The 143439-nt window shown below is 37.5% G+C and overlaps 12 protein-coding genes and 1 long non-coding RNA gene across 18 annotated transcripts; 3 read left to right on the forward strand and 10 right to left on the reverse strand.

Moving 5' to 3' along the window:
- The first annotated feature begins 3665 nt into the window (after positions 1 to 3665).
- On the forward strand, positions 3666 to 100253 carry LOC138913438 (uncharacterized). 3 transcript variants are annotated; one of them, XM_070217196.1, is made up of 3 exons: positions 3666 to 4282; positions 4347 to 4558; positions 100084 to 100253. In XM_070217196.1, exon 1 carries the CDS (start codon positions 3711 to 3713, stop codon positions 4140 to 4142), a length of 432 nt encoding a protein of 143 aa, XP_070073297.1. In that variant the 5' UTR covers positions 3666 to 3710; the 3' UTR covers positions 4143 to 4282; positions 4347 to 4558; positions 100084 to 100253. The 3 variants fall into 3 exon arrangements, 2 of the variants coding, with proteins under 2 accessions (XP_070073297.1, XP_070073298.1); XM_070217197.1 differs by lacking the exon at positions 100084 to 100253 and adding an exon at positions 4658 to 4739; XR_011419180.1 differs by lacking the exons at positions 3666 to 4282; positions 4347 to 4558 and adding an exon at positions 64491 to 64568.
- LOC138913529 (uncharacterized) lies at positions 23338 to 25778 on the reverse strand. The gene is made up of 3 exons (XR_011419299.1): positions 25598 to 25778; positions 24947 to 25545; positions 23338 to 23799 (listed from the first exon to the last, which is right to left on the reverse strand). It is a non-coding gene; the product is annotated as an uncharacterized lncRNA (long non-coding RNA).
- LOC138913303 (uncharacterized) lies at positions 35757 to 37044 on the reverse strand. Its single transcript, XM_070216555.1, has 2 exons — positions 36944 to 37044; positions 35757 to 36889 (listed from the first exon to the last, which is right to left on the reverse strand). Exons 1-2 carry the CDS (start codon positions 37020 to 37022, stop codon positions 35757 to 35759), a joined length of 1212 nt encoding a protein of 403 aa, XP_070072656.1. The 5' UTR covers positions 37023 to 37044.
- On the reverse strand, positions 47108 to 47878 carry LOC138913244 (uncharacterized). Its single transcript, XM_070216112.1, has 3 exons — positions 47825 to 47878; positions 47584 to 47773; positions 47108 to 47517 (listed from the first exon to the last, which is right to left on the reverse strand). Exons 1-3 carry the CDS (start codon positions 47838 to 47840, stop codon positions 47343 to 47345), a joined length of 381 nt encoding a protein of 126 aa, XP_070072213.1. The 5' UTR covers positions 47841 to 47878; the 3' UTR covers positions 47108 to 47342.
- Positions 100254 to 112527: 12274 nt separating the features above from the next.
- LOC108054872 (uncharacterized) lies at positions 112528 to 115044 on the forward strand. 3 transcript variants are annotated; one of them, XM_017137969.3, is made up of 9 exons: positions 112529 to 112674; positions 112742 to 112771; positions 112835 to 113037; positions 113110 to 113263; positions 113320 to 113732; positions 113790 to 113943; positions 114001 to 114314; positions 114375 to 114480; positions 114588 to 115044. In XM_017137969.3, exons 1-9 carry the CDS (start codon positions 112626 to 112628, stop codon positions 114797 to 114799), a joined length of 1635 nt encoding a protein of 544 aa, XP_016993458.2. In that variant the 5' UTR covers positions 112529 to 112625; the 3' UTR covers positions 114800 to 115044. The 3 variants fall into 3 exon arrangements, with proteins under 3 accessions (XP_016993462.2, XP_016993458.2, XP_070073111.1); XM_070217010.1 differs by having other exon boundaries at positions 112530 to 112674; positions 114375 to 114528; positions 114588 to 115042; XM_017137973.3 differs by lacking the exons at positions 113790 to 113943; positions 114375 to 114480; positions 114588 to 115044 and having other exon boundaries at positions 112528 to 112674; positions 114001 to 114167.
- A 121-nt stretch (positions 115045 to 115165) lies between these two features.
- Positions 115166 to 116571, reverse strand: LOC108054874 (tRNA:m(4)X modification enzyme TRM13 homolog). The gene has a single exon (XM_017137974.3). The coding sequence runs from the start codon at positions 116482 to 116484 to the stop codon at positions 115171 to 115173; it is 1314 nt and encodes a 437-aa protein (XP_016993463.2). The 5' UTR covers positions 116485 to 116571; the 3' UTR covers positions 115166 to 115170.
- A 1421-nt stretch (positions 116572 to 117992) lies between these two features.
- Positions 117993 to 118721, forward strand: SmD2 (small ribonucleoprotein particle protein SmD2). The gene is made up of 2 exons (XM_017137968.3): positions 117993 to 118151; positions 118281 to 118721. Coding segments are annotated over exons 1-2 (360 nt in total). The 5' UTR covers positions 117993 to 118149; the 3' UTR covers positions 118639 to 118721.
- LOC108054869 (protein D3) lies at positions 118689 to 120270 on the reverse strand. Its single transcript, XM_017137966.3, has 2 exons — positions 120041 to 120270; positions 118689 to 119649 (listed from the first exon to the last, which is right to left on the reverse strand). The coding sequence occupies exons 1-2, from the start codon at positions 120167 to 120169 to the stop codon at positions 119170 to 119172; spliced, it is 609 nt and encodes a 202-aa protein (XP_016993455.1). The 5' UTR covers positions 120170 to 120270; the 3' UTR covers positions 118689 to 119169.
- Positions 120271 to 120812: 542 nt separating this feature from the next.
- Positions 120813 to 121654, reverse strand: LOC108054870 (protein D2). Its single transcript, XM_017137967.3, has 2 exons — positions 121488 to 121654; positions 120813 to 121430 (listed from the first exon to the last, which is right to left on the reverse strand). The coding sequence occupies exons 1-2, from the start codon at positions 121566 to 121568 to the stop codon at positions 120948 to 120950; spliced, it is 564 nt and encodes a 187-aa protein (XP_016993456.1). The 5' UTR covers positions 121569 to 121654; the 3' UTR covers positions 120813 to 120947.
- Positions 121655 to 124732: 3078 nt separating this feature from the next.
- On the reverse strand, positions 124733 to 125658 carry LOC108054876 (putative odorant-binding protein A5). Its single transcript, XM_017137977.3, has 2 exons — positions 125469 to 125658; positions 124733 to 125282 (listed from the first exon to the last, which is right to left on the reverse strand). Exons 1-2 carry the CDS (start codon positions 125631 to 125633, stop codon positions 124782 to 124784), a joined length of 666 nt encoding a protein of 221 aa, XP_016993466.3. The 5' UTR covers positions 125634 to 125658; the 3' UTR covers positions 124733 to 124781.
- A 633-nt stretch (positions 125659 to 126291) lies between these two features.
- On the reverse strand, positions 126292 to 127614 carry Osi20 (DUF1676 domain-containing protein Osi20). Its single transcript, XM_017137975.3, has 2 exons — positions 127111 to 127614; positions 126292 to 127053 (listed from the first exon to the last, which is right to left on the reverse strand). Exons 1-2 carry the CDS (start codon positions 127505 to 127507, stop codon positions 126614 to 126616), a joined length of 837 nt encoding a protein of 278 aa, XP_016993464.1. The 5' UTR covers positions 127508 to 127614; the 3' UTR covers positions 126292 to 126613.
- A 3060-nt stretch (positions 127615 to 130674) lies between these two features.
- Positions 130675 to 132655, reverse strand: Osi19 (DUF1676 domain-containing protein Osi19). Of its 2 annotated transcripts, none has more exons than XM_017137965.2 (4): positions 132367 to 132655; positions 131715 to 131964; positions 131425 to 131606; positions 130675 to 131083 (listed from the first exon to the last, which is right to left on the reverse strand). In XM_017137965.2, the coding sequence occupies exons 1-4, from the start codon at positions 132565 to 132567 to the stop codon at positions 130943 to 130945; spliced, it is 774 nt and encodes a 257-aa protein (XP_016993454.2). In that variant the 5' UTR covers positions 132568 to 132655; the 3' UTR covers positions 130675 to 130942. The 2 variants fall into 2 exon arrangements, with proteins under 2 accessions (XP_016993454.2, XP_016993453.2); XM_017137964.2 differs by having other exon boundaries at positions 131688 to 131964.
- Positions 132656 to 135981: 3326 nt separating this feature from the next.
- Positions 135982 to 137576, reverse strand: Osi18 (DUF1676 domain-containing protein Osi18). Its single transcript, XM_017137978.3, has 2 exons — positions 137072 to 137576; positions 135982 to 136722 (listed from the first exon to the last, which is right to left on the reverse strand). Exons 1-2 carry the CDS (start codon positions 137511 to 137513, stop codon positions 136244 to 136246), a joined length of 921 nt encoding a protein of 306 aa, XP_016993467.2. The 5' UTR covers positions 137514 to 137576; the 3' UTR covers positions 135982 to 136243.
- Between the last annotated feature and the right edge of the window lie 5863 nt (positions 137577 to 143439).

Raw genomic sequence — 143439 nt, forward strand, 5'->3', positions numbered from 1 at the left:
AAGCTATTATACTGTGCTGAGCCCATTGCAAAAAAGCATCATGAAATTTCAAGAGGAGCAGTTGCATTATGGTAATTTTTATGCTCAATGGTTAAAATGCAGATTATTAACAGCCAAAATTATAAGTGATTCAAAACAAATTTTAGTGTCTACCATTGGAGGAAAAATTTGGAGTCTATTACAAATCGAACAAAAACTTTGATGGAAAACAAAGTACTATTATCATGTCTTCACCTTGATCCACGGTTCCATTCAACATTAACTGGTGATCAAAAATTGGAGGCCATTGAATATTTATACACACTTTGGGACAGACTTAACGATGTTAGTCCTGCTGGCAACATTCATTCAGAATCTGCTCAAAGTGAAAAATTATTAAATACCACTTCTGTCAGCATGGAAGATGACTTGTTAGATGAGTATTTGGCACAAGGAATTCTAAGTAATACAGTCAGCACCAACGATATATATTCCAAAATCAAAAATCTTCAGTTGCCTCCCATGCGAAGTGATGCAAACGTCCTTAGCTTTTGGAAAGAGAAACAAAATACGGATCCAGAATTATATGCTCTTAGTAATGTCTGCTTTGCGGTACCCCCCACACAGGTAAAAAAAATATATATTTTCCTACTTTAAATAAAACTAAAATACTATTTATTTTTTTCCTTTTCTTTTTTTTCTCAGGTTACTATTGAACGAGCATTTTCGACTTTAAAGTTGGTCCTTACCGACAACAGAAATCGACTGAGTGAAGAAACACTGGAAAACATATTGCTAGTCAAGTTAAACCCAAATTTTTTAGATGCTGCAATAGATACTTTGCCGCTTTTTCAAAACGATGAACATGAATAAAAAGGGTTATGTCTAGCAATCCGTCGTTTTTTAAAGCTATTTAACCATATTTTTCTGAAACAAAAACATTTAATGTAACATTGAAATTAAGCAAATCTAATCTATAATCAACCTCTCAGAAACAGACTATATGTGCCTGATTTCAAAATCTACAAAAGCAGAAATTTAGCTGCTGTTTCAGCTAGCTTGAAATACATAAACAAAAATCCGGCTGCTGATTCAGCTAGCTGGCAATCCAAAAACCAGCATTTTGCCTATTCGGGCTGTGCTTTTACTGTTGGCTGTAAGTTTATCAAAAAGCCAAATCCGAAGTAAATTATTTTTGTAAGGCTTTTGTCAAAAATAAGGCAGTTCGGTTGGCAACGTCAAAGGAGAAAGACGTGTGCCACACGCTCACAAGCCAAGTTCAGTTTATAATTTGTGTTCTTTAATTATATTGATTGAAATCTTTGTTAATAAATACTTCAAATCATCCTGAATAAACGCAGAGGTATTTTTGACAAATCAGAAGTGGGATACGAGCCACAAACATCAATAAAAGTACATAAAAAGTTGAATTTAATTCACGAAGATAAGATAATGAAGGATTGCAAAAATTGACAAAACGGCTACGCCAAAACGGGCTAAGCAAAACGGTCAAAAGAAGGTGGCAAAACGGCAATACTGCAAAACGGTCACACTTTTAAGAAGCGTCGCTACGAAAAGCGAGAAAAAGGAAGAAGAAAAAGGAAGGAAGCACCAAGAGTGGGATAAAGAGAAGACGCCACGGACCACGAGGTTAACTAAAATGCTAGTTAAACAAGGTCAACTTAAGGTTTCCGGACTGGATATTATTCTACGCACGAATAATCTTCCAGTCGTCGGAAACAAATCGGCTAAAATCGACGAACTCACACGGATCTTGGGATGCGACGAAATTGAACGAGATGACTACGAATTGGATACAAATTCCGTACAATCGCAAATTGACGAACTGAAGCTTCAACTTCGGGCCAAGCTAACGGAAGGAACGCAGAAGCATCACCGGCTGTTATGGAGCAGCAGCGCCAGCGCGCGGTAGGCGTACCACCACCAGGTGAAGAACAACGGATCAGAGAGAGCCCCGAACGCACTGTTTACACTAACACCATCATCAAGGATGTGATAGGTGTGTTGCCTGAGTATGATCCAGTTAGGGGCAACATAACTTCACAACAGTTTATAAGCAAAACCGAGCAGTTGCAGGGCGTTTACGAATGGAACGAATGCTGTACAGCACAAAATGAAAGGTGTCGCCAAGGAATGGTTAGATGCACAGTCTGTATTCCAAATGTGGGGACAGTTTAAGAGTTCCCTGTTACTGGATTTTCCAAGTGTGGTGAACACAGCAGATGTTCACAGGGAATTGATGCGGCGCAAAAGAAAGCTCAACGAATCATTCAGCGAATATTTCTACATCATGATGGCAATCGGAAGAAGAGCAAAGATCGACGAGCCATCCATCAATTCGTACATTATTAACGGACTTAATCTTGGTCTGAAGAACTTGTGAGATGGTTCCGAAGACGCCTAGCTGGGGCGACCAAGCGGGTCGCAGGTTGCGGATAGCGGACGACCTCAATCGAGGCCAACTGTGAATAAGCTGGTGGTAGAAGTCAAGCACGGAATCGTGGACAGAAACCCCAGCAAATAAGCGGTCCCGGACAACCAGCGGGTATCTTGCAACGAAGCAGTACCGACGATGCGATTTGTTCAGCCGCATCTAAACAGTTGCTTTACACAAACCTAAATATCCCTCACACACTGCCTACCCACTTCCTCTCCCTAACAACATCTCACTCCGGGCCGGACTACGGTGTAATTCGGACCGTGCCAAGAGTCAGCCTGGCTGGGGGCCCGGATCAAAAACTAGCCCAGTCTCAAACGGTGGGCTCAGGGAGATGGCGACCCCCTGTTCTACCTACCGCCTTACCCGGGTACCGCGGATCTCTGCGCGGGCGGACCTTTCCCCTTCTCCGCAGCTCGTGGGACCAAATATGAAATCATTAAATAAAAATAACAATAAATCAGAGACGGGTACTCTCAACAAACCCAACACTGCAATGACGAACGTTGGCTCCGTTGCAAACACCAGTAAGGCTCAGAAAGGGCCTCATCCCAAACAAGGGGTGATGGGAGACAGAAAGACTGTCGCAAACGCCTCCGCTATGCGCGCATCTGCGCCTAAACCAGCGGTAGACGCAGCAAAGTCGATCGGGTCGACCGCTGGTGTTCAGAAATTTACATACGCAGAGAGACGGACGGCCGCCCAAACCCTGCGTTCACATGCCAGAAGCAAAGTCGCCACGCCTTCGCCCGAATGGCTGAAGAAGGTTGAGTGGGCCAGGACGGTGTTCCCAAACTATGGGCAAGGAAACACCCAACAGGAAGGTGCCCAGGTGAAGAGGCAACGCTCAGTAGAGCTGCCTGGTCCGTCGGCGAAGAGATCGAAGATCCAGCCGTCGGTCTCCTTTGCCGAGATCACTAAAGATCGGGTCCTTCTGGGACTCATTGACAGGGGAAATCCGGAGAACAGGATCCCCAAAAACAAATGGAAGGCGGTTGAGTCCCAGCTGTCTCTCATATGCCTGCGTATGGTGCGCGAGAAGCCCGGTTCATCGCCTTGCTGCATGGACGCGGGCTGGTACCAGGGCAGTGTAAAGGTGGTTGCCTGCGACAATCAGCGATCAGCTGATCTATACAAGCAGGCGACAGCGCAGCTAGGTGAAGTTTACGATGGGGCGAACATAGTCGCACTAGATTGGTGTGACGTCCCCAGTAGACCCCGAGCTAGAATTTGGCTCCCAGCAGCTATCAAATCACCGGAGGATATCCTCTATATGTTGCAAGAGTGCAACCCACATCTCCCCACAAAAGACTGGAAAGTCGTAAAGGTGGAGGAGCATGCAGGTGATGTAAATCAGGCGATCGTGGTGCTAAACAAGGAGTCGGTCGCTCCCATAGAGGCTGCTCGGGGAGTGCTCAATTATGGCTTCAGCGCCATACACATTAAGATATACAAAGGGGACTCCAGTTCCAAGGGAAGCCCTGCCGGCAACCCAGCTGAGCAGGTACTTGCGGAGGAAGTGGAGGCCCCTGGTATGCCGGAGGACGGCTACTCAACCGACTCATCGCTGAGCAGAGAGTTGCGAGCGCTGGGACCGGCAATCGAAGAAGTGGACCTGAGCGATTCGGAGGCCGACGTTACTGTGGTGGAGGTTGCAGCTGGGGATGTCGCTAAGACTCCTGCAGATCAACCTACACCACAGTAAAGCAGCGTCCGCTGCCCTATTGCTTCGCCTTGCCAAAGGCGAAGCCGACGTGGTCTTAGTTCAGGAACCTTGGATAGCAGGAGGCAAGTTTGCTGGGCTAGGAACAAAAGACTACAAGCTTATGCTTGACCCCAAACAAGGTAAAATTCAAACCTGTATTTTAGCCAAACGGCATCTTAGTACATTTCTGCTTCGCAATTACAGCAACGGAGACAACACGGCAAAAAGCCTGGAGCTGCAAAACGGCTCCATAAGGATGCTATCGGCCTACATGGCTTTTGAAAAGGTAGAACCCCCAGACGCGCTAGTCAGAGGACTGGTACAAGAATGTGAAGAGCTTAATAAAGGTTTGGTGATAGGATGCGATGCAAATGCCCACCATACCCAGTGGGGCTGCCCTATCAACAACGACAGAGGTGAGTCTTTATTTGATTTCATTCTAAATTCGAACTTATTTCTTTGTAACAGGGGCAATACCCCTACTTTCATAACAAAAACGTGCCAAACGATCATAGATCTAACCCTGGCATCAGATTCACTCGTAAGCACAGTCACAAACTGGGCTGTCTCCAACGAGCACTCATTCTCAGATCACAGGTTTATAGAGACAACTTTGTCTCTAGTGTCACCTGCGCCGGTCAGCTTTGCCAACCCCAGGCGGGCAAACTGGAAAAAATACAAACAAATTCTATCGAGCTTCCTCCCCAGGGAGCCACCAGACAGCACTCTTTGCACTCAGGAGCTAGATAATATAGTAAACAAATTCACAGAAGCATGCAACGCGGCATTCACAGCTGCATGCCCGCTGGGGAAACCAAGGGGAAAGAAAAAACCTCCTTGGTGGACCCAGCAATTATCAATCCTCAGAGCCAAATGCAGAAGCCTGTTCAACAGAGCGAAAGCTACAAATGAGGACATTAGCTGGCAAAGCTACAAAAAGGAACTAGCCACATACAAAAAGGCCATCCGAAAAGAGAAGAGAACTGCGTGGCAGAACTTCTGCTCGGATATTGAAAAGACAACGGATGCCGCAAGGCTCAGAAAGATACTTTCTAAGACAGCCGTATCGATGGGCTATCTCCAAAAGGCTGACGGATCATGGTCGGACTCTAGAGAAGAATCCCTAAACCTACTCCTAGACGCTCACTTCCCAGGGAGCCTGCAAACAGGACATCCCCCAGGAAGACACACTGGAGAAGGAATAAACTTAAACCTCCTACTATCAGACCGTAATATAAACTGGTCCATTCATAGTTTTAAACCGTACAAATCGCCGGGACCGGACAATATAACACCAGCACAAGTTCAGCAAGCAGGACAGCTAGCTACAAATTGGCTGAGAAAAATTTTCCAGATCATTCTTGCAGTAGAAGAACTACCTACAGCGTGGCGGGAAACGAAAGTCGTTTTCATCCCTAAAGCAGGGAAGGCCACCCATACTACAGCGAAGGATTTTAGACCGATAAGTCTGACATCATTCCTGCTAAAAATCTTAGAAAGACTGATTGGTCTACACATCAGAGACATCATTGACCCGACGCAGATATCAAAGGCGCAACACGCATACACCAAAGGTAAATCGACCGAATCGGCGCTACACTTGGTAGTAAGCAACATCGAGAAATCACTCAGTATACAAGAATACACCTTGATCGCCTTCCTTGACATAGAAGGAGCTTTCAATAACGTGCTTCCCACGGCAATAACAGAATCCCTCACTGAACTAGGGGTTGAGCCACCGCTGGTGGGGCTGATCCACAAATTGCTGATAAGCAGACTGGTCACGGCCACACTAGGGACCTCTACCCAGACTAGACTAGTGAACAGAGGCACTCCGCAAGGAGGTGTACTTTCACCCCTCCTATGGAATATCGCGGTAAATAAACTACTGCGGATTCTCGAAGGAGGAGGCTGTAAGATAGTGGCATACGCAGACGATGTCGCTATCATTTTTAATGGTAAGTATCCACAAACGCTATGCGATCTTATGACCGCAAAACTAAAGATACTATCGGAATGGACTACAAAAAACGGACTTGGGGTAAATCCCTCAAAAACGGAACTAGTCCTTTTCACAAATAGATACAAAATCCCAAAACTCAACCCACCCACTTTAAACAACTGTAATCTCTCTTTCAGCGAGCACGCAAGATACTTGGGGTTAGTATTAGATAAGCGTCTTAAATGGGGCTTAAAGAACCAAGAGAGAACCAAGAAAGCAACCATTGCACTTTACTCTTCTAAAAAAGCAATAGGGCTAAGATGGGGTATGTCCCCTAAAATCGTCAATTGGATATACACAGCGGTAGTCAAGCCAATCCTACTATATGGAGTGGCTCTGTGGTGAACCGCTTTACACAAACAATGTATCTTAACTCCCCTTAACAAAGTACAGCGCATGGCGGCATTGTGTATACCCCAAACGAAGCGCTGAATGCGATCTTGAACCTCCAGAGCCTGGACTTAGCAGGCATGAAAAAGGCGAAATCGGCAGCCATTCGGCTAAGGGATACGGGGCAATGGAAAGCTTAACTGTATGGTCACGCTGAAATTCTTCAGCATGACAATTTGATCCCGCCAAAAACGGATCTATGTAAAACCCGTGAATACAGACACACGCCCTTCGAAGCTCTGATCCCAGGTAGGGAAGCATGGGATCGGGGCCGACCGGGCTCAATAGACGCAATCTGTATATATACAGACGGCTCCAAACTCGACGGACACGTAGGTGGAGGCATATACTCCGAGCAATTAGAGATCAGGCAGTCATTCAGACTTCCTGACCACTGCAGTGTCTTCCAAGCGGAAGTGTATGCTATAATGGAAGCACTCGTCTGTTTAAGGGGCTTAAACACCCAGAACAGGCACATAAACATATATAGTGATAGCCAAGCGGCTATTAAATCAATATACTCGACGAATACTAACTCCCGAACAATAGCAGACTATCGCAAATCTCTTCACGAGATGGCTAGTCAGTTTACTGTCAGCCTTATATGGGTTCCGGGTCACCGGGATATCGTAGGCAACTGTATAGCAGACGAGCTAGCCAGGCAAGGCACCACCATACCTCTCCTTCCAGGAAAGGAGAATGTTGGCATGCCTTTGGCTACCTGTAAGCTAATTATTAAAAACCATTTCTGCAAATTAGCCAACACCAATTGGCAAAACACACCGCAGTGCCGAATCTCTCACCAGACATGGCCTGCAATAAACAATAAGAAAACATCAGAACTACTGAATTTCAGCCGCACAGAGTGTGGCATGCTAATTCGAGTACTGACAGGCCACTGGCTCGTTGGCGCACACGCCGGCAGGCTAAAAGCCTGCTGCAGGGATGAGGAAGAAGAGGAAACGGTGGAACACCTACTCTGTTCATGCCCAGCCCTATGCAGGCTTAGACTGAAACACTTAGGATATCCTTTCATAAATGACCTGACCGAAATTTCGCAGATTAATCTGAGAGTCTAAGCTCTTTTATTAAATCCTCCGGATGGGGGACTTGCTGATCGACCAACCTACAGGCTGACCCTTAACGGATAGGGGACCCAAAAATAGAGATCATACGGTACCACAATGGACCCACAGAGGTCTAAGTGTGCCAGGCTATAGTCTAGCAGCCGTCCTAACCTAACCTACCTAACCTAACGGACTTAATCAAAATGATTGCACGAAGGCTTTGTTGGCCATGAACCTACAAACCTGCTCAGAACTATTCAGGTCTTTGGAGAATATGAAGTGCAAGCGTTGCATCAACAAAGTACTCCTTCTCAGTCTGTATACATGAAAGGACAAGAGATAGCGGGCGGCGAGGCTAAAGCCAAAGGACCAAAGTGCTTTAACTGTAACCAAATGGGTCACATAGCAGCTAAGTATCCAGAACCGCAGAAAAAGCCACGCTGTTCAATCTGCTCGAAGATTGGACATGAAACAAAAGATTGCAGGGTTAAGGTGTCATCGGTCGCTTAAGTAGACGCAGCAAATACTAAGGAGTATCCACCCATAATGAAGACAATTCAGCTCGGAGGAAAAGAGTTTTCTGCATTTAGAGAATCTTATAAGAGAATCGACGGTTCCAGATGGATCAATTCGACAGTCATCACTTAAACGCTTGCAAGGATTTGGAGGATCAATAGTGGAGACTAAGGAATGTATACTGACTTCGGTAAAGACAGATCGCAGCGAAACGTATGTACGTATCAGTGCTGCCATTTTGTCCTCTTTCCGGACAGATCTGTCCCTTTTTTAACGACTTTATCCGGAAAAAAATTCAAACATCCCCTATCCGGAAATCTGTCCTTTTTTCAAAAATAAGGTTTTGAGTGTTATTTTTGCTAGTCGAAAGTGTATAAACCTGCATTTATATGCTAAAACGCCGTTTTAACCATTATTCTTATAGTTCGGCACTTTAAAAATAATTCTTTTTACAAATTATCAAAGAGATGTAATGCAGTCGATGGACTTTCTTTATAGTACGATTTTTTCTGTAGCAAAAATAGAGGAAAACACTTTAAAAAGTTCTCAATTTTTATTCTCAGCCTTTTTGTCAGAAAAAAATTTCATATTTGAACGACTCTTATTCGGGTTTGACGCAAATATTGCATTTTTTTGTATTACCAATATAGTTACTTGAAATGCTTTTATTATTTTAATAATTTTAGATTATTACGTATACGCACAAAAATTGACCATGGTAAAATGATCAAACGAAGAAGGTTGTGAGTCGGGCGCAATAGATCATTACATAATTGAATTTAATATAAAATCCATTTATATTAAGTAAATATATCACCCTTTGGTAAAAACAGAATAATGGAGGCGCATTTACTTTTGTCCTTTTTTTTGTCCTTTTTTAAATTTTTTTGTCTTCTTTTTCCCTGTTTTTTTTTTGGCTTTTCTGTCCGGTTTTTCAAGCTGAGTGATGGCAGCACTGATCTGAATACTACCAGATTCCTATGGGCCAGGAAAGCAAGAGATTCGCGGCATTTATGACTCCGGATGGACTTTACGAGTTTAATGTAATGCCATTTGGCTTAGTCAACGCACCAATGGTATTTCAGGAGGTCATCATGGATTTTTTACGTCAGCTAGAACACCAACGCAACATAATAAGTTATGAAGATGAAGTTATCATCCCATCAAAAACGGTTGAGGAAGGACTTGTCGTTCTAAACGAGTTTCTGCAAGCAATTCGATCGGTTGGACTAACTTTACGCCCATCCAAATGTTCCTTCCTGCAGACGAAGGTGAAGTTTTTGGGTCACTTAATAACTGCAAACGGGATTCAGCCAGGAATCGAGAAAACCATATGCATCAGCGATTATGGAACGCCTCAAAACGATGCTGATGTACGCAGATTCCTTGGAATTACTGGATTCTTTCGTCAAGGAATACAGCATGATAGCAGCCCCTTTAAGTAAGCTTCTGAAGAAAAACCAAGATTTCAAGCTGAACAAGAAACAGCTTTCCGAAACTTGAAGGAAGCTATTGTACCGCAACCTGTATTGACCCTTTACGATCCAGCAAGACGTCACGAAGTACACACGGATGCAAGCAGCAAAGGAATCGCAGGAGTTCTACTACAAGAAGAAGATGAAGGACTTAGGCCGGTATTCTATTTCAGCAGGCTTTGCTCGGAAGCTGAGAGTGGTTACTCAAGTTATGCACTGGAAGTACTAGCTATCACTGAGTCATTGGAAAGATTCCGCATTTATCTCGTTGGATCCGAATTCGTAGTGGTGACCGACTGCAATGCTGTGGCAACCCTCAAGGAATCGACTACATTACAACCTCCAATCGCACGCTGGTGGCTGAGACTACAAGAATTCGACTTTAAATGCAAACATCGGCCGGGAGATCAAATGCCTCATGTAGATGGAATGAGTAGGCATCCAGTACTTCCACCAGAGGACAAGTCAATAACCGTGGCAGACAACGTGTTGAAAATAGTTCCCATTGACGAAGATTGGGATTACACGATGCAGATGCAGGATCCGAAAATTAAAGACATATTCGAGGTTTTTCGTATCAAGGACGCCAGTAACCAATGGAGCCAAATAAAAACCGACTACGTCATTAATAAAAGCAGACTTTATCGGAAAACTGATGATGGCAACAAGTTGGTAGTACCCCAAGCAATCAGATGGCGTGTAACCAAGTCCAACCATAATGACGCAGGACATTTTGGAAAACTCTGGAGAGGCTGAGGAAGTATTTCTGGTTTCCAAGGATGCGCGGATATATCAAGTCATACATCGCGTCATGCCCAGAATGTTGTGTAAATAAGGTGAAAGGTGGAAAATCTGATGGTGAACTACACTTGCAGGAAGTAGTCCCCATGCCGTTCCGATCAATTAACATTGATCACATTGGCCCATTCATAAAAAGTAAATCTGGAAATTGTCACATACTGGTGGTTGTGTGTGCTTTTACGAAATACACCTTTTTAATACCAACACGTAATACAAAAACGACACCTGTAATCAAAGCTTTGAAAAAAATTTTGTCCGTTTTTGGGCAGCCCGTACGCCTAATTTCGGATAGAGGTACATCGTTCACATCAAAGGAGTTCGACAATTTTATAAATGAAAATGGAATCCAGCACATCAAAACAGCAGTTCGCACGCCCCGCGCTAATGGCCAGGCTGAAAGAATGAATAAAACTTTACTAAGCGCATTAAAAACGAGCACTGCCATCGATAAGGATTGGGATCAAAACTTAGGAAAAATTCAGTGGAGCATGAATACAAACATCAATTCCACTACAAAGTTTACCCCAAATGATCTGGTATTCAACTTCAATCCACGAGATGTTTCCAAAAATCGCCTAATTCAAGCATTAACTCAGGAATACGAACCAGAACTTAATGTTGAATTGAATCGCCAGCAAGCAGAAGAAAATATAAAAACGGAGCAGCAAAAATGGAAAATCCGATATGATGCCAAACATATTTCTCCAAAGAAATTCAGTGTGGACGATCTGGTCATGACTGACTTTGTTCCAGCTGCTACAGGGGAAACACATAAATTGGATCCAGCTTTCAAAGGACCTTATATTGTTACTAAGATTCTTGGTAACGACCGATACATAATTGAGGACCTACCAGATCATTCTGTTTCTCAAAGACGATACAGCAACGTAGTATCCATTAATCACATGAAGCCGTGGTGTGCTTTAATCCCAGATCTGGATACCAATGATGACGACTACGATTACTCAACAGAAAACTAACTCTCGTCAGGAAAGGCCGAGTTGTCAAAAATAAGGCAGTTCGGTTGGCAACGTCAAAGGAGAAAGACGTGTGCCACACGCTCACAAGCCAAGTTCAGTTTATAATTTGTGTTCTTTAAATATATTAATTGAAATCTTTGTTAATAAATACTTCAAACCACCCTGAATAAACGCAGAGGTATTTTTGACACTTTCAAATAGTCAAAGCACCCCAAAGCTAAAATTTAACAGATTTTGCTGCTTATATCTCAGCATTGATATGCCGATATTGCTGAGCTTGTACGTTAGGGTTCTTCTGTCTATTGAGTCAAAGGCAGCTCTGAAATCTACAAAGAATGCGTATAATTTTTTTCCACCGTCGATATATGACCTTGCTATACGTGTGAGACTAAAAATGTTGTCTACTGTCGAATATCCTTTTCTAAAACCGGCTTGGAATTCAGTAAGAATATCGCTGTCTCTTAACCAGTTTTTAAGCCGTTCGAGTAGTAGCGCAGCGAAGACTATAGCTAACGCATTTTGAAAAGAGATTCCTCTATAGTTAGAGGACACCTTCGGGTCGCCTTTCTTAAAGATCGGGAAAATAATCGCTTTTTGAAAGCTCTTTGGGACTGTTTCGGATTACAAGAACTTGTTGAATGCAGTGACAAGGCTGGCTGTGAATTGAGGAGTAGAGTACTTAATGAATTCCGATGGTATCCTATCTGGCCCGGGTGCTTTTCTTTATTTTAACATTGCAATTATATTTTCCACTTCTTGTCTTGTTACATACCCATCTAATATCTGATTTTGTACCGACGGCATTGCAAAATGCAAGGGTTGTGTCCAATCAGGAGGGGCTAGGAGATCACGGAAATAGTTTCCTAGATCAGCTGCATCAACTTCCATTGATTTTACAAATTAACTTCCGTTGACTTTCTTAATAGTAGTCCAATAAGCCCTGCTATATGTTATGGAATCCAATGATCTTGCTAGGCTAATGTAAAATTGCGTCCGCGCATTTTGACAAGTTAGCTTGTATGCGGCGTTGGCTTCATGGTACATTACCGCTGCACTTGCTGAATTTGTCGACTTTACCTGCCTTAGCATGTTAAAAGAAAGCATTCGAGCTGCCTCACACTGCTCCGTGTACCACTCCTGTTTAAAGTCTCTGGGCTTTCTTCGACCTTCGGCTTTGGTAATGCAATCTGTAAGAAACCCTTCAATTTCATCAGGGGTTCTCAAATCTGCCACACAACTTGTTGCCAGGTTGCCGAGCTTCACCTCGCATAAAGGTGTAATCGCCCAAGGGATCGCCTGACGACCTTCCATTGACCACCGTGAGGCCGAACAGCTCAATCAGGTCCATTAGGTGCCGGCCATTGGCATCTGTTACTTTGTCTTTGGCATGACGGGCTTCACTGAGTGCACTTGTGCCTAACTGTTGGTCAAAACCGAGAAGTTGCGCTTCTCCCAACCTTGCGTTACAATCTCCTATGATCAATGCACTTTCATTGTTTAGACGAACACTGATAAATAAAGTATAAGATTTTATGAGCTCTGTCCATGTCATGTGTCAATATGTAAATCTATCTAGAGCCATAAACTATGATCTGTAATTGTAAACTCTACAAGGGAGCGGTGCTAGCACTTGTAATCTGTAAGTGCAGGCCACTTGAGCCTAGCCGAAAATAATCACTTGAGATGTCTCTCACGCTGCACCAAGGGTTCCTGTGCGGGGGTCAAATGATAACTCTCCCGCTCAGGCAGACGCGGCCTCTGCGTAGGCCACAGATAAGATCAGAATAAGAATTTCATGTTAGTTTCCTAAGCAGGGACTTTGAAAATAAATACTGAGTTTTAATACAGAACTCAACTGAAAAAGTTGTTTTACTTAATTCATCCCTTTCATTCATTTAATTTGACATGGTTTAAAACCTCACATAACATTCCAGAATCTCTTTCCCAGTGATTGCAATTAATGTACACTGGCAGTAGGTGCAAGTTTTCATTTTCCACAGTCCTCACTTGGATAATAATTGCCTCATCTACATTTATGAAACTAATTATATTCTGTTTGTGAAGTTCTTTTTTTATACCATATATCATTCCACCACTTGCTCGTCCTCTGGCGCTGGTTCGGATGGCAGGCACCCACCTAAGCACAAAGTCTTTAAATTTTACTTCGACAGCATCCAATTTGGATTCCACAAATGTTTCATATAGAATGAAAATTTGAAAAGACGCAATGTATTAGAAGAAATCATTATATATAAGCTTATTTTTTATTCCTGCCACGTTATAGAACAATATTCTAATCTCCAGTCTCTTTATGGTATCGGGCTCTTTAATCGCATTTACACCTGCAACATTACTACATTCTAACATAACATTTAACATTTAATACATTTATTTTTGTTTCTATTTAGTGTTTTGACTTGGACTTTTGGCTTAAGAACGCATACGTAATGTGAGACATTTCCAAACTGTTTCCGTATATTTCTTTTAATTTAGGTTCAGCTGGTTTTCCTTGCCACATAAGCACCTTGTTGTTATTACATGACATTCAATTTCCATCTACGTTGAAGCTGTCGTTTTGGACTTTTACTTTTGTTTCCCTGCGAATTGCCAGAAGAATCTTTTTTAGCTCTAGAAGAGCCACTTTGTTTGCTTGTTTTTCTACTGTCAAGTCCTTGTCAAGGACCACCTGACTTCCACGCAACGTATGACTATTCTTTAAAATGTTTTCCGCTTCTCCTTGTGATTCGCATTCTACCAAAACCATCATTTTGCCATCCCGCTCATTTAGCTGTCGAACATCGGAAACCCTTGAACTTTTTAATTGCAGTTTCTCTTCAATTGAAGTTTTAACCGCCAGTTTGCAGTTTCTATCTACTTTAGGCCTTTTACCACTACGTTTTTTTTCTTTTGTTGTTCTAGCAACGTATTTATCGTACGCCTATCGGTATTTGGTATCACTATGGAAGGCAGTGCATGTAGTGACGAAGCGCACCAGGAGAGTGTGCAAAGGCGACTACTATTATATAGCCGCAAAATTGAAAATCTGCTGTGATAGTCCGATCGTAATGAGTAATACACCAATCGAAAGGTATTGCAAAAAAGGATTAAAGGATTGCATACCAAGACTTTAAGAAAATCAATTGTCTTGGGAGAGAGAGCGGTGAAAGTGAAAAAGTGAAAATTTCGAAATTTTTAGCTGTTGGGGCCGGGGGGAATAAATATTCGCAATATTTTATTTGTGTTCCTATTGAAAATACCGTTCGAATGAGGGGTCATATGATAAAATCCGACGTTCCGTTCAAAAGTTATAGCCTAAATAAGATTTTCTTCCCAAAATAAAAATTTAATTCTGTTTGTCAGTTTGTCCAAAACATGTTTTTTAAGTTTTGAAAATTTGATATGAAGTTCATCACATCGATATAAAAAACTTTTTTTTTACCACTTTTGGAAAAACTCGCTAGTTTAGCGGGAAAACAGCTATAAATAGCTAAAATTCGGAAAGCCGTAACTTCTATACTACTAAAGCTACAGACTTGTGCTGTATCTCGTTTGAAAGGTATTTTTATACCCGTTACTCGTAGAGTAAAAGGGTATATTAGATTCGTGCAAAAGTATGTAACAGCTAGAAGGAAGCTTTTCCGACCCCATAAAGTATATATATTCTTGATCAGGGGCACTAGCCGAGTCGATCTAGCCATGTCCGTCTGTCTGTCTGTATGAACGCTGAGATCTCAGAAACTACAAAAGCTAGAAGGTTGAGATTTCCCACACATATTCTTTGGCTTCCTACGCAGCGCAAGTTTATTTTAGCCGAGCGCCACGCCCCCTCTACCGCCCACAATCGCCCACTAACAATTTTAAAATGGATCCTGCGCCCACATCTTTAAAGATTTCCGAGAAGTATAAATGCAATTTTGTTGTGTATACTTATACCTATCGAAATGTAGACCAAATCGGACCATTCATTAAAAAGTTATACGCAATCAAAATTTACATATCTATCTCCCTCGCACTCCCTTTAGCTGAGTTACGATTATTAGTCGGGAGACCAACCCGAGAACAGCGTTCGAACTCCCTTTAGCTGAGTGACGGGTATTAGATAGTCGGGACACCAACCCGACTATAGCGTTCTCTCTTGTTAAATGCTATAAACGCATACAACAAAAAACTTTCGTGTAGATATTAAATATTTGCTAAAGCGGGCAGAACGAGTAAATTTTAGGTAGCGAACTTATTTAGTCGCATCTAAAATCATTTTTCGTCACAAAAGTTGATATCAGAACTTTTGTACGTTGAAGATGCGATCGTCACTAGTTTTTTACCTCGTTAAGAGGTGTTTTTATTTGATTTAAATTAAATACAAAAAACATTGTATTAAATACGGAACATAATTAAATTGGGTATATTTATTTTAAAAAGTATTATTTTTATCGTTAATATTTTCAGAATTACAGTATGTATTGAAATGAAAAGTAATTCATATTAATTTTACCCCTTCAAAATATTTTATTTTAAAGTTTTTAATATTTTACAAAGTAGCTAATAAGGATGATATAGTTAAATGTTTTATATATTTAGATTGAAAACTTTATCAATTTATCCGAAATATGAATGCTTTTAATCATAATATAAAACCTTTTAGAAATGATTACTTGACAAAATACTTGCAGCTAAAAGATTCAAATTATAGCGTTTATTCGGAGCGACAGACGGACTGTGAAAAGGCTTGGCTCCAAGCTCGTCGTATGGAAAATGTTATATTTTAAGTTGTAGAAAGTTTTAAATGTTTGCGAACGTGTTAACTTGTTACGTAAGAGTAACAATTTACTTAGTAGAATTGACAATTTTATGGTTGGGGCCTTGACAATTATTACAGTTGAGTTTACCAAGTTTTTTTTTGTGTGTATAGAAACCAAAAAAAAATCCATTTTTTGTTTGTTATTTTATTGGTAATAATGTTAAGAATGTGTCATGAAAGTTTCACGAAGAAATTCTAACTATTTTCGAACTTATACCAGGATGACGGCACCCACCTTCCTTGTGCAGTAGATATATTTCATTACTTTCAGGGGTGTCAAAGAAACCGTCGACGGTTTTGGGGACGGTTGGTTTAGAAACCAACCGACCAAAACCGTTGGTGTCACAGGAATTCGAGAGATTTCCTTTTTTCGGAAAATTTACCGAAAAACGACCAGGGCTGGATGCATACACTAAATATCGAATATTCAATATTTATTTGACTTATTTGGACTATTTTCCAATAAGTTTTAAACTTAATTTATGTTTTTCTCGCAAAATTACAAAAAGAATATATGTTTAAAGCGCATATTGTACATAATAAAAGAAAAAAATTAAAAATTTGAATTACCCGCCAGGCTACATATTGCAGCCCTGAACAGCGGTTTGCCGCGGCTGCGTTTTTTTTTTCATTTCTAAGTTGGCAAGAATTTTAAAAGCGAACTAAAATGCCGTCTGCTCTAGAGTACTTGCGAAGGCATAAACTGCGAGAGGCTAGGACGCAAAGGAGATCCTTACAAACGGTTTTACATGCACCGAGAAAAAAAACCGTTCTCAACGTTCTTGATTTCAGTATTTCCGTGCTCAAAAGTGAGCCAAGAACTCGTTCTTGATTTGAGACTACTTTTTTGAAAATAAGTATTCTTGATTTCAGTATAAGTCTTCTTGGATTCAAGAAGAAAAATTCTCGGATCCAAGCATAGGCGTTCTCGTATTCAAGAATAGGCGTTCTTGGTTTCAAGAGTAAATCGTTCTCGGGTTTAATAATTTCTCTCTTACCAAGAAGAACGTATTCTTGGTTTCAAGAAGAAAAATTCTTGGATTCAAGCATAGGCGTTCTTGATTTTAAGAATACGTTCTTCTCGATTTCAAGAATGTTCCACTCTTAATCCTAAAACGAATTTTTCAGAAAAATTAAAAATTTCATATATTCACTTTTTTTTATTTTATTAATTTTCTATTTATTATTATAGATATAACATCATTAGAAATTACTTATAAATAAACATATTTAAGTCTAACAGCAATCTTATCATTATTAAGTAAGTACGAATAAATTTAAGTAACATACAGAAAACGTACAATAAATATAAAGCTTTTTAAGTTTATATGTACCTTGCCAAGCGAGCTACCTCCTCTAGGTGGATCGATACCAATCAGCGATGTTTGTTTCTCGATCTTTTCCTGCTTACGTCCCACAAACTGCAAGATTTATATATAGTTTAAATAACAATAAATAATAAAGATTGTATATTATTTATATATACATACTTTGCGAACAGCTTCTCCCGGAACACAATACGTAAACCAATTGGCGGAATCGCCTCATTGATCTCTTCCTTGTCCATGAAGACTCCAGCGCCTAAAAATCGTTAAAGTATTATTTCATATTACTTTTTAAAACTGAACCTTACAAGCAGGGGTAGGGGTATGATATATGTCCCAGGAACATTGTGGGCATTGCCCACATTAAAATTACATGATTAAATCAAAGAGAATACTCTTTGCCTTAACTGGTAAACACTTTATAAATCATAAATCTAGTAACTTTACTTATAAGTCTTAATGTTATGGTACATATTTCAATGAAAATACATGGAAATAAATGTTGACTTTATTATTTCATTAAAAAAAAATTTTTTGATCCCTGGTTCGAACCTGAACCCTGCTCCGGCTCATCATTGAACCGGTTCGCAAACCGGAACATTATCTGTCGATTAGGTTTGAACCCCGAACCGAACCCATGCAAAAATAATATGGGTTCACAGCCCTGTCTACAAGGGTATATAAGCTTCTGATGGCCGAAGGTAGCTTCCTTTCTTGTTAGAGCATAAAATCCAAAATTGTATACCTTGAAAAAGTACATTTTTCGCCATTATTTTTTTAATCAAAATTTTTACAAATCCTTCGTTCAGGGACTAGGCAGTACAATATACTAATCTAATTTTTTTGAATTGGGGATTTGAGATGAACCGTTCTTGGGATATGATGTCCACCGCAAGTCACCATCGAAAAAAGACGATCTTGGAATTTGGCCATAACATTTTTATTATTTAATATTTTTTTATGAAAAAATTTTAATAAGTACCCAGAAACATGTACTAAACAACGCTGGCAAAACATTTTTAATAAGTATTTTGTTTGGTGTCAAAAAAAATCGGTAAAATTAAAAGCAGGCGCCGTTGTTCCGCGTTCTAACTTTGATAAGTTGTTTTCGAGTTCAAACAAAAGTGCTATTAATCGAGAATACATTTTTAGGTAAGTAATTTTCAAGGGTATTAAAACTTTGTCTTGTCTAAATTATTATAGCTTCTCATTTTTAGAATATGCATGTTTTATTTATAATACAGGGGTGGTCAAAAGTATTTTCACAAATGTAAATGTTAACTGTACTTATATTTCTACTAATATTAAAAACTTTTGGCACCTATAGAAAGAGCACTTCAATTCCGTTTAAATGACACAAAAATGTTCTTAACCCAATAAGACCCCTTTGAAAAGTGAGCAAATTTTGCGAAAGTCAAATTTTCCACTTTTTTCCTGGGGCTTAAAACAAAAATGTTTTGATGCAAAGTTCCACAAACAAAATTATTAATAACTGCAAAAAAAAAATTAATAATAACTGCAAATATTTTTCCTTGTATTTTTATGATTGTTTGAATGGAGACATCTCAGTAAAATTTTGTATGAAAAGGAAGAAAAAGCGGCTAAAATAGCTATTTTCGTTTCGTTTCTACTACCAGTATATTCGTATTCCTACTTAACGCGTCTACGTTTTGCATAAGCTTTCCCGATTTATGAACTAACTCAAAGTCATATTCAAGCAATTCTAATGCCCATCGTGCAATTCGAGGGTTTAACTCAATCCTATTTATTGTCAACGTCAGTGAGTTACAATCAGTAACTATTCTAAACCGTCTACCCTGCACATAAATTCAAAATCTTCGTAGAGCATAAATGATCGCTAAAGTTTCAAGTTCAAAACTGTGATATTTTGCCTCGTCTTTTGTTGTGGCCTTTGAAAAATAAAAAATAGGGTGCAACTTTTTATCCTCTTTTCTTTGTAGTAATACCGCCCCAAAACCTTGTGCACTTGCATCTGTATGCAATTCTATCTCGTCTTTGTAATAATATAATCCTAACACTGGCGCTTCCACTAACATTTTCTTGAGCATCGCAAAACATTGTAATTCCTTTTCTTCAAACGCAAACTCTTTATCTTTCTTTAACAAGTCATATAATGGCTTTGCAATCATCGAAAAATAAAGGTAAAGGATAGTTATCTTGAACCATTGTCTTATTAAGTTTTCGATAATCCACACATAGTCGTAAGTCGCCTGTTTTCTTTTTTACTAACACTATTGGAGATGCGTACTCCGATTAACTTGGTCTTATAATTCCCTCGTTTAAGTATTCATCTAATATAATCTGTAACTTTTCTTTTTCTGTATAAGCTAAACGTCTGGGCGAACAACTGAAAGGTTTTGGATCCTCTAATCTTAATTTTATTTCACATCTAACTTCAGGTACCTTTGGTCTTTGTTTATTTACATAACAACTTTCTACCATTCTAACAAACTGACACCTAACATTATAATTAACTTGATTGCCAATTTTGTAATCTGGACTTTCATCTATAATATTAATATTAAATAATCCCTTTGCCACTAGATCTATTTCATTGCTATTCCTAACTTTCTTTATCTGTAACTTTACTAACTTTTCTAATCATCTGCCTATTGTCGCTAATTTTATCACTAACATTGCTAACTATCTGGTTTTCATGACTAACAATATCACTAACAATCTGCTTTTCTTCTCTAACATTTCTAACAGTATCACTAACAATCTGCTTTTCTTCTCTAACATTTCTAACAATATCAATAACATTTGGAGGGTTTTCAATGCTCTCAACCGTAACCATTTTCAAAGTGTCGAGGTTTAAATTAATATAACATGCTTCCATAAAATATCTTCCAAGAATTACATCATGACTCATAGATTTGTTTGCCACAATAACTAAATGAAAATTAATTTTATTTAAGTTCTTCATAACATAACATAATATTTTTCCATAGGTTTCTAAGTAACTCTTATTTAATCCATGATATAAATTTAAAACTGGTAATTTGCTAACATTTTCTGGTACTTTTGATATTTAAATAAATGAAATCGGGCTCCCTGTATCTATGAGACATTTTGTAGTTAACTTGGTATTAATATCGTTCATAAAATTGATTGCAACGTATCTTACATAATTATTGTTGCTTGTGTTCTTATTTTCGCTCTTCAAACACGTCGCCACAAAATGTCCCATCTCGCCGCACGCATAGCACGATCCTTTCTCCCGTTTTGACTTCCTGCACTCGTTCACCCAATGCCCTTTGGCATTGCAATTGAAACATCGTGTCTCCTTCTTGTCCTTGAAGTCCAATGATGTCATCGGTTTTCCAACAGATTTCGGCAATCTAACATCCGCAAATGCTCGCTTTATGTGCGCAACATCCACAAAGCATTGATTGTGGCCAAATTGCGCAGCCCTTGATTTGTAATACCTTCGATGATGCAGCTTAACATTTCATCTCCATCAATATTAATGCCCTGAGCAAGCATTATCTTGTCGTCAACATAACTCCCGAACGTCTCGCCTGCACTCCATTTGCGATGCTCAAATTTGTGCCTTATCTCCAGCTTTGATGATTTTTCGCCAAACATTACGATCAGCTCAGCCGTCAATTCCTCCAATGGTAACAAAACACGCCCAGCATTTGAGTGCAACCAAACATTAGCTTTGCCTTTAATTTTGCTAACCATCAACATTTTTATATAATTTCCGGTTATACCGTAGATGCTTGCGATATTATACATCCGAGTGATCCATTTGCGAGCACATGATTCGCCCGCAAACTCACACAACACTTGCGTAGCCATTCTCAAAGAAATGTCTATACTTTGATTAAAATTGTTCTCCATTTTTTCTTTCTCTCCAGCTAGGTTCTGCATGTTCACTTTTGCACAGTTTCGATTTCTGCCTCCACCTTTGTTCTGTTCGCCGTCTCTTTCGTAGCTTCTTTCACCTTATAAATTCGCGAACTTTTTCACCGTCTTCGTCTTTGTCATTCTTTTCGCCAGCTTTGTTCTTGCCTTCTCCATCTTCGCCATTAATTTCGTCGCCTTCTTCTACTTCGTAATCCTCTTTGCCGCCGTCTTCGTTGTTACTTTTGCCGCCGTCTTCTTCCTCGAAATTCTCTTTGCAGCTACTTCTATCGCCGTCTCGTTCTTGGAATTTCTCGTTGCCTCCGTCTTCTCCGTTACTTCTTTCGCCGTCTCGGTTCTCCTTCATTTCGTTAAACTTATTGCGTTTTTCGCTCGTAAATTTGTTTAAACGTAAAATCAACTCCTGTTTTGTACCAGTCGTTGAACATTTTAATACACTTAACCATATTTTTAATTGTTTTATCGATACTATGTTCAAATCCATTTTGTTTGTTAAATTGTTTCACTTTCTTAGTTTTTAAACTTGTAGTTTTTAATTTGTTTGGCTCGTGATCGGCCCACTTCTGATTTTGTAGGGGTATGATATAGAGCCCTGCACGAGTATACTCGTAGAGCCCTTTTTCTCCCATTTCTAAAAACAGCTCGAGTAAATCAGCTCACAAAAATTTTCAAATCGAATAGCTCAGCTCCTAAATTTGTACAATGAGCTACTCGACTCGTTCGAAAACAAAGGGCTCATGGAATCATAAGCTCATGGAATCATGGGCTCGAGTAGCTCAGTTTTTCGACCGGAGCTGAAAAAACCTTTTATTTTTTATTTGGCTTTAATTTGGATGAAGGATTTTTGTGGCTTTTTATGCAACCGCATTATCTTAAGATCAACTCGATTTAATATGTTGTCCTCTTCAACAATTACACTGGTCGACAAAAAAAAAGCCCAAGAATAAAAGCTACCAAACCTGAAAGGATTTTAGCTGTAGAGAACTACCTTATACTTGGAAACTTTCCATCACGTCGAAGTTTTGAGAAATCCGTGGTCAAAGTTCCAAATTTTCGATTTTTAGGCACTTTTTGCGGCTCAATAGCAAGAAAACCCTTCTTAGCCCAGAGCCAAAATTTAGCGGAAAAGGTACTTTGAACCTTTAATTTGAAGATTGCCCAATCACAAAGTTGGGCGTCCTCTACTTCATTAGCTACAATGGATTTTACTGAAGTACTTTTTGTCACTTTTTTTCATCTATAGTAGCCTGATATTTTTAATGTATTGTATGTGTACGGGTCTCAGTTCAACAAGGAAAATATCAGGCTACTATAGATGAAAAAAAGTGACAAAAAGTACATCTGTAAAATCCATTGTAGCTAAAGAAATAGAGGTCGCCCAGCTTTGTGATTGGACACTCTTGAAGTTAAAGGTTCAAGGTACCAGTTCCTCTAAATTGTGGCTCTGGGCTACGAAAGGTTTTCTTACTATTAACCCGCAAAAAGTGCCTAAAAATCGAAAATTTGGAACTTTGACCACGGATTTCTAAAAACTTCGACGTGTTGGAAAGTTTCCAAGTATGAGGTAGTAATCTACAGCTATAATTCTTTCAGGTTTTGTAGCGTTTATTCTTGAGCCAAGAAAAAGTCTTGATTTTGTCGACCTGTGTTATCTTTGTTAAAAATTATACTATAATGAAACGTTTCTCCGCACAAGAATCGCTAAAAATAAATAGCTACCCTCGATGGACCGCAATTTTTTTTTAACAGTTTGCCAAAAAAAAATTGCTTGTCGACCATAGTTTTCTTGTAACCGTCTCTTCTTTTTGTTCATTCTTAAGAAATCGCGGTCCACCGGGGATAATTATTTTGCTGCTTCTACTAGTGAATAATAAAACGTTTCTCTCCCAAAAATCGCTAAAAAAAAATAACCTCTATGGACCGCGATTTCTTAAGAGTTTGCTAAAAAAAAGTACTGGCGGTCGGCCACGATTCTCTTATAATCGTTTTCTCTTTTTCTTTCCTTAACCATTTGTCCATTGGTAGCTATGGCGTTTCTTTTCTCTGAAATAAGGCTTCCTGCTTTTGAAAAGCATCTTTCTGACGAAGCACTGCTGGCTGGAGTCCCCAAATTTTGGCAGCTTGTCTTGAAGAGAAGTGGAAACTGATTTTTATTGGCGTTCCACCACTTTAGGGGCTTAAAGTCTTCTGTGTACATTGTAATGGTGGCTAAGTAAGCCGTCATTTCCCTGCTTACTTTGTCTTCATCCGTTTCATTTGAGAAGTTTCTAATGAAGTCTGCAAACTTGCTTTTGCTTTTAGGTAATACATCTTCGTTTTCGTCTTGTCCAGTAATGAATAGTTTCATAAGTTTTTTACAATCTTCAATTGTTTCTGACTTTTCTACATCTGTAAACTGAAGTAATTCATTTCCTGGCGGAGAGAGAAATAAAGCAATTTTGTGGTATTTTGTGAGGTTAGGTGTAACTATGTTATCTAAGTATGTCAACAATGAAATTTTGAGGTTGTTTTTTAGCGAGTGTATTTCTGGAATGACCATGTGTAAGGTTGGGTAGTTTTCGCTTTCTAAAACTTTTGAGGACTTTTCGAAATGTTCTAGAATTTGCGTTAGTTCTTTCAGGTTGTTGAGATTTAAATCGCCAAGACGGAACTCCTCTTTCTTTTCGATAAGAATTGAGGAAATTTCTGCCCATCCATCCTGAATGGAGCGCAGCATGTAAAACGCTGTGTTCCAGCGGGTAGGGCAAAGGCTTTTCAGCGACGACTTTAAATTGTTGTTCTGTCCCGATTTCTTGAAATACTTGACTAATTTGGAAGCAATTTTTAAAATATTGACCAGTTCAGGAACTTTGTTAAAGGTTTTGTCAATCACATTGTTAAGCAAGTGGTTAATGCAGTATATGTGCCTCATAAATTTATAAGCAGCAACCATATTTGCACCGCGGTCCGTCACAATGATTGCATTATCTGCAGAAAGGTTGCACTCATATTCTTGGAGGCAGCTATTCAACGTTTTCTTTAGATTTGCACCTGGGAAATAAGTCAACTTAGGGCCGGTTTCTCGAGTGCCGGCTAACATATCTCGAACAGATAAAGTCCCTGCTAAGGCATTTTGGCTTTCTTGAGCATAAATGTGAGAGCTAACTTTGACAGGGACTCGGAGTCCCTGTTAAGCGTTTTCGGCTCGATAGAATGACAGCTGATTTCCCAAAGCCAACTAAGAAGTAGAAATGAAATCACAGCTGACTTTTCCCTTGAAATATACCCAAACAGCTGATGAAATAATCGAAGCACGATTTTTTTGCACAATTCTGTGCGTTAACAGCACTCTGTAATTGTTTCTCGTTCAGATAAATTAAAGCACTCGAGAAAGCCGATTTGCTTTTACGAACAGTTTATCTGGTCTTTAAGTTTTTCGGACAGATAGCTATCAGGGACTTTGACAGGGACTCGAGAAACCGGCCCTTAATTACAGATTATAACTGGAGTGTAAATTTTATGTTTTTATACCGGTTGATGGTTTTCCATTCATACTTTCCACAGAAAGAAGGCGGCTCACCATTTTTCCCGTCACAAACGTAATGAATGGTTACAGAAATGTATGAGCTTTTGAAAACATCATCGGTCCAGCCATCCGTTGTAATGCTATAGCCGATCCCATTCTTCCTGTTTCGGGCAATCTCATCTTTTACCCGGTTATAATGTTCTGCATATAATTTCGAAATTCGTCTTGACACTGTAGTTGGGTGCGGAAGCACGGACTTTGCAGTGATGTTTGGGCCAAAATTGGCACCGAGCCCTATCATGGCGTTAGCAAATTTTTCGAGGCCAGATTCTGCAAGCAGCTCAAAAGGCCGGCAGTTCTCCACGGTCCATGCTGCTGCTACTTGAACAATCTTTGACTTTGTCTCTTGATCAATTTTTACTTCTGGCTGGTTTTCCTCCTTGGACCCAACCGCTTTAAAACATTTGTGTCTGGCCAAATTTGATGTTGTGTTGTTAAATTTAAAAACACAAGAGCAATTCCTGCATGCAACCACGTTTGGAATCTCATCTCCCTCCTTATGACGAACGTTGCCGAAAATTTCCCAGACCTCGCTTCTCCCACGCTTTTTGGTAATTATGCACACATTCGACAATATCATCGCCTTGATTTTACTGTGCGCGTTTAAATTTGTTATAAATTTTCAAATTGTTACGAGGTACTTACTTGTGGGTCTGCAGCCATCCCGAAAGCTTTCCCTTTATTTTTCGGTCGGAAAAAAATATTTGGCTAATGAGAACGCACTTAACTTCGAACGAGAAATACACACTTAAACCAAATCTTTTTTTTAAATTTTTCGGTCGCAAAATTTTTGTTTGGCTTACGAGAACGTGCTTAGCTTGGAACGAGAAACAAATGCTGCACTTTTGCTTATTGTAAATGTTTGACATTAAGCCCTTGGAGCTATTTCTGTTCGAATAACGTGAGCTGTTTATTCGGTTTGTTTTTTTGACATGAGCTACTCGAGCCAAACTGTTTAAAAGGGCTCTTGGAATCATAGGCTCATGGGAGGAGCTCTTACTCGATGATTCTATGATCCCATGACCTATGATTTCAAAGTCACAAACAAACAGCTCAAGCTCAAGCTCAGAGCTGATTTCAAACTCTACTCGTGCAGGACTCTAGTATGATATATGTCCCTATTAATGAAATACCACACAGTTAAATATATGTTTACACAAAATAGTTTATAATTTTTATATAGTTTTATTTCACAAATTTTATCTGGTCAGAATCACTGCTGGCATTTAACTGAACTCGCTCTCAGCTCACGACTCGAACCAACCCCCGACTTTCTGAGAGAGTGAGTGTGGTGAGATCGCAAGAGAGAGAGCAAGCTCTACAACAACAACAACGTACTCTAGGAATATTCAAGAATATTCCCTGCAAGCAAACGGGCGATATTTCTATCGCCTATCGTCCAGAAGTCACTTCTTAGTAACTTCTGGAAGACAGAAACACGACAGAACACATTTTACAAAAACAAAATATACATCTATCGCGAAGAAGTCACTTCTTGGTCACTTCTGGACGATTAAAATACGATAGAACATATTTTACAAAAACAAAAAGGGTCACGATCGTGGAGAAGTAACTTCTAAGACACTTCTAGGCGATAGAAAGACGATAGAACACATTTTACAAAAACAAAAAGGGTTCAAATCGCGAGGAAGTAACTTCTGAGGCACTTCTGGGCGATAGAATGGCGATAAAACACATTTGACTACCTAAAAAGGGTTCAAATCGTGAAGAAATAACTTTTGAGGCACTTCTGGACGATAGAATGGCGATAGATCACATTTGACTACCTAAAAAGGCTTGCGATCGCGTAGAAGTAACTTCTGAGACACTTTTGGGCGATGAAAATGCGATAGAACACAATTTACAAAAACAAAACCAATGGGAAAAAATCATCTTCCAATTCACTTCTGGAAGTTAAATTGAAGATAGAAAGGAATGTGGTTTTATTTTTTTGAAGTCTTTGGGGTACAGTCCGCTCTTGGCTCTCTCTTTATACCTGAAAACTACCCTTTTTTCTCTTTGACCTACGCACTTTGTATTTTGAATTCGAGCGTCAGTTCGTTTCGAGATTTCTTTGTGATCAGTGCGATTTATTCTAAATTTCTGTGTTTGTGATGAAATGCGGAGTGAACCCGTTATTTTTTAAATATTACATACCGGTGGAATATAAATAAAATACGATATTTATTTACATCAAAAATTAAAGTAATTGGAGAAATCCAGATTTAAGAGTGTACAAGGCTGTCCTCCGAAAGCAAAAGGAATTACTTGGCGTGAAACTCTGGGCAAACCGAAAACTTAACTATACTCCACTTATTTAATTATAAAAGGTAAATACCTCCTCCGATTTTTATATGGCACAATATTAATTATTTTTTTGTTGTTTTAAGCATTTTCATAGACGGAACACGGAACTGGATTTAAATAAAATAATACAACACCATTTCCTACAAGCTTATGGACCGTGCTTACATGCCGCAATGCTTTTGTAACTATATATTTCAATAAATGTGTTGAAAGAATAAACATGAAGAATGAGCACAAAAAACATATTTTCCAATTGGGAAAGGGTCTTCTAGGTATCGTCTACAAGTGTCTTCTGAGTAACTTCCAGAAGTGACTTCGGCGACACTTCTACAAGTGATTTGCACGATATCGCATTCGGATCGCCGAAGTCACCCCCGTCGGGAAGAACTGTTCCACTATTGCGACACTTCTAGAAGCGTCGCCGAAGTCACTTCTGGAAGTGACTTCCGCGACACTTCTAGGAGTCACTCAGAAGTGACTTCGGGAAGTGTCGCCGTAGCGGAACAGTTCTTCCCGACGGGGGTGACTTCGGCGATCCGAATGCGATATCGCGGACGATCGTTTTCATCTTCTAGACGTCACTAAATAGTGACTTCCGCGATAGAAAATGCTTGCAGGGTACATACATACTACTACGTAGCCATCCTGCTACATACGTACTGTTGCCCTTGAACAAATATTTTAATTTCATATAGATGGCGTAGACTTGTCATTACTTATTGAGTCTAAACATAAAGGTAACCTTGTCACCTTTACAAACGGCTAAAGAAAAATAAAATCGCTATGGCTATATAAGTTCCAATATTTAAGGGAGTCGCACCACAAATCAAACAAATATATTTTTTATTTATCGCCCCCAAACTATATGCAGAATATGTGGGTAAAAAGCTATGCAGATATTTTTAAAAATCTTAATGTACGTATCGTGGCCAAAAAAACACTTGCTAGGGTTGTTTGTTTTCGTAGTCTAATGACTTACGTGGACTATTATTCGACAAAGTCGTCTACATCTACAGTGAGTCACATTAATATTCGGTTTTTTTTTTTTTGTCAACTTCAAACGTGAATAAAAATTTTGAAACTAATAAAACAAAAAATCAAATAATTCAGAAATAAAGCTTATTTTATTGCCTTTTCATAGATATATATATGTTATTACATTTTTTGAAATTTAACTGAGAAACATGCATAAACGAAAGAAAAGCCGAATATTGGGGCCACATTAATATTCGGTTTTCCCTTTTTTGTACTAAAAATCAAAAAAATTATTTAGGCAATAAACTAAATTTGACATTTGAAATGCTAGCCATTATTGTCTATGGTATCGTTTATATATTTTGGCATACTTAAAATTTTTTTTTTTTTTGCCTATTCTGGGCCAGTTTTTCCAACCTAAAAAAAGGATGTACGGGATAATGTTAAAAAAGTTTGCAAAGGTACAACAAATTCTCGATTTTTTTTTTTAATTTATTGTTAAACCCTTAGTCTTTAACTTGAAATCAGTTTCAGCGCAATCCATTAATCACACCAAAAAAATGGATGGGTACAAAACAGAGTCGCTCAGAAGAAGCGTTTTGCTGCTTGATTCCATACAAAACTTAAGGAAAAATTAATTTTCGAGCGACTCTGCTTTTGTACCCATCCATTTTTTGCAAAAATGCAAGGAACACATCCTGACCCATGGGTTTAAGAGGCCAGGGAAGCGAAAGGATCAAGAAAAAGGATAATGTCAACCCTTAGATTTTATAAGCACAGATCGAAGTTTAGCATAGGAAGGACTTTTACAAGGATATTCAACCAACGGATATTTTAAAGGCCCTGCAATGTGCCAACTACATTTTTTTGCAGCTAGAAAATATTCATTTATTTTGAAGGTCAACTTTCCGAGTCCTTAAGTCTATGGAAAGGATTGGTATAGCACCTGATAAAGTAAAAAGGTTAAAAAAGCCGATTGGGATACTAAAGTATCCCTTTTTGTATCCTAAATGTTTATATTGGTGGCCTTTGAAATCACTTAATTTTTTCTAGCTGCAAAAAAATTTAGTTGGCACATTACAGGGCCTTTAAAATGTCCGTTGGTTGAATATCCTTGTAAAAGTCCTTCCTATCCTAAACTTCGATCTGTGCTTATAAAATCTAAGGGTTGACATTATCCTTTTTCTTGATTCTTTCGCTTCCCTGGCCTCTTAAACCCATGGGTCGGGATGTGTGCCTTGCATTTTTGCACAGTGAGAGTCCTTTAAAACGCCGTAAAAGGTCCGAATGGTAAAAACAACTTCTGGGCTCATATTTCCTAGTATTAGCATATGATTGACCCTGATCCTGCCCTTAAAATATTGTTTTTCGCACAGATATGGGTATTGGCATTTAACATACTTTTATATAACCGTTTTTAGTTAAAATTAAGTTATTTTAACGATTTAAGGATACAAATTTAGCAATATGCCATCTAGACAACTGAGGCCTAGCGGAGTTAGCAAAAAAAATGAGTCAAATCGGTTAAGTTTTAGCGAAATAGTTAAATACAACACAAGTGTGCCAAGAATTTTGTTCGGGCAGAATAGGCTCATTTTTTCGTTTTTGAGTTTTAAAAAATAAGTCTTAAGAAATATAAATATGAAACCAAATTATTTAAACAGTAAAATGTGGCCTTTACATAAACAAATTTATTTAAATTTTTTTATTCATATATTAGTCGGAGAAAATTGAACCTAAAGTCCAAGATGGCAAGTGTGCCAATAATTAAGTTCATCACTGTAGATGGCGTAGACTTGTCATTACTTATTGAGTCTAAACATAAAGGTAACCTTGTCACCTTTACAAACGGCTAAAGAAAAATAAAATCGCTATGGCTATATAAGTTTCAATATTTAAGGGAGTCGCACCACAAATCAAACAAATATATTTTTTATTTATCGCCCCCAAACTATATGCAGAATATGTGGGTAAAAAGCTATGCAGATATTTTTAAAAATCTTAATGTACGTATCGTGGCCAAAAAAACACTTGCTAGGGTTTTATAACAAGTTTAGATCCCAAGTCGAAACCTAAATTTTTACTTTAGTTTGTTTTCGTAGTCTAATGACTTACGTGGACTATTATTCGACAAAGTCGTCTACATCTACAGTGAGTCACATTAATATTCGGTTTTTTTTTTTTGTCAACTTCAAACGTGAATAAAAATTTTGAAACTAATAAAACAAAAAATCAAATAATTCAGAAATAAAGCTTATTTTATTGCCTTTTCATAGATATATATATGTTATTACATTTTTTGAAATTTAACTGAGAAACATGCATAAACGAAAGAAAAGCCGAATATTGGGGCCACATTAATATTCGGTTTTCCCTTTTTTGTACTAAAAATCAAAAAAATTATTTAGGCAATAAACTAAATTTGACATTTGAAATGCTAGCCATTATTGTCTATGGTATCGTTTATATATTTTGGCATACTTAAAATTTTTTTTTTTTTTGCCTATTCTGGGCCAGTTTTTCCAACCTAAAAAAAGGATGTACGGGATAATGTTAAAAAAGTTTGCAAAGGTACAACAAATTCTCGATTTTTTTTTTTAATTTATTGTTAAACCCTTAGTCTTTAACTTGAAATCAGTTTCAGCGCAATCCATTAATCACACCAAAAAAATGGATGGGTACAAAACAGAGTCGCTCAGAAGAAGCGTTTTGCTGCTTGATTCCATACAAAACTTAAGGAAAAATTAATTTTCGAGCGACTCTGCTTTTGTACCCATCCATTTTTTTTGGTGTGATTAATGGATTGCGCTGAAACTGATTTCTAGTTAAAGACTAAGGGTTTAACCATAATTTTAAAATAAAAATCGAGAATTTGTTGTACCTTTGCAAACTTTATTGACATTATCCCGTACATCCTTTTATTAGGTTGGAAAAACTGGCCCAGAATAGGAAAAAAAAATATTTTAAAGTATGCCAAAATATTTAAACGATACCATAGACAATAATGGCTAGCATTTTAAATGTCAAATTTAGTTTATTTCCTAAATAATTTTTTTGATTTTTAGTACAAAAAGGGAAAACCGAATTTTAATGTGGCCCCAATATTCGGCTTTTCTTTCGTTTATGCATGTTTCTCAGTTAAATGTTAAAAAAAGTAATAACATATATATATCTATGAAAAGGTAATAAAATAAGCTTTATTTCTGCATTATTTGATTTTTTGTTTTATTAGTTTCAAACTTTTTATTCACGTTTGAAGTTGACAAAAAAAAAAACGAATATTAATGTGACTCACTGTACATTTACTGAATCTTTCATACCTAAGTAATAAAAGACAAACAAAGCAATATAATTATACCGAAAATTCATAAATTTATTTATTTTGTTATATCCCTGCATTATAGGGTATAGGGTATTATAATTTCAGTCAAAAGTTTGCAACGCAATGAAGGAATGATTTCCGACTATATAAAGTATATATATTCTTGATCACCATCACCAGGAGAGTCGATCAAGCCATGTCCGTCTGTCTTTTCTTGTTAAGTCGCGATATTCGTCAAAGGACGTACTCGAATTTCCTTGCTCTCCCACACGCTAACCAGCATTTTTGCAACAAGCTGAGCACTTTCAGATAAGAAACTTTCTTTCAGAAGAACTGTCCTGTAGAGCAAAGTACGGTCCTCTTTGACGGCAAAGTTTCTTCTTCATCAAAATTGAAATTTAGCTTTCCAACCAAAAAAGGTGCTCTCAATTTTGTTAACGATTATGAACGAAATCAAATATTTGACAAGTGTGTATATGGGAAAAGATTTGCCAACCCAAAACTCATACTGGCTTACGTGCCGTATGAGTAATTTTTTTTGGAAACTTTGAGACCATTGCGCAAGCCCTTAGACTTAATTTAAAGTTTTTTGGATTTTAGTTTAAGTTATTTTGCACAAATATCTTGTATTTAAAAGGGTGAGATAAAAATTCCTTATAAAAAACCGCCCTAATGTACATACAAATTCGAAATATTTATTTATTATATAGCTTATTTTCACTATTATTATTATTATTTTAACACTAATGTTATTATTAAATACTTACGTTTGAGGGAGGGCAGCGCACTCAAAATATCTAGTTTCTCTAGAAGGTTGTTTAAACGTGTGTCGTCAGCGTCCATCATACTGGCTTCACTTACTCCGCTTCACTGGCCGAAAAAAACGAGCATTTGACGAGAGCCGAAGTGAACTTCGGTAGCTTGCCGAAAAATTCCAGAGAGAATGTCTTCTTCATTTTTTATCTCTCTAATTTTTTTTCATCTCTGAGACGAAGTTGAGAACGATTTCAAGAATCCTTGGGGACGATTTCAATAGCATTCATGCTTGATAAACTAAATCAAGAATGATGTATTCTCAAAAAGCCAGATCAAGAATACTTTTAATCTTGATTTCAAGAACGTTTGTGCTAAAAAAAGTGATAAGACAAAATACTGAAATCAAGAAGATTTGTTCTTGGTTTTTTTGTTCTCAAGTTTTCTCAGTGTGGTAGTCCATGGGGATTTAACTCATTGGCCAGGTCCTCTTAAGCAGTCGTCACAAGAATGCGGCCGCCCTGAGTAAATCCTTTGGCATCGTCGATATTATCGCGAATGAATCGGAAGAATATGGTGTCTTGCGCTGGTGACCTATGTTTACCCCTGAAAATTAGTTTAAATAATAATACAACAATTTTGTACTTTCTTACTTACATGTCTTCTTCTTTTTCACAGCCGGCGTTTTATGTGGCAAAAATAGGACATTTTCACGACAGTGATGCCAACTTGTTGCAAAAGGCGGCCTGTTTGTATTAATTTCTCAATAACTACACTTCTTTTACCATGGAATTTTTACCAGAAATAAGTTTCATTTTTAACTACAATACTAAGTACCTTTGAATAAATAATTCGTTAACCAAACATTTCGATAACTCCGAAATTTGGTCAAATTTGGTATTTTAAAGTTCTAGCTAATTGGTAACACTGCCAGGTAGACGGTTTGCCGACGGATTTTTTTAGCTAATTTTTTCGATAGGTTTTATAAAAAGCATATTTTTAAATATAACCTGAAGTGGGTATACAAATCGTAGTATGCACAGAATCGTAGTATGCCACAGAAAACTCTAATGAATTTTATGAACTACCTGCATACTACGATTTTTATACCTACTTCGGTTTATATTTAAAAATATGCTTTTTATAAAACCTCTCGAAAAAATTAGCTAAAAAAATCCATCGGCAAACCGTCTACTTGGCAGTGTTACCAATTAGCTAGCACTTTAAAATACCAAATTTGTTCAAATTTCGGAGTTAGTTATCGAAATGTTTTGTTAACGAATTATTTATTCAAAGGTACTTAGTATTGTAGTTGAAAATGAATGTACGTCAAAATAGCGTCGACCAGTTAGCAACGAAAGTGGAACGGTAGACTTTGGAACACTGGGGGCATTTTTATTTTTTAAATTTCCTCGCTATTTGGCGGCCGAATTGAAAAATGTTTGATGCAAAATTGTTTAGAATTAAAATATCTATCGATCTATATAGGTTGGGGCCAAGTCCGAGGCCTGAAAGTGTTTCAAAAATGCATTTGAAAAATCGTGTATCCACCATTTGGTTCACTGCTCCCCTCACAGAGGTTGTGCCAATATGCACGCTAAACCTGGTTATTAAGCGTTAATTCAAGCTTCTTGTCTAAAAGTTTCATTAAAATCAAACCCACAGATTTTGAGTAAAACGCCTAACAGTGAACCAACCTCGGATTTTTCCCATACAAAAAAGGGGGCCAAAAATTATTTTGTCTGGGGCTTCACTCATAGAGGTTGTGCCAACATGCACGGTAACTGGGCAGATTGGGGATCCTCCTAAGAACGTTTTGTGAAAATTTGATGAAAATTAAACCCACAGTTTTCGAGAAAATTTATTTACAGTGTGCGGGTTAAATGGTCAAATTTTGAAATTGGCCGCTTTTCGCTGACAGCGCCAGCGAGACCACCTTACAGCCATGACATCAACCATGTAAATATCCACACATTTTCTATGCAAACTTTAAGTAATTAATACAGCTCTCACAGAGGTTGTGCCAACTGCACGGTATATCAGTAGAAGGGGCATCATTAAAAGTAATTTCTGCCTTAATTTCAGCGAAATCAAACCCACAGATTTCGAGAAATTCAAGTAATTCAAACTAGGGTTTTCACACTATCCAGCCAGCGAGACAGCGTGCGGAGCCATGACATAAACCAAAATCAACCAAAACCAAATATTGAAACTCCCCAATCGCAAAAAGTTTCAATACTGCAGAAAACATTCCCTGTTACTTTGGAAGTAAAGCCCGCAATCGCAACAAAGAAATTATTTAGGGTATTCAATTGCGTTGCAAACGTTGTAAAGTGTAAAAGTGTAAGTCAGTTCCAACAACAATTTCCATACAAAATAGTTTGCTAGGCCTACAACACCCCAGCCTATGTATACAAATCCGTTGTACTTGTGTAAAAATAGGGGGTTAGTAATGGGAAGGAATTTAAGCTAAAATACTAAAAATATACCGAAAAGTTGGGTTTGAATCCATGATAATGACAGTGAAAGCTAAGAAACAAATTTGATTTTTAAATACAAAAGAAAAAAATTTGTCTTCTATAAATCAAAATAATTGAAGAATAATTTCAATGGAAGAAAAACCCTCTAGAAAGCGTACCAGGGAGGTCGAAACTAAGCGATGGTCAGAGAGCGAAGTTGATAAAGTCCTAGACTATATGTTGGAGCACAAAAATGTTGAGGTAAGAGCTTGCAGAATGTGAGTTATAATTGTAGCTAATATTTAAGCCTATAGAAACCAACGGCCCAACTTTACTACATGAAGTATTGGAGGCTACAAAAATTGACGCTACTTGGAACAGTCTCCGTTTTAAAGTGCGTCATTTAAAGTTGGCTTGGCGAAAGGCAGAAGACTTTTGTAAGTCAACAGGAGCAGGAATAGAGGAGGAAGATTCTGAGACAACTATTGAGGATAACATTTCATATTTTCAAAGTATTTTAAACTATCTAAAATACTTTCGCAGCAAAAATCTTAAAGATGTGTCCCAAGTACTATTTACTGCGATCGATATTCTTTGTGAAAAAAGATCTGGACATAATGGTACACGAATCGCAAAACTATGAGGGGAGCATTATTGAGATTCCTGAAGAAAAAGTTGATATAGATATCGGTTGGATCTGTCCTTCGAAGGTAAAACTAAACAGAAGAAAGAAAAAACTGCAATAGCGAAACTTCAAGAAATGGACTCCGAAAGAATGAAATTTATTCAGGATACGCTTGCTCTGGAAAAAGAAAAGTTTATGTGGAGTAAGGAACTAGAAAACCGGAAACTGGAAATAGAGGAAAAGCGATTGGACAACGATATGAAAAAACTTAAAATGGAACTAGAACACAAGGAGCGAATGTTAAAGTTGGAGCTTGACATGAAAAAATAAATGAAATAAATCTTAAAAAAATAATTTTATTTATTATTCAAACATGAGGTGGTACAAGCTATTCCTTTTATTTTCGGCGGCAGCAGGATTTCGAGTATTTTCTATTTCTGATTCATTGCCATTCTGGAATTCATTTAAATGTCCTTGTTGGTCCGGTATATCGTGATCAGTCAGTAAAATGTTATGAATTATGCAGCACACCATAACCCAATCGCAGAGAGATGCCTGGGCTGAACTATTTGATAGTCGTAGTCTAAGTTCTTTTAAACTACAGAATTTTCCTTTCAAAATCCCGAAACAATTTTCGATTCTAACGCGGTATTGGCTGTGTCTTTTATTGAAATTCAGCTGCTCATTCGGTTCCAACTGACGTGAATTGCTGCGGTATGGGGTAATTAAATTTTCTGAAAGTGGATAGGCAGAGTCGCCTGCAATCCACTGATTTTCACTAAAATGTCTTTTAAGGTGCTTTCCAATTAAATTTTTGAATATTTTAGAATCGTGGTAGCTACCGGGACTTCCTATTACAACATCTCGAATTCGGAGTTTGTGGTTACATACAGCTTGCATCTTCACAGAATATATGCGATGGCGCGAGTAATATACTCCATGATTTTTTGGAGGCTTTTCAAAGAGTTTTATTTCGCTGCCATCAATATAGCCAATGCAGTAGGGCAACTCATGGAAGGTATTTAAAACTATCACCTCGCGTTCTTCTCTTTTAGGCCAATAGATATACTTTTTTAAAAGTCGCAAAAAGGCAGTAAAAACTCGTTCCGTGAATAGAGCTAACGTCCCACCATCACCGACGCCAAATACTGTAGAGATTTTTCTTACGGATGCGCTGTTCCCTGATGAGCCCAATCGAAATAAAACTATTGCTAGTTGCAAGTCTGTAGGATATTGCATTTTGGTTCCAGTCGATTGAAATATTTCGTCGTTTCTTATTAGATCCAACAACATTAAAAACTGATCTTTGGACACCCTTAACATTTGCTTAAAACGTTCATCACTAAAAGTGGTCAGAATGTTAATTTGCCAATCATGGGATTTTTTAATCCGAAAAAAGTCTCCTCGACGAAACGACTGAATAATACTCATATCATAACTAAGGGTCTCCATTATTTCATCAATTTCTTCATCCACTTGATCCCTCGGACTAGCATCTATAATGGCTTAAATTAATTTACGCCAATAATGTGTAGCGCTTTTACCTATACCTTCAGTCATTTCGATATCAAGCACTGCATTGTTTATGATCCATTCAATCATTACATCCTTAACACTTTTACGTGGCATTTTGGGTTGTGTTATGTAGACATACATATTATTTTTAATGACAGAAAATTACAAAGCCTTCTTTTCATTCACAGCTCTACATTTTTAAACGAATACTTTAGGCAATACAACAATTTAAAAGTTGGCTTTTTATTGAACGTCAATTTCCTGCAACGATATTTTAAAATATTGGGCGTTCACAATTCTCGTCTGGAAAACTTACAAAAGGGGGATTCCCTAAACTGTTGAATTGCTGAATTGTTGAAAATTCAACAAAAAATTTCAGCAACTAAGGGTACGACCCAAAATGGTTCCTGTTGAATTTTCAAACAGCTGTTATTTGTTGAAAAGTTTCACGGAACTTAAAGCATGTAAAATTTGATTTATTACACAGGCCAACAGTGTTTTTGGTGCAGCCCTATGGGCATTAAATTGTGTTAATATAGACGGATATAAGCATATCTGCATACTTAGTTTTCGAGTTTAACGGGTGGTATTTGTGCAATCGAGGTTTGAAAAAAGTAGCAACATTTTATATTTTCATTTAAGATATCTTCGAGGGTCTGTGCTCAGTTGTAATAAAACCTATGCCAAAAAATTGCTTAGATGCCCTTCTACATAATTGCATTTAAGGTTCCATCATTATTTGAGTTAATAAAAGCCTATGAGCCATTGAAGTAATTTGTTCACCTTTATTTACAACCAACTTGATGCGGTGAACAGGCTTAAAAAAATACAAGGAAAAATATGTGCCCTAAAATATTTTACATGCATCTAGAGGCGTCTTTTCCCGAATTTTTGAGATAAATCCCACTATTGTACTTCGAAGAATGGAATTTATAGAATTTTTTCCGTAAGAATGGGAAAAGTAACAAGTATTTTAGAGTCACTCTTACGTAACGAGTTTTTCGTGATTTTACACAGTAGGCTTTTTAAAGATAACAGTGGCGTCGCCTTAAAATTGTGGTGGGGATTTTTTTTAAGGCATATTAATCCCTTAAAAATATAATTTGTCTATGTTCGGCGCCTACTGCTAACCAAATTGAAAGGCACATTTTTACGAATGTGTCAGATATTTATGTAAAATGGGATTTAAAAATAGTTGTTACTTTTTAAGTTCTTACGGAAAAAATTCTATAAATTCCATCCTTCGATGTACAATGGTCTTATTTGTCTTAAAAATTCGGTGAAAGACGCCTCTAGATGCCTGTAAAATATTTTAGGGCATATATTTTTCCTTGTATTTTTTTAAGCGTGTTCACCGCATCAAGTTGGTTGGGAATAGAGGTGAACAAATTACTTCAATGGCTCATAGGCTGTGATTGACTCAAATTATGATGGAACCTTAAGTGCAATAATGTAGAAGGGCATCTAAGCAATTTTTTGGCATAGGTTTTATTACAACTGAGCACAGACCCTCGAAGATATCTTAAATGAAAAAATTAAATGTTGCTATTTTTTTCAAACCGCGATTGCCCAAATACCACCCGTTAAACGCGAAAACTAAGTATGCAGATATGCTTATATACGTCTATATTAACATGTTTTAATGCCAATAGGCCTGCACCTTTTAATAAAGTCCATTTTGTTGACCTGTGTTATTGCTAGTTACTGTCTAAAAGTGTTACCAAGGTAAAAAGAACCACAAATATGATTTCTAAGTTGATTTTAAAATAAATAATGCGTACTAATGATACTAAAATGTTACAGAGTTGCCACGACTTTTAAAAAAAGGTGACAACTCTGGCTTTTCAGCAATTCAACAAAATTTTCATCAGCCCCGAGGCTGTTGAATTGCTGAAATTTCTGAAAGTTGACTTTGTATGGAACAGCTGATTAACAGCTGACCAAAATTCAACAATTCAGCAATTCAACAGTTTAGGGAATCCCCCTAAAGTTAACACGTTTGCAACGCAATTGAACACCCTAATTATATTTTTCCAAAATCAGTAAACTGTTAATTTCTACCAAGCCACTAGATCGATTTGGATGAATTATGTATCAAAATAATCAGGAGGGCAAGTCAATTATGTGGTTCATACATATTAATTGAAAATTCGCTATAAAAATATATTTATTTTCGATATTGGGCGCCAAACATTTGCCAATTGGCTCAACTGCCGATATATCGTATAAATACCTAGATTTTGGTTTATGTCATGGCTCCGCACGCTGTCTCGCTAGCTGGATACTGTGAAAACACTAGTTTGAATTACTTGAATTTCTCGAAATCTGTGGGTTTGATTTCGCTGAAATTAAGGCAGAAATTACTTTTAATGATGCCCCTTCTACTGATATACCGTGCAAGTTGGCACAACCTCTGTGAGAGCTGTATTAATTATTTAAAGTTTGCATAGATTGATGGTTTATGTCATGGCTCCGCACGCTGTCTCAGTGTGACCGCGTGGAAAAAAACCATAATTGAAATGACTTGAATTTCTCGAAATCTGTGTTTTTGATTTCGCTGAAATTAAGAAAGAAATTATTTATAATGATGCCCCTTCTACTGATATACCGTGCAAGTTGGCACAACCTCTGTGAGAGCTGTATTAATTATTTAAAGTTTGCATAGATTGATGGTTTATGTCATGGCTCCGCACGCTGTCTCAGTGTGACCGCGTGGAAAAAAACCATAATTGAAATGACTTGAATTTCTCGAAATCTGTGTTTTTGATTTCGCTGAAATTAAGAAAGAAATTACTTATAATGATGCCCCTTCTACTGATATACCGTGCAAGTTGGCACAACCTCTGTGAGAGCTGTATTAATTATTTAAAGTTTGCATAGATTGATGGTTTATGTCATGGCTCCGCACGCTGTCTCAGTGTGACCCCGTGGAAAAAAACCATAATTGAAATGACTGTAAGGTGGTCTCGCTGGCGCTGTCAGCGAAAAGCGGCCAATTTCAAAATTTGACCATTTAACCCGCACACTGTAAATAAATTTTCTCGAAAACTGTGGGTTTAATTTTCATGAAATTTTCACAAAACGTTCTTAGGAGGATCCCCAATCTGCCCAGTTACCGTGCATGTTGGCACAACCTCTATGAGTGAAGCCCCAGACAAATTAATTTTTGGCCCCCTTTTTTGTATGGGAAAAATCCGAGGTTGGTTCACTGTTAGGCGTTTTACTCAAAATCTGTGGGTTTGATTTTATTGAAACTTTTAGACAAGAAGCTTAAATTAACGCTTAATAACCAGGTTTAGCGTGCATATTGGCACAGCCTCTGTGAGGGGAGCAGTGAACCAAATGGTGGATACCCGATTTTTCAAATGCATTTTTGAAACACTTTCAGGCCTCGGACTTGGCCCCAACCTATATATCGATAGATATTTTAATTCTAAACAATTTTGCATCAAACATTTTTCAATTCGGCCCCCAAATAGCGAGAAAATTAAAAAAATAAAAATGCCCCCAGTGTTCCAAAGTCCACCGTTCCACTGTCGTTGCTAACTGGTCGACGCTATTTTGACGTACATTAAAAATGAAACTGATTTATGGTAAAAGAAGTTGTAGTTATTGGGAAATTAATAAAAACAGGCCGCCTTTGCAAAAAGTTGGCATCACTGTCGTGAAAAAATGTCCTATTTTTGCCAGATAAAACGCCGGCTATGAAGAAGAAGAAAACATGTAAGTAAAAAAGTACAACGTTTTTGTTTATTATTAATTTAAACTAATAAACGTTGCTAATTTTCAGGGGTAAACATAGGTTACCAGCGCAAGACACCATATTCTTCCGATTCGTTCGCGATAATATCGACATTGCCAAAGGATTTACTCAGGGCGGCCGCAATCTTGTGAAAGGACCTGGCCAATGAGTTAAATCTCCATGGTAGTCCATGTAAAACCGTTTGTAAGGATCTCTTCTGCGTCCTAGCCTCTCGCAGTTTATGCCTTCGCAAGTACTCTAGAGCAGACGGCATTTTGGTACGCTTTTAAAAATCTTGCCAACTTAGAAATGAAAATAAACCAACGCAGCCGCGGCAAACCGCTGTTCAGGGCTGCAATATGTAGCCTGGCGGGAAATTCAAATTTTTAATTTTTTTCTTTTATTATGTAGGGGAGTGTAGGGTAATTTGACGAGTAGGGTAATGTGACGAACTCGTCGAATCTCATATATGACGTCACGCCAAAAATTTCAAATAAATGTAGTCGTCTCCCCTTATCGTGTCGACAATGTATTTACAGTAATATTAATAAGAAGTCCCGTAATTTGTTCGTGAGGTAATTTTCGCTAAAAATGTGGTGCGCAAACTAGCAAACCCATTCAATTTACATGTGTTTCAGCAGTGCCAGAGCAAAGATGAGTGGAAAATAAAATCAGGCAAATATATGCACGTATACATGAAATCTTTATCAACAGTTTTTGGTACATCGCGTTTTTTTCTTTTGCGCCGTTTGAGAGTGACACCGTTTTTGCTCCAAGTCTACCTTGTAGGGTATCGTGACAAACTTTTTGTAGGGTATTGTGACGAACTTTTTTTATTCAAGAATTTTAACTGTTATCGTTGATTATTTGTAAAAAAAATATAATAATACCAGAGAACATTTACTGCTGCAGTTTTATTGTTGTTTTTAATAGTGACGTCAGTTTAATTTAATTAAAAAAAAAATTTTTTTTTGACCATTTTTTTTTTGTAAGTTTGGGTATTATTTTATTACTTTTTTCTTTTCCGTATCGAAAAAACCCTTTCCGTAAATAATATATAAAAAAATTAATTTTTTTTTTGTAAAAAGGATGGTTTACACCAAACGCTGTGGGATTTGGCTACGTTGAAATTTCAAATCCCAATTTTTTTAGAAATATGCTCAGTAAATGTAAGCAACTTTCTGCTTTTACACTTTTAAAAAATATTGATTTTTGGAGAAGTTACATTAAAGAACAAATCGTTCGTCACCTTACCCTACAACTTTTGAAAGTGCAAAAAAAGTAGGGTTCACGCCAAACGCTGTGGGATTTAGCTGCATTGGAATTTCGAATTTCGAATTTTACAGGGATATGCTCAGAAGATGTAAGCAACTTTCTGCGTTTACACTTTTAAAAAATATTGATTTTTACAAAAGTTACATTCAAAAAACGAATCGTTCGTCACCTTACCCTACACTCCCCTACAATATGCGCTTTAAACATATGATCTTTTTGTAATTTTGCAAGAAAAACATAAATTAGGTTTAAAACTTATTGGGAAATAGTCCAAATAAGTCAAATAAAATTCGATAATTATTGAATAATCGATATTTAGTGAATGCGTCCAGCCCTGGTCGTTTTTCGGTACATTTTCCGAAAAAAAGAAAATCTCTCGAATTCCTGTGACACTAACGGTTTTGGTCGGTTGGTTTCTAAGCCAACCGTCCCCAAAACCGTCGACGGTTTCTGTGACACCCCTGATAGAAACTATTACTATGTTTATACGATGAGATTCACGATTTCTTAAAAGCGCGATCTAGAAATAACCCTTGTTTATACGACAGCCGAGAATTCATGCTTTTATTTACTCTCAGCTGATAGGGATGCCGGACCGGAAAAAGTAGGTGATAATTTCTAGAGAAATAGCCTATGAAGAGCTTTCAATTTCTAGCGACGTGGCAGCGCCGATCATTTTTTAAAGAGTAACCAGATCTGCTTATCACCAAATCACGCTTTTAGGCTGAAATCATACTCAACTTTCATGTGTTGCCGAATTCACGAAATGGCGTTTATACAGACACGAATCGGCCGAAAGCGTGAAATGATAGCGTGAATTCGGCATCGTATAAACATATACTTTGTGCGATTCGTGCTTGTATAAACGCCATTTCGTGAATTCGGCAACACACGAAAGTTGACTATGATTTCTGCCCAAAAGCGTGATTTGGTGATATGCAGTATGGTAACTCTGTAAAAAATTATCGACGTTGCCAGATCGCTAGAAATTGAAGGCCTTTTATAGGCTATATCTCTAATCAGTGGTATTAAAAATTAGATATTTTTGTCGGTCCGGCATCCCTATCAGCTGAGAGTGAATAAAAGCATGAATTCTCGGCTGTCGTATAAACAGGGGTTATTTCTATTTCGCGCTTTCAAGAAATCGTGATTGCTATCGTATAAACATAGAAACAGTATATGTAATCAGCATGCCAAGTTGCAAAATTCCAGCACAAACCCTTATTGGTTTAAAAAAAAACACGAAAAACTTGACAAATTTGCAGTTCTATACGTATCTCCCCCCTTAAAAAGTGTAAAATATATATATGCGGGGGTGTCACAGAAAACCATTCCAACCGAATTTCTCCCGAATAGCAAAACTCGGTGTCACAGACGTCATTTTTGACGGCTTATAAATCCCCCGTATTTTGCCGGACGCTTTGATAAAATTACCCAACTTACAAACGTTTCCCAAAAATATAACTTTATTTAAGACAACTCTAATGAATTTTATGAACTACCTGCATACTACGATTTGTATACCTACTTCGGTTTATATTTACAAATATGCTTTTTATAAAACCTTTCGAAAAAATTAGCTAAAAAAAATCCATCGGCAAACCGTCTACCTGGCAGTGTTACCATTTAGCTAGAACTTTAAAATACCAAATTTGTCCAAATTTCGGAGTTAGTTATCAAAATGTTTTTATTCAAAGGTACTTAGTATTATGTGCGTCAAGTTAGTGTCGGTGACTTTAGCGGCGATAACAGAACGGTGGAATCTGGAACCTGGGGCCAATTTTTTTTTTTGTGCTTCTGGGGGCCAAATCGAACATTTTTTAACTGCAAACTTGTTTAGAATGAAATTCTCTTTCGATCTTGGTAATTCGCGAGTCTCGCCGATGTTCGGAAGTGTGAAAGAAATGCATTCAAAAAACCAGGTCCCCACGTTTTGGGGAATATCTCCACTCACAGAGCGTTCTCCACAATGCGCGCTAGCTTAGCTTAAAGGTCGTCCTTTGAAGGACATTTGAGGAAAATAGCATCAAAAAATTATCGCCAGTTTTTGAGAAAATCAGTTAACAGTGGACCAACCTCTAAATCCGCCCATACCAAAAAAGTCCTTAAAAAACCCTCGTCATAAATTAAAATAATTAATGCATTTCTTTTACACTTCCGAACATCGGCCAGACTCGCGAATTACCTAGATCGATAGAGAATTTCATTCTAAACAAGTTTGCAGTTAAAATTGTTCGATTTGGCCCCCAGAAGCACCAAAAATCAAAAAATAAAAATTGGCCCCATGTCCCAGATTCCACCGTTCCGTTATTATTATAATTTCAGTCAGAAGTTTGCAACGCAGTGAAGGAGACGTTTCCGACCACATAAAGTATATATATTCTTGATCAGCATCAATAGTCTGTCAGTCTGTCACACACAAAAAAAAAACTATGTAAAATCAACTATTTAATAGTGAAAACTGCCCCAACCCATAAAAAATAGAAAATGCCCCAAAAAATAGTAGATTACCTATAAAATAGTAGATGACCTACAAAATAGTATTTACCCCGAAAAAAGTTGTTGTTTTTTTAATTATGTTTTTAACTTATTTTATTATACCCGTTACTCGTAGAGTAAAAGGGTATACTAGATTCGTGCAAAAGTATGTAACAGCTAGAAGGAAGCGTTTTCGACCCCATAAAGTATATATATTCTTGATCAGGGTCACTAGCCGAGTCGATCTAGCCATGTCCGTCTGTCCGTCTGTCTGTCTGTCTGTCTGTCTGTCTGTCTGTCTGTCTGTCTGTCTGTCCGTCTGTCCGTCTGTATGAACGCTGAGATCTCAGAAACTACAAAAGCTAGAAGGTTGAGATTTCCCACACATATTCTTTGGCTTCCTACGCAGCGCAAGTTTATTTTAGCCGAGCGCCACGCCCCCTCTAACGCCCACAATCGCCCACTAACGATTTTAAAATGGGTCCTGCGCCCACATCTTTAAAGATTTCCGAGAAGTATAAATGCAATTTTGTTGTGTATATTTATACCTATCGAAATGTAGAAGACATTTTTCAAATCGGACCATTCATTAAAAAGTTATACGCAATCAAAAATTATATATCTATCTTCCTCGCACTCCCTTTAGCTGAGTTACGATTATTAGTCGGGACACCAACCCGACACAGCGTTCGCACTCCCTTTAGCTGAGTGACGGGTATTAGATAGTCGGGACAACAACCCGACTATAGCGTTCTCTCTTGTTTTTAATTTAATTTGTTATATTAATTTATATGGAAGTTATTTATAGACACTTACATTTCACAGATACTTAAACTTACAAATTAGGTTTGTTGCCTCCGCTGGGAATCGAACCGGTCCCGCAACCATCGGAGTCAAGCACTCTAACCACTAGGCCATAGAAGAATGCTTTTTGTAGAGGAAAATCTATAGACTTGAAATCAACATTTAACAAAAAAAAAAAAAAAAAAAATATCATCTGCAAAAACGGGATTTGAACTCACGACCCAGAGATTATGAGTCAGATACTCTAACCACCCTAAGTACAGAAAAATAGTTGACATACAATTTATAATCGTATTTTAAAAACAACAAAATAAATGAAGGAAAAAAATAGTTGTGTTACGATATTAATTGTGGTGTTACTATTTAATGCCCCAAAAAATAAAACAACAAAATACACGCAAACAAATAAAATAGTTTGGCTACGATATTAATTGAGACGTTACTATTAACTTGCCAAGCGAATAAAACAACAAAATACATGCAAATTTCGTAAATAGGTTTTCTAATATTATAATTGTTAAATACTATTCAATGACCCAAAAAATAAAACAACAAAATACATGAAAAATTCAGAAAATAGTTAAATACTATTTTTCTATGTTAATTTTACATAGTTTTTTTTTTTTGTGCAGTCTGTCAGTCTGTCCGTTTCTATGCGAACTAGTCTTTCAGTTTTAAAGCAATCGGAACAAAAGTTATTAATTTTTTCCCGAATCATCCCATTTTGTGTAAGTTGAGACACTTTGAGCGTGTAAGTTGAGACACCCGTTTTTTATACAAAAAGGCCTTAGGCCAACAGAGGTCGCTTTCTGCCTAGTACATTTCTTTGATATACGGGGAAAAGTGAATGTTCAAGCCTTCTGATTTTAATTGTTATTTGGTCTAAGTTCTTAAAAAATGGATGGGAAATAATTTAGGACGTACTAAAATTGATTAAATTAACATAAATAAATAGTTCCTTATAGTTTGGAGTACTTTTTGTGAGTATTATTGACCTTTAAAAGTGTCTCAACTTACAGACCTCTTTTTCAAAATGTCGTTTTTTGGGACTTTTCAAAAAAAATAATTTTTCAGTTTCCCCTAAGGAAAAAAAATATTTTTTATTAAGCTAATAGACTAACCTTTCGATCAGTACCAAATGCGTAAAGTTTCATAGGTGAATGTCGAAATGGCAGATTAAAAACAAAAGGTGTACCAACCTACAGACCTCTCCCCTACTTATACAAAAACTATTCCTAATAGAAGTGCGACCTCATGCTAAGGACGCTGTGGAATACCATAATTACAAGGTTTGGTATTCAACCGTGCTTTTTGCTATGGTCGACTATCGCTATAGATTTTCCTACATAAGCGTCGGCACTCCGCGTCGGTGCCGAGTTAATGGATGAACATACCAGAAAAATTAATGATGTCGAAATCACTGTGCTTATTTTGGGAGATTCGGCATTTTGTTATTCGAAGAATCTTATGAAACCCTATCCGTTTTCCGTAGAAGCCAACGAGGAACAGAAGGCTTTCAATTACAACCTGTCAAAGACTAGAAGAGTGGTGGAAAATGCCACCTCAAGGCAAGATTTCGAAAGATCGGAAAAGGACTAGACAACAGAGTTGAAAAATCTTCCCAAATTATATCCTGTTGCTGCATCCTGCACAACTTCTGTATCGCCCACAATAGCTTTGTGCCAGAATCATGGCAGCAAGATGCTGAATTAGTCCAAAGACAGGATACTCCGGAGCATGAGCTTTGGCTAGGAAATACAAATGAAAGAGCGGAAACGGTACGATGAGCCCTTGCAATGGAATTCTTAAATCGTAATGCCTAATTGCCTAATACTTTGGATAAATAAAAATTACTAAAACAAATACTATTTTAATTTATTTATTTTGTATTAATCTTCGTCCGAGGCACGCGTCTGTAGTAAACCCAGCCCCTTGCGATGAAAATCGGCAGATTCTTTGGCAATTTCTTCCATTACTTCCAGCTTCCTTTTTTAAATTTGAAGGAATTCATCGTCCTTACTTGTTTTGCGACGCTTTGTTTGGGAGCCCGAGGGGCCATCAAAGTCAGTGGCAGTGCTTTCGTCCATTTCGTCGCCTTGCCCATCGCTGCCGAAGCTTGAGAGTCTGCAAAAATGTCAATTTATTAGTATAATTGAGTAATTCTTATGTTTACTGCGGTATGCGTTATCTGTGCTGTCAGTTGGGTGCACATCCACTGCTTGCGACCCTTGCATCAGGATAGCCACCCGCTCGAAATACTCCCATGTGGAGGGGGTACCTCCCGAAGGTCTAACCTTCGCCAGTTCGACTCTGAAAGCAGGTCGAAGAACAAAAATGTTAATTTATGTTATAGGTTCCCTATTTAAAGTTACATACCTGTATTTTTTCTTAATGTTTTCCATTTTTTGTTTTACCTCCACATGTGATCGGCCGAAATCCTTAAGGCTGTTGGCCATATCCTTGTATATGTGCGTGTTCTTTTGCACACCACGAAAACCATACATATTATCTGGCCATAGGTCGAAGAGAGTTAGGACGGCCTCATTCGGCCACACAAATCGGGAACCTAATAAAGGCTTTAAACTAATTAATAAAATAATTAAATATATTTTCTTACCTTTTTGTTTCGACATGGTAATCAGAACAGCTTTGCTTGAATTTTTCACTAGGGATGAACCGTCAACGATAGGAAAACAAATACGAAATATACCAAATATAGCAAAGACCCTTAATGTACCCTACTTTTTCTCTGCTCTAGTTGCCTATACAAAAACTATGTAAAAAAAACCAGGGTTTCAAAAACTGTGAGCTGAGAAGCAAAAGCACCTATATTTATGCTTTGCTGTTACTGTGAGATCAAACAATTTTTTTTAGGAAAGCAAAGCAAAAGCAAATATATTGAAGCACAGCAACATTAACAGTACTACAGACTTCCGAAAGCAAAAAACATTGCTTTCGTGTTGCTGTCAGCACTCTGAAAGCAACTTTAACATTCAAAAATATCACCTGATCGAAATGGCTGCCAGAAACAAACAATTTTCTTTTGTCTGGAAATACTTTGAAAATACAAGTGACCTTGATAAAGCTATTTGCACATTGTGCAAAGTTTTAATGAAGAATGGCCGGACCTACAATTTGAAAAGTCATCTATGGAAAGTACACGGAATCGAAGACGAGACAATTAAAATCGAAGATGGAGGGGTACAAAAAGCGTTTTCCACAAAAACCCAGTCTATTCAGGTAAAATTGAATAAAAATCAATTAATTCGCTCATATATCGGTTTAGTAACGGAGGACAATATTCCATTTAATGTATTAAATTCAAGTGATTTAAGAAATATTATTGATCCCATCTGCTGTGGATTTCAAGAAAAAACAGGCAAACGCTTTGTGCTTAACGCAAGTAATGTTCGAGCGGCGGTATGCAAAGTCGCTGATAATATAAGAAATTATATCAAATTGGAGTTATCCCAACGGCTCCTATCCCTCAAAATTGATAGCGGAACAGGGGTCTGCCGTAACATATTTGGTATCAGTGCTTAATTCATTAAAGATGACCAAGTTAAATCCATTATTTTGGGGATGGTTGAGCTGAAAGGAGTTGGGTCTAGTAACTCCAAAAATTTGGCTTTGGAAATACATTTAATCATCCCGGATTTTAACAATTACTTCAGATAACGGTGCAAACATGATTATTATGCTCTAAGAAAAATATAAAAATTGAATTTTAATTTTACAAAGTAATTTTTATTATTTAATCTATAATGATTACGGTCCCTGCTTTTAAATGTAAACTCCTGCTTTCAAATGTAAACTGCTGCTTTTAAATGTAAAATGCTGCTATAACATTGCTTCCGACGAAATTTTAACAGTCGACTTTGGCTGTCGATGATTTTGCTTCGGCTTTGCTTCCGACTTCCAAAAACTTTCATAGCAGTAGCACAGTAAAAGCAAAACATAGGAAGCATTCACAGCATTTTTATACCCTTGCAGAGGGTATTATGATTTCAGTCAGAAGTTTGCAACGCAGTAAAGGAGACGTTTCCGACCCCATAAAGTATATATATTCTTGATCAGCATCAAAAGACGAGTCGATCTAGCTATGTCCGTCTGTCCGTCTGTCTGTTTCTACGCAAACTAGTCTCTCAGTTTTTGAGCTATCGGGACGAAACTTTCGCAAAAGTCTTCTTTCTATTGCAGGTAGTATATATGTCGGAACCGACCGGATCGGACAACTATATCTTATTATATATATATATATATATATATATATATATATATATATCTTATTTTTTAAATATTTGTGAGTTTCGAATTAATTATTTAAAAAATCGGACTACTATATCATATAGCTGCCATAGGAACGATCGGAAAATTAATGGAAAAGTAATAGGAAATAAATTCTAGCTTCTTTGGTTTTTATTGTATTATCTTCTACTCTAGGATATGACTCTTTTTAAATATTTCCGAATTTCAATTTTAATTTGATCAAAATCGGACGACTATATCATATAGCTGCCATAGGAACGATCGGAAAATTAATGAGAAATATTAGAAAATTGAACATTTTTGCGATTTGTTAATTAATAGGAATGATCTGCAAGGGTATATAAGCTTCGGCTGGCCGAAGCTAACTTCCTTTCTTGTCAAACCCTGAAAAAAACAGGGTTTTGTCAATAACCCCATAACTCCATGGAAATAGGCTTTAATAATGTCAATGCAAATGGCGTCTCTATACAGTTTATTACTCTATGTTCAAAGTAATTAATTTGTTTTGAGCCTATTTAAGAAAGTTAAAGTGAGTGTGTGAAAATTTATGGTAAGCTAAGGGCATACTATTTTAATCGCTTTGGCTATTAATAATATTGCAGGCTGCAAGTACCATCCTCCTCTTACATTAATTTTTATTATTTTCCATTGCAGGCATAATTTCAATTTCAGGTATTTTAATAATAATAATATATTAAATACTTAATATAAATATTAATAATTATATTTTTATCTTATTTGTTTTGTTTTCTTTTTTTTAGAAAATATTTATAATGTTATTTTTTTCTTTTTTGTTTTCTTTTCCTTTTTTGTTTAGGAAAATTAATAATTTTCTTTTCATCTTTTTTATTTTCTTTTCTCTTTCTGGCTTAGGAAATAAAATAGTTAAGTAAATATGTATGCATTTTATTTAAATAAAGAAAATTTTCTGAAAATTAAAAAGTCCTTTCTTATTTTAAGAAAACAATTCTATGTTCAAGGAAAGTAGGGGAGAGTGGGGGAATTTCGTCACAGGGGCAATTTCGTCACCTGCAATATCTCGGAATCCATAAGTCGTAAAAATATATAATTTTTTTGTTTTAGTCCTTCAAGACGGCCAGACACAACCAATGCATTTGTTTTGCACAGAAGGCCAAGATAATTAAGCTATAATATTAAATGTGTTTTAACAGTTCAAAAGCTACATTTAGTTCTCGACGAAATTTTTTCTGTATGCCACAATTCAAAAGGAATAAGATACACGATTTTTTATATAATACACAGTGCTATAATGTGCATTTCTGCGTCAGTGATTTTTAACTTTGCGCCTAATTTCGCAAGAAAAATAATTATTTCTAAAAAAGTACGGTCTGGGGAAATTTCGCCACCCTACGCTAAGGGTAAATTCGCACCTATTTTAAATACATATTTTTATATTTGACGAGCTGGCTAACGAACAGACTACCAGCAGCAGCAACAAATATAGGACGTCAACAAAAATGGTACGCTTGATCAGTGTAGCATATTTTCAGGCGTTAAACTCCCTACATTTTTCAGGTGACGAAATTTCCCCGGTTGTGTGGTGATTTTACCCCCCTGTGTGGTGAGATTGCCCCAGTATATTGGTTTTACATTTTATTTTTTTATAAATCACCAAGCTAATTAAAAAAATAGGGGAATGTCACATTTTAAAGCTTGGTGCTAACCGCATTCAACAATAAAAATAGAAATATGATAACGTGTCTCAAGATGGACAAAAAATAGCTTTGAAAAAATGCTGACGAAATTCCCCCACTCTCCCCTACTTTCTAAATTTTAAGAAAATTTCTCAATTTGATGACAAGTTTTCTAGATTTTAGAAAAGTGTTTCTGCTTTTCAGAAATTTTTTTCTAACTTTTAGAAAATTACTTTCTAAAAAATACGGTAAATCGTCATCGACTGAAAGTCATTGCGAATTTCTTGATTTAATGGCGATTTCGGGCTGTTTTTTTTTGAGTGTAGGCTAGGATACATATATTTCATATGATTCGGATCATAACACTATACAAATTTTAGACCACTCTGTTGTTTCGAGACCATGCTTTAAACGTTTCGAGATGCTTAGAAACATTGGAGTAGGCAACTACTACTAAAAAACGGAACAATACCCGATTGATATTGTCTTCTCAATTTGTACATATCAATTTTTCCGTATAAAAGCAATACGAATTCATAGCCGAGTCGATCTAGCCATGTCCGTCTGTCTGTCTGTATGAACGCTGAGATCTCGGAAACTAAAATTGCTAGAAGGTTGGGATTTCCTACACATATTCTTGGGCTTCCTACGCAGCGCAAGCTTATTTTATCAAGGTGCCACGCCCCCTCTAACGCCCACAAACCGCAAAAAGCCGTGGTGCCCACAGTTTTGTGTACAAACAGTACCAATTCCGTGCCATAGATGGCGCGTTCTCTCTTGCTTTTATATCAAATTGGACATCGAATAGTCTTCGAAATAATAGTATGGCTGTGAATTCAAAATTAATTATTTATTGATTATGGTATTAAATGCATTTCTTGTGTGATTCACCACGGTAACACTGGCATTCTACGAAAAACCAAAAACTACAGTGAAAAAATTTGTGCTGCCTCTTTTATTTTGTAAATGGTTAGTATTTAGTTAGTATAATATTCATATTAAACCTTGGTTTTCTTTAGACAGTGGAAAGTGAATTGTGGTTCTACAGCGGTGCCCGTCAGGAAACTTTAATCAGTAAGTAAGATGTTCAAAGTATACAAAAGCTTTTACTCATTTTCTTTACATTTTTTTGCACGTGCTTTAGACATGGAAAAGGAAATTCTGCCCAGCAAGAGCAGCGAGGATTTACCTAGACCTAACACATCAAGAAAGCGCACCTGGAAAAGGAGCATGGTATGGTACCACTTTAAAAAGAGCAACGACGGCAAGCATGCTGAATATCGGTTTTGCAATAAGACTTACAAAACCGGTGTCAACACTTCAAACTTGAGTGATCACCTAACGCGTGTGCATCCATCTCATCAGTTGTTGGAGCGGCCCACAAGGTCAATTTCCAAATTCTTAAAAGTTGACGATCAATACAACAGTAAGTCCGCAGTAAGCAAAAATTAGATAAGACACTGATGAAAATGACGTCCATTCATTCTCAATTGTAAGGCACTCGGGGTTTCGCCACTTTGTCAATCTGCTAGATCCTCGTTACACCGGAACACATTAAAAAATGTCCACATAAAGAATGTTTATGCCGATTTGACATCCAAGCTCAAACTCATACTGAGCAAAGTGGACCAATTGCCATTACGATGGATGGTTGTACGAGTTGTCTGTTCGAGTTGTGCTCTCCAAATGGAACTTGAAGTCAAAAGTAAATCCAAAAGTGACAGACAATACCAACGCGATGATAAAATCGTGCGAAATTTTACAAAAGCGGCACCCTGCTTCGCTCACTGTCTGAACTTTGTGGTTCAAGATTGCTTGGCCGAAGATTCTATAAAGCATGTATTACCAAAATGCAAGAGAATTGTAAAATTTTTTTAATGTAGCACGATAGCCTACGATAAATTCAGGCAAGCTCAGGGTGACAAAGCATACAGCCTGATCCAAGAAGTAAACACAAATGAGTTCATATCGTCTTCCTCCCCAGCTTGAACTGCTGAAAGATATTCAAACCATTTTAGCAGTCACGACGTAGTGCTCGTCAAGCGCAAATGGGACTAGCTCCTTAATTGTTCCCCTGACGAATTGTATTCTCTAAGTATTCCTTAACAACAAACATGATTGCTGGTGCTAATGCTGAGGAAGGAGATCTTGAGGAAACCGCTGTAAAACCACTAGTCCAGCGACTTCAACGGAATCTGAGAGGATGTTCTCGAAGGCAGGCCAAGTAATTTCCGAGCCCAGGTCAGCACTCAAGTCAAACATAGTGGACCAGCTCCTTTTCATTAAGAAAAATTGGTGGATTTCCGATTATAATGTTTAAAATTAAGGTTGATCGCAATTATAGCGGCTGGACCGCTACTATGTTTTTATGTTTTTTGAATATTATTTTTATTTTTTTACTTTTAATAGGATCACTATCGATGTTTTGCCAGCTTGTACGGTATCCAATTAGCTGGCAGTCATCTTAAGAAGGACCCTCTGGCGCTAAGCAAAACGAGATACTTGTGGAGTGCGGATTCAGTGTGATCAGCGCCCTTGTATAGCTAAGTTCTCGATACATGTTAATTATTCCAATATGTGTAATATAAATCATTTATTTGAATTTACTAAGGTTTTGGACTCCATTTAATTAAAATAAGTTAAAAAATATCAAATAATTTTATATAATGAGATGAAAAACGGTATAGAAAATCAGTTTGATATGAAACAAGAGAGAACGCTATACCCGTCCCTCAGCTAAAAGCAGTGCGAAGGCTGTACTCGGGTTGGTGTCCCGACTAATAATTGTAATTCAGCTAAAGGGAGTGCGAGGGAGATAGATATATAACTTTGTTTTTTGTGATTGCGCATAACTTTTTAATGAATGGTCCCATTTAAATAGGTATAAATATACACAACAAAATTTCATTTATACTTCTCGAAAATCTTTAAAGATGTGGGCGCAGGACCCATTTTAAAATCGTAAGTGGGCGATTGTGGGCGTTAGAGGGGGCGTGGCGCTCGGCTGAAATAAACTTGCGCTGCGTAGGAGGCCAAAGATATGTGTGGGAAATCTCAACCTTCTAGCTTTTGTAGTTTCTGAGATCTCAGCGTTATATTTATATGAAACTAGAGAGAACGCTTTAGGGCCGGTTTCTCGAGTTCCGGCTAACATTTCTCGAACAGATAAAGTCCCAGCTAAGGCATTTTGGCTTTCTCAAGCATAAATGTGAGAGCTAACTTTGACAGGGACTCGGAGTCCCTGTTAAGCGTTTTCGGCTCGATAGAATGACAGCTGATTTCCCAAAGTCAACTAAGAAGAAGAAACAAAATCACAGTTGACTTTTCCTTTGAATTATACCCAAACAGCTGATGAAATAATCGAAGCACGCCATTTTTTGCGCTTCAAAGGCACAATTATGTGCGTTAACAGCACTCTGTAATTGTTTCTCGTTCAGATAAATTAAAGCAGTCGAGAAAGCGGATTTGCTTTTACGAACAGTTTATCTGGTATTTAAGTTTTTCGAACAGATACATAGCTATCAGGGACTTTGACAGGGACTCGAGAAACCGGCCCTTAGTCGGGTTGGTGTCCCGACTATCTAATTCCCGTCACTCAGCTAAAGGGAGTGCGAGGGAGATGGATATATAACATATTGATTGCGCATAACTTTTTAATGAATGGTCCGATTTAAATATAGCATTCTCTCTTGTTTTTTTATCGCTTTGGTCCATGACCCACCTTCTCGTCTATCGATTGATACGTCAGAGCAAGAAGGATTCTTACAAATCTGCTACTGAGTTTAGAAAGGAGCTTAAAATAGATGCGACGGACCAAACTGTTCGTAAATATTTCAGGCAACATAACCTAAAAGTCTGCAGCCTGATAAAGGTAATCTTAATAATAATAATATTCCTAAGGGAATGAAGTTTGCAAAGGATCATGCAAATTGGTCACCCGAACATTGGAGGAATATTTTATGGTCAAATAAGAGCAAGGTTATGTTGTTTGGTGGAAAAGGATCCAGACCGTATGAATATAAACCCCAGTACACCGCCCAGTATTATATAACTTAAAAACTAAACTTTTTTTTCATTTCCAGTTTCTTTGGTGATGGTATTACATGATTTTATAGAGCTAACGATGAAGGTAAGAGACTTAGCAGACAGCACTATGATTGTTACATCATTTGTGCCCCTTAGACTAGTTTCAAAGACTGCTTACTACAAAATTGTTTGAAAGATTCCACGGCCATCATCTACCCGATATTGCAGACCAATCCGCTTCAAATGTAAAAAATGTACAAGCTCGGACACTCTTTGCAACTGACCATGGTTGATGGTAAATGTTTAATGCATTGAGTGATACAACATAGACAAAACTTAAAAAATGTAATGGCAAGCCTAGAGAAATGATTACAAAAAGGAATTTTCTATAATTTAGAAAAAAATTTCTGATAAGCAGAAATCCTTTTCTAAAATCAAAAAAAATTGCCATAAAATTGCGAAAATTTCATTAAATCCAGAAAGTACTTTTCTTGAAAATAGAATTTTTTCTTAAAATAAGAAAGGACTTTTTTTAATTTCAGAAAATGTTCTTTATTTTAATAAAATGTATATATATTTGTTTTACTTTTTTATTTCCTAAACAAGAAAGAGAAAAGAAAATAAAACAGATGAAAAGAAAATTATTAATTTTTCCTAAACAAAAAAGGAAAGCAAAACAAAAAAGATAAAAATAAGATAATAAATATTTCCTAAAGAAAAAAGAGAAAAGAAAACAAAAAAAGATCCAAATTACATTATAAATATTTCCTAAACAAAAAAGAGAAAAGAAAACAAAAAAGATAAAAATTTATTAATATTAATATTAAGTAGGTATTTAATATATTACCTATTATTAAAATTTACTTACTTACTGCCAGATTATCAACAATACCTGAAATTGAAATTATGCCTGCAATCGAAAATAAAAATTAATATTAGAGAAGGATGGTATTTGCGGCCTGCAATAGTATGCCCTTTGCTTACCATAAATTTTCACACACTTACCAAATTTATATTTAAATTTATTTAAATTGCTTAAATATTAATTGCCTCTTAAAGGGATCGCACTTTAACTTTCTTAAATCAAATAAAAACACCTCTTAACGAGGTAAAAAACTAGTGACGATCGCACCTTCAACGTACAAAAGTTCTGATATAAACTTTTGTGACGAAAAATAATTTTAGATGCGACTAAATAAGTACGCTACCTAAAATTTACTCGTTCGGCCCGCTTTAGCAAATATTTAATATCTACACGAATGTTTTTCTGTTTTAGCGTGCCGAATGAATAAATTTTAGGTAGCGTACTTATTTAGTCGCATCTAAAGTTATTTTTCGTCACAAAAGTTGATATCAGAACTTTTGTACGTTGAAGGTGCGATCGTCACTAGTTTTTTACCTCGTTAAGAGGTGTTTTTATTTGATATCAGAAGTTTTTGTTTGTTTACTTTTGCTCTCATAGGTGCTAATATAAACATTTAAATTTAAATTGGTCATAAATCATAATTCTTAAACTATTGTATTTTAACGAATTAAGTTAAAAAGGCGTTGAAGTATTTCAAAATACCTTTTAAACGAGGTATAGCACATGTCTGTACCTTTAGTAGTGTAGAACTTAAAAACTAACGAAATTTAGCCATTTTTAGCTATTTTCCCGCTAAAGTAGCGGCTTTTTCCAAAAGTCGTAGAACAAAAGATTCCTATATGGAACTCTTAAGTGCAAATTTACTGATTCCATGACCCTAAAATACAGTTCGGATACCCTCCCACAAAATTCAATACTCAGGGAGCGTTAATTGTTCGAGCTGGCAAAAGTGGCTATTTTCGTATAAAAATAACTTTAAAACGTGACTTTTTACAGTAATGTGTTATATACCAAAATTTAAGGAATCTCAAGGGCTATACAGTTTAAGGTTTTAAAGAAAATCGTTAGAGCCGTTTTTGAGAAAAATAAAAAAAAGCTAAAAAAAAAGTTTTAAAAAATTGTCTTTTGTTCATATTTTTTTAATTATTACATTTACACAAATTGCATATAGAAGGCGTTTATAGCATTTAAAAATACCTTTCAAACGAGATGCAGCACAAGTCTGTAGCTTTAGTAGTATAGAAGTTACGGCTTTCCGATTTTTAGCTATTTATAGCTGTTTTCCCGCTAAACTAGCGAGTTTTTCCAAAAGTGGTAGAACAAAAGTTTTTTATATCGATGTGATGAACGTCATATAAAATTTTCAAAACTTAAAAAACATGTTTTGGACAAGTGGACAAGTGGACAAACTGACAAACAGAAATTAATTTTCATTTTGGGAAGAAGAAGAAAATCTTATTTTGGCTATAACTTTTGAACAGAGAGTCGGATTTTGACAAATGATCCCTCATTCGACGGGTATTTTCAAGAGGAATACAACTAAAACATTGCGAGGGGGCATTTATCCCCACCGGCCCCAACAGCTCCAAATTTCGAAATTTTCAATTTTTCACTTTCACCGCTCTCTCTCCCAAGCCAATTGATTTTCTTAAAGTCTTGGTATGCAATCCTTTAAGTTTTTGCAATACCTTTCGATTGGTGTATTACTCATTACGATCGGACTATCACTGCCGATTTTCAATTTTGCGGCTATATAATAGTAGTCGCCTTCGCACACTCTCCTGGTGCGCTTCGTCACTACATGGACTGCCGTCCATAGTGATAGGCTCAACACAAACTTATTACTTTGAATGCTCATCCAAAACTGAGCACAAGGGTTCAAAATGCAGCGCAACGCAAGCAACTCTCTCGCGAGAGACTGCATTTCCAAAACAACAACGCAATAAAAGTTACAGCTACGCACAAGAAAATTCTCGATCATACGCACAAACACACATAAACATATACATACATACGCCAAAAACTGTCGTCGCAACGCGCCGCGGACTAACCCCTTGTCTTCTTCTTTTTCGTTTCAAAGAAAGAGTGAGAAGCATAAAAGAAATACAAAATGTTTTTCTTAAATCTATGGTGATTTTCTAATTCTACTTTTCTGTTTTCAAGAAAATTTTTTTTTTAACTCAGAAAAATTCTTAAAATTTAGAAAAATTTACCGTACTTTTTATGGCGGCTTTCTAGTTTCTAGGAAGGACTGAAGTACATTTTTTCTTAATTTAATGGCGAAATCGCCATTAATTTAAGAAAACTTTTGGAGAGCAAACTAGGAAAAAACACCATTGATTTAAGAAAAAAAATCATTTTTCTAAATTTTAGAAAGGTTTTTCATAAAATTCTGATTTTATGGTTTTTTTTCCTAGATTCAAGAAAACAATTTCTAAAATTCTGAAAATTTTCTAAAATTAAGAAAAAATTTCATTTTATGGCGATTTTCTAAAATTTAGGAAAATACATTTTTTTAGTGTATACATTTTTTGAACAGCCTCTTACCCACGGTTGCCACTTTAAAAATTTTTTATGAGCCAAAAAAAGATTAAAAATGAGCCAATGTGAATAAAAAAGCTCCAAATTTTTACCATATAGGGGAGTGTAGGGTATTGTGACGAACTTTTTGTAGGGTATGGTGATGAATTTTGACCATTGATTTTATGTAAAAAAAACTCTAATATTACCATATAACATTGAATGCTGCAGTTTTATTGTTGTTTTGTATTGGTATTATGTGCGATTATGTGGTATTGATGTGCCGTCAGATTAATTTAATTTTAAAAAAAATTGCACTTTGACCAATTTCTTTTTCGGTAAGTTTGACCATTATCTTATTACTTCTTTCCTTTCCGTATCCAAAATAACTTTTCCGAAAATTAAATATTTTTTTTTCCTGTAAAAAGGATGGTTTACGCCAAACGCTGTGGGATTTTGCTACGTTGGAATTTCGAATCGTATTTTCACAGAAATATGCTCAGTAGATGTAAGCAACTTTCTGCTTTTACACTTTTAAAAAATATTTATTTTTGGGGAAGTTACATTAAAAATCAAATCGTTCGTCACCTTACCCTACACTCCCTTACCAAGTTACCATACCAGCGGAATAATTTAGTTTCGATCTGGAACTTTTGGGTTTCAGCCATTATTCACTTTTAAAATTGCAAAAAAAAAATGCATTAATACAAAAATGAAATCGTTTTTTTTCAAGTTAAAAATATTTTTATCGCTATTAGCAAAAAAAAAGAGCCAAATTCAATAAAAATGGGCCAAAGAGCCAGCGGGAAAAAAGAGACGAATCTGGCAACCGTGCTTTTACCACTTTTTTTTATTCACTCATCGTACAGATAGGACAATACCCGTTAAAAAATTCGATACCCGTTGAAAAATATCTTTTACATTTCGATAGGTATTAATGAACACAATAAAACTGCATTACTTTTCCGTAATCTTTAAAGATGTGGGTGCCAGACACCTTTTTAAATCGTTTGAGGGCGATTGTAGGCGTTAGAGGGAGCATGGAGCTCGGCTGAAATAAACTTGTGCTGCGTAGAAAGCCCAAGAATACGTGTGGCTATTCCAAACTTTCTAGCTTTTGTAGTTTTCGAGATCTCAGCGTTCATACGGACAGACAGACAGACAGACGGACATGGCTAGATCGACCCTGATCAAGAATATATATACTTTATACTTTTGCACGATATAACTAGTACAGGCCTATAATACGGAATATTTTATTCACGAGCACTATTCCTAATAGGTTTAATAGGGACGTTGCCAATAATGGCTATTAAAAAATTTGCTTAACCTCGAAAAACTTGTTGGCTTGGCAATACAAGTTTAAATGCTAACGTGGAAGTTTGAGTTTGGACCCAAAAGTTAGCTATTGAATAAAGACTGGAGTTGTGCTAATGCAATTTTTACAAGTTTCAGGGATCTTATATCTAATTCTATCTTCCGAATAGAATTGGTTGCTAGTACCATAAACTTTATAAAATCTACCCACTACAGGGCCATAAATAAATTTATTTCCAAAAAAAGAAATTGAATTTGAATTTGGAAAAAAGTTTATCAATTTGGCCAACACAATAAGGACGCTAATTAGGAATGATCAAAGATTCAATAAGCATTTGTCATATTACCGTAATTTTATATCAGAGGAAAACGCCAAAAAGGATTTTGATAAAGATCCCTTCGATATAAAATGTAAGAATTTGTCGCCCCTAATTCAGTTTCTATCGATAAAACAGTAAGTGTATTTGTTGAACAATCTCATGACGAATACATTGAGTTTATATGCAACGAGACGTGTTGTGCAACGAATAAAATACGTGGAGAAAAGAATATATCAGTTCTCATTGGTTGCATATATTCCAGAATGTAATCCAGTGCAGCATGCCATTTTGTCAAAGCACTTCACTTACGATATTGTTCGCTTTTTAAGTGGGCTAAATAGGTATTGCAAAGTTATTGCCAAAATGGAAGCGCATCGTAACCGATGTTAGTATAGCCATTTTAAATGATTTTAACGATTTAGATATGATTGCTTACAATACTCTGTGCTTCCTCTTTTTATATGGCGTTCAATTTTGCACAAGTCACTATGCCAAAATGCGTGCTGATATCGACAGAACCGTTGGATTGGCAAACAGTTAGCTAAAAGATTTGGTTAAAATAATAAAAAAGTAATATTATTACAATTCAGAAGTTGGAGGAGCGCTTTTGCAATGTAATACTTATTCTTTCTATCTCATATAGCAGCTGAGCCAAATCTAAAAATGCGAGGAGATGCCATGAATCCCATTACAGATCAGAGAGAATTTAAAAAAATATTCACGTCTATCATGCAGGATATCACTGAAAAGATATCAGAGCAATCAAAAATGGGCCAAGCAAACATATACCATCATCCTGAAATGGCAGATGTTATTTTGGGAAAATTGTCATTTTTATTGATCCTAACAATAAAAGGCACAGCAATGGTGCAATTGACTCAATGGTCCAGCGAGTTGAAGGATTCAACTTAGGGCCGGTTTCTCGAGTGCCGGCTAACATTTCTCGAACAGATAAAGTCCCTGCTAAGGCATTTCGACTTTCTCGATGTGAGAGCTAACTTTGACAGGGACTCGGAGTCCCTGTTAGGCGTTTTCGGCTCGATAGAATGACAGCTGAAATTGTATTACCCAAATGTTTGGAAAAATCACTAAATTATCAAAAAATACAAATACAGATTTTTCCAGTTTTCAACACTTTTCCGCTTGCAATCAAAGCGTAAGGAAACAACGTGAAGTGCAATCAAATCGTAATCAGAATGATAGCTGATTTCCCAAAGCCAACTAAGGTCCGTTTTCTCGTCCGCTTGTTAAATTTAAAGTAAACTTTAAACTCTTATTTCCCATACGATTTCAAGGTTTTATCCCTACTTTGAATTTAACAAATGGACGAAAAAGTGGCCCTAAGAAGAAGAAACGGAATCACAGCCGACTTTTCCTTTGAATTATACCCAAACAGCTGATGAAGTAATCGAAGCACGGCATTTTTTGCGCTTTACAGCACAATTCTGTGCGTTAACAGCACTCTGTAATTGTTTCTCGTTCAGATAAATTAAAGCTGTCGAGAAAGCGGATTTGCTTTTACGAACAGTTTATCTGGTCTTTAAGTTTTTCCGACAGATAGCTATCAGGGACTTTGACAGGGACTCGAGAAACCGGCCCTTAGAAAGGAAAAAAAGGCATTAGGAAACCTGGATTATTTGAAAGTAATTTTTATGAGAGTTCGGCAGAGCAACAAATGAAAACTTTTTTGAAAAGAAGTGAAACAAAACTTTTATTAATTTGAAAAAATATAAAAAGTTTTAAAAGTATCAAACTGTACAAAGAAGGTCTACGAAACCGAGAAATTTAAGAAACTCGAAGAATCGATAAATGAAATATCAAAAACAATACCTAGCATTGGACACTATGGAATGCGCCTAAAAAGTTTAAAAACGAGTAGAATGTCTTGTCATTCTCCGAGTTACGAGCCGCTGCAAAGCTTTTTGGTTGCACCAACAATGTGCGTCAAGTTAGCGTCGGTGACTTTAGCGGCGATAGCAGAACGGTGGAATCTGGAACACGGGGCCAATTTTTATTTTTTGATTTCTGGGGCTTCTGGGGGCCAAATCGAATGGGACTTACAATGTTTTTGGCGCTAATTTTTTCTTATTTAATTAAAATTAAGCAACTACAAACTTGGCGGTTTTCTTTTACAGGTACATAAGTGCTGTAAGTCCCGCATATTATGACGAGGGCTGCATAGTAAAAACTGCGAATTTCGGCAATTAAGAGTAAAATAGACAATATCTCGGGAACGGCTGAACCGATTTTGATAAAACATTCACCAAAATGATTAGCTTCGAACGAGCGTTAGTGGTCGAAATATTAAAGACATTATAGCTTAGTAGAAAATAAAAATTTTAAATGGCCAGTGCTAACTAGCGCCAAATTCTAGGATATCGAATGACTATCGATGTATTAGTATGGTTAGTGTCTACACTACGTGCAGAAATAGAAACATGGGGCACCCGATGGCCGTGGGCGGCAATTGCCCACACAGCTTAAATGTTTCTTAATTATCTCGAAAACTGACGATAATAATTTAATGAAACTTTTACTGTAGTTAGTTAATGTAATTAGCAATTTTCTGGGATACCGTGCAATGTGGAGCACGCTCTGTGAAAGGAGAGATAATTCATTTTAAGTTAGCGTCGAAAACAGGAAGCACCCGATGGCCGTTGGGGGTATTTTCCCATACAGCTGAACTGTGGGCGAATATCTCGAAAACTGACGATAATAATTTAATGAATCTTTTACTGTAGTTAGTTAATATAATTAGAAATTTTCTGAAATAGCGTGCAATGTGGAGCACGCTCTGCGAAAGGAGAAATAATTCATTTTAATTTAGCATCGAAAACAGGAAGCACCCGATGGCCATTGAGGGCATTTCCCCATGCCGCTAAACTGTTGGACAAATATCTCGAAAACTGACGATAATAATTGTTTAAAACTTTTACTATAATTAGTTCATTTAATTTCTGATTTTTTGGGATACCGTGCAACATGGGGCACGCTCTGTGAGACGCAAAAATAATTCATTTAAGTTAGCGTCGATATTGAATTTGTAAGTCGGTTGTTGTATCGGATACTGCGGTTCATGTCATAGCTGGCCATGGTTCTTGTACTGCAGTTGGGGGCTGTCCATATATTACGTAATCACGTTTTTGCTGATTTTTGACCCCCTCCCCCCCTTGGTGATCAAACGTAATCTTTCAAAAAATACCCCCCCCCCCCCCCCAATGATTACGTAATCCCAAGAATAAAATTTTTTTTGTTTTAATATGTGGATTCAAACAGAGATGCAACCCAATCTTTAATATTGTTTATAAATGGAGTTTGATATGACACATTCGGTTCGTATACGCTGAAATTATCTCCAACATACTCTTCGTCAAGCCATTCCAGGTCTTCGCATTCTTCGTGTGATTAACCACTAAACATTCTCTTTCTCGCCGCCCAGCCACTAAAAAAAGTTTTTTCTCTGCTTTCCTATCTAAGTTTGCAGATATATTTAAAGAAAAAAAGTTTTTAAAAAAATTCTTTAAATAAAAAAATACATATAAAATTCTTACGTAATGATTTTGCAAGACCCCCCCCCCCCGCCCTCCCCATGTAATCAAACATAATCATTTCAATGACCCCCTCCCCCCCCCTAGGTGATTACGTAATATATGGACAGCCCCTTGGCGGTATTCTAATATCCGTTTAAAATTGAACTGTTAGGCGATTTTCTCGAAAACTGACGATAATTTTTTAATAAAATTTTCAGGGAGCATAGCCTAATTAACCCCCCGTCATACTATAAGCTCGAAAGTGTGGAGCACGCTCTGTGAAAAAAGTTATGGATAAATTAATTTTTAAGCACTTTTTTTGTATGGGCGGATTCAGAGGTTGGTCCACTGTTAACCGATTTTCTCAAAAACTGACAATCATTTTTTGATGCAATTTTCCTCAAATGTCCTTCAAAGGACCTTTAAGCTAAGCTAGCGCGCATTGTGGAGCACGCTCTGTGAGTGGAGATATTCCCCAAAACGTGGGGACCTGATTTTTTGAATGCATTTTTTTCACACTTCCGAGCATCGGCCAGATCGCGAATTACCTAGATCGAAAGAGAATTTCATTCTAAACAAGTTTGCAGTTCAAATTGTTCGATTTGTCCCCCAGAAGCCCCAGAAATCAAAAATAAAAATTGGCCCCGTGTTCCAGTTTCCACCGTTCCGCTATCGCCGCTAAAGTCACCGACGCTAACTTGGCGCACATATATTTTTCGACTAGTAAAACTCTTAGCCGAACTAGCCGTACTAGGCTTTAGGAAAAAAACACCTAATGGATGCTATTCTAAATCAAAATGTGTATTTATCCCATAAAATATTCAGGAGTGTTAGTTTCTGGGCTCTACTCTAAAACTGGGTAAGAATTTCTCAAGTGCGCATATGAAATTTTAGATTTTCTTCAAACTCGGGTACCTCGTAGAGTTTGGCTTGGTTATCATCTGTGATTTTTATACCCGTTACTCGTAGAGTAAAAGGGTATATTAGATTCGTGCAAAAGTATGTAACAGCTAGAAGGAAGCGTTTCCGACCCCATAAGGTATAGATATTCTTGATCAGGGGCACTAGCCGAGTCGATCTAGCCATGTTCGTCTGTCCGTCTGTATGAAAGCTGAGATCTCACAAACTACAAAAGCTAGAAGGTTGAGATTTTCCACACATATTCTTTGGCTTCCTACGCAGCGCAAGTTTATTTTAGCCGAGCGCCACGCCCCCTCTAACGCCCACAATCGCCCAAAATGGGTCCTGCGCCCACATCTTTAAAGATTTTCGAGAAGTATAAATGCAATTTTGTTGTGTATATTTATACCTATCGAAATGTAGAAGACATTTTTCAAATCGGACCATTTATTAAAAAGTTATACGCAATCAAAATATCTACATATATCTATCTCCCTCGCACTCCCTTTAGCTGAGTTTATTATTAGTCGGGATTATTAGTCGGGACACCAACCCGCGTTCGCACTTCCTTTAGCTGAGTGACGGGTATTAGATAGTCGGGACACCAACCCGATTTAGGAGCGCTATGATTTTTTGAAGTTAAGAACTTAAAAAATGTTATCAAACTTCAAATTAGTATATCTCGAGAACGGCTTAGAAGAACAACGTGTAACTTTTAACGTTTTTAAATGTGTACTGGGGGAGTTAGAAAATAATTTTCTTAAATTTTTTGTTGTCCAATAAGTATGAATTTTAATTATTTGAAATTTTGTATTGCGGTTTTGACTGTCTTCTTCATCCTATAAAAGAAACTTAATTATCCAAGATTGTCCATCTTATAATCAACTTAATTTACCCGAAGAAACATTTTTGTTCCTTTTTATCATTTCCAAGATATATAATTTTTTATGCGGATATAGAAAAACCCTATTTATATTTCCAATGAGTACAATTCTTACATGTTTAGGCTGAAAGTTTGCACAACTCAATTACTCACTAATATTATGCACACATATTAATATCATAATTTTACCACCGTCCCTTCATGTAGCTGCCATACAAATCGATGGGGTTTGTTATTGTTAGGAAAGTAGGCTTTGAAAAATTAAAATTACAATCTGAAACAAAAAATTTGCTTGGTAAAATTAACCAAAAAAGATAGTTACGTAACTATGAAAATAAAGTGTATTTTGTTTTTGCTTTGGGTGTGTGTCTTTGCTAATTGTGTGTATTTTGTTGTTGTAGAATAACTATTTACTTAGTAGAATTGACAATTTTGCTGGTTGGGGCCTGTTTGACAATTATTAAAGTTGATTTTACCAAGTTTTTTTTTTGTGTGTAGGCTACCAGAACGATGGAGTTACGGTGGGAATAAGGTGAGGTTAGTGCGGGGTTAAGTTGCGATTAAGGAGTATTAGGTAGATTAGGGTAAAAGTAATGTAAAGAAAGGGTGAAGGTAAGAAAGGTAAGGTTCGTTTGGGTCAAGGTGACAAACAAGTTTAAATAAGGAAAAGTGAAGTTAAAGTAGGTAAATATAGTAGGGAACACTCGTGAATCACCGGGTGAATCACTCGTGACATGTCATTTGGCACTCGTGACGCACTCGTGACTTTCCATAGAGACATATATCCGACTAAATAATTTGTATATGTTCAGTAAAAACGCAATTTCTTAAAACTGTTACTGTTATTTATTTAAAAAAAAAATATTTAAAAATATATTAAGGGGCCATTTTTTTAAGCTAAACTAAAAAATTGAATTATAAAATCAAGTTAAATAAAAAATTGAATTATGTAAATGTACTGTTTAAGTAAATTCAAATTTTATGAATAAACAATTTAAGTCTATAACAGGAAATTAATTTGTTTATTTCGAAATATAATAATGCTCACTGTTGGATCAACACAGAAACATTTCTATTAAAACATATATAATCATTTCCGATAAACTTATGAATTGTATTTGAATCTCGCGCGTATCATTTTTTGCATTTTTGTATTTACCATTCTTGCATTTGTATTTACCATTCACCATTCTTGTATTCACCACGAGTTGGCCGCTGCGCCGACACGAAAAGGGTCTTTATAAAAATCACGATCGCCCAGAGCACACACAGTTCGCAACTCGAGTTTTCTTTTAATCAAAATCGCTAAATTCGACCTAATCACACCGCCCAAATCACAACCCCGGCAAGAAAACGCTCTTGTCCCTACATTTGGCGAACAACGTGGAGCTGTGTGATTAATTTCACTTAAGTTGGATTTTTTGTCGTTGGATCGCTCAATCGTCATCCCCCTTTTCGTCGTCGCTTCGCACAGTTGCCATTTACCGTTGTTCTTCGCCTCGCTGGAAGTTTGCCTGGAAACACACGCCGTTCGTTTACAGTTGGTTTATTGGAAATTTTTACTCGCACACAAAGCTGGAAGTCGTCGTCGCTGGCTCAACTGGAACTTCGCTGGATAACCAATTAGTATTATATTTTCGTCGCCAACGGTACTTGAAGGTATCTGGTCTATTTTGTTTCACTAAAACTAGCGGAACAATTCTATTGCAACAATATGAGTCTCGATCAGCTAAAACAGCAGCGTGTAAACATTCGCAGGAACATTTCTCGGATCGGTAGCAAGCTACAGGGTACACATGAGGAAGAAAATTCGTCGGATATGTCTACGGGTCAGCTAAACTGCTGGCTTGGAATTCTGGAGGCATATTTCAATCAGCTGATGGCAGTCCAAACAAAAATAGAGGAGCTTCACCCTTCGGATTGAAGATTTATATGTCTCCGTCAAAGTTGGGATTAAAGAGCAGCTTGGAGAAGATTTTCAGAACTCCACTGTATTCGAAAAGGCATCAAGTCATTCCCTTGTATCGTCGTTGAAACTACCTGCCATTGAGCTCCCCAAATTTGACGGGAATTATGCTGGCTACAAAAACTTCATTACATCGTTTAAGCAAGTGATAGATCAACATGCAGGCTTATCGAATATTGAAAAATTCAATCAGCTTATCAGTTGCTTATCTGGAGCAGCTTTAGAAACAGTAAAGGCTTTTCAAATTACTCCCGATAACTACCCAAAGGCTCTTGAGCGCCTTAAGGAGCGCTATGATATCCCCACTCTGGTATTTTTAGATAGCATATCATCCTTGTTCAACCTGCCAGCCGTTACCAAACCAAATAGTAACCAACTTCGTAGCCTAATAGATAATGCTGCCGCTCTATATAACTCGCTGAGGTCATTGGGCTCTGAATCCGATATTGCTCAGGCTAATTTTAATTATAATGCAGAAAGTTTATCCGCTCACCAGGAAGAAATGGAACGAGTCATTAAGCTTTGCGGGCTTACCCAAATGGAAGGAGTGTATAGCACTAATTGATAGGCATTGTAAATACCTGGAAACCTCCGACCAGACCGAAACTAGTACGAAAGCGCACCAGGCAGCTAGTGGCGGTAGATATCGCTATCAGCAAGGACAACGTCTAGGGGCAAGCTTTAATTGTACCACTCAGATCTGTCTCTATTGTTCCGATGCTAATCATAAAATATTTAGCTGCCCCCAATTCAAAACTCTAACAGCCCTGCAGCGGTATGAGGTTGCTAAAAGACAATTGCTCTGTCTAAACTGCTTAGGCAAGGGACATCATCTGTCTAAGTGTCCTTCTAGCCTGAAATGTCGTTTGTGCTCTCGATCACATCACACCCTGCTTCATCGTGAGAGTGCAAATTTAGTTCAGCAAACCCAGTCGGAACCACCATCCAGCGTCGACGTTGTTTCTCACATAGCCTGTGTGAGGGCTATTCACATGACCAAGTCATCTTGGCCACGGCCATGGTTTTGGTAAGGGATGCAAACGGTAGTTATAGAATTGGTCGAGCATTACTTGATTCATGCTCGCAAGTCAACTTTCTTTCTGATAGTTTCGCTCAAGCCCTTCGGTTACCACGGAGTAACAGCAATATAAATATCTGCAGCATCGGGGACAGCCAAACTCGGATAAGATAACTGGCAACAACAGCAATTAAGTCTCGGCTTAACAATTTCGAACTTGCGCTTGAATTCTGTGTCACTAAGCATATCGCCTATCAGCCAGATGCCGATATAGACACCTCATTTTGGAATTGGCCTCGAAATGCTCCACTAGCAGATGATACATTCTATAGAACTCGCCCAATAGATTTGCTGTTAGGAACTGAAGCATTTTTCGACATCATCTCAGTCGGACAAATCAAACTTGGTCCTAGCCTTCCTACCTTACAGAAAACCTTGTTTGGACGGGTTGTCACTGGTCGCTGTAAACGGGCTAGTCCGACAACATCGCACTGTTATTCTCTTACATTAGAGGAATCGATTAACAAAAACCTGGAAAAACTTTGGCAGTTGGATGAAGTGGAAAGGGCAGACAAGGTCTTCCCCGAACATGGTAGTTGTGAGCAAGCCTATCTGAAAACAGTATACCAGGAGGCGAATGGTAGAGTAGTCGCACAGCTGCCGTTCAAGGATGATCCTTCAATGTTGGGCAAGTCCTACGACACAGCTCGTAGTAGATATGAATCACTTGAGCGTCGTTTACAGGGATCTGAAGTCAAGGCTGCGTACGTGGATTTTATGCGAGAGTACGAAGAGCTCAATCATTTAACACTGGTTCCTAAGCCCAGATTAGATGAGCCTCACTTCTATATCCCCCACCACTGCGTATTCCAACCAAGTAGTACCACAACTAAATTGAGAGTTGTTTTCGACGCGTCGTGTAAGACTTCCACTGGAGTATCGTTGAATGACCTACTTATGGTGGGACCAACTATACAGAGTGACTTGTACACATTGCTTATTCGCTTTAGGACCTTCAAATATGCTATTACCGCCGATGTTGTCAAGATGTTCAGACAGGTTTTGATTGATTCGCCACATCGCAAATTTCAGTATATACTTTGGAGAGACTCACCAGAAAAGGAGCTGAAAACGTATCAATTGAACACCGTTACCTACGGTACAGCGTCTGCGTCGTATCTTGCCATCCGCAGCATGGTTTATCTGGCCGACTTGTACGGAGCTAATAATAAGGCTGGCTCACAAGCATTAAAATCATCATTCTATGTGGACGATTTCCTTTGTGGTCATGATACCTTAGACGGACTTAGGGAAATTAAACGCGAAGTCACTGACATTTTGAATAGGGGTGGTTTCGAGCTAAGAAAATGGCACTCTAATCACAAGGAATTCGTGGACGATCATAAATTGAAACCTCTGAACATCGAAGACAGTACAGTTGCAAGTACGCTGGGTATGAATTGGAACCAAACAGATGATGTATTTCTCTTTGAATTCACGCCTAAAAAGGCAGTCTCGGTGACTAAACGTGCCATACTTTCGATTTCGTCATCACTCTTCGACCCTCTGGGATTAATTTCGCCGATCACCATAACAGCAAAGATTTTATTACAGGAGTTATGGTTGATGAAGCTGAGTTGGGATGAATCGGTTCCACAAAACATCGAACATGGGTGGAAATCATTCATCGAATCGTTATCGTCACTTCAAAGTCTCTCAGTGCCTAGATATTGTTTACAGCCAAATAAGGACGGATTCGAACTTCATGGATTTAGCGATGCCTCGATTCGTGCCTATGGCTGCTGTATCTACACACGCACGATCGATCCGAATGGCAAGGTTACTGTAAGACTGCTTACATCGAAATGCAGAGTGGCTCCAACACGAAAACTGTCTTTGCCAAAATTGGAATTGGCAGGGGCACATCTTTTGGCAAAGCTGATCTCAAGAATTCGTGGAATCCTTACAAATCATCGGTACAAAATATTTCTATGGTCAGATTCGCAAATCGTTCTATATTGGCTAGGACAGCACTCTGCTACATTATCAACATTCGTGGGAAACCGTGTGTCCGAGATACAGGAGTTCTCTACTGATTGTACTTGGCGATACGTTCCGACAAAGGTCAATCCAGCGGATATGGTATCCAGAGGGTGCACCCCCTTAGAACTAGCCGACTCAATTTGGTTCACTGGACCCTCTTATCTACAACAACCAACAGAAGACTGGCCAAAAGACAAACGGGGTCAGATAGATCCCGAAGTAGTCTCATGTGAGAGGCGCAAAGCAGCATTCGTCGCAAAAATATATGACAACCCCTTGCTCAACTTAGTCGTAAACACTAGCTCTCATCTTCGTTGCCTTCGTATTGTAGCGTGGATGCTTCGGTTCGTAAATAGACCACGAAAGGTAGCGTCATGTGATCCAACTTCTCCGTCGCCACCAGAGCTAAACCGAGCACTCCACTGCATTATTTGGAATCTACAAGGGCAGTCATTTTCTCAGGAGCTTCGATCCTTACAAAAGGGTGAAGAAGTTCGTACACAACTAAAGTTTTTAACCCCTTTTCTAGACACCATAGATGGATTTCCGCTAATAAAGGTCGGTGGCAGGCTACAACAATCGAATCTGCCAGAATCTCAAGTACACCCAATTTTGCTCAGCAGCAAGGACGAGTTCGTTCAGCGCTACATCAAACATCTTCTCATCCGAAATTATCACGCGGGTCCGAAGGCGTTAGTTGCTCTCATTCGACTTCGTTTTTGGATTGTAAATGCTCGAGATGCAGCCAGACGCGTTGTTCGATCCTGCATACATTGCGTCCGTTATAAGCCACAGCTGCAGCGACAAATCATGGGAAATCTTCCGGTGGAGCGTCTAACAGTTTCAAGACCATTTGCACGATGCGGTGTTGACTTCGCTGGACCAGTCAACATATACATGCGTATAAGAGGAAAAGGACCAACAAAGGGTTATATATGCATATTCGTTTGCTTTGCATCAAAGGCCGTCCATATCGAATTAGTTTCGGACCTTTCAACGGAGGCATTTGTAGCGGCCTTAAAACGCATGATTGGAAGACGCGGACTACCAACCGATATATTTTGTGACAATGCCACAAATTTTGTTGGAGCTTGTAACAAATTGAAGGCTCTCCGCGAATCCTTGTTTAAAACCGAAACTACATCAGCTATTACATCCTTTTGCTCAAACGAATTTATAAACTTTCGATTTATTCCCCCCAGGGCTCCACATTTCGGAGGACTGTGGGAGGCCGCCGTGAAGAGTGCGAAAGGACTATTAAATCGTTCATTCATAAACGCGCGCCTAACCTTCGAAGAACTCAGCACAGTTCTTATCGACGTCGAAGCGATCCTAAATTCGCGACCAATATCGCCACTATCATCTGATCCTAACGACTTGGAGGCCCTCACTCCGGGTAACTTCCTCGTAGGAAACTCATTACGTGCGTTGCCTGAAGACCCGTCTAAAGGCGAAAACATCGACAATTTGGAGCGTTGGAGAAGAGTCAGCGCAATAAAGCAACATTTTTGGCAACGATGGGTCAATGAGTACGTAGTAGAGCTGCAGATGCGATCGAGCTGGAACAAGGTGATGGACAACGTAGCCATTGGAAGCATGGTCATCGTTCATGAAGACAACGTGCCTCCACAACGCTGGATAATGGGTCGAGTCGAAGCTACTACGTCAGGCAAGGATCGTCGAGTTAGAGTGGCTGACGTTCGCACATCCAAGGGCATCATCAGACGTCCTATACACAAGCTGGCCCTATTACCTGTCTGTTGAAATTCACGAGCGTAATTTCAATGGGGCCGGGATGTTGGATCAACACAGAAACATTTCTATTAAAACATATATAATCATTTCCGATAAACTTATGAATTGTATTTGAATCTCGCGCGTATCATTTTTTGCATTTTTGTATTTACCATTCTTGCGTTTGTATTTACCATTCACCATTCTTGTATTCACCACGAGTTGGCCGCTGCGCCGACACAAAAATGGTCTTTATAAAAATCACGATCGCCCAGAGCGCACACAGTTCGCAACTCGAGTTTTCTTTTAATCAAAATCGCTAAATTCGACCTAATCACACCGCCCAAATCACAACCCCGACAAGAAAACGCTCTTGTCCCTACACTCACAAAATGTAAGGGCATACACATGTCGCTGCTTCACGAAAATTATGTTATTTTAGCCACATTTTGGTCGCTAGCTGAACATAACGGTTAAGCGCAAAAGAGAATGACGGACCGGCCGAAATTTGTCTCTGCTACCGCCGAGTGCAGGCAGATTATAAGACAGAAAAAGAGAGAGCAATATATTATTATCGGCTTCCCTTTCTTGCACGATAGATTTCGTCCGCAGTCTTCTACGCTGCGCCGACTTCTCTGCTGACGTCGGCAGCGACCGTTCGTTTGACCTAATGAATTTGTCATGTGTCACCACTCCAGAACTGAAGGGAAGGGTTAGAATAAAATAGGTGGGGTTAAGGTGAGGTAATGTTAGGGTTAATGCGGTGTTAAGGTAAGGTATGTTATGGTTAGAAGGATTAGAATATTAGTGCGTTCTAGGTGGGTTTACTTTTTAGCTAAGGTTACGCGGGATTTTACTCTAATATTAATTTGAATTTGAATATATGAAAAAATCAGCAATAAATGCTTTGCTAATAGTAGCGGACTACGTCGCTTTGGGTATTCTAGAATTGGTTTTCAATAATGTGTTTATTTTGCCACCCTATTGTTCATTGTCTTCGTTTTCCAGCTGAATATCCCATGAACCTTCATAAAGATTATCATCCACTCCATAATCCTCCAACTAGCCTGTACTTTTAAGTTCGCAAGATAATAAATTTAAAACCTCACTTGGAAGGTTCAACTTTTTTTTGTAATCGCCTGTTAAGGTTAACGCTTTAAATTACCGGATCTAACGTATCCATTGCCCTTCGAAAGACGTCTGTGAGATTTGATTTTCGGGTACATTTTCTGGCATGATGCGATCGATCGGATTTGTATAGGGAAGAGTGGGGTAATTTCGTCAGCATTTTTTCAAAGCTATTTTTTGTCCATCTTGAGACACGTTATCATATTTCTATTTTTATTGTTGAATGCGGTTAGCACCAGGCTTTAAAATGTGACATTCCCCTATTTTTTTAATTAACTTGGTGATTTATAAAAAATTAAAAAGTAAAACCAATATACTGGGGCAATCTCGCCACACAGGGGGGTAAAATCACCACACCACCGGGTTTTTTTCGTCACCTGAAAAATGTAGGGAGTTTAACGCCGGTAAATATGCTACACTGATCAAGCGTACCATTTTTGTTGACGTCCTATATTTGTTGCTGCTGCCGGTAGTCTGTTCGTTAGCCAGCTCGTCAAATATAAAAAAAAGGCATTTAAAATAGGTGCGAATTTACCCTAAGCATAGGGTGGCGAAATTTCCCCAGACAGTACTTTTTTAGAAAAAATAATTAGGCGCAAAGTTAAAAATCACTAACGCAGAAATTACAGCACTGTGTATTATATAAAAAATGTGTATCTTATTGTATTGTGTAAATTTCGTCGAGAACTAAATGTAGCTTTTGAACTGTTAAAACACATTTAATATTATAGCTTAATTATCTTGGCCTTCAGTGCAAAAAAAATGCATTGGTTGTGTCATGACGTCTTGAGGGACAAAACAAAAAAATATATATATTTTTAAGACTTATGGATTCCGAGATATTGCAGGTGACGAAATTGCCCCTGTGACGAAATTCCCCCACTATCTTATTTCGGGACTCTGCACCTTCTTCTCCAAAGTAGCCCACTGGAAGGACAGTGTTCTCAATAATATCGGCAGAGTGTACAAGGATTTTGTGTACCGTTGCTGTCATTGGTAACCAAGGATATTCGTCTATTATAATTTCCGCAGTTTGGTAGCTGAAACTTCGACTTGACAGACAAATCAAAATAGTCCCCAGGTTATTTTCAAAAATGTTTCAGGTTCACTAAAGGCTCGGCGGGCGGTGTTTCCATCATTGGTGCTGCCAAAGCCCCCAACTTTTGGTTGATCTACTCTCAGTGACAACTGCTTCCAAAACGTATCTTGAATAACCGATTTTCTTTACCCATAGTGCATTGTTGCAATTATTGTGCAAATTTTCAAACGCGTTTTTCTCGAAACCAGGTTTTCCGAGATGGCGGAAGTCGTGCAAGTCGGAAAAATTGAGCAATCGTCATGAAATTTTGTATACATGTTTCTCAGAAGTATGTGCATGTCTGGAACTAGGATCTTTTGAAAATATTAAAAATTGTTTATTTAAAAAATAATGAGTAACGAAAAATGAGTAAAATACTTATTTTTTTTCAAAAGCTCGTAGTTTCTGCATTTTGTATGTTGTTTCAATTATCTTAGTTCCAGCATTGCGAAAAAGTTTACAGCTTATGAATATATTCGTTTTTTGGGCTTAAGATTATTTTTTAAAATTCCATTTTTTAAAAATCCGCCATGAGGACGAGTTTTTCGCGGACATGCCGCCATTGTTGGGTACTCCCCATCCCCCTTCACTTGGATCTCCGTCAAATAAATTGTGTAGCTTCAATAAACTGTTCCCTACACCTGTTTAAAATTTTATTCCCATACCTACCATACTTTCCAAGAAATAAATTCCAGAAAAAAAAATCAGGTTTTGGGCGCCAGTTAAATGCGTAAACTGTGGCGCTTACCACACAGCCAGCTATAAAGGCTGTGTCGCTTATCAAAAGGCAGCTAGTCGACGAAAAAGTGTTCCATCCCATCCCCAAAAGTCAGCTATACTCAGAAAAATACACCGTGCTAAAGTCAAGCAAAATCAGTCTTGATTTAAAAACGATTTCATACTCAAAATTTTAAGAACGTTTCGTTGATATTTGGAGTTCTAAAAATTTTATTAAAAAATTCTGATCTGCGAAATCAAAATTGGCTCAAAAAAACTGAATCATTCACAAACTCGGCACAATCATTACGAATAATTTAAAAAAAAATTGAAGAAGATCTATCAAATAGTTCTTGTGCAATCGTGGTCACAGCGAAGGCACTTTTGGAAAAACACGACTTTGAGATAATCGCATTCAAAGTTTTACGTAAGTACACTCAGAAAAAAAACCAAGCACATCCCTGCAGGAAACGGAATCAGTTTTGGACTATTAAAATACTAGTTGGGTCAAGAAGGTTAACTAGTTCAAGTTATGTCCATTTCCTTGTAACGAAGTGGTCCATTTTTCATATGCTTGTCGTCGGAAACAACTAGTCCATTTGCTACAAGTTTTGCACTAGTGACTGTTAACCAATATATAGTTACAGCTGTTAAACTACACTCAAAAAAATATTTTCACGAAAAAATTAAAAATAATCTCTAAACCATCAAGTGATTGAATTTCACTAGTACTTGACGATGCCTAACTTGACGCTCTCCTAATTTAGTATCCAATCAATAGGCGCGGTCCTTAGAGAATTTCTGATAATTATTATGTAATCAAATACAGTAAATTATAATTAAATGGACTTAAAACAAACTTACTTTTTTTGAGGCAAGTCGCCCTCTCTAGGACTTGAACCCGGGACCTTTGGATTTGTAGACACACTAACTGATTGAGCCATACACGCATCACATTTTGTAATGCCCTAACAAGGTTTATGAATTTTAGTGTGACATAATTCAAAAACAGTGATTTTTCACATATATATTGCCTTGAGCAGATTAAACAAAGTTTAAAATAAAACTAAAGCATAACCTAGCAAACAAAAAACAAAAAAAAATGTACAGAGACTGGGGATTGAACCGAGGACCTCGAGTGTTTGATTTGTTTATTGTTAAATTTCCCAAGACATTTACCCTCTAGGCTATATTTTTGGATCATATGTGTTTCATTTGCAACTAGTTAAATTCCAGTTGCCTTTTAACTAGACCCTAACATGTATTTGTTCTACCAGTTAAATATTTTTAAGGTTTTTTTTGTCAGAAAGGTACTAGTCCGAGACAAGTTTATTTTTTACTAGTTTTGTATTAATCATTTTTTCGACTAGCACAAATTTTTTAGACCCTGTGTAGTCCAAATGCATTCGGACAAATTCCGGTTGCTTTATATTAGTTATTTAACTAGTTGTTTTTCAGACTAGTTCGCATTTTTCCTGCAGGGATTGTGCTTGTTTCAAGCCCAAATGGTCTTGAAAGTGCGACAGGTACGAAATGGGCTTGTTTTTTCATTTCAAGAACGTTTTATTCTTAAACCGACATTCTTAAATTGAGAACATTTTCGGGCGTAATTAAGTATGAAATGTTTTTGAACCCAGAATTAATTATACTTAAATTAAGTATAAATTCTACTTAAACAACGTATAATTTATAAAAAAAAAAACATTTTAAAATTATAAAAATTTAATGAAAATTGCTTTGGAGTGTACAAATTTAATCCGATTTACTTGTAAATGAGGTATAAGCTATGCTCAAATGAAGTATGAAATATTCTTAAACTAATAGTATAAATCATTGTGTTGTTTTATTAGTTAACAATACTTCTTTTGTATAATCTTAAACTTAATTACTGATAAATGTATAAAGATTTGTAGATAAAATGTGTTTTATACTTACACAGAGAAAAAAACGGAACAATACCAGATTGATATTGTCTCCTCAATTTGTACATATCAATTTTTCCATATAAATGTAATACGAATTCATACCAATATGATACGAAATCATAACAATTACCCATGTTGATATGAATCCGTAACATATTAATATGAATACTTCAAAGATTGATATGTTTTTCATATCAAATGGGGCATCGAAAAGTCTTCGAAAAAATAGTATGGCTGTAAAGTTGTATTTTTGTTGTATTTCTGGTATACAATGGTATTATAACGCTTTATATGCTGTGGTCACACTTACAAGTTGAGCATGCTTAAACGAGCTAATTTTACATTCAAGTTTAGCTAATATACTCGCGTGTAACTTGTCGCGATGGCCCAATAGGTAACGCATCCGACTCTGATGCGAGAGGACCCCGGTTCAAAACCGGCTAAGGCAGAGGAAGTAAAAAGTTTTTAAGGCGCATAATTAACATTTCCTTAACAATATTAAGAACAAAATTGTGGTAAAAAGTTAATATGATAAGATTACTAATAAAAAAAAAAAAGTTGTGTTGTGCTGTGAGCGGGATTTGAACCCCGTTCCCCCGAGCACAAAATAATATCTGGACCTAGCACCTTGGCCTCTGAGCCATGCCCACATTTTTTTTTTCGTGGCAGAATGCTTTTCTGAGTTAGAGAAAATTCAATACAAAATTTTGTAGCAAAATTTGATATGTGCGCATAACAATCTATTATGAAAAATACCACATTCATATGTTCGAAAATACCAATTTGGTATGTTCGAAAATATACTTTTGGTATGACCACATATGGGACCAAAATTGATATGAAAAAATACCCGAATGATGACCATTTTTGGTATTTTTTTTTCTCTGTGTACGAAACATTTTTGTTAAAATCACATACCTCTCCTAGGATTCGATCCCGCAACCTCACGCACCACAGTCGGACGTTCTAACAGCTCGGCCACGCTCGCTCTTACGCGGCGATGACCAAAAAACCTACATAAGTACTTTTATTTGCATACTTAATTTAAGTACAACGTGTACTTGTTTTGAGAATTTAATTCTTAGTTTTAAATAATATAAAACAAAAACACCTCTTAACAAGGTAAAATGGAGTGATCGCACCATCAACATACAAAAGTTCTGATACCACATTTTGTGACGAAAAATGCTTGTACATTCGACTAAATAAGTATACTTTATAAAATAATCTCATTCGGCACGCTGCAATAGAATATGCTTTTGAAGACCATATCATTCGACGCGTATTGTCAGTAAAAATACAAGTCGGCTAATAGAAAGGGACATTTCTCCCTACCGGCCCCAACAGCTCCAATTTTCAAAATTTTCACACTATCAACGCCCTCTCTCCCAAACCAATTGGTTGGTGTATAACTCGTTACCATCACAGCAGATTTTGAATTCTGCGGCTATATAATAGTAGTCGCTTTCGCAAACTCTCCTGGTGCGCTTCGTCACTACGTGGACTTACGCCCATAGTAATTTATCTCCTTGTGATTTTATGTAAATGTTTTAAAACACAAAATCCGTAATTTGCTATTTTCTCCCCGATTTAAACATAAAATCGGCTTGCTTTGAGAATTTAATTCTTAGCTATGAATTTAAATGTTTTTAAAATCGAATCGTATTTTGACATAATAATAATATAATAACAATTATATTATAATTATAATAATAACAATTAATAAAACTTCCTTGTTTGTGATTCTTAATTTTTAATAATATATATTGTCTATATACAATATTGTCTACTTTAGTCTAGCGCCAATTCTATTTTATTTTAATCAATATTGGTACTCGTTAACTAAATTAATTAGTACATTTTAACATTGGCTTAAGCACAAATTGTAGGGGAGAGTGGGGGAATTTCGTCAGCATTTTTTCAAAGCTATTTTTTGTACATCTTGAGACACGTTATCATATTTATATTTTTATTGTTGAACGCGGTTAGCACCAAGCTTTAAAATGTGACATTCCCCTATTTTTTTAATTACCTTGGTTATTTATAAAAAAATAAAATGTAAAACCAATATACTGGGGCAATCTCGCCACACAGGGGGGTAAAATCACCACACTACCGGGGCAATTTCGTCACCTGAAAAATGTAGGGAGTTTAACGCCTGTAAATATGCTACACTGATAAAGCGTACCATTTTTGTTGACGTCCTATATTTGTTTTTGCTGCTGGTAGTCTGTTCGTTAGCCAGCTCGTCAAATATAAAAATATGTATTTAAAATAGGTGCGAATTTACCCTTAGCGTAGGGTGGCGAAATTTCCCTAGACAGTACTTTTTTAGAAATAATTATTCTTCTTCCGAAATTAGGCGCGAAGTTAAAAATCACTGACGCAGAAATGCACATTATAGCACTGTGTATTAAATAAAAATTCGTGTATCTTATTCCTTTTGAATTGTGGCATACAGAAAAAATTTCGTCGAGAACTAAATGTAGCTCTTGAACTGTTAAAACACATTTAATTTAGCTTAATTATCTTGGCCTTCTGTGCAAAACAAATGCATTGGTCGTGTCTGGCCGTCTTTAAGGACTAAAACAAAAAAATTATATATTTTTACGACTTATGGATTCCGATATATTGCAGGTGACGAAATTGTCCCTGTGACGAAATTGCCCCTGTGACGAAATTCCCCCACTCTCCCCAACTTGTCAAAATGCTTTTTATTTTTCAATTTTAATACTACTGATGAGAATATTTCATTTTTATTTACAGAATACTAAAACCTAATTTTCTGAAATTAAGTACTTTTAGGAATCACATTAAGAATGTTTGTGCTTACCAAGAAAAATTATTTTTTTAGAATAAATTATACTTGGGTTTAGGATAAATTTTTCTTGTTTCGTCCTGTTTATTGAATTATGTTCTGGAATCAAGCACATTTGCGGATAATTTGGGTTTTAAGAATGATTTATTCTTAATTCAAGAACGCCCAACATTCTCATTCTTAAAACAAGCCCAAAAAATACTATCCGAAATCAAGTATAAATCGCGCTCAAATTTAGGATGCGTTTTTTTCTGAGTGTATACGCAACTATTGAAGTCGAGCGCGTCAAAACGCTGTTTTCCTACCGAACTATTATTCGGATCTCTATGAAAATTTGGGAAGATGTTCTCTAGGGGATATACTTTAGGATTCAGCAAAAAAAAATTTTTCGTTTTTTTGAAAAAAAAAAGGTATATAACCCCTTAAATTGAGCACAATTTGGACTTAAATACCAATTAAGCACAAATATTCTCAAACACAATACAAAACAAGAGAGAACGCTATAGTCGGGTTGTTGTCCCGACTATCTAATACCCGTCACTCAGCTAAAGGGAGTGCGAACGCTGTACTCGGGTTGGTGTCCCGACTATCTAATAATCGTAACTCAGCTAAAGGGAGTGCGAGGGAGATAGATATACTTATTCTTACTTCCTTCACAGTGACGATTCACAAACAGTGCCCAAACCTGTCACTATTTTACGTAACGAATAACTATTTTTGAGCACAAGTGACCCTTGCTTTAAAAATATTTATACATGGGCGTAAGTTAAAAGCTGGAGGGGGATTACACTTCAGTCATTTCAGCCGCCAAAGCAAAACTACTTAGATCGTTTAGAAATATTTTATTTAAAATTGTGACAGGTTTGGGCACTGTTTGTGAATCGTCACTGTGAAGGAAAGAAGAAAAACAATTTTAAAAATTCCAAAACAATTCAAAAAATGTTGATGAGTGTTCTAAAAATTGAGGACATAAGGTGTCTTTGGATCAAAAATGCATTGTAGAAGAAAATATTTTTATTTAATTTTTAAACGCTGTTCACAAATGAAGATTTTTAAACTTTGCTGTGACTTTAAAATTTTGAATGCGCCCACCTCCTCTTGTGGTTGAGTTGGATTGAATTTTCCAAAACGACCATATAAAAAAGACATGTAACTATTTAATTCCGAAAAGATTACTAAAATTTGTTGACCACTCTTAAAGATATATCCCAAAAGACGAAGAAAATTTGTGATTTTCTTAAATTAAAGATACCGCAAATACCAGAGCTGATGGACTATAGGCGTAGTGGCAACTTATGCTTAGAAAAGCCTAATTTATCGAAATAAAATGGTGGCAGGCCTAGACACCGACCCATGTCACATTTTGTCGGCGTGTGTTATTATACCCTTGCTGAGGGTATTATAATTTCAGTCAGATGTTTGCAACGCAGTGAAGGAGACGTTTTCGACCACATAAAGTATATATATTCTTGATCAGCACCAATAGCCGAGTCTATCTATCCATGTCCTTCTGTCCGTCTGTCCTTTTCTATGCGAACTAGTCTCTCTGTTTTAAAGCTAACGCGATGAAACTTTCCCGAAAGCCTTCTTTCTATTGCAGGTAGTACATATGTCGGAGCGAGCCGGATCGGACCACTATATCTTAGGGCTCCCATAGGAATATTCAAACAAATATAAGAAAATTCATTGTAACTTTGTGGGGAGTAGGCGTTTTGATTTTTGACAACTTAAAAACAAAATTTAAATATGCACGCTGAATCTGGAATCCCTGGAACTGCACCGAGTGAGCAATAAAGGGTATATAAGCTTCGGCTGGCCGAAGCTAGCTTCCTTTCTTGTTATACCCGTTACTCGTAGAGTAAAAGGGTATATTGTATTCGTGCAAAAGTATGTAACAGGGAGAAGGAAGCGTTTCCGACCCCATAAAGTATATATATTCTTGATCAGGATCACTAGCCGAGTCGATCTAGCCATGTCCGTCTGTCTGTCCGTCTGTCCGTCTGTCCGTCTGTCTGTCTGTATGAACGCTGAGATCTTAGAAACTATAAAAGCTAGAAGATTGGCATTTTGCATGCATATTTTAGGAGTTCCTACGCAGCGCAAGTTTGTTTCATAATGGTGCCACGCCCCCTCTAACGCCCACAATCGCTTATATACGATTTTAAAAACTTTAATATTTTGGAAAAGTAAAAATGCAGTTTTATTGTGTTTATCAATACCTATCGAAATGTAAAAGAAATTTTTCAAATCGGACCATTCGTTAAAAAGTTATGCGTGATCAACGTTTTCTATCTCTATCACCATCTCCCTCGCACTCCCTTTACCTGAGTAACGGGTATCTGATAGTCTGGGCACCCGACTATAACGTTCTCTCTTGTTTTTAATTAAACTTGATTATTTCAAGTACAAATATGTCTGGATTTGGTAATACTTAATTCTTAATTTTAGACAGAATCGTTTTTAAAACGTACTAAAATCAAGTATTTTAGGTCTTGAAAATTCGTTCTTGAAAGCAGTATTTTGTTCTCAAGATCAGAATTTCGTTGCTTGGCTCACTTTTGACACTCAAAATGCTAGATTCAAGCACGAAATACTTGATTTTTTCCCTGAGTGTAGATCAAATGTCCAATCAAACTTCAACCTCCTACGCAAACGCTGTCCGCGGCCAAGTCAATCGTCCCCAACATCAACAACTTCCAATTGCTTTCCAGCAAAACCAACAGTTTCCCCCGCTGGGCAGCAATAACAGTAAGCAAAGCCAGCCCCGTCATCTAAAAGCACCACCTCATCAGCAGCAACTGCAGCAGCCACCACAGCAACAACAAAGGCCTCTACAACAATAACAGCCAGATCATCAACAGGAGTCTTTCCTTCAACAACAGCGACGCAGACCACAGCAATCGTTTAACGATCAGCAATGGCATCGTCAAGAGCAAATGTTTTTGCAATCCAACGAAAGAATGTCAATTACGGATCAAGTCCCAAAACTATTACCCCAAAATACTCCAGGAACTGCACAAGCCTTTGCTGGTTACCTCCCAGTTAATGCAACGCAACCATGAATCAAATCGGCGTCAACATTGGTGTGTGGAACGCCGACGGACTTGCCAACAAAGCCCACGAGTTGGAGCTCTTTGTGCAAAGTTATAATATTGACATTATGCTAGTAAGTGAAACACACTTTTGTTCAAGGTCGTACTACAAGTTGCACGGGTACGATATCGATCAAGCTACTCATCCTGCAGATCGGAAACGTGGTGGCTCTGCAATCTTAATAAAATCCTGTCTTCAATGTTACCAGTGCTATAGTCTACAAAGTCCAAATGCTCAATTATGTCTATCTACTGTCCTCCAAACTTTCAATGTTCGGCCGACGACATCGAAAAACTATTCGACGATCTGGGGTCAAGTTTCATTGTTGCTGGGGACTGGAATGCTCACCACCGGACCACGGGACTGGAGAGCTCTAGCGGAATTCGTTCAAAGATCAAATGTCCAGGTCCTTGCTACCGGCGGGCCTACGGCAAAAAACACCAACCGCCATTGACTTTGCTGTCTACAATGGGATAAGGCCCGAGAGACTCACTATCTCGGAAAGACTTGAACTGATAACATCCTACTGATAATTAGATTTGGAAGCAGTTGTCACTGAGAGTAGATCAAACAAAAGTTGGAGGCTTTGGCAGCACCAATGATGGAAACACCGCCCGCCGAGCCTTTAGTGAACCTGAAACATTTTTGAAAATAACCTGGGGACTATTTTGATTTGTCTGTCGAGTCAATTACCAATAGAGGTTACTAAATTTCGAAGTTTCAGCTTCCAAACTGCGGAAATTATATTAGCCGAATATCCTTGGTTACCAATGACAGCAACGGTACACAAAATCCTTGTACACTCTGCCGATATTATTGAGAACACTGTCCTTCTAGTGGGCTACTTTGGAGAAGAAGGTCCCGAAATAAGATATACAAATCCGATCGATCGCATCATGCCAGAAAATGTAGCCGGAAATCAAATCTCACAGACGTCTTTCAAAGGGCAATGGATACGTCAGATCCGGTAATTTCAAGCGTTTACCTTAGCAGGCGATTACAAAAAAAGATTTCTTGTAAAAAAAAAGGTAACACCACTTCTATTTTTTATAAAATAATATTATATTACAGTTACTCTTACAAAACCAAAACAAAATTTTTTAATTTAATATTAAGAAAAAAAATTTAATTAAGAAAAGGGCCGACCACGCATTATAGATAAAATGAATAGATTTCATTATTATCAACTTAATTCTAAAAACAGAGCCCAAAAATGCTGCTTCGTTTTCGAGGTTTTAATTAATGTCACAAAAAGTGGTCAAATTACCATAGTGCAACAATGTATGTCGAATTTCATACATATCAATCAAAATATTCATCGGTACTTAAGTTTTCGGGGTCGCTGAACACGAATCTGGCATCAAATTTGCAAAATTAATTTGTTTAAACAATTTTTACGAACAAAATGAAAAGCGAGCCTCAAATCGAACCAGTTCCGCCACGGCGGGCCCACGCTGACCCACGCGCTTGACACCGGTCGACCAATCGGCCGATAACTTTCGTAATTCAAGAGATTTCGACTTGAAATTTTAGGAGAGTAAAATTAAAACAAGTATCTATCCGAAACTGCAAAAAAAAATGATTTTTTGACCTCACAAGGTGCAAGCCTGCCTTAAGCAGTCTTCCAAACCGCGTTGCAGACCGCATCTGTAGCAGTTGACGCACACCGACTTGTCCAGCACATTTTAAATGCTTTTGAGAATAAGCAATACAGCTCTGCTATTTTCCTCGACGTCAAGGAAGCATTTGACCGCGTATGACATGAAGGATTACTCCATAAGTTGAATATCTCGACTCCTACGGCAAGTGGTCAAACAGGTGGAATATTTCAATTAATGGCAGAAAGTCACAACACTGCAATTTCACGTTACGAAGACAGATCCTTTCAACAGTTGATCTCCATAACACCACCATCCCACAATCTCCCCAGGCGCAGTACCTGGATCTGATCCTGGACAAACGGCTCACTTGGAAGCAGCACACGACAAAACAAGAGAGATCGCTATGGTCGGGTGCCCCGACTATCAGATACCCGTTACTAAGCTAAAGGGAGTGCGAAGGAGATGGAGATAAAAACTTTGATCCGCCGTAACTTTTTAACGAATGGTCCGATTGAAAATTTCTTCTACATTTCGATAGGTATTGATAAACATAATAAAACATTTTTACTTTTCCGGGAATATTGAAATTTTTAAAATCGTATATAAGCGATTGTGGGCGTTAGAGGGGGCACCCTTTTGAAACAAACTTGCGCTGCGTAGGAACTCCTAGAATCTGCATGCAAAATTTCAATCTTCTAGCTTTTATAGTTTCCGAGATCTCAGCGTTCATACGGACGGACAGACAGACAGACGGACAGACGGACATGGCTATATCGACTCGGCTAGTGACCCTGATCAAGAATATATTTACTTTATAGGGTCGGAAATGCTTCCTTCTAGCTGTTACATACTTTTGCACGAATACAATATACCCTTTTACTCTACGAGTAACGGGTATAAATAGCAGCTACATGTCGCGCTAAGCTAAGGAAGCTCATCCAGTTGAGCTCAAATCAACGAGCAAGCTCAGCCTTGCCAACAAAGTGTTGCTGTTTAAAACAATTATGGCGCCCTCAATGACGCACTGCATCCAACTTTAGGGCATGGCTTCTGACTCTAACGTCATGAAGGTCCACAGAATTCAAAATAGGGTGCTGCAATTTAGAAAACGTAGAGGGTTTTGAGGACATGGGTTTTCCACAATGCTTTGGATAAATTGGTAAGTGCATATTGAAACTGTCGATTACATGTACTTGTCGGCTAATTGAAGTCATCCCCGTGCAGGTCGTCGTTGTTGGTCGCTTTATCGTCCGATTTCTTATGTTCCATACTCGGTCCTAACGGATGCAGCGAGTCTTCGTTGCCTTCGTTGCTCATCGTTGTCTCTTAGAACTTACAGCTTGGAACTCTTAGAACTAAGGCGTGACCTTTTCACGCCGGAAACCAGGAGAGGAAAAGAAACCAGATCTAGCAACGCATACGAAGCCACACACCGCACCAGTTCGCAAAACTGAGTCTCCATTCTACCAGGACTAGTATTTATCAACACCACCCAACCACCCATGGTCATACCTTAAAGTCTCGTGCCTATCGATATGCTACTATATTGTATTCGTGCAAAAGTATGTAACAGCTAGAAGGAAGCGTTTCCGACCATAGAAAGTATATATAATTTTGATCCGGGTCACTAGTCGAGTCGATATAGCAATGTCCGTCTATCTGTCTGTATGAACGCTGATATCTCGGAAACTACAAATGCTAGAAGGCTGAGATTTTCCACACATTTTCTTGGGCTACATACGCAGCCAAAGTTTCAGCCGAGCGCCACGCCCCCTCTAACGCCCACAACCGCCCGCTAACGATTCTAAAATGTGTCTGGTGCCCACACCTTTAAACATATTCGAGAAATATAAATTAAATTTTGTTGTGTATATTTATACCTATCGAAATGTGGAAGACACTTTTCTAATCGGACCATTCATTAAAAAGTTATGTGCAATCAAAAAAATCAAAAAAATCTCCCTCTTTACATGAGTGACGGGTATTAGATAGTCGGGACACCAAATATAGCGTTCTCTCTTGTTTTGTCTAAAAATTCCGTCAGCAGATCGTTCCGCTCAGCCTGCAGCCTGTTGCTTTCCTCCATTACGGCGGTCAACTTGTTTAGCTCTTCTACTTTATGGCTCTCTGCCTCCAGCGCCTTCTTCTTTTGATAATAGTGGCCCTTCTGTACTCTGGCCTTTCGTTTGCGCCTCCCACCTTCCTTGTCGACTTCTCCAGACTCGTGGGATTCTGCTCCGCAGGACGTTGTCTGAGTGGCGCAGGACGATTCGATTTCATCGTAGTACCCGTCCAAGCACTCAGTGTAGTTTAAGAGCTGCTCGTCGTTCTCCTGCTCGGTCATATTTGTAGCCAAGGTGCGGGCATCGTTCATGGCCAAGTCATTATCAAAAATTGCTTCCATTTCGGAGAAGAACTCCCACTTTGTGGCACTTTGGCCCGTGCTCCGATTTTTTTTCCCTAATGTTGTCGTAAGTTTTCTTTAAGTTCGTAAACTTTCTGTCCAGCTTTTCTGGGTTCAGGTCGGATATTCCGTGGCCCTCCATTGCATCTTGTATGTCGCGCCAGACATGTTTATTTTTATACCCGTTACTCGTAGAGTAAAAGGGTATACTAGATTCGTGCAAAAGTATGTAACAGGTAGAAGGAAGCGTTTCCGACCCTATAAACTATATATATTCTTGATCCGGAACACTAGCCGAGTCGATCTAGCCATGTCCGTCTGTCCGTCTGTCTGTCCGTCTGTCCGTCTGTCCGTCTGTCCGTCTGTCCGTCTGTCTGTCTGTATGAACGCTGTGATCTCGGAAACTATAAAAGCTAGAAGATTGGCATTTTGCATGCAGATTCTGGGAGTTCCTACGCAGCGCAAGTTTGTTTCAAAAGGGTGCCACGCCCCCTCTAACGCCCACAATCGCTCATATACGATTTTAAAAATTTCAATATTTCGGAAAAGTAAAAATGCAGTTTTATGGTGATTATCAATACCTATCGAAATGTAGAAGAAATTTTTTAAATCGGACCATTCGTTAAAAAGTTACGTCGGATCAAAGTTTGTATGCGAAGGAGATGGCACTTCCTTTAGCTGAGTAACGGGTATCTGATAGTCGGGGCACCCGACTATAGCGTTCTCTCTTGTTAATTTTGGGGATTCCAAAAAAGCTTTGTGACCCAGTAGTCCGTACCATGGTACAATCATAGAGTAATAAACTGTATAGAGACGCCATTTGCTCTGCCCGAACCTCTGCCCAAACTCTGCTCAGAGCCAATTCAAGGCCAAGTTCGAAGCGAAGCGAAGTTCGAAGCAACAGCAATAGTGGTAAGAGTCCACATACAAAAACAAAACAGTGAGTGAGAGCGGGGCAGATATATAAAATCCCATAAAACTCACCATGAGCCCAAAATGCACGTTTGAATCGAACATATGAAAAATTAGGGAAATTTTCGTTTTTCGCCTAGGTGGCATCATTGGCGAATTCGCCGAAGAGAGCGGCAGAGCAAATGGCGTCTCTATACATTATTACTCTATGCCAGCGGTCGGCAGCGTCCTATTAAGTGAGCATAGGAAAATGCCCAGCGGGAATGTGAGAAGTTGGTTTTTGTGTTCTTGAAATCCTGTTCCTTTTTGCAGGCGGCGGTGTAGGGATAGATAATTTCTGAGCGCTAAATGAGGGTGGGTTTCTGAGTAGCATCAATATCAGGCCACTTATGCGCTGTGTGATTTCTGTGGCACTACGATTATAATATTTTTTAACAAAAAAATCACCAACTTATAATATTCAAAAATCCTATGATTTACACCAAAACCAAAAGGCTTGTTCTCACATTTAGTTTTAATTTTTAGTAATTTTAAAAGTCGTAGAAAAAATATTAATAATTGTTAATCAAAAAAATTAAACTATCTAACATTATTATCATAATGTCTATAATAATAATAATAATAAGGATGAATGTGGGATTCAACCAAATTATAGAGAAAAGCCACGGTAAGACGATTAAAATATTTGATCACATTTATCAAGGAATTACATTAAATTACAAAGAAAACTATTATTGTTTTTTACATTTTTAAACATTTTCTGTGAAATAAAATAATTTGATCGTCAGATCGTGGCCTAAGCCATTTTTAAGTGTTCTTAAAATATAAAAATTCGTGTTGGTGCTATTGATAACACGAAAAATGCCTAATATACCTATATATACGTAACCTTTAATGATTACGGTCCTGAAAAGTATTGTTTAAATATTTATTCGGCGCCAAAGTGTGACCCAACTTTACAACGAAATTTACCCCACATTTATCTGCATTTTGTATGGTATTATCAAGAATATAATGCAGGGTCACATCATTTTTAAATTTGTTGGAAAAAGTGAAAAAAAGTGAAAATAGTTAATTTTAATCTAAAAAACAATAAAAAGGTGAGTGATAAAATGCATTTTGTCTTTTTATAACCTTTATTTCAGCGTTACAAAGGTTAGTATCACAGATATTTTCGCCATTAATAAATATACGCCTCCGGATGCTATCTTCAACACAAATTCTGCATTTCAGTGACACTTGAAATGTTTTTAATCTTTACCAGTGGTAAATGGTGTGAGGTGTTCATTAAATGGTTGTATAAATAGTACTTCAGTACTAACTTAGTTGTTTAACTTAATCAAAATATTACATTTATTTCAGCCAGGCCGACTGAGACTTCTTGGGACCAGAAGTGTTGCGCCTGCGTTTGTCATATTTTATTTTTTCTTCTCATAGTTTTTGATATAGATACCCGACATAAAACAACTGAACAGAGGGTAAATGATCGGCCATGGCAAACCAGGCATAATTTCTGGAGAGATCCTTTAATTTTGTGCGGAGACCTAATAATGGTAATTACTCTTATTATTATTCCTGGTCTTACATTCATATCTAAATTATTTTTGATATTTTCAGAAGACAGACAAGAAATGGATATCTAAGAACTGCATTCGGCCAAGCAAAACCCGGGAATGCTTCAGGCATTAACAATTTTTAGTTCCAATGCTTCGATTGTAAATATTATTAATAAATACACAAACAAATATTACAAAAAACATGATTTTTATTGTGGAAAATCAGATACTGCAAAGCAGTGCAAAACCAAAACTGCGAGGGTCTGGAAAAACCAAAACTGGGAGGGTGTAGAAAAGCAGATATTGCAAGTGGAGGAAAACCATAACTGGGTACGTGTGGAAAATCTATAATGCGGGAAGTCGAAAAACCAGTGGATTTTGTCCTGCATTCTTCTGCCAGAGATCCAGATAGAAACCTCATTTCCCCCTTACTTTTTGTGTCACCCCCGTGTATTTTGAAACCAGAGATGGAAGAAATGTAAGGGGTGAATGAGGTTTAGTCCCTTCCGCTTCTATGGAGAAACCTCTTGAAAATATGTTATTTTCCAGAGGAATTTTCCCGGTGGGCAGTCATGAAAAAGACAACAACACTTTGCACTGTGAGTTGAGGAGAAAAAAAAAGTTCAATGAAATTTGTTGTTGGCTTGGCTCGCTCTTATCTATTGCGGACAGCGACACAAAGAGGACTCGGGGCGTGCATAGGCAAGCATTGCGAGTGCACTACCGTATGCTATTACAAAAACAATTGTGCTCGTGTGCTATAGGACTGAGCACCCCTGATTTATGGTAACGCGTTTAAGATCTTCATAAAATTTCATATCTTTTGAAATCTTAAGAAATCGGTTTTCCCATCTTATATCATTAAAAGGATCTCTGCAGAAACATAGCACTTGTCTGATGTCTTCATAATTTTAATTTTATCTAAACATGCTTCAAAAGCTAGTGAGACACTCGACAACAAAACTTAAATCATTTCCTGAATTTCTAATATTCTTTCTCTTGGCATAGAGTTATTTTCATAAAGCTTGCTTTAGTATGTTTGCTAAATGTTCAGAAACATTTCTAGTATTTCAACTGAGAGACGTTTTTAAAGCTTTATTACGTTGACAGTTTCATTTTCAGAAACATTCTGTGAAGTTTTGTGACTTTTCTCTAAATGCAATCGAAAGTTCCTGAAGCTTGTAATGGATAAAGTTTAAAAATATAGTCGAGATGGAATAAGCTCGGGTATAGCCAGAACGTCTGATCTTTCCTGCTTTACTGAGCCAGTAAATGTTATGGATGTTATTATTGTGCTATACCGCGATGCCTACGATCTTATTATTAAATAATAAAAAGAACCGAAAAATGCTACACCGGACAGAGAGAACATGTTACACGTATGACAGCTAGAAGGACATGCATAGAAATATAGATATCGGATAGGATCCGCTGGTCTTGTTGCGGCCCAATATGCCCACCCAACCTTGGCCACAAATTCCACTTCCAACTTATTCATGGCCCCTTTGTGTTGAGGGTTAGGGGTTAATTAGCGGGGATCAAAAAGTATCAATTTAAGCCAACATTATAAGGGTTTATTTAAAACTAAATTTACAATAATAATAAAAATTTATGATTTTTTGGATATTCATCTAAGTTTTAGTATACTAATGGAAATTATATAAATGTTAATTTTCTTCCTTAGAAATTTAAAAATAACCCGTTTGTTTACCTTTTCGAATTAATGCGCTTATATACGCTTATAACAGCATTATTTATGTTATTAAAGTAGACAAAGCACTATTTTTGTATAAGTAAAAATTCCAATTTTGGTGCATAAACCTATTTATTTTCATAATATATTTTAATGAATGGACCATACTAATCGATTCTTGACATCTTCATTTGAAGAAAACCGCCTTCCAAAAATTTTTGGTGGCAAATCTGTAGTTTTGCCACTGCAAAAAAGTTGCCTGATAGAGAGTGTCGAAAAATTCAGAGAAAAATTAGCTTACCTTGTTTGTTAATTGTGTGAAATCTAAAAATGGAAATTCCTTGCAAAGGTATTTGTTAATGTAAATTACCTTAAATGTTTGCTTTTATGTGTCTTGTTGTCCAACTGTGAACTGTGTTATATGTGTATCTTTATAGATTTGAGTAAAAACGAGGAATTAACCACAAAAGTGTCCTTGTTGCCAAACAATTAGCCATTTTTGCTCCTTTTTGGTAAACTTGCGTTTATCTAGCCACATATGTGTTCACCATGTATAGGACTAATTACTTTTGGTTCACCATGAAGCTACATCATTATTGAAAAATAAATTTTTCCTGTTGGCTCCTTAGCAGAAAGTTCATCAAAAGCTAGACACAAACTTTTTTTGTAGCCAGGCACAGTTTTCTGTATCGTCACTAATAAGGAAGTAGGAAATTTATTTTAAAAAATCCAAAGCAATGGCTTAAAAATAAAAGACATAAGGTATCTTTGGGTCAAAAAAGAATTGTAGAAGAAAATATTTTTTTTTATTTTTTAAACGCGCCCATTTTCTCTTGTGGTTAAGTTAGATTACATTTTCAAAAAGAATCATATAAAAAAGACATGTAACTATTTAATTCCGAAAAGATTAACCAAATTGGTTAACCACTCTTGAAGAAAAGGACGTAGAACAAGAAAGGAAGCTAGCTTCGGCTTCCTTAAATACCCTTGCAGATCATTCCTATTAATTAACAAATCGCAAAAATGTTCAATTAATTTCATTAATCTCATTAATTTTCCGATCGTTCCTATGGCAGCTATATGATATAGTCGTCCGATTTTGATCAAATTAAAATTGAAATTCGGAAATATTTAAAAAGAGTCATATCCTAGAGTAGAAGATAATACAATAAAAACGAAAGAAGCTAGAATTTATTTCCTATTACTTTTCCATTAATTTCCCGATCGTTTCTATGGCAGCTATATGATATAGTAGTCCGATTTTTTAAATAATTAATTCGAAATTCAGAAATATTTAAAAAATAACATCCCCAAAAGTAGAAGGTGATATTTCAAAAAACACCGAAGCTAGAATTTTTTTAAAAGTTTTTTTCTCCGATCCTTCCTATGGGAGCTATAAGATATAGTTGTCCGATCCGGTCGGTTCCGACATATATACTACCTGCAATAGAAAGAAGACTTTTGGGAAAGTTTCATCCCGATAGCTCAAAAACTGAGAGACTAGTTTGCGTAGAAACAGACAGACGGACAGACGGTCAGACGGACAGACGGACAGACGGACAGACGGACATGGCTAGATCGACTCGTCTTGTGATGTTGATCAAGAATATATATACTTTATGGGGTCGGAAACGTCTCCTTCATTGCGTTGCAAACTTCTGACTGAAATCATAATACCCTCTGCAAGGGTATAAAAATTAAGATTTTCTTAAATTAAAGATACCAGAGCTGATGGAGTATAGGCGTAGTGGCAAATTATGCTTAGAAAAGCCTCATTTATCGAAATAAAATGGTAACAAGCCTGTTGGCATGTGTAATTTTTAACAATTACTTAACAAAAAATAATTTTTAAATACTGTGCGGGGAACAAATTGAAAAAAAAAACCAAATTCAAAAATTTGTTTAATTTCAAATAATGCACAAATAAAAATTTCAATATAATATCTTTTAAACTTGAGTTTTTGCACCAAAAACGGGTTTTTTGCCACAGTGCAAAGGTTAAACTGTTCCCATTTTATCTTGGAATTGGTATTGAAACCACTAATAAAACAAGAGAGAACGCTATAGTCGGGTTGGTGTCCCGACTATCTAATACCCGTCACTCGGCTGAAGGGAGTACGAGGGAGATGGATATATACAATTTTTTGATTGCGTATAACTTTTTAATGAATGGTCGGATTTCAAAATGTCTTTTACATTTTGATAGGTGTAAATATACACAACAATATAGCATTTGTACTTCTCGGAAATCTTTAAAGATGTGGTCGCCAGACACATTTTAAAATCGTTAGTGGGCGTTTGTGGGCGTTAGAGGGAACGTGGCGCTCGGAACCTTCTAGCTTTTGTAGTTTCCGAGATCTCAGCGTTCATACAGACAGACAGACGGACAGACAGACGGACATGGCTAGATCAACTCGGCTAGTGACTCTGATCAAGAATATATACACTTTATGGGGTCGGAAACGCTTCCTTCTAGCTGTTACATACTTTTGCACGAATACAATATACCCTATTACTCTACGAGTAACGGGTATAAAAACGGCCCACAATTTTTGAGTAAAACCAACACCATTTTACACCGACATGTTTGAACAACATTCTAAATAAAATCGCATTCAAATATTCCATCAGAATTCGCTAATTTCTGGTGTTGAATGAACTTGCCCGAAATACACTTCTATTTTTGTCCCGAGCGAATACGGCAGTTTTTTAACGATATGTCAATAAATAAAAGTGGTACAAAATCAAGATTTTTACGCAAAATAGAGCTTGGGAAGAGTAAAAGAAAAAGCCCATTATTTAAATTAAAATCAATTTTTTTTCCAATTTTTGTTTAACTTGAAAGGTGTGCAAATGTCCCGAGCGACAATATGGAATTGCCCATTAGGGATGTCGAAATATTTAAAAATATCGTATCGATGATATTTTTTATTTAAACAAAAAATCAAAATGATATTTGATATATCAGAAAAAAATATCTATATATCAGATATTTTTGATATTTTTGTTTTATTATTATTTTTTTTTAATTTTAAGCTGCATAAGCATTAACCACTAAACATTAACCCACATACGATCTTAAATTATATTTTTATAATTTTTAGTTTATATTTATTAATAAATGAAAGAAAACAATATTTATTTTGGCTTTCTTTTGCTTTTATTTATAATATTAAAATCTAGTATTTCCCGCGATTTTTTTTCTTGAATTCTGAATGCTATGCTATGCATTTTCACTTGCCGAAAAATAAATTTTAGCGGCGCTCATTTTTTACATATGTATTTTTTCTTGTCCCGATGAAAAGTGAGACCACTTAAAATTATCAAAAAAATGTGAAAAAAAAAATCGATGATATATGATAATTATTCAAAAAAAATATCACGATAAAAATATTTATTTTTTCGTAAAATATATCGATATATTGATATTTTGATATATTTTCGACATCCCTATTGCCCATATACAGGGATGTCACAGAAATCTCTTCCAACCGAAGACGGTTGGATTTTGCATTGATGCACGTAAGAACTTTAACGGATTTCGGTTGGAAATAATTTCTGTGACACCCCCGATACAGATTGCATTAGTGCACATCATTGACATGTACCCCATAGTTCCGGTTTAATCAATACTGAAGCCCCCATCAAGAGAAAAATAGAAATAAAAAAAACAGGTCTCAATAATCCATAAAAATTTATTAATAATATCACTTCTTTAAAGAAATACCTGTAAAAATTGTATATATTGTTTAGTTTTACAAATATACGTTTTTTTAAAGCTATTGGCGATAAATTGCAGCGAAGATCAGTTAACACCATTTTGAGGGCCGAAAAGCTCCTTTCCACGCTCACTTGCGTGGCGGGCACGGCGTGTACCACCTTAGCCAACTGGTAAAGATTTGGTAACTGGAATTTTTTCTGCTCCCAATACTCCATAATTTGTACATCCTGACCTAGGGTTGTATTCCTCAATTTCACGGAACGCGGATTTTAAGTTGGTATCCATATCGTCATCTGTTCCATTTTCGTTTTCGATTGAATTTAAATATTCACTGAGCATGCAAGATTCAGGTGGGTCCTGGACATTGTTTGCAGCATGAGATGATGTAAGTAAGTAAATGCTGCTGACGACGACGTAATTATCCATTGGCGATTGCCACGTTTTTCGATACATTGTAGCAATCGGGCGCTACACCCAAAAAAAATGAATATAAGGGGGATTCCCTAAACTGTTGAATTGCTGAATTGTTGAATTTTGGTCAGCTGTTAATCAGCTGTTCCATACAAAGTCAACTTTCAGAAATTTCAGCAATTCATCAGCCTCGGGGCTGCTGAAAATTTTGTTGAATTGCTGAAAATCCAGAGTTGTCACCTTTTTTTTAAAAGTCGTGGCAACTCTGTAACATTTTAGTATCACCAGTACGCATTATTTACAATAAAATCAATTTAGAAAGCATAATTGCTGAAATTTGATGTTAAGATTTCAACAATTCAGTCAGGGTATTTCCTAAACTGTTGAATTGTTGAATTTTGGTCAGCTGTTAATCAGCTGTTCCATACAAAGTCAACATTCAGAAATTTCAGCAATTCAACAACCTCGGGGCTGCTTTCAACTTAGAAAGCATATTTGTGGTTCTTTTTACCTTGGTAACACTTTTAGAGAGTAACTAGCAATAATAAATCAAATTGTACATGCTTTAAGTTCCGTGAAATTTTTCAACAAATAACAGCTGTTTGAAAGTTCAACAGGAACCATTTTGGGTCGTTCCCTTAATTGCTGAAATTTTTTGTTGAATTTTCAACAATTCAGCAATTCAACAGTTTAGGGAATCCCCCTATAGAAACTAAACTATTTGTACATTAAAGCCTAGTACTCAGTACGACGAAAACTGCTAGCTAAGCATAGGAGTAAGCGAGAGGCAAATAGGTAGCTAATAATGTGTAATAATTAAACTATTTATCAAGATTGTTGTTACATTTGAAACTATTTCGTATAATACCAATACGATTTCCCCGCTACCTGCAGTATACAAGTTATACTATTTAGTTTTTTGAGGTATACAATTTAATCCCAATAAAATCTTGTTGTATCATGTTTTTCTTTTAATATTATTTAATATATAATTTTATTATTTTTCATAAATATTCATAAATTAAAATAATTTTAATCTTACAAAGGTAACAGTATTCTTATTATAACATTTAACAGGGCGACCTTTAAAAACACTAATATTATTAATTTTTAAAGAATTTTCTTTTCCACCAACTTTATAGGCTTGATTAAAACCCAAAATTTCATATTGATCACTTATTTCTTCGTTATTATTAATTAATTAATACCCTCCCCATTTTGCTTTGTTGTTAAACAAAAATCATTTCTACATATATATTTTATACATTAGATTCTAGGAGTTCCTACGCAGCGCAAGTTTGTTTCAAAAGGGTGCCACGCCCCCTCTAACGCCCATAATCGCTTATATACTATTTTAAAAATTTCAATATTTCGGAAAAGTAAAAATGCAGTTTTATGGTGTTTATCAATACCTATGGACAATTCGTTAAAAAGTGGCGGCGGATCAAAGTTTTTATCTCCTTCGCACTCCCTTTATCTGAGTAACGGGTATCTGATAGTCGGGACACCCGACTATAGCTTTCTATTTTGTTTTCTGATAAAAATCTCAACTGCTTTATACTGCTTACTCCTCAAAACATTTTCCTCATTTTTGAAATTTTTTGAGGAAAAAATGAGGAAAATGAAAACAAAAAACCAAGTTTTATAAAAGGTTTTTTTTTATTATCTAGTCTTTAATATGCAATTCATATGTTTTTAAAAGCAGGTTCATAACATCTTTTGAGTCTTCTGATAAGTCTACCACCAACTCTGGATCAATTACTTCATTTTTACCCATTGTAAATTGAACACGTTTTTGAGTTGTCGGTGCTATTTGTCTTTGACAATAATGTCAATGATCATTTCATCACTCGTGAGAGATATTTTTATACCCTTGCACTATGGGGTAAAAATCCACTTTTACTGGCATTAATTATTAGGGGAGAGTGGGGGAATTTCGTCAGCATTTTTTCAAAGCTATTTATTGTCCATCTTGAGACACGTTATCATATTTCTATTTTTATTGTTGAATGCGGTTAACACTAAGCTTTAAAATGTGACATTCCCCTATTTTTTTAATTAACTTGGTGATTTATAAAAAATTAAAAAGTAAAACCAATATACTGGGGCAATCTCACCACATAGGGGGGTAAAATCACCACACAACTGGGGAAATTTCGTCACCTGAAAAATGTAGGGAACTTTACGCCTGTAAGTATGCTACACCGATCAAGCGTACCATTTTTGTTGATGTCCTATATTTGTTGCTGCTGCTGGTAGTCTGTTGGTTAGCCAGCTCATCAAATATAAAAATATGTATTTAAAATAGGTGCGAGTTTACCCTTAGCGTAGGGTGGCGAAATTTCCCCAGACAGTACTTTTTTAGAAATAATTATTTTTCTTCCGAAATTAGGCACGAAGTTAAAAATCACTGACGCAGAAATGCACATTATAGCACTGTGTATTATATAAAAAATCGTGTATCTTATTCCTTTTGAATTGTGGCATACAGAAAAAATTTCGTCGAGAACTAAATGTAGCTTTTGAACTGTTAAAACACATTTAATATTATAGCTTAATTATCTTGGCCTTCTGTGCAAAACAAATGCATTGGTTGTGTCTGGCCGTCTTGAAGGACTAAAACAAAAAAATTATATATTTTTACGACTTATGGATTCCGAGATATTGCAGGTGACGAAATTGCCCCTGTGACGAAATTCCCCCACTCTCCCCTACTTAAAAACGACGTAACATTTCAAAGTTTTGTTTTTGGAGTTTGGATTAGATTATTTAAAGGATTTATTTTTGAAAAAATTGTCATAGTCGCGCCTTTTTTTGGAAAAAAAATTTTTTTTTAGTTGAAATCGAATTGTTTTAATATTTTCAATATATATATAGTTATAACTCCTAACAAAAATACTGAAACCACTAATAACAAGGTTAGTATAGTCAAATGATAATGTAAAATCATTTAAAGTAAATAATATTTAATAACAAAGATAATTGCACAGTGTTTTTCTAAATATTTATCGTATCTAAAGTTTACCTTGCAAAAATACGAAAATTGTACTATTCGCTGCTGCATACAAATCAAAGATGAAAAAAGTGAGGTTATTTGAGAAAAATGCAAATTGCTCCAATAGTGCGGAAAAGTGCAGAATGCGACTAACATCTATGGATTCAGTATTGACAAGACTACAAAATAGACTTGGTCGCACATTAAAATAACCCAAAACTCTGTCCAAAGTGGAAAGTTATTTCCCAGAAACCAGCACAAAATGCATTTGTTAAATGACAAAATGTAGGTATAAGCACGCAAAATTTGAACAAATTATTATATTTAGCACATAATCCAAACTTGTGATAACCATGTTCTTGCATTGTTTTGTTTACTTATTGTATTTTGCATAAATAAATTAATTACAAAGATCACGGTCAGAAATGTGCAAACCCAGCGTTCTTGCCTTCGTATGCAGCAGCTGACTTTGCAGCTGTTATTTTAACAGTGCACTGTTAAGGGCCGGTTTCTCGAGTGCCGGCTAACATTTCTCGAACAGATAAAGTCCCTGCTAAGGCATTTTGGCTTTCTCGAGCATAAATGTGAGAGCTAACTTTGACAGGGACTCGGAGTCCCTGTTAAGCGTTTTCGACTCGATAGAATGACAGCTGATTTGCCAAAGCCAACTAAAAAGAAGAAACGAAATCACAGCTGACTTTTCCTTTGAATTACACCCAAACAGCTGGTGATATAATCGAAGCACGCCATTTTTTGCGCTTCACAGCCCAATTCTGTGCGTTAACAGCACTCTGTAATTGTTTCTCGTTCAGATAAATTTAAGCAGTCGAGATAGCCGATTTGCTTTTACGAACAGTTTATCTGGTCTTTAAGTTTTTCGGACAGATAGGTATCAGGGACTTTGACAGGGACTCGAGAAACCGGCCCTTAATATTAACATTTTAAGTATAAGGCATAACAGTTTGATGTTTTGTTAGTGCTTTCTTATTAATTTTTTTCCAATTGGAAAACTTTTAAAAAATGACTAAATGCCAGTAAAAGGGGACTTTTCATAGTGCCTTGCAGAGGGTATTACAATTTCAGTCAGAAGTTTGCAACGCAGTGAAGGAGACATTTCCGACCACATAAAGTATATATATTTTTGATCAGCATCAATAACCGAGTCCATCTAGCCATGTCGTCTGTCCGCCTGTCCGTTTCTATGCGAACTAGTCTCTCTGTTTTAAAGCTAACGCGATGAAACTTTCCCGAAAGTCTTCTTTCTATTGCAGGTAGTACATATGTCGGAGCGAGCCGGATCGGACCACTATATCTTAGGGCTCCCATAGGAATATTCAAACAAATATAAGAAAATTCATTGGGAAGTAGGCGTTTTGATTTTTGACAACTTAAAAACTAAATTTAAATATGCACGCTGAATCTGGAATCCCTGGAACTGCACCGAGTGAGCATTCTTTAATCTACAAGGGTATATAAGCTTCGGCTGGCCGAAGATAGCTTCCCTTCTTGTTTACTTTTACGTCGTATGAAATTTATCATAAGCGTTCAGCAGAACAAACTTGATTACTGATTACTGATCCATCAGTGATTAGTGATCATGTTGTTCTGCTAAACGCAGCCAGTTAGTCCGCCGTCCAATTTTGACGGAACCGCCCCCTGGGGAGCGTTTTTTTTTATTTTTTAACTTTAAACATTTTATTTTTAAGCCGAAACTCAAATTTTTTATTCTATTAATCACTATTAATTATAATTTAATAAAATATTTATTCTATTTTCAGAACATAGTCAACTTTGTAGGCGATGAGGAGGGGGCTCCCTTACTTAATCATTACTTAAATTCAATACCCCAAAATGGTTTGCTTTAAATGTCAAAAATATTTTTCTCATTCCGCCTCTTCATTTCGTCACTTTGAAAAATATCACGGATTAAAAAAAGTTCTTATTTTTAGTTGTACAATTGACGATTGTTCTTAATCATTTTTAAATAAACAAACATTTCAAAAACACATAAAATTTCATTCAGAAAAATTTATTTCTAATAAGAAAGAAAGTTAACTTCGGCCAGCCCAAGTTAATATATTCTTGCAGGTATGCCTATTTAAAATGTGGTTTTCAAATTGTCAAAAAGTAAAACGCATTCTTCCTACAAAATTACAATGTTTTTAAAACTTTGAGGTCCTTTCAGACATTTCAAATCTTTCTGAAGTTATAGATTTTGGACACGATGATGATCATAGAAATACTGAAGTTCAATCCATTTTTTTAATTTCTGTGCTTCTCCTTTTGAGAAGGTTAAATCAGAGCATTTACTCTTAAAAAATTTAAGTTTTTCTGAAATGTTTTCAAAACCAAAAACGTTTTTTGTTAACAATATAATTACTGAAGTTGTTGGTGTTAAATAAGCGAGGGATTGAAAGTAATATATACTTTATTTAGGTCCGGTTTGTCGAGTGCCGGCAAACATTTCTCGAACAGTTAAAGTCCCTGATAGGGGATTTTGGCCTTCTCGAGTATTAACATAGTAATTACTCCATGGTATTAATGTGAGAGCTAACTTTGACAGGACTCGAAGTCCCTGTTAAGCGTTTTCGTCTCGATAGAATGACAGCTGCAATTGTATTACCCAAATGTTTGGAAAAATCACTAAATTATCAAAAAATACAAATACAGATATTTCCAGTTTTCAACACTTTTCCGCTTGCAATCAAAGCGTAACAAAACAACGTGAAGTGAAATCAAAACGTAATCATCATTTAACATATGGAACATGGATGGATGAGACAGGCGTAACAACGGTTCAAACTCCGCAAAAAGTTCTTTCGCGTCGTGGAATGAAGCTGTAATGGGCGCTTGTGTAGATGCAGATACAAATGTTGCGAGCAGAAATGTTCCCGAAGCATGGCAACATATTGACAACGCTTAGCAACAGCCATCAAGCGCGGAAAATTGCTGAGCGCCTATTCCCGCTCTTGTGGAGATCGCGAGATTAAGGGGTCAAAGTGTGAGTAGACAAACACCCCAAGGTCAAAAATGAGTGAAAGATATCCCTTTAATGTGGGAAAATGGGTCAAGCGGCGTCCCTATAAAACCTGTGCACCGCGGGCCCAAGCCTCACAAAAGTGATTTAATAGTGACAGTGCACAGAATCGATTGTCCCCTCGTGGTGAACAGATGTCTTTTGGATTAGCGTGATTTTAATTATTGACCAGTGATTAAAAGTTTTAAAAATTTGATCTTATTCTTATTTTTCTACAGTGCTGTATAAAAAAAAGGCCTCAATACGAGGAGCCTAACTAGAAAACACAACATGTCCTCCGCGACCATGGAGAAATTCCTGGCCTCGGATGCAGTGGCTTGTAAAGCCAAAAAACCTAAAGTTGAAAGAAGGAAAAGAAATGGTGGAAACGACGAAGAGATGGTAGAAGAACCAATGGGAGTTATGCCAATAACCTCTAATTCAACGGAATCTGGAATTCAGATGGAAAACAAGCAAGTAGAGCATGCAATAAAATTGGAATATAACGGTGAGCATAAGGGACCGTTTATGGTATATGTGAACAAAAAGAGAACAAGTGGAGAACAAAGTCGAGTAGTGTTGGGTAAAAACTGCTCATTTGCGTGAACATGTTGAACTTGTTCTTTTTTTCCTAATGAGTCAACTCACTCAGTTTGCTCACTTGTTCACTTACTCACTTGCTCACTTGTGCACTTGCTCACTTGTTCTGTCCTTAATTTTTTCACTGGAATCCAGGGATTCCAGATTCAGATTCCTATTTAAATTTGGTTTTTAGATTGTCAAAAATCAAAACGCCTACTTCCTACAAAGTTACAATGACATAGTGGTCCGATCCGGCTGTTCTACCTGCAATAGAAAGAAGACTTTCGGGAAAGTTTCATCGCGACATCTGACTGAAATTATAATTATAATTACTTTTTGTGCCAAAAACAGCAAGAGAGCTACTGTGCAAGTGAACAAAAAGGAGCAAGTGAGCCAAAATGAACGAGTGAACAAGAACTTGTTCACTCACTCTGTTTAGTGAGCAACTCTTTTTTGTTCACTCACTCATGACCAACCCAACACTAAAGTCGAGTGCCGTTTAACCCCTTGGAGCTAAGCGGTCTTCTAGTCAAAAATGAAGTTATATATAAGTTATAGCGACATAAGACCGCCGACATAATCTCGCCCAGTACAAATTCGACAATGTCGCTCTTTTTCTGGCGAATTTATGTCGTTTGAGTGAGACATAAGGTCGCTGTCGGCGAGTTTATGACGTTAGCAAACGAAATTATATCGCCATTAAAAAATCGACATAAGGCCGCCATCGGCCTAACGCGGCTTAAAAAATTCGTTTCATTGCGATACATACTTGCCAACGGCCAAACAATCATGTCGTAGATCACTTGCCGGTATCAAGTTTAGGTATCCTTCATTGTTGCGCCCCAGTAGTTAACTTTTACCTTTATCTTTATTCTTCAATTCGTAATTTTTACAGAAAAAATTATAAGAGATAAACGAAAATATTTATAAAAAAAATATAAGAGATCAACAATAATATATTCATTTACAACAAAAAATTAGAAAAAATAAAAAGGATTCATTTTGAGAATTATTCTCGACTTAAACTTAATTCAATTAAATACTTCATTTAAACTGGATGAAGAAATGGAAATGTCCAAAGAAGCCAGATTTGGTAAGTTTGGTGTCATTTCCTCGTCGATTGAATCAAAAATATCCTTTTTGTGGAAGTTGTCGCAGAGACCCACAATCCGCGCATCTATTTCTTGGCGATCCAACAAATTCATTTCGTCCATTATTTATTCGGCTCGGTCCCAAGATAATAAATACAAAACATGTTTATTATTAATGGTTTCTTATTGGTTTTAATTTATTGATCAATTAAAACTTACTCTCAAATGGCGCTTCGGTACAGAGTTTCCTAGACCGCCGTTCTGAAATAAGAGTGTAAATCTCTTGATTTTTCGTATTCCGCATCAATGAGGTATTTCACAAATTTGAACGTATGCCCTTGTGCATGTATTTTCTTCTCTAAGTTTAGATTACAAGCAGAAATCGTAACTGTTATGAGTTTTATTTTAAAAATCGCTTTTTATCATTATGTCATGAGTTTTATATAAAACTTATTATTTGTCAAGTTTTATATAAAACTCACAGAATAATGATTATTTTATGAGTTTTAAATAAAGATTGCAAAAATAAACATCATTGCAAATATGTAAAATAGAGTGATTAATAATGCCAGCGGTGTAGTTGTTTTTTTCTACTTTACTTCCTTGTCGCTGATTTTTTTTGTTTGATAAAACAAAAATAACAGTTATTTTCGTTCCCTGATTATAAGCTTCAATCGAGCTGGTCGTCCTTGTATTCCTCTTAAAAACTAAAATGCGTTCTGTTCCCTCCTGGACAATAAGTAAAAAATAAGAAATTATTGTATGAAATCTAATTATTTTTAGCAAAAATGGTCATGTATATATAGCACTGTTCGTAAATATCACTCATTTTAAATATCCCTCAAAAACAAGCCAACAATGATGAAAATAAATCACGATACAAACAAATTGTAATCTTTGCTAATTCAAATACATATCGCTCACTGATCGAAAATAAATGAAAAATAAAATGATGAAAATGTGAGGAAAAAAATATCTCTCGCCTTCGCACACTCTCCTTGTGCGCTTCGTCACTACATGGACTGCCGTCAATAGTGATATATTGTATTTCAATTGTGAAGCTCATTATTATGTCATTCGTGAGGATGGCAGCCAATCAGATTACGCGGATACTTCTGATGATGACGTTCCTCAGTCACAGAAGATCCCAGCATTCCGTCTTTCGAAACATTATAGGTGTGGATGCCACACATTGTCTGAATATGAAGATATATATGAAGATAATTATGTCAGACAGCAGAGTGTTCAATGAGCATGCAACTCTGCTGAAAAGGTTTTGGATCATGGATTTTCTAGTTCTTGTACAAAATTAATTGTCATTACTTTTTTTTTTTGGAACGAGTGAAATCGCCCTAAAACTGCAGAGAGTATTAAAAGCCTGCTGGGATGCTCTCTAAAGAAGCCAGTTGCAACAAGGTGGAATTAACTGTATGATGCCTAAAGGATCTATTGCGACTTAGGGCCGGTTTATCGAGTGCCGGCTAACATTTCTCGAACAGATAAAGTCCCAGCTAAGGCATTTTGGCTTTCTCGAGCATAAATGTGAGAGCTAACTTTGACAGGGACTCGGAGTCCCTGTTAAGCGTTTTCGGCTCGATAGAATGACAGCTGATTTCCCAAAGCCAACTATGAAGAAGAAACGAAATCACAGCTGACTTTTCCCAAACAGCTGATGAAATAATCGAAGCACGCCATTTTTTGCGCTTTACAGCACAATTCTGTGCGTTAACAGCACTCTGTAATTGTTTCTCGTTCAGATAAATTAAAGCAGTCGAGAAAGCGGATTTGCTTTTACGAATAGGTAATCTGGTCTTTAGATAGCTATCAGGGACTTTGACAGGGACTCGAGAAACCGGCCCTTATGCGGTTATTCCACTACTTTGTTCGGCTCATTCATTTGAGCAATTTTTCTCAACATATACGATTTTACGTAGGTGCGAGCTAGACAGAGATATGTCGGCTGCAATGAGCAATCAATGAGCAAAATTGGGATGGGCACTTTTAGTTTTTTTTGGTATTTTAAAATGCCTCAACACGGTACTACCTCGAGCGATGAGCAATGAGCCTAACTGAATCTAAAAAGTACAACTTTGCTCATTCATTAGAGCTACTGTGAAATGGGATCAATAATAAAAATTGATTTGATGCTTTTTGTTTGAATTGTCAAACCTTTTGCGACTAATTAGGTGCTATAAACAAATAAGAACAATGCAATTATCATTTCAGCGGCATAATTACATGTGCGTCAAATTAGCGTCGGTGACTTAGCGGCGATTGTGGAACGGTGGAATTTGGAACATGGGGCCAATTTTTAATTTTTGATTTTTTCGGCTTCTGGGGGCCAAATTGAACAATATTTAATGCAAATTTGTTTAGAATGAAAATATCTATCGATCTAGATAGGTTGCAAGCCTATCCGACTTCTAGAAGTATATTAAAAATCTATTCTAAAAATCGTGTCCCCACAATTTTTTTTATTGCTCCCCTCACAGAGGTTGAACCAATATGCACGGTAAACATGATTATTGGGCGTTAGTTCAAGCTTCTTGTCAGAAAGTATCATTAAGCTAAAGCCGTCAGTTTTTGAGAAAATCGCCTAACAGTGAATGCACCTCGGATTTTCCCCATACAAAAAAGGGGGGCAACTGTTAAATTGCACAGGGCTCCACTCTCAGACGTTGTACCAACATGCACGGTATATTGGCAGATTGGGGATCGCCTAAAGCAAGTTCAGTGAAAAAATCATAAAGATAAAGCTGTCAGTTTTTGAGAAAATCGCTTTACAGTGGGGGGAGATAAATAGTTAAAAGAAGTGCCGCCAAATTCAAATTTGAACCAGTAAGTTCCAAGACATGAACCACTATGTAAAAAATGTATTCATGACACTAACCATATGGGAAAATATTTCTGTTTCGACGCTAACTCTATTTTCAATTAATTAGACTTTCACAGACGTTGTACCAACATGCACGGTACATCAGTGGAAAGGAAATTAATTTCAATAATTAACTAATGCAGTACGGCTAACGAAAAGGTCTCCCCCTAAAACAACGCCAACGCGAAGAAGAACCAAACGAACCGTCAAACCGAGACCAGGTGCGCGAGCGCCGCCGAGATCGCCGTCGACAGGAGGCTGCTGCCAATCAGGCCGCGGTCGGGAATGCTGGCCAGGAGGCGGTTGCGGTCGGAAATGCTGGTCAGGAGGCGGCCGCGGTCGGAAATGCTGGCCAGGAGGCGGCCGCGATCGGAAATGCTGGCCAGGAGGCGGCCGTGGTCGGAAATGCTGGCCAGGAGGCGGTCGCCAACGAGGCTTAATAATTAAAAAAGACATATGTTCACATACAAATTACAAATTTAATAAACGTTGAATAAAATCAAGCAATTTCTATATTTAAATTTGATATATTATTTATTCAAATTGGTTTCCGATTTTAAGAGTTATAGTAAAATTTATCAATTATTTCTTCTCCAGCCCTGGTACATTTGTAGGAGGTGCCCCTCGGATACTGGCAACATCTTGGCGCCATAAAATATAAAAACGAAAGTATGTTATATAATATTTTCAACGAAATACAGACATGCCTTAGATTATACCTGCTCGCCTGATAAAATATCGCATTTTTATACACTTGCAGAGGGTATTATGATTTCAGTCAGAAGTTTGCAACGCAGTGAAGGAGACGTTTCCGACCCTATAAAGCAGCGGTCGGCAGCGCCCTATTAAGTGAGCATAGGGGTTTGTTCTGCCGCCGCGCTGCTCGCACATGTATAACGTAGAACAGCGGTCTGCACACACACATCGCTGAGCTGCCCAGTGCAAATTACTCACACAAATATAAAAGAAAAAGTCAACGTATGTGTGTGCCGACCGCTGCTATAAAGTATTTATATTCTTGATCAGCATCACTAGACGAGTCGATCTAGCCACGTCCGTCTGTCCGTCTGACCGTCCGTCCGTCTGTCTGTTTCTACGCAAACTATTCTCTCAGTTTTAAAGGTATCGGGCTAAAACTTTTCCAAAAGCCTTCTTTCTGTTGCAGGTAGTATATAAGTCGGAACGAGCCGATCTCGGCGGCGCTGGCGGCGCTCGCGCACCTGGTCTCGGTTTGACCGTTCGTTTGGTTCTTCTTCGCGTTGGCGTTGTTTTGGGGGGGAGCCCCCTCGTCATCGCCTACGACGAAGTTGACAATGTTCTGAAAGTAAAATAAGTATGTTATTAAACTATAATTAATAGGGATTAATAGGTTTTTAATACTTACGCATTTAATTAAGGTCACATGCGATTTCATGCTTAAGTTTGGTGCTTGGTTCCGTTGAATGAAAGTTGAAGTAAAGTTCCCGCGAATCGGGAGTGATGCCACACTTTCAGCTTGCTTTTATCAAAGTATCGATATAAAATATCGATATAATGTGTTCTTAGTTACAAATTTGGAACAAATGAGATGGCGACAACGCGCTATGCGTTTTTCTCAAAAACTGACGGCTTTTCGTTAACCGAACCACAATAGTTAATTAGTAAAATAATTTTCCTTTCCAATGATGTACCGTGCATGTTGATACAACGTCTGTGAAAGTCTAATTAATTGAAAATAGAGTTAGCGTCGAAACATAAATATTTTCCCATGTGGTAAGAGTCTTGGGAGCGTGGAACAGGGTCGTTCTGGTTCCTATTGGGAGCGTAGAACAGGGTCGTTCTGGTTCCAATTTTCCTCAAAAACTGACGGCTTTTCGTTAGCCGTACTGCATTAGTTAATTATTGAAATTAATTTCCTTTCCACTGATGTACCGTGCATGTTGGTACAACGTCTGTGAAAGTCTAATTAATTGAAAATAGAGTTAGCGTCGAAACAGAAATATTTTCCCATATGGTTAGTGTCATGAATACATTTTTTACATAGTGGTTCATGTCTTGGAACTTACTGGTTCAAATTTGAATTTGGCGGCACTTCTTTTAACTATTTATCTCCCCCCACTGTAAAGCGATTTTCTCAAAAATTGACGGCTTTATCTTTATGATTTTTTCATTGAACTTGCTTTAGGCGATCCCCAATCTGCCAATATACCGTGCATGTTGGTACAACGTCTGAGAGTGGAGCCCTGTGCAATTTAACAGTTGCCCCCCTTTTTTGTATGGGGAAAATCCGAGGTGCATTCACTGTTAGGCGATTTTCTCAAAAACTGACGGCTTTAGCTTAATGATACTTTCTGACAAGAAGCTTAAACTAACGCCCAATAATCATGTTTACCGTGCATATTGGTACAACCTCTGTGAGGGGAGCAATAAAAAAAATTGTGGGGACACGATTTTTAGAATAGATTTTTAATATACTTCTAGAAGTCGGATAGGCTTGCAACCTATATAGATCGATAGATATTTTCATTCTAAACAAATTTGCATTAAATATTGTTCAATTTCGCCCCCAGAAGCCGAAAAAATCAAAAATTAAAAATTGGCCCCATGTTCCAAATTCCACCGTTCCACAATCGCCGCTAAGTCACCGACGCTAATTTGACGCACATTATAATAGTCTATTTACACTGGGGTGGAGTTATAGGGTTATTGACATAACCCTGTTTTTTTTACATAGGCTGTGTATAGGCAACTAGATGTGGGCAAAAGTGAGGTACTTACTTTTAGGGTCTTTGGTATTTCGGAGTATTTTTTGTATTTTGTTGTATATTTTGTATTTATTTCCTATCGGTGAAGGTCCATCCCTAGTCAAATAAACAACACAAACAACAAACACTAGCTGTCATTACTCGATATTTGGAGTTAACCCAGTGGAAACACATTTTTGGATTAATCGGGTTATTGGCTTACTCGATAGGTTTCCCCACATAGTGTGACTAGACTATAAGAGAGCAAAACTGAGCAAGTGAACAAAAAGGAGCAAGTGAGCAAAAATGAACAAGTGAACAACAAAGAACAATTTGGAAGGAACATGTTCACTCACTCAGTTTAGTGAGCAACCCTTTTTTGTTCACTCACTCATGAGCAACCCAACACTATTCTACACAAACACAGCCAAAGATAAAATTTTTTATTGTTTGGGCGGCGCTAAAGGCGTTCTTCGAAATACATCCGCTAAATCTGGTATTTTTTTTGGTATTTCATTACCATTTCGTTAGCTTATTTGAGTACCGCTGTGAAAAAAGGCCCCGTCTAAAGGCTTTAGCTACCTGTTTTCCTCTCGCTTACTCCTATGGTTAGCTAGCATTTTTTGTCGTACTGAGTACTAGGCTTTAATCGAAACTATCTGACTCCATTTTAATGGATAAAATATTTATTTTTAGGTTTTTAGTTAATATGACAAAGAAAATGCGTTTTATAAACAGTTTTTAACAAAAAACAAAATTTTCCGCCACCTTGTACTATTTGTCCCGTAATAAGAGCCCCAAAAACCAGGGACCGTACAAAACAGCTACTTGAGAGTTTTATTTTAAAAACATTACAGTGATATTTTGTTTGAAACGTCAAAAAACATCGTTTTTAATCTTGTCCACAAAGTTATGCATGTCAACAAATCTTGGAAAACAAAGGAACTATTATTTCTTCATGCTAATAAAGTGCACAAAAACCGGTTTATATATAGCTGCGGTCAAAATAATAGCAGTGCCCATAAAGGATTTCTAGAAACCCCAAAAAATACCTTTAGAAACGTGTTTACAATTTTTATACCCGTTACTCGTAGAGTAAAAGGGTATACTAGATTCGTGCAAAAGTATGTAACAGGTAGAAGGAAGCGTTTCCGACCCTATAAACTATATATATTCTTGATCAGGATCACTAGCCGAGTCGATCTAGCCATGTCCGTCTGTCCGTCTGTCCGTCTGTCCGTCTGTCTGTCTGTATGAACGCTGAGATCTCGGAAACTATAAAAGCTAGAAGATTGACATTTTGCATGCAGATTCTAGGAGTTCCTACGCAGCGCAAGTTTGTTTCAAAAGGGTGCCACGCCCCCTCTAACGCCCACAGTCGCTTATATACAATTTTAAAAATTTCAATATTTCGGAAAAGTAAAAATGCAGTTTAATGGTGTTTATCAATACCTATCGAAATGTAGAAGAAATTTTTTAAATCGGACCATTCGTTAAAAAGATACGGCGGATCAAAGTTTTTATCTTCATCTCCTTCGCAATTTCTTTAGCTGAGTAACGGGTATCTGATAGTCGGGGCACCCGACTATAGCGTTCTCTCTTGTTTTTTTTTATATTTCATCAAAACTCAGCTATTAGTAGGTTATAATAACACTATGCAGCATCAAAAATTTACCTCGATGGATACTATATTTTTGGATTTGTTACGAGTTCCAAAGTTAAACTGCGTTTTCCAAAAAGTTCCCCGACGCAAGGATTCTTAGCAAAAGGACCTCAAAGTTCGAAAAATTCAGAAATTGGCCAACTTTCCAAAGCTCTCAGAGGCAAGCGGATTCATGGTTTGGTTAGATGCTAAAGTTTTATAAAAGATACACTCTTTATCTTTCAAACCCCATACTTAGAATAATTTTAGGATTTTTATTAAGGGAGAAACAAGTTTTAGAAAACATAGTCAAATAACATAAAAGTATACAGCTGCGGCCAAATTAGTAGTAGTGTTGCCGTCATGTGTTTTTAAAAGTTTTTTGTTGTCACTTTTCTTATCCAATTAGTCTAATAGTACAATTATAATCAATACAATATCACCAGAAGAAGATGAATTACAGCAACAAACTTTTAAAAACACAGGGCGGCAACACTACTACTATTTTGACCGCAGCTGTATGTTTTTAAGTTTTTTGACTATGTTTTCTGGAATCTATTTCTGCCTTAAAAAAAATCCTAAAATTATTCTAAGTATGGGGTTTGAAAGATAAAGAAGGTATCTTTTAAAAAACTTTAGCATCGAATCAAACCATGAAAGAAAGTTGGCCAATTTCTGCATTTTTCGAACTTTGAGGTCCTTTTGCTAAGAATCCTTGCGTCGGGGAACTTTTTTGAAAACGCAGTTTATCTTGGGAATTCGTTACGAATCCAAAAATATAGCATCCATCGAGGTACACTTAAAAAGCACTAAAAATGCTGCACAGTGTAATTAATACTTCTTAAGATTTTTCAGAAAAAAATAAAATGTGTAATCTTACAACAAAAGTTTCAAGATTAAATGATTAAATGTATATAATATACCTACATTTAAGGTTTATTTTAAAATTTAGTTGCATATCCTTTGCTTGCAATAACAGACGCACAGCGCTTATGCAAGGAATTAACTTAATTATGGCACGTCTTTAAAAGGAATATAGCTTCAATATATTTGTACAGCTTTCCAAAGTTGCTTGGTTTTATTTCCGAGACAGCTCTTTTCATGTCACAACATTATTTCTCGATTGGATTAAGATCAGGTGACTGTGCGAGCCACTCCATGACATTGACTTGATTGGCTGCGAACCACTCTTTAGCTTGTTTGCTCTAAGCGATCCACTGATCTTTTGTCCAATAACTTGGGTCGACCACTCGTTTTATTTGCTGGATAATTTTTAATAGAATTTCTAACCATTGTAGCTCTTCTACAACCAACAATATTGTGCACTTCGAAATATTTATTTTTAACAGAAATCAATTTTTTAATTAGATCTCGCCTCTCGGCAGAACACTGTTTGCCACGCCCCATTTAGACAGGACTCAGTGTTGAGAAAAAATCTAAAAATGCTAGGGACTAATAAATAACATCCGAAAGTATTGTTAAACAACACAAACCTGGTTTAAAATTGACAATATTTAATTATTCCTGATAATATCTCTGCCCCTACTATTATTTTGACTGAGTCCAATAAGTGCATTCTTGCAAATTAAGGTGAAAAGGAATACAAAGGGAGGCGATATCCTAACACAACTGCACAGATAATTATCAGGGACCGTAAATAATCATTATTTGAGATTTTTATTTTAAAAAGACTACTGTGATATTTGGTTTTAAACGTCAAAAATAACGTTCTTTTTACTCTTGTCCACAAAGTATATGCATTTCAACAAATCTGGAAAGCAAATTAACTGTTATTTGTTCATGTCTATAAAGTGCATAAAAACCAGTTAAATTGCTGATTAAAACTTGTGAAAACCTCAGTAGGCCTTTTAAAATAAAAATCTCAAATAATGATTATTTACGGTCCCTGATAATTATTGTTACTTTTGCGAAAGAATAAGTTGGATATGTGAGGAAATAGAGAAAGTATTGATAAAAAACTCTGTGGGCGACCGGCACTACTATTATTTTGACCGCAACTGTACGAGGTACACACCCACAGAGGGTTACAATTTGTCCAGCCTATCCGTTTATTTCGTACATTTAAAATGCAATTCTCACCCTTACGCATTGTGGTCCCATTTAGAAAACGTTGTTCAATTAAATTGATTCGCCAATGATGTACGCGCTATCTCAGATTTGTATTTAAATTTAAAAAATAACGTTTTAATTTCAAATGTCCACCAGGTGGCGCATTACTGGGTCGTGATGTTTTTTAGCACTGTTTTCCGAACATATGTTTGTCGATCAGCTGGTCGGGCATTTGTAGTTGTAAATATCGTCACTTGCATAAAATTAAATGGCTTGTTGTCTTCCTAAAAACGAGGCGGTTTAATTTTATTTAATTTAAGTATGAGTGAGCTTGCCCCAAAACGTTTCTGCGCTGACAACGCAAACAGCCGTAAGTATTATACTCTTTTGTTTTCTTTCTAGGTTATCCTTAAGTCCCTTTTTAATGACATTTACAGATAATTATCTTTGGCTTAGCAAAATTAATGGTACGTATTCAATATTTGAGTATATAATAAAGACAACTTCTCTATATAAGTACGAAAAAAAAGAACTCCAGCAGGACCTTCATTCGGGTCTGGCTGAACTACGAGCTGTGAAGGATGCCGTAGGAACACTTACGGCGTTCTTGGAACAGGCGACGAGGGTAGACGCTGAAATATCGAAGAAGATTGATGAATATTTTCCTATAAAATCAGACGAGGACCTGTCGGAAATGGACGAAAAAATAACCGAGGGGAATGCCGGACAATTTGTAAGTGTTTCACTTTATAATTATCTTTTTAAATAGACCAATGTACTTATTGCAAAATTTTCTCGTTTTCAGATAAAGCACATGGCACTGCTACTGAACCAGTCAAAGATAAGCCGCTCAATTCGAAACATATTCTCGGAGGAGATCCTACTTAATTATAATTTGGACGGATATCAAAACAAGAAGAAACTTAAGTCCTTTAATCATTTTCTTCCCGCGCTATTGAGTATGTTTACATACGTACATCGTTGGCTTTATTTTATTAACAACGTATCATTTTAGATGCCATTGGTCAGGTAGAACCGTCTGATCCGGTAGAGAAAACGTTGAATAGGGCAATGAGATGCGTTAAGAACCTTAATTCATCCAAAAAAATGGCCCTGAAGTCCTCAAAGACGATCGTGAATAAGGCGACGAAGGTAAAGCCTGAGAAACCACTTAAAATCGATGAGTATTCCTACAAAAAATCAAGCGAGGGATTACCAGAAACTGACGGACAAATAGCCGAAGAAATCGAAAACTTTTTTCCTAAGAACCTTCACGCAGTCAAAAGGGTATCCCTCAAGGCCTCCAATTCGTTCGTGGAAGAGACAGCTGAGATATCGCGAAATATCGACGAATTTTTCCCAATAAAATCGGATGAGGAGTTACTAGAAATGGACGGAATAATAAACCAAGAGAATGACGGTGCATTTGTAAGTTTTTTATTCTACAATTATTTTGTAATGTACATGGTGCCAATATATTTTTAGATATTGCATATGGTAATGCTCTTGACCCAGAAGAAGATTAGTCGCTCAATACGAAACATATTCTCGGAGGAGATCATACTTAATTATAATTTAGACGGCCACCAAAACAAGAAAAAACTTAAATCTTTTACAAATTTTCTTCCCGCGCTATTGAGTATGTTTATTTACATAATTGTCTTTATTTTATTAACAAATTATCATTTTATTTTAGATGCCATCGGTCAGGTAGAGCCGTCTGAACCGGAAGAGAAAACGTTGAAGAAGGCAATGAGATGCGTTAAGAACCTTAATTCATCCAAAAAAAAGGCCCTGAAGTCCTCAAAGACGATCGTGAATAAGACGACGAATGTAAAGCCTGAGAAATCACTTAAAATCTATGAGTATTCCTTCATAAAATCAAGCGAGGGATTACCAGAAACTGACGGACAAATAGCCGAAGAAATCGAAAACTATTTTCCTATAAAATCGGACGAGGAGCTTTCGGTAATGGACGATAAAATAAACCAGGAGAATGGCCTAACATTTGTAAGTTTCTCATTCCATACAATTTATTTTTTAAAAACTTACAACTATAAGTATTTTCAGATAACGCATATGATCCTGCTCTTGAGCCAGGGGAGGATGAGTCGTTCAATAAGAAAAATATTCTCGGATGAGATAATTCTCAATTATAATTTAGACGGAGCCTTAGGTAAAAAAAGGCTTAAATCTTTTGATAATTTTTTTACGGCGCTAATGAGTATGTTTAAATGTATTGTTATCTTTTTTTATTAATAGTAATTTTAATGTTTATTTTAGTTGCCATCGGACAGGTAGTGCCTTCTGAGCCTGTTGAGAAAGCGCTGACGAAGGCAATGAGATGCGTTAAGAACCTTCACGCGGCTAAAAAGATGGCCGTAAAGTTCCCCAAGTCCCAAAAAACCATGGAAACCTCGATTCGGACTAAAAAAAGTAAATGTTCTTTAAACAAAGTATTAACCAACTCTCTGACAGAAGTCGGCTTGAATTAAAAAAAATCCTAGACCTGAAACTACATTTAAGAATTTGAGATGCATTTTTAATTATCTACATACATATGAACTTAATAAAAGTAATGAATTGAAGCTTAAAGAGATTAAATGTTTTTCCGGTCTGGAATATTTAACACGGAAATGACTTGTTGTAAATTACTAGCTGAACCTTTTTTAGAGGAATAATGGCAATGTTAATATTATTAATAATATGTTCGCATAAGTTCTGAATTAAAAGTCGCGCTCAATCAATCACGCTCTAGCTGTTTTCTTTAAAGACAAACTCACACAGGCCTTCCTGAGGATCACTTTACAGCCCGCCCAGAAATCATGCAAATCGATAAAAAAGTCGACGCCTTCATCAACTAAAGTCAACTGCATTTATTTTGAAACTCTCGTGCAGATGCTAATGGTCTGGCCAGCAGAACCACGTTCTCCAGCGTCACATCCCTAGGAACGTAAAACTTGAGCTCTGCTTGGTAACCGAGGGATCGCAGGTACTCTAGTCGTCCGAAATCCAACACCCGCTTGCACTGCTGACCGATTGCTTCTCGTTCATTGCGACTTAGTCGCTGGGTATTTGTCTCCGCGGGCTGATCGTCCGCCTTTTCCATTGCCTTGCGCCGTTCTCGGCTTAAGCCCGTGCCACAAACCGCCCAACTGACCATTTTGGTTAGGATAGCGAACTCTCGCGGTCCGATCCCAGATTGCTGGAGAAAAGAGCGGCCTACATAAGAGCGCCAGGAGCAGCGATGATGGCAACACAGGGCGATGAGCACATAGTCAGTGGTGGCACCTCCGTCACCCAGCATGCATCTCAGGGTCAAATCCGTGGCTGCTCCACAGAGATGCTTCGAGAGAGCCACCGTTCGTTGGGTTTTCTTCAGCTCTGGCAAAGCAGAGAGCTTTAGATCGGCGATGTCCGCACGGATGCGTTGCACCAGCTCCTTATTGGCCACCTTGTTGTCTTTTTTATGGCGGAGGGACATCCGATCGATGAGGACCACCTGGGAGTGAGTCAGTTGCTGACCCTCCAAAACGGTGGCTAAGAAGTAGGCCAGTTGTCCCTTTCCGGCTCCGAATTCCACATAGCTTGTGTGATCTGTGAGCTGATGAGCCTCCTGCAGGATGCCAAGCAAGCTAGAGGCTTGGGTAAGCTGGCGGAGCGTTTCCTGGCCGTAGTCCTTGCGACTCAGTTCCTCCTTTAAGAATTCATGCTCCAACTGCAGATCCTCTATGCTGGAATTAATGTGCTTGTCATACAGGGCTTTTACTTTGTCGATCAAACCGTAGAACTCCTCATCCGGCAGCTCGTGAAGTTTTATTTGATTGAGTTTGTCCAGGTCCTCCTGTTCCTCCACATCATCTCCAGAATTTACTCCTTTAACAATGTAGGGCAGTGAACTTTCCTGATCCCTTGCATTGCAAATGGTCAAGTGCTTGGCTAGCTTCCTTTTGAAGACGGTGTGCTTTGGATCCAGCGGGCAGGGAATTCGTTCTTGAAAGGAATCTTTGCCAGATTTTGCATCCGAAACCGAGGGACTAGACGTGGGTGGGGAATGGGCGCCGCAAAAGGAGCTGCCCTTGTTGGCCGTCATCTTGCAGCGGCGCTTCTTGCGTGGCACCCAGTAGGAGCAGGTGGTGGTCAGCGCTTGGTCAGTCATCTTCGGTTTCTTGGATTCCATTAGATATTAATTCTCAAAATTTATTATTAACGAGTAAAAAACTCGTGCGAAGCAATGTGCCCATTGTAAATTGTAGAAAATACTGAAATATTCATATTTTACCTTTTATATAATTTTCCGTTTCCACTGGTGCCTTGTTAATGAAAATAATAGGGGGATGTTGAATTTTGGTCAGCTGTTAAGGCTCAGATGACACATTCAATTTGTAAAGTCAATTTATTGTAGCAATTTTTCTTTAATGGGACTTTAAGCAAGCGCGACAAAGAATCAAATATTTTTGGCTGCTCTACCACTAACACCAAGAATATAGACGCGATATCATATTAATTCTGACCTGCTTTCACTTCTTTAAACTCACACAAATGACAAATTGTCACAATAAATTGGGGCTAAAAATTGAATGTGTCATCTGAGCCTTATCAATTTTTTTAAAAGTCGTGGCAACTCTGTAACATTTTAGTATCACCAGTATGCATTATTTAATTTAAAATCAACTAAGAAAGCATATTTGTGGTTCTTTTTACCTTGGTAACACTTTTAGACAGTAACTAGCAATAATAAATCAAATTTTACAATCATTAAGTTCTGTGAAACTTTTCAACAAATAACAGCTGTTTGAAAATTCAACAGGAACCATTTTGTGTCATTCCCTTAATTGCTGAAATTTTTGGTTGAATTTTCAACAATTCAGCAATTTAACAGTTTAGGGAATCCCCCTAGTAAAAACATTCCTTAATTAAGAGAAATCCAACATTTAACTCAAATTAACCACTATTTAAAATTATTAAATGACTCACATTTTGGTTTGAATTGGTTGTAATACAAATACATTTTATTAATTTATACATTTATTAATACATCATTTATTTATAAATAGTCAGGGTATTCCCTAAACTGTTCGATTACTCAGGGTATATTAAATTTTCAAAAAGCTGTTATTTGTTGAAAATTTTCACGGAACTTATTATTTATTATTGCTATTTACTGTCTAAAATTGTTACCAAGGTAAAAAGAACCACAAATATGCTTTCTAAGTTGAAAGCAGCCCCGAGGCTGTTGAATTGCTGAAATTTCTGAATGTTGACTTTGTATGGAACAGCTGATTAACAGCTGACCACAATTCAACAGTTTAGGGAATACCCTGACTGAATTGTTGAAATCTTAACAGCAAATTTCAGCAATTATGCTTTCTAAATTGATTTTATTGTAAATAATGCGTACTGGTGATACTAAAATGTTACAGAGTTCCGTGACATTTAATAAATAAAGGGGCCACTGTGGTGTTCAACGAATCAACAACATTTTTATCAGCCATGAATTGGTGAAATTTCTGAAATTTGACTTTGTGTGGAAAAGCTGATTAACAGCTGACCAAAATTCAACAATCCAGCAAATTAACAGTTCAACAAGGAATCCCTAAGGTTATTCATCCTATATATCCGACATATCCTATATAAAAAATACTTTAAAATGTTTGTTATCTGTTGGAATACCAAAATATACCAAATGCGGGAATCGCCGATTGTGCCATCGCTAGCGTGCCATCTCTAGAAAATCAAGCAAAGAAGGAAGCCGCATTTTTGCGACAATAAACGCAAAAAAGCAACTAAGGAGCGAAATAAAAAGACTTTAACTGCATTTAACAAGCCATAAGTTCAATCAGACATGTGAGTATTCCGGAAAAGTGATGGCCAACCGATCGGAAAGGGAAAACCGGCAGCGACATGTGCGCCGGCATTTTGGATTGTTGGTTTCACGCGCGAGTTGAGAGTGTTTATTAATTGTTTTCCCAATAGGGCTCTTGTGAAACCTAAGTCGGAACTGACTCCGGAGGAGCTGGCCCGCCAGGAGGAGGAGGAGTTCAACACCGGGCCGCTGTCCGTGCTCACGCAATCCGTGAAGAACAACACCCAGGTGCTCATCAACTGCCGCAACAACAAGAAGCTCCTCGGCAGGGTCAAGGCCTTCGATCGCCACTGCAACATGGTCCTGGAAAACGTCAAGGAAATGTGGACGGAGCTGCCGCGCACCGGAAAGGGAAAGAAGAAGGTGAAGCCCGTGAACAAGGACCGCTTCATTTCGAAGATGTTCCTGCGCGGCGACTCCGTGATCCTGGTGCTCAGAAACCCCCTGGCCACGGCGGCCGGGAAATAGTCTACCATAGCGATAGCGTACAGTAACCAATAGCCACCAACTACAGTCAATAAATTCAAAAATCGATTAACTTTATCAAGAAATCCGGTCCAGTGGTGTGTAAATCGTAAGTTTAGGTTTTTGTTACATTTGACAAGGTGTTCTTAAGCAGACAAGCGCATTTTAATAGATTTTTGTAACAGGGTAAGGTCTATGTTTTCATCTTGTTGATATCAATTCTTTACTCCAATTCATAGTGTATTATTTTGGTTCGAAAAAAGCCTTTTAAGGTTGACTGTTCGTTTAACAAGATTCTCAAGTTATTGAGAAAGTATTTATAAATTCTAATTGACATTAATTATTATAAAATTTTAAAATCGAAATTTTAATTCGGTTTAAAAAGGAAACTGAGAATTGTAGATTTTAAAAACACATCGCTTTGAGATACGAAAAATCAATTGTGAATCACAGGAAATCTATATCTCAATCTCTCTCAATTTGTATCTTTAAATTTATTTTTTTTTATTGTCTTCAAATGACGCGTAAAAAAGATCAATTTTCCGAAAGTTGCTTGTGTAATTTAGGCACGTATTCGTCGTACTGGGCTTGGTAGAATGTCCCGGCGATGGGATTGCCAAGCTGATGTTTCTTGGCGAACTTGGCGGCACTGAATTTCGGACGATCCTTTCGAGATTTGTTGCTCACGCGCTCCTCGTCGAACTCAAGTTTTCCGGATTGCTTGTACAGCAGGAAGACGTAGCGATGCAGACCCGTTCCCTGGGGAGGGCCGGACCCAATATATTCGGCGATCGCATCCCCGCTGGCCAGGTCATTGCCGGCGATATTGACCAGAACCCAGTGTTTGAACTCGCGGAACTTGGGCTCCGCGCGGCTGGGTGCATCGGGATCGGTCATGATCAGTGTGTAGAAATCGCCGGGCTGCGCGTCCCACTGCACGGTAGGCTGATCCTTAACCTGCGTGGGCGTAAGCTCTACTCCATTTTTGGCCACAAGGTCGTTGCTGTACGTGACCTTTGGTAGAAAAATTGTTTAAAGGTCATTGCTTGATTTCAAATTTTAATTGGTTTTTCATGCTTGCTTTATTACTTCCTTGATTTTTAGAAAAGTGTTTTTTGCGCGATTTCTTGCATAAACTGTTTTGTAGAAAAAAACGATTGTAATGCTTGAAACTTGAAACTTTTGCCTTAAATAGTTTTTTCTGATTGTGACCTTTGGTCAGAAAGTTGTGACGACTAAAAAATAGCACGATTGCGTATAATTGTAATAAATGTACATTTTATTTTAGTGCCAGGTATCGAAAGCTTGAGATAAAAATACTTAATATTCGATTTCTTTTTTTTCTTGAATACCTCGTCAATTATATTTATATAGTTTCTTTTTAAGTTTTTGTCAGTAGCCCCACCTTTAATAACTGGTTTGGCGGCTCGGAAATCACATCAGGGACCACCTGATGGGATCTAAAGACTTCTTCCACAGAGTTTGCTTGAACGGCCACCAAGCAAGTCATCAATGGTAATAGAACCAACAGCATCTTTGTAGAAAGAATTATTTTGTAGACGACAAATACTAAAAGCAAACGTTGGAGAAATCAGCTCTGATCTTGAACAAGGTCTGTGAGCAACTAAAACGAGTTTGTTGTGATGCCATATTTTTAAAGCGAAGCTAAAAGCTTTTTGTTTTATAAACAGCTGGCAAAAAGTATTCCCAGAATAGTAATTAACGATATCTTTGTTTGAAGTTACGCTTCACAGATAATGAATGCATTCAGCAGAAAATTCTAAACAATTTTATCTGATAAATTCTGTGATTAGTTGTGGTAATTGGTGAATTAATTTAATTAAACGAACATGATTGAAAAATAATCAAATAATATTTTATTGTACACCTAACACAGACAATTTATTGATATGAGCTTTTTTTAATATTTGTTTTGGAATATAATGTTTTATTTTTGCCCGTTACTGAACGTATTTTAAATACAAATCCATTCCCCTAGTATACACAAAAGCATTAAAACTAACCGATTTTGTGCACAAATTAAAAATAAATGTTCAATTTCAATTAGAAATATGTAATCTGGAAGCATTGAGGGTAAAAATGAATTAAACTGCAAAAGTCAATATTTTAGTGTGTTAAAGTTTAATTAGATTTTGTCTAAATGTTTTAAAAATGAATTCTTGTTGATATATATTATTTTATTTTACAGGTCGAAATACAAGGATTTGGAATTAAGCACAACCTAATTGTAAAATTAAGCAATCAAATTATTTTCGGCCCTGGAAACGTGATTTTAAAAACAAGACTTTAGGCTACTTTTTACCGGACAGTTGTTTATAAAGCTTGGGCACATATTCGTCCCACTGTGCCTGAAAAAAGTTGCCGGCAATGGGATCTCCCAGTTTATACTTGCTCATGAACTTGGTGGTGCTGAAATTGGCTCGCTTTTCGCCGCTGGTCTTCGGGATTTTAGGCTCGCTGCACGTGAGCTTTTGAGACTGTTTGTAGACCAGGAAGACGTAGCGATGAAGCCCGGTTCCTTGCGGCGGACCGGAACCCACATAGGCGGTCAAAACCGTACCGTTTTCAATTTGGTTTCCTGGAATATTGACCACCAGCCAGTGGTGCCACTCGCGGAACTTGGGATCCTTTCGACTTGGCGCATCCGGGTCGGTAAGGATAAGCGTGTATAGGGCGTTCGGATCCGCATCCCACTCAACATTTGGCTGATCCTTCACCTGTGTGGGTGTCAATTCTCCGCCCATGTCCACCATCTGCCCACCGCCATATGTTACCTGGAAGCAAACAAAATGTGGCACGGGTGATAACAAATATTTTATGGATAAGCTTACCTTAAGCAAACTAGTGGGGCACGTTTTCAAGATATCCGGCACGATTTTGTGCTTCGAAAAACATACAGCGGCCTCGGACATTTTTGGCTGAGGTGAGTAATGATTTAGTTTAGGTTTGAGATGTCGGAAAATGTATTTTTATACTCCTTCAATGCCGACATTTTTCTCAAATGACACCTTGCGGTTAACCAAATTTTTAAAGTACTAACTCTTTTACGAAGTTATAAGGAAGGAAGTTATTAATATTATTTAATTCAAGGCACACACACATCGATGAGCTGCCCCATGCACATTATTCAAACAAATATGAAACAAAATGTCTGGTGGTAATAGTCTAGAAGAGCGGCCTGAGCACCAAAAACCGCGAAAAAATTACCCTCGATGGACCGCGAGTTCTTAGGAATTTACGTGCAGAAGATTATTTGCGGAAATGCATTGTTCTCTTGTAATTGCATTTCAAAGTTGCGTGTTTTGCTATAAAAACAAAGTAGGATTTTCTAGGATTTTGAGGTGTTTTGTGTCATTTTGCTATAAAAAACATATGGGCTTTCCGTTTGTTGTCAAAATAATAAGCTTTCGAAAAAATTCGACAAAAATGTGAAATTGTTTTTATAGCAGGCAAGACCCCACAACCGCGAATTAATATCCTCGATGGACCGTGATTCCTTAGGAGCTTGTGCGACCATGGATGGCCAACATATACATTTTTAAGATGAATCTTAAGAAATCGCAATCCGAGGAGGATCAACCTTAGTCTTTATCAAAGCCAATTACGAGAGTTTTTAGTTCAGTACCTCCTTATACTTGTAACTCATTTGTAATAGTAAATAAAATGCTATATTAAACTATGGTTAATGATTGGACAGTAAATATTTATTTATAAAAAATGCTGGTTAGTGGTACAGATTAAGCCTATTCCTTTTCATTGTCCGTATCGGTGGTTTCCTGAAATTTAAGATAGTTAATTGTTAGTATTTAAAAGGTTGATCCTCCTCGGATTGCGATTTCTTAAGATTCATCTTAAAAATGTATATGTTGGTCATCCATGGTCGCACAAGCTCTTTAGGAATCACGGTCCATCGAGGATATTAATTCGCGGTTGTGGGGTCTGGCCTGCTATAAAAACAATTTCACATTTTTGTCGAATTTTTTCGAACGCTTATTATTTTGACAACAAACGGAAAGCCCATATGTTTTTTATAGCAAAATGACACATAACACCTCAAAATCCTAGAAAATCCTACTTTGTTTTTATAGCAAAACACGCAACTTTGAAATGCAATTACAAGAGAACAATGCATTTCCGCAAATAATCTTCTGCACGTAAATTCCTAAGAAATCGCGGTCCATCGAGGGCAATTTTTTCGCGGTTTTTGGTGCTCAGGCCGCTCTTCTAGACTATTACCATTGAATTTCAATGTTGCCGATTTTATATAAAACAAGAGAGAACGCTATAGTCGGGTTGTTGTCCCGACTATCTAATACCCGTCACTCAGCTAAAGGGAGTGCGAACGCTGTGTCGGGTTGGTGTCCCGACTAATAATCGTAACTCAGCTAAAGGGAGTGCGAGGGAGATAGATATATAATTTTTGATTGCGTATAACTTTTAATGAATGTTCCGATTTGAAAAATGTCTTCTACATTTCGATAGGTATAAATATAAACAACAAAATTGCATTTATACTTCTCGGAAATCTTTAAAGATGTGGGCGCAGGACCCATTTTAAAATCATTAGTGGGCGATTGTGGGCGTTAGAGGGAGCGTGGCGCTCGGCTAAAATAAACTTGCGCTGCGTAGGAAGCCATATGTGTGGGAAATCTCAACCTTCTAGTTTTTGTAGTTTCTGAGATCTCAGCGTTCATACAGACGGACAGACGGACAGACAGACGGACAGATGGACATGGCTAGATCGACTCGGCTAGTAACCCTGATCAAGAATATATATACTTTATGGGGTCGGAAACGCTTCCTTCTAGCTGTTACATACTTTTGCACGAATCTAGTATACCCTTTTACTCTACGAGTAACGGGTATAAACATAAATGTACACTTTTCCTTTTTTGTCAAAATAAATTAAATTCCTAAATTCTTAAAAAATCGCGGTCCATTAAGGATAATTTTCTGAGATCTCAGCGTTCATACAGACGGACAGACGGACAGACAGACGGACAGATGGACATGGCTAGATCGACTCGGCTAGTGACCCTGATCAAGAATATATATACTTTATGGGGTCGGAAACGCTTCCTTCTAGCTGTTACATACTTTTGCACGAATCTAGTATACCCTTTTACTCTACGAGTAACGGGTATAAACATAAATGTACACTTTTCCTTTTTTGTCAAAATAAATTAAATTCCTAAATTCTTAAAAAATCGCGGTCCATTAAGGATAATTTTTTCGCGAATTTTGGGGGTGAGTCCGCTAATCTAGAGTATTACCGATTTGAGTTTATGTTTTCCTTCTAGCTACAAAACTGCGGGCACCACAGTTTTTCACGGTTTTTATAAACTTTCACAGTCGTCTTAAAACATGTGTACGCAGATCAAGTTTGAAAAGCGCCCCGATCGGATATTCTATATATCTATATCCAAAGGAACAATCGAATAGCTTTCTAAAATTGAAGATATTTCGCACACTGTAAAAGCTATTGACGTGAATCAAATCTTATTCTTATATGCATACCTTGAGCAGGGTAAAAGCGCGTGCCGATCGGACGTCCATATATTATAGCTCCCATAGGAACAATAAGGTACAACATTTTAAGAGTTTTTTTTTAATTTCTAAAATATTTTCTTGTATTATAATTCATGTTGCTATTCTAGTCAAATTTTCATTCGTGAAAATTGCAAGATTACTAAAACTTTGGCTTGCCCAAGTTAGTTTATGTTAGTTTAGTTTATTAGTTTAGTATTCAATTTGTTTTAGTTGCTGCCATAGCGGTACATTTCGTGAACATTTTCCAATCAAGACAAACTCGACCGGTCAAGACGTTTTTAAGATTAAGAAAAATCGTGGCGACCAGTTAAAAAATATGGGTTTTAGAGAAAAACACGTTAAAAGTTTAAGATCTCCCTTGAGAGCTCTGTTTCTAACCACAAGTTGGTTCTCTAATTTTGCTTGAAATTCCGATTTGTTGCTTCGTTTCTCTGTCCCCATTCAAATCGACCCAACCTACTGTACATTTATGAATGGTATAAACGCACACAATTTTTACCTCTACATGAAATTTGTGAAATAAGGATTTACGGGGTACATTTTGCATAATTTTTATTAACACCTAATCGATTAACTTAGGTTTGCGTGGCCTGACGGGCACTGTGTGAGATGACCTTTATAAGGGCTGGGACATCGGCGCTCCAGGTGGCTGTGAAGAAGTTTCCAGCCACTGGATACCCGAATTTATATTTCTTTGCAAATAATTTAGTCTCGAACCCACTACGTCCCTTTACTGAGTGCTTGGGTAGCTTAGGAAAGTCAAACCTGGTATAATCTCTCTGTTTGTAGAGCAGAAAGACAAACCGATGGGTTCCGGTTCCCTTGAATGGAGTGGGTCCCATGTATCCCACGCGCACATCGCCAAGTGCCAGTCGGTTGCCGGGTATATTTAGCACCATCCAGTGCAGGAACTCCCGGTGCGTGGGTGTAATGACGTTGGGTACGTCTGGATCAACCATCAGCAGTGTATAGTAGTTTTCCGGTGCTGCCGGCCATTTTAAAGAGGGTTCATCCCGCACTTGCATTGGCTCTAGTAACTTTCCACAATGTGCTGCTACTTGGCCATGGTATGTAACCTATTGTGGTGTAACATAAAAGACTAATGAATTAAAAATTAACCAGCCAGAACTATAACTAAATTGGTATATTTCCTAGGAGACAATTGTATACAAGATATAGCTTAATTGATTTCGATCATAGGAACGATCTAAAAGGATTTATAAACTTGCCGAAGTAAGCTTTCCTTCTAGTTGTTTACTTACATTAAGGAACTCCTGGGGTCCGATCTGGATTACATCTGGTATCACATCCAGTGTTCTCATGAACTTACTGACTTCCGTGTCCGACTGATGATCTTCCCTGGTATATTTTAGGCTCAAGCTCGGCCCAAATCTTATAAAAATAAGAACCCAAACGCTGGTCAACATTCTGTAGCAAGTGTTATACTGACTACCAATACGGTATTTGCAGACCTTAAATAGGAAGTCCATCCAACAGATGGATTCTACCGGCCAATTGTCTAACAAAAACAGCTGTCAATACCATTAAGTTTAGGTAATTTGCTATTCGTTACTCTTTTAAAACTTCATAAAATAAATTGTCGTGCCGCCGACCTATTAGTATTTAGCAGCACTTGCGTGTTGGTGGGTTCTTAAACATGCAATACAATATCAGTTAGTACCTCGTTTAGTTGACAGACTATTAAGCTAAGTGGCGCTGACTCTTTCACATGCAAATCTGGAGAACACTTCCTTTATAAGGTATATCTGAACGTAAGTGATTGATCAAATAATTTAAAATGTTGATATTATTTGGCGATCCTTAAAAAATTGTGGGTTGACTATGCGGTCAGGCTCTACTTATATTTATAATTTTGCATTTATAAATAAACTGCAAATAAACATTTAAAATATTTACGAAAACTTCAGATAGTTATTGCGTAACATAATCAGCAAAAAATTAATTTTTTTTAGTGTTATAATACGCGTTTTAAATTCGTGTTTTAATAAAAAAGAGTAGATTGAGTGCAATTTAATTAAATTACCCCAAAACCATCCCACTATACACGAAATCCATAATGGTGCATGTTTTTGATTTTTGCATTTTTAATAAATTAAATAAATATTAATTCAATTCTGTTTGATTTTTGGTCGATTTGTGACAAAGTGACGAAGGCAAAAAGACAAAGTGTCAATGCGAAAGAAGATGGTATGAGGAGAAGAAATTCAGGCTAAGTTGGTTACAGCTGAAGAATGGCTAAAACTCTCGCGTGCTTAACCCTTTACAACTACAATTATGACCTGGGCAGGTTCCGGTTCCATTTGGTCTGTAAGACTCGCAGTGATCCATCCTAGGAAGGACCACTAATATCCTTGGTATGTACAATGGGGCGAATGATTTTCCCTTTTTAAGAGGACGAGCTGTAGCTGGACGAAGAGCCCGAGGATCCCGACGAGGATCCCGAGGAGTAGGACGAAGAGCTGCTGGGATGGTACGAGCTGTAAGCCAGGTTCTGCGAGTCCCAACGGGCATAGGGACCTCCGCTCATAGGCTCCCAGCTGCTGGGATCGTAGGACGAGGCCGTAGTGCTGGGCACTCCGTATTCGCTGGCCGGAACTGGAGCGGGCATGGGCACCATGTTCATCTTCATGCCTCCCAACTTTTGGATGAGGTTGTAGATGAGGAAACCCAGCACCAGCTTGATGGCAATCTTGGACAGAATCAGAGCCTTGGTGGCCTTCAGACCGATCAGAGCCAGCAGGATGGGCATGATGACCTTCAGCTTGAATTTCATCAGCAGCAACAGGGGCAGGAACAGCTTGTCCTTGTTCTTCTTCTCAGCGCGACCTGAATGATTTTTCTAAAGTTAGCATGTATGTACGGTGGCTTTCCACAACTACTGACCCTCATCCCTGGGCAGCTCCAGATCGAAACCGCGATCCGAGCGATAGGTCATCACAGAGCCAGCGAAGAAGGTCTGTGGCAGCTGCAGTCTCATCTCGTTGGTGTTCAGAATGCGTCCCAGCCGATCCACAATGACCTTATCGATGACATCGTCGCTCAGGGCACGTCCGCTGACCTCCTCCTCCACATTGGCCACCGTGTCCAGGTAGCTGAGCACCTTCTCCTTCAGGCAATGCATGGCATTGGCATGGAAGCACTTATCCACAATGGTCGAGATCAGCTCGTCGGAGCTGTGGATTCGCGGGGTCACCGCATTCTCGATGGCAGCTCCGGACACAGAGGCCACCAGCAGCAGCGCACAACCGAACGCGAGCAAGGACGTGAAACGGAAAGCCATTGTGCTCCCAATCGAATTAGTTACAATTATAAATATATGTATTTAACACTACCAGAGCGCGTAGTGTTCACTGTGGAGTCGATGCGGCGACAATGTTGGATGATTTGCCGATTGGTTCGGGTTTTATACTGCCGCTCCCCGAGAGCGCCAAGAGACCTATGCTGGTTTTTTGGAGTGCACATTTCGGTTTTTGGACAGCCCAACGCAGCTAGTGACGAGCGACGAAAGTCGAGACACGGGCCAAGTCCACGGAAAGCAAGTGGCCAAAGTTTTTCACAAAAAAAAAATTGAAAAGAAAACAAGAACGTTGTGGGAGAGTGTCACGAATATTAAGTACCCGTTTTCTTAATTGCAAGCTATTTAAAAGCATTGATTTGATATAACAAGTGCTCTTAGAACTTGTAATCTAATCGACTTAAACACAGTTTTTTGTGATTTGGTAGAAAACGCATTCGAGAGAAGGTTGCACTACGGAAAATGCATCCTTTAACAAATTAAGTTGTTGGCAAGCCCATTTCTTATGTATGAATTCAAGAACCCCTGGTGCTAGGTGGTATACGAATTAAAAATTGTTTTTTTTTATTAGCAACAAAACCCTTGGAGTAGTTTCACATATATGCGACAACACAATATACCCTTCGCCCTCTTCTAATACCCCGTCATAAAACAGTAGCCTCTCCTCTGTTAACTGGGTTGCCCCTGAAGCTTTCTCGCTTTCCATATCGGCCTCAGACACCAAACCTACCTAACCCTCCCACCAGCCAAAGTTGCATTATTGACGCCTCGATGGAAATAACTTTTGTTTGTTATTAGTATGCAGGCCCATTACTCTTACGCGACCATCCCGTCCGCAAGAAAGCCAAATCGAAGACACGTACATACTTCGGCGTATTGTGTCAAATTTCGATACAAGAAATCAGTACGGAACTCAACTACGATTGGGTACTGACTCCTCACTAGATTTGATACGTTTCTGTTTTTTTTGTACGCGGAACTGTTGTTTCGATTTCGCAGCGGCTTCAATTATTATTTTGTTTGCTTTCTGTAGATTACGAAATAGATTTTCGGTTTTATTTGTGCCACATACATTTAGGTGACACACTTGTTCATGATTTCCAAAAAAGGGAGTTCCTGTCCATGCCTGTGTCCCATTTTTAAGACTAAACGAATTGTATATAATATAAAATACATAAAACATAATACATAAAACAAGAAACATTTCAACAGTCGATAGCCCTGGCAGCTATACCAGTTTACTCGTAGAGAAGAAGAATATATTGTATTCGTCGGAAAGCTTGTAACAGGGAGAAGGAAGCGTTTCCAGCCATATAAAGTACTTATATTCTTGAACTGATCACTAGCCGAGTCAATCTAGACATGGCCAAGTTGGCCAATTTCAGCATTTTTCGAGGTTCTTGTGCTGAGAATCCTTGCGTCGGGGAACTTTTTGGAAAACGCAGTTTAGCTTGGGAATTCGTAACGAATTCACAACAATAGCATCCATCGAGGTAAATTTAAAAAGCGTTAATTTTGTAACACAGTGTAATTATTTTATATTACTAAAAAGAAACTATTTTCATATTAATTCAGTATACCCTAGCTTTTGTATATACTCCTTTTGTAGTATGCAGGTACGTACTCTTTTGAAAACACCAGCATATTATACAATCGAAAATCTTTATTTTGCCTGCCAAAATCATGGGATTCATCATAGATTACCTAATGGTTAGTTTAAATAATTCAAAAGGTGTCTCTGTCTTTTTACCAGCGACAAGTTAACTTTATGTGTAACACTCGTATCCTACGATAAAAGAAATTGGCTTTATGTTTGTTTTACTAGCGCCACACTTTTTCTCGGATCGTGCCAAAAAATGGTCCGAATACGATAAAATAAATTTCCATAAGCTCGTGCCTTGGCTTCCACTCGATGCTGATGATGACGGTGTGATGGTGAGCTGACCAAAACAGCGTCAAGCGATTATGGAAGCGCCTCCACCTGTGCAGGTGTGAGCCCACTCCACCGGAATCCCTGTTCAAACTCCTCCGACACCGGTTCATTCGCCTGATAAATTGGCTTAAATTCTGTGAAATTCTGCCAACGGCGAGAGGCCAGTTCCCGAACGTGCCAATATTATGCCAATTTTCACACTTTGTTGGTTGCCAGAACACACATGCATTGAAAATTGATGCTTGACCCTCGAATAGAATTCAATTTGAGTCCAATGATATGTGTATTATCTCATCCATAAAAAGACAATAAAATAATACAAATTAATTTTCGAACGGGTTTGAAAAATAAATAATTGGAACTTATTTGTTTTAAGTTATATATTGAATCATAAGAAATATGATTAGGATGAAACAATGGTGAAAAAAACGATAGAAGAATAGGAAGATAAATTATTTTTATGTTTAGGCATTTTCTTTATCTGATGAATTTAATTTTGGTTTAAATTATGTATCTGTGCTTAAAAAATGTATTTTCTTACAACTTCGTCGAAATCAAAAAGGTTGTCCCTTATGGCAAATTTTTCTGAACATTCCAGCGAATTGGTGCATTTGAGCGTAATCAAAGCTGAGGCTTGCTTTCATGACAGGGATTTATTTGTGAGTTTTTATTTTCTATTTGGGCCACCCATCGATTTGTGTTTACTGCGAAACATATGCCTCAATGAGCGGCATTCAGGGCAGAAAATGTCCCTGATCTTTTGGCCCTTGGCCCTCGTTCCTGGGGCAAGGAATGTAGAAAGACTTTCACTCTCCGACGCCTGGCGACTTTCGCACAAGTGAAAAGAGGAAATTTAAATTTTTAAATTATATGCAGTTAATCAATTTAATCGACTCTTCCAAGCGGGCCTCAAAGGCGACTTGAGTGGAATATTTAATTAGATTTGCTGCCGAGGGTCGGCGTTTGCTGTGTATTAAATTTGGCTAATTAGGACACAATTGCTGTGCAGCCGATGGCTTATACATATTGTATGCCAAGTGAAATTGGCCGAGGCTCTGAGAATACCGCCCTGGGGTGGAAACGTTAATTAGGCCTACTGGCTCAGGCATTCAACCGGTGCGGTTTTTACCGCAGGCTGATTTGGCCGAATGCCTTGGGTTAAATCTTTAATATGGATTTAATGTTGACCCGCGGCCACGTCTCCCATAAGTAAAATCGATTTTAGCATATTTAAGGCATTTATTTTGCTACTTTATTTTGGTGCTTTTGCTTTGCGTCTCTATTTTCTTAATCTCTTGTTTTCAATAAATAGTTAATAAATATTATAAGTAAAGTCTAATGAAATGAGCAGCACAGGGAATGTGGAAAAGTGGTCCAAAGCCACAGAATATTCCTAACAATTAACAAATGATTTTGTGCTTTCGCGACCACTCCTTGGCTTCAATCTGCTCTGCTCCGATCGGATCTCGGTGTTCCATTTTTGTGGTTTAGGCGTAGGCCTGGTAGGCCAGGGGTTGGGCCAACTTCTGGGGCTGCTCGACGACGGGGACAGGAACGGAGCCAAAGGTGCGACCGTCCCAAGGACCATGAGCGGTGATGTGGGCGGTGTGATGATGATCATGAGCAATCTAGGGTGCAGAAAAATGTGACAAGTGTAAAGCTTTTGTCTTGTCTTTGATCAAGAATATTCCAAATGCTAGTGTTGGTTGGGTAGTCAGTTTTGTGGTTTGGTTGGGAAGCGGGAGAGTGTGGGCGAGGATTCTGGCTCGACTTACCCTGCTGCTGCCGCCCTCTCGACTTCTTATACATACATGCATTACATATGACACTTAATTGCAATAAAGCTCGCTTCGAACTTCGAACTCCACGCCCAACATCATCCCAACACACAAAACGCTGACTAATTACCACATCCAGCGAATGCCTGGAAGACAATTGGAGATGCGTTTTAATATCGTGGCCGGCTTACCTTTTTGCACAATTGGAAAATGGCCAAACCAACCGAGACAATGAAGGAGAAGAAGCCCAGGGCCAGGGCGTTGAAGGCCTTGATCTTCAGAATGCCAATGGCCATGGGGATCACGGTGATGGCCTTCAGCAGGATGAGCACCAGGATGGGCATGGCCAGCTTACGGAGACGGTGCTTCTTTCCTATATTATTCAAATTGGGTTTCCGGTTAGTAGGAGCTAGCTAGTCAAAGGGGCAAACAGGCATGCGGAAAGTGAACCCACCCTTCTTGAAGATGTTGCCCTTCTTACCCCTGGCTTCGACATCGGTGCCCTCATCGCCTTCGTCGCCGTTCAGCTGGAGGTTCAGGCTCAGCTGATTGTTAACCAGGTTGCGGGCCGAGACGGTGACCTTGGCATCGGCCAAGGGCAAGTCCATGCTGACATCGTGTCCAAGGATGTAGTTCTCGACGGCATCCATGAATCCATCGGCACTGCTGGCACGGGCTTCACTGATTGGCTTGGTCTTCTGGCCGTTGGAGCGCACCTCCAGGTTGGACACCTACAGGGCATAATATAAGTTTCTTTATTAAAACAAAGCCGATCTCAAGAAATTACGATTATCTAATGCCAAGAAACAGGGCTGACATTTCTAGTCTTTTTCAGAACAGATCAATTGATCTAGAAAAGCTGTTTTAAACTCATATTTTCCTGAAATCTGTATCTTTATTTTTTTATTCTGCATCTGTCATTTTATTTTTGGCAGCACTGCCATTAAGTATATTTAATAACCAAATATATTTTGATTTTAATCGTCATGTTGTTTGGTAAACAGATTTAAGAAATTGAAAAAAATTAAATTGATATTTAATAGTCAAATCAAGACAAATCAAAAGAATTGAGAAAAATCTGTTTAAAAATTTTCAAAAATGTTCTTCCGACTAGTGAATATTCTTAAGCTCACCTGGTAGCTGTCTTTGCTCATCACGTTGTCCACGAACCGCATGGCCCGCTCTTTGATGCAGGCCATCGAGTCTTGGCCACTGGCGCACTTGCTCTGTTCCTCGGCGATTAGCCGCTGCAGCTGATCAGTGGAGACACCGGCCGCCTGTCCCGCCGCCACAAGGGCCGCCACACCAACGATCACAAGGAGCAGATTGGCCATTTTGCTGTTTAGGCTGTTTCTTTGGGGTTCTTCACTCGCCGCTGGTCAACACACAACTCGCCTCTGCGCTGGCACAATTGCGTTTAATAATCGTTTTTCTATTGTTCACGATTTTTATACTCACTGGATCTTTAACTCGTTCGCAGCCGAATGCCTGGGCGAAAGAAATGGAGAATGGCCGGAGAAGACATGAATGAAGCGGACGGCGACAGAGCCGCTCCAAAATTGTTGTTTTCGCCTGTGTGCGTGCCTCGGCGCACCACGTGTCGTATGCTTAATGTGGCTTTATTTCGAACGCGTGCCGGTCGCATCCGAGAGTTTTCTATGTGGGCTGATGGCTGCACTTGGAAATATATTTGTTTCTAGTGTGCTTGATGGGGATGCTATACAAAGTACATGTATTTTTAAGAAATGTCTTTACTTAAATATTTTCTTTCCTAACATATTAAAAAATTTTGTAAGTTCACAAAATTTTTGTCAGATCAAGTATTTATAGCTTTTATTTCATCATTATACCCGTTACTCGTAGAGTAAAAGGGTATACTAGATTCGTGCAAAAGTATGTAACAGGTAGAAGGAAGCGTTTCCGACCCTATAAACTATATATATTCTTGATCAGGATCACTAGTCGAGTCGATCTAGCCATGTCCGTCTGTCCGTCTGTCTGTCCGTCTGTCTGTCTGTCTGTCCGTCTGTCCGTCTGTCCGTCTGTCTGTCTGTATGAACGCTGAGATCTCGGAAACTATAAAAGCTAGAAGATTGACATTTTGCATGCAGATTCTAGGAGTTCCTACGCAGCGAAAGTTTGTTTCAAAAGGGTGCCACGCCCCCTCTAACGCCCACAATCGCTTATATACGATTTTAAAAATTTCAATAGTTTGGAAAAGTAAAAATGCAGTTTTCTGGTGTTTATCAATACCAATAGAAATGTAGAAGAAATTTTTTAAATCGGACCATTCGTTAAAAAGTTACGGCGGATCAAAGTTTTTATCTCCATCTCCTTCGCACTTCCTTTAGCTGAGTAACGGGTATCTGATAGTCGGGGCACCCGATTATAGCGTTCTATCTTGTTTTTCCTTAAATATTATTTTAATCTTTGAAAATAACAAATATCTTTGCCATTACTTAACGAATTTTAGGTTTTGGACCTATAGCTCTTTTAAAGCGTTTTTTTTACCATACTTAATTAAAATAGAATTCAATAATTCCATTAATTTTCATTTAGTTAACCTTAAAAAAAATATATATCTTGCACAATAAAGTAAAAATATATTTATATATTACAATATTATTCCGTCACATCTGAATATTTGAAACCTAAGTATCTCACTTTAATTAAAAACCGGTTCTCAAAAGTTTTTGAAGTGTAGGAAAGCCATTCAACAGTCTGCTCTTAGATTATGAAGTGCCATTGAGGCATCAAAGGCATCAGTACCATTTACTGATTGAATTTGGTCACAATAAAGTTGCCTCATTCATTTGGTAATTAGCTAGCATCTTTGATGCAATGCAATTTACTTGAGCGAAAAGGAATACCAGACATTGTTTAATTTGTCGCCCAAAGTAAACCTAACGCACCCTAATGAGTAACAACAACTAATTTATGAAACTCTGATGCAAGCAGAATGTTTCACTTTGTTTATGAAAAAGTTCTGGGCGAAAAGGGAATACAGCAAATGAAGTTGCGGACTAAGTACAAGCAGAAAGTTTGTAATAACAATTGTTCTTCTCTCCCCATTTTCTCGGTTTACTTGCAGGCAATAAACAGGTATGTCTCCTGGCCCTTTCGCAGACTGAAAATCGATTAGCCGGTCTTTGAAAAGTTTTAATTGGCCATTAAGATAAGAATTCCTTTCTGAATTAATAATCATCATAATCCATTATAGAAGGTAGTCCCCGGGACCTTGTGTGGTTATAAACCGTTTATTGGCCAGAAGAAACTAGCAATTAAACTATGGCAACACATAATTTTATACGGCCTGCTCACGCCGAATTGCGCAAACTAATTACGGCACTCAAATCATAATAATAATTATTAATTGGGGAAGGAATATGGAAACGGCTCAATGGACTTCTGTTGGTCGGTGGCCAAAAAGAGTGCCCACCTACATGTTAGCGACATAGAAAGTGTTTTTCCTTAACGAAAGCGAAAGTGACATGTCCACCTCCGTTCTCCTCAGCTTAATCCAAGTCATGCGCTGAATTTCGAAATGCGGTTGAAATATGAATCTCGTGCGTTGATTACGCGTTGTTTGCCATGAAAATTGATTTGATAGCAGCTCCAGTGTTTCTCGGCCATTTTTCGGTTTTCGATTGTGTCGTTTGGTCAAAAGTTTCACCATTTCATTGGCGGACAATTTGCCATTCCGGTCGCATTTCTTTTTCGAGCCAATGAAATTGGAAAACTTTTTCATATTCCAAATTGTTGCGTAGAAACGATGGCCGAGCGATGGCGGCCAAGTGCATGCCGTTAAATATAAATGAAGTGTCGTCGCTCAATGGTGATATTGTTTTTCAATTTCTCGTTTTTTTCATTTTGCCATCGAATTCTCTGCTTTTTTTGTTGGCGCCACTGCCATTTTGCATTGTTTCACGCCATCGCCGCCGACATTTTGGCTAGGAGATGTGTGTTTGCGGCAGCTTTCCAACCCACCTGCGTCAGGTGAGGCTTCGGTTTTGTTGGGTGGCCATTGGCAATTGATATGACCGCACTGCTGGCCATCGATTTTCTCTCTGGGACGGACAGAAAACCAGCAAGTAAGGAAAGAATGCAATAAATAAATTGTTCCATTTTGGCTTTTAGGTTGATTTTCTACCCCGTGGAGCGAGGCAATGAAGTCTCCTGAAAGTATGCTAAAAGTATAAAATATTTATATGCTTTTAACCGGGATGGAATCAAATAGTTTTAGATAAAATGTCTATTCTTTCAGGTATTTTCTAGTAATAAAAATTGTAATTAAATTTGAAATTTCCATAACTATAAAGTTAATTGTGAACTTAGAAAGCAAAATGACACTTTCATATTTGGAATATGTTTTATCACATCATATCTATAAAGGTATAATATTGCTTAGGCAAGCCAAAAACTTAAACACCCTCTTTACGCAAGGTAGCTTTATGTAGATAAACCTTTTCCACCTGGCATATAAAATGTGTGCATTCAGTTAAAGGGCTCCTTCGTGGATTCTTCAATCCTCTGTGTTCATCATCTGCAAAGTTTGTTGAATTTAACATGAAAGCTCATTGGCATTTTTATCAGGCACTTTGGTAAGAAGTTGCACTCATTATTCTGTGGTATTCAATTTACTGGAGTTTCCTGGGCAACCTCTCTAAAAGGAAACTCCGCGCATTAGAAAAGTTTTTGGGTTCATTACCCCTTTCGCTTTGGGGTTGCCGTCCCAAAAAAGTCGTCAATTAGACACAAAATTTTTGCATACTTTATTGCAGAGATATTTACACAAAAGGATACCAGAGCTAATTCCCACTTAGTACCTTTAAAAACACCCTGGTGTTTTCTTCTTTGTTATGGTTTTTTGCTTTGTACACTTCTCAATAAATAAATAAATAAACAATACGCCGAGAGCCGTGCGTTTCAACTACTTAACTTAGAGCAAAATAAATAAGGTTGCGGTTTGGCCGAATTTCGTGGAAGGGGTTTTGGTTTCTGGTCTCAGGCTCACTTCTGACCCGCGTAGGCCAAGTCCTGGGCATCCTGCGGCTCCTGCGAGGATCGGGCCCAAGCATGAGGGTCCCAGGCGGGCGAAGGGTGCTCCAGGTGCTCGATGTGCTCCACGGGCAGATCCACGTGATGGTCGATGTGGTGCTCCAGGTGATGGTCGATGTGATGTGGCACGATGTGCTCGATGTGATGGGGAACCACATGCTCGATGTGATGGGGTACAACGTGCTCAATATGATGAGGCACCACATGATCCACATGGTGAGGGTAGTGCACCACCTCGTAGTTGACGATCTTGGGCTTGGCGATCTTGAAAATAACCAAAGCCCCGGACAGCACCAACGAAAGTAGACCCAGAGTCATGGCCTTCCAGGTCTTCAGGGCAATAAGTCCCAAGGCCAGGGGAACCAGCACAGTGGTTTTGAGCTTCAGACCCAGCAGGAAGGGCAGAATGGCCTTGCGGATCATGCCACGTCCTGGAAAAATTATCAAAAAAGATGGTAAGGTATTGTAGGCATCTTTGTAAAGCAGATTATCCCTAATCCTAGGCTCCACTTACCAAATTTTAATAAAGTTAAACATATTAAAGAAACAACAGTTGAGTTATACGACTACTAAATTAAACTAATCAGTTGAATGGATAGGAATCTCATGACTTAAATTATTCATTGAATTCTATATTTATCTACATGGTCTGTTTACATAAGAACTGTTATTGTTAGAAGATCTCCAAAATATATTCTTACCATATACAACAATGATGGTCAGAGACTTTTCATTTAATTAAAAATTTAGCTAATAAATTTTGTATTATTTTATACGCACCTTCGTTGGCAGCTGCCAGGGGAATGACTCCGCCCTGGGTGAGGGGATTCGACATGAGGAAATCGGGCACCAGGGAGCGGGCCTCCGAGCTGCGGAAGTACTCCGGGGCCTGGATCCTCAGCGAGTGGCTGGCCAGATAGCTGTCGACGTCATCGAAGAGGCGCTCCTCCGGATTGAGGGATCGGGACTCGACCTTCTGCGAGGTGCGGACGATGGACAGGCGCTCGGTGATCCGCACCTCTGGTTGCTGGAGGGCCGAGTTGAACCACTGCAGAGCCTTGGGACGGACACAGGAGACACTTAGGTCCTTGAGGCACCCGTGGTACATGTCCAGGGCCAGTTGGGTTGCGGTTTGCGCCGCCCCTTGACCTTCGGTGGGCGCCGAGTGGGCGGCAGACAGCGCCGCAAGGGCGACTATCAGACAGGCGGAGGTGCTCTTCATCCTTTCGGTGGTGGTTAATCCCCTACTCGCTCTCTGGTTCGGTGGTGCGCACGCGTTGGCCACTCAGCGGGTTATGCAAATGCCGCACGGGCAGCGCTTGGTTTTTATACGGCGGTACTTTGCTAATTGAATTGCGTATGCCAGGTACGCACTTGGATCTTTCTGCCCACCGCTTTGGGCCCCAGCTTTAGCGACCATTTCGCTTTGTTGTCAAAGTCATGGAAAGCGCAAGTTGACCACCTGAGTTTCACTTCTGCTCAGGCATAGTCATAACTGCTTCTGGCTTCTGATTCTGTTCCTAAAGTATAGTCTATTGGGTCAGGCCAACGTTTTATGGGCACGCTGCTGTCTTATGGGAGGAATTCCTAGTGACGATTTCCCGCATAATACCCCCATAATGTGCCGCACATAATTGAAAGTTATTTGATGGCTTCTTCTGCATCGGCGGCCGTGGACTCCGCTCGTAAAATCAAGTGCCCAGCAATCCGAAGTGCGTGCCTGGAAACCCAATTAGAATACGACTCTCCCAGCGCTCGTTTCTTCGTCAGCGGCCAGATTACAGAAACCCTCTGCAGGCAGTCAATTGCACCTGCTGACCACTGAAGCAGCAAAAATACATTTGGTTCTTTATTGTGAAGCTGGTCAGTTTGATTTCCTCTTTACATTCTATATTTCAATTCCAATTTGTAGCTGCTATTGTATTCAAAATATCAAAGAAGTAACTTTAGTCGGAACTCAATTTGATTTGTGGAAGTCAGGGTACATTTGGAAAATGAATGTAGTTAATTTTTGAATTCCTTACTAAGCTCTGAGTAAATCAGTATAATCATATGAAACCGTTTATGTGTATAAATTGAAATAGAAAAATGATTATTGAAGCTTTGAATAAAATGTAATCATTAGAGAAATCTCTTAAGAATTTGTAGAGTGTAAATAGTTCGGTGCCTTTTCCTGTCTACCTAAAAATGTACGAGTTATCCAAAGCTTTTTAGTAATTGATTTTCGACCTAGTCAAGCTTGAAGTTATTGGTTTCTTAATGGAAAATCCTTTTGTGTTGCTGAGAGTTAATATTCTCAGTAAATGCGGTTATGCATTACAAAAAGATTTTGATTATAAAAATAGGCACTTGTATGTCTGCCCTGTACAAGAAAAAATGAAAACCAAAATGTTTTTTTTTTTTTTTCAAATTTGCCTAAATTGATAATTAAACTATCCAAGGAAATCATCAAACATATTTTAGAACATAATTCGATGTAGTTCTCGATATATATCAAATAAACTGAGTAGCAGCGCAAGTTTGTCTCAGCCGTGCGCCACGCTCACTGTAAAGTATATATATTCTTGATCAGCATCACTAGACGAGTAGATCGAGCCATGTCCGTCTGGTTCCGACTTATATTCTACCGGCAGTAGAAAGAGAACTTTCTGTTTGTCCTTCTGTCCGTCTGTCCGTTTCTATGCGAACTAGTCCCTCAGTTTTAAAGCTATCGCGATGAAACTTTCCCAAAAATCTTCTTTCTATTGCAGGTAGTACATATGTCGGAACGAGCCGGATCGGACCACTATATCTTATGGCTCCCATAGGAATTATCAAAAAGAAAAATAGAAAAAACATTGTAACTTTGTAGAAAGTAGGCGTTTTGATTTTTGACAATGTAAAAGCAACATTTTAAGTAGGCATATCTGCAAGGGTATACAAAATGTAACATTTTGTAATTTGTAATTTTATAGGAATGATCTGCAAGGGTATACACACAAAAAAATTTGCTTGGTAAAATTGACCAACAAAGATAGTTGCGTAACTACTAAAATAGTTACGTGTATTTTGTTTTTGCTTTGGGTTTGTGTCCTTGCTAATTGTGTGTATTTGTTGTTGTGAAAGTGACTATTTACTTAGTAGAATTGAATTGGCTGGCCGAGGCTAGCTTTCTTTCTCGTTAAATTTGAAACTAAGTAGCCCTTGAGATTTTTTAAATGAATTTAAAATTAAAAAAAAATATAAATAAATTAAAATTAAATAAATAATTGTAATTTTTTTTTGATTATTTATTGATTTGCCATTCAGAAATTTTCAAAAGTCTTAAAACTTAACTTTTAATCATTCAAAATTCTTAAACGACTAGTAGTGGAGAAGGGGGCTCAAATAGTATAAGGGGCACAATAGTATGTGGCCCTTGCGGCCAATCGGCTCGTTTAAATTCCGCGCCGTGCTTACTGAAGGTTCCTTAGAACACCAGAGAGCTGCATTAAAAATTTGAGCTTTAAGCGTTTGTGAAAATAGTTTCGTTCTGTTCGGGACACAATATTAAACATTGGTCGCTCTCGAGATTTTTTTAAAATTTTTTTTTCTTATGGGAAATTTTATGCTTAACGAGATTCTTTTACTTCATATTTTTTTGATCCTCAATCTTTGTGGTATTTAGCAAAACTATAAACATTCCATCTGGGGTGAAAAAAATAGAGGCTGCTGCATGAAAACTCATAGTCCCTCTTTTATAAAAAATAAAAGTTTCTAATTTAAAAAACAAATATTGTTTTTGATACTAAAATGGTTAATCTTATTAAAAACATTCTTTAAAAAAATTTTCAAAACCGATAATTTTTTGTAGCCGATCAAAGTCTATCGATTAACTTTTCAAAACAAATTGCGTTGTAACTGTTTGCATTGTCCAGTTCATGCGCGGATCCACGGGGGGTGATATGGGTGATATATCACCCCCCACTCGGGTGAAAAATGAAAGGAATATTGGTATTCAAAAAGTATGCAACAAAAAATTTGTTCTGATATCACCCCCCACAACAAAATCCTAGATCCGCCACTGCACTATGGGAAAAAAGTCTATTTTTTTGGCATAAACTCTAGTTTTAGAGATACAATTTAGAAATGTTGTATATGGGCACTTCCAAAAAAAAGTCCACCAAGCCAAAAACCTTGAAACTTGAATAAAACATATTTCCACATGATTTTTCCCCGATATTAGTTTCTAATTAGTTGGATACTGAGCTTAACTACAAATTTGGAGTATAGTTTGATTATTTTTATGACAAACCCCACCAATATACGCAAAAATCAGTTTTTGGCTATTTTTTTGGTTTTTTTTGGACCTGTCTTCTGTTGTTAATTTATCCTATAGGAATGCTAATATGTGACATTTTTCTGTACTGAATGCTTCATTCACATGATAAACTATTAAGTTAAAAGCAAAACATCCAGCAATTGAGAGATAGAGGTAAAGAAATATGCTTAACAAAACAGTCGGAAAAAATGTCCCGAGCGACATGTCCCGAGCGAATGTGGTTGAAACTGCAAAAAAAAAAAACGGCAAAGAATTTTTGAGTAAAACCAAAAGCATTTCACAGCGACATGTTTGAACAACATTCTAAAAAAATCGCATTCAAATATTCCATCAGAATTCGCTAATTTTTGGTGTTGTATGAACTTCCCCGAAATCCACTTCTATTTTTGTCCCGAGCGAATACGGCAGTTTTTTACCGATATCTTAAAAACTAAAAGTGGTACAAAATCAAGATTTTTACCAAAAATAGAGCTTGGGAAGAGTGAAAAGAAAAGCCCATAATTAAAATTAAAATCCATTGTTTTAAAATTTATTTTCAACTTTAAAGGTGTGCAAATGTCCCGAGCGACATTTTGGAAGTGCCCATATATACTATTAAGATAAAGCTGTAATTTCGGTTTTTGTTGCTTTTTGAATCGGACCATTGTTTTCATCCACCGCCCACGCCGCATATTCAAATTAATTGGCAGGGATTTTAAAAAAATTTGTATTTGTATTGGTAAGACGGTAAAATAATTTCGGTTTACGTTAATTTTTAAAATTTGTCAAAAAAAAAAATTGGTGACATGTACAAGAAAAGTGAAATATTATCTAAGAGCAGATGCCAATTTTAGCTTTAACGGGGGTCCAGCTTCTTTGTATTTGAGTCCTTTGCAGCCAGGATTTTCATTTGAATTGTCCCTTTCCATGAATTCAATTTTTAAGATTAATGAAAGCCACTTAGATTGTTTTTTTATTTAAAATTTTTTTTTTTTTATGTTTATAAGTTCCTGGATTTAAGTCATTTTTTTTAAGAAACGTGCAAAAAGTTGCAAAAATGATTAGTTTTGCGATATTAAGGATACATTTGGTAATAACTTTGCGTTTTTACCTTTTTGCAACTTTGTGCCATTTATAAGTTGTACACCACGGAACACAAACAAACTTGTTAGTTTTAAGCTAAAAAGTGCCACATTTAAAACAGTTCACACTTGGACAACAAGCCATAATAATCAAAACATGTAATCTAAGATACGATTGCTACGATTTGACATGATCAGAAATTATAAACCATTTTGTTGCTCCACAAAATAAGCACTGAAAGTTTGCAAAGATTTTTCACTAATTTACGCACACAACAAAGTCAATCAAACAGCTGACTTTGTTCGTTTATCAACCCTATAGTGTTGCTAGTAAAAAATCTTAGATAACTTTTCTTGGCTAATTAGAGTATGTAAATTCACAAAATATATTTTATTTTTAAAAATAAGTTGAATTTATGCCAAAAAAATTGACTTTTTCCCATAGTGCACTGGTCCAGTTATTTAATGTATTGTGTATGTCTATTTTTGCCGAAAAGTAACAAAAGTGTTTGTTTGTTTGTTGATCGACGCTAGATTGTTATAGAAATTTATTAACAAAATAATAAAGAAACAAGTGCTATCATTGCTTTTTGCCCCTTTTTGCCCCTTTAAAAAAAACACCATCAAATTTTTAACTTTTTGGCTTTTTGTTCAGAGATTTAAGGTGGAGGATAATAACAATTTTTATTTAAGAACTATCTTATGCTATCTAATATTTGTTTTCTAAATAAATATGGTTTCTATTAAAAAAAAAAGTATTCTGAACATTTTTAGGGGGTTGACCTTAATATGGAGGTGGTGGGTGGGTTGCTGTGGGTGGTGTTTTTTAAAGAAATGTAAAAACCGAAATTCTATTTGTGCATAAGGAATATATAGGGGAGAGTGGGGGAATTTCGTCAGCATATTTTCAAAGCTATTTTTTGTCCATCTTGAGACACGTTATCATATTTCTATTTTTATTGTTGAATGCGGTTAGCACCAAGCTTTAAAATGTGACATTCCCCTATTTTTTTAATTACCTTGGTGATTAATAAAAAAATAAAATGTAAAACCAATATACTGGGGCAATCTCGCCACACAGGGGGGTAAAATCACCACACCATCGGGGCAATTTCGTCACCTAAAAAATGTAGGGAGTTTAACGCCTGTAAATATGCTACGCTGATCAAGCGTACCATTTTTGTTGACGTCCTATATTTGTTGCTGCTGCTGGTAGTCTGTTCGTTAGCCAGCTCGTCAAATATAAAAATATGTATTTAAAATAGGTGCGAATTTACCCTTAGCGTAGGGTGGCGAAATTTCCCCAGACAGTACTTTTTTAGAAATAATTATTTTTCTTCCGAAATTAAGCGCGAAGTTAAAAATCACTGACGCAGAAATGCACATTATAGCACTGTGTATTATATAAAAAATCGTGTATCTTTTTCCTTTTGAATTGTGGCATACAGAAAAAATTTCGTCGAGAACTAAATGCAGCTTTTGAACTGTTAAAACACATTTAATATTATATGATGGACGTTGATGCACTACGAGCAGTACAAACAAGTGGCCCAACGATACCAAGCACGTGCTTGTTACGCGCGGGACCCTTTATCAATTAGGGCAAAAATGCGAATTCGCGAGGAAAAGACATGAAACCAAATACTACAACTAAGATTGAAGCAAATGAGATAAAATTTTAGTTTTTAATACGGGGATAGATGTTGAAGTGCAAATTAAATGATAAAGATTGTTATAATTTTTACATAGAACACGAAAAGGCTCATGCAGAGTAAAATTTGATGTAC

This window comes from Drosophila takahashii, chromosome 3R, assembly GCF_030179915.1.
Source record: "Drosophila takahashii strain IR98-3 E-12201 chromosome 3R, DtakHiC1v2, whole genome shotgun sequence".
In the NCBI taxonomy this organism is placed as follows: Eukaryota; Metazoa; Arthropoda; class Insecta; order Diptera; family Drosophilidae; genus Drosophila; species Drosophila takahashii.

Coding starts and splice junctions, on each gene's coding strand:
- LOC138913438 (XM_070217196.1), top strand. CDS start 3,711: ATGTTGCAAGAGTGCAACCCACATCTCCCCACAAAAGACTGGAAAGTC.
- LOC138913303 (XM_070216555.1), bottom strand. CDS start 37,022: ATGCCACGTAAAAGTGTTAAGGATGTAATGATTGAATGGATCATAAAC. Junction 36,890..36,943: donor TGATATCGAAATGACTGAAG/GTATAGGTAAAA, acceptor AAGCCATTATAG/ATGCTAGTCCGAGGGATCAA.
- LOC138913244 (XM_070216112.1), bottom strand. Junction 47,518..47,583: donor AACATTAAGAAAAAATACAG/GTATGTAACTTT, acceptor ACCTGCTTTCAG/AGTCGAACTGGCGAAGGTTA.
- LOC108054872 (XM_070217010.1), top strand. CDS start 112,626: ATGAGTGAGCTTGCCCCAAAACGTTTCTGCGCTGACAACGCAAACAGC. Junction 113,038..113,109: donor AGGGGAATGCCGGACAATTT/GTAAGTGTTTCA, acceptor TCTCGTTTTCAG/ATAAAGCACATGGCACTGCT. Junction 114,315..114,374: donor AGGAGAATGGCCTAACATTT/GTAAGTTTCTCA, acceptor AAGTATTTTCAG/ATAACGCATATGATCCTGCT.
- LOC108054874 (XM_017137974.3), bottom strand. CDS start 116,484: ATGGAATCCAAGAAACCGAAGATGACTGACCAAGCGCTGACCACCACC.
- LOC108054869 (XM_017137966.3), bottom strand. CDS start 120,169: ATGCTGTTGGTTCTATTACCATTGATGACTTGCTTGGTGGCCGTTCAA. Junction 119,650..120,040: donor CGCCAAACCAGTTATTAAAG/GTGGGGCTACTG, acceptor TTTCTACCAAAG/GTCACGTACAGCAACGACCT.
- LOC108054870 (XM_017137967.3), bottom strand. CDS start 121,568: ATGTCCGAGGCCGCTGTATGTTTTTCGAAGCACAAAATCGTGCCGGAT. Junction 121,431..121,487: donor GCCCCACTAGTTTGCTTAAG/GTAAGCTTATCC, acceptor GTTTGCTTCCAG/GTAACATATGGCGGTGGGCA.
- LOC108054876 (XM_017137977.3), bottom strand. CDS start 125,633: ATGTTGACCAGCGTTTGGGTTCTTATTTTTATAAGATTTGGGCCGAGC. Junction 125,283..125,468: donor GACCCCAGGAGTTCCTTAAT/GTAAGTAAACAA, acceptor ACACCACAATAG/GTTACATACCATGGCCAAGT.
- Osi20 (XM_017137975.3), bottom strand. CDS start 127,507: ATGGCTTTCCGTTTCACGTCCTTGCTCGCGTTCGGTTGTGCGCTGCTG. Junction 127,054..127,110: donor GGAGCTGCCCAGGGATGAGG/GTCAGTAGTTGT, acceptor AAAATCATTCAG/GTCGCGCTGAGAAGAAGAAC.
- Osi19 (XM_017137964.2), bottom strand. CDS start 132,567: ATGGCCAATCTGCTCCTTGTGATCGTTGGTGTGGCGGCCCTTGTGGCG. Junction 131,607..131,687: donor GGGCAACATCTTCAAGAAGG/GTGGGTTCACTT, acceptor TGAATAATATAG/GAAAGAAGCACCGTCTCCGT. Junction 131,084..131,424: donor TTTTCCAATTGTGCAAAAAG/GTAAGCCGGCCA, acceptor TCTGCACCCTAG/ATTGCTCATGATCATCATCA.
- Osi18 (XM_017137978.3), bottom strand. CDS start 137,513: ATGAAGAGCACCTCCGCCTGTCTGATAGTCGCCCTTGCGGCGCTGTCT. Junction 136,723..137,071: donor CCTGGCAGCTGCCAACGAAG/GTGCGTATAAAA, acceptor TAATTTTTCCAG/GACGTGGCATGATCCGCAAG.